This window comes from Lissotriton helveticus, chromosome 12 (genome assembly GCF_964261635.1).
Source record: "Lissotriton helveticus chromosome 12, aLisHel1.1, whole genome shotgun sequence".
NCBI classification, from domain to species: domain Eukaryota; kingdom Metazoa; phylum Chordata; class Amphibia; order Caudata; family Salamandridae; genus Lissotriton; species Lissotriton helveticus.
In genome coordinates this window covers 21,919,133-22,063,311 of record NC_136073.1, presented here as the reverse complement: position 1 = coordinate 22,063,311, position 144,179 = coordinate 21,919,133, and the positions used below count along the sequence as shown (strand labels likewise).

General features: G+C 45.8%; 1 protein-coding gene across 1 annotated transcript; it reads left to right on the top strand.

The window, feature by feature from the left end:
• Positions 1-65,409: 65,409 nt before the first annotated feature.
• CILP2 (cartilage intermediate layer protein 2) lies at positions 65,410-138,336 on the top strand. Its single transcript, XM_078670714.1, has 9 exons — positions 65,410-65,579; positions 98,533-98,628; positions 104,553-104,822; positions 105,736-105,918; positions 120,112-120,270; positions 122,912-123,226; positions 125,832-125,940; positions 129,726-129,883; positions 130,291-138,336. Exons 1-9 carry the CDS (start codon positions 65,519-65,521, stop codon positions 132,690-132,692), a joined length of 3,753 nt encoding a protein of 1,250 aa, XP_078526840.1. The 5' UTR covers positions 65,410-65,518; the 3' UTR covers positions 132,693-138,336.
• Positions 138,337-144,179: the final 5,843 nt, after the last annotated feature.

Sequence of the window (144,179 nt, the reverse complement as noted above, 5' to 3'; positions counted from 1 at the left end):
TGTTTGTATCTGCCATAGCCCATGGCGAGTACTGCTCTTTGCTTTTTGTATCTGCAATAGCCCATGGCAGGTACTCTTGTGTGCTGTTTGTACCTGTGATATCTCATGGCGAGTACGCCTCTGGTTTGTTTGTGCCTGCGATAGCCCAGGGTGAGCACTCCTCTCCGCTTTTTGTAAAATATTCGATGGCGAGTACTCATGTGTACACTTTTTGTTCCTGTGATGGCACAGAGCAGTACTCGCCATGGGATATTTGTGTCTGCATTAGCCCTTGGCGAGTACTCCTGTGCACTGTTTGTACCTGTGATAGCCAATGGCCAATACTCATGTGCTGTTTGTATCTGTAATATCCCATGGCGAGTACTCATGTGTGCTGATGATGATTGTGATAGCCCATGCTGGCTACTCATGTGCACTGTTTGTACCTGTGATAGCCAATGGCGAGTACTCATGTGTGCTGTTTGTATCTGCAATATCCAATGGTGAGTACTCGTGTGTAATGGTTGTACCAGTGATAGCCAATTGACAGTACACCTCTGCACTGTTTGTACCTGCGATATCCCATAACAAGTACTGCTCTATGCTTTTTGTATCTGCAATCGCTCATGGTGAGGCCTCATGTGCTCTGTTGATGCCTGAAATAACCCATGGGGAGTACTTATGTGCTCTGTTTGTACCTGTGATATCCCATGGCGAGTATTCACGAGTGCTATTTGTACCTACCATAGCCCAAGGTGAGCACTCTTGTGCGCTGTTTCTGCTTGCAATATTGCATGGCAAATACTCCACTGTGCTATTTGTGTCTGTGAGAGCCCATGGCGAGTACTGCTCTGTGCTGTTTGTACATGGGATATCCCACGGCAGGTACTCCTGTGTGCTGATTTCGATAGCATATGATGAGTACTCATGTGCGGTGTTTGTGGCCGCAATAGCCCATGGCGAGTACTGCTCTGCGCTATTTTATCTGTGATAGCCCATGGTGTGTACTCATGTGTGCTGTTTGTACCTGTGTTGTCATATGGCGAGTACTCCTGTGCGCTGTTTGTGCCTCCAATAGCTCATGGCAAGTACTGCTGTGTGATGTTTTTACCTGCGATATCCCTAGGTGAGAACGCCTCTATGCTTTTTGTGTCTGTTAAAGCGGTACAAAAGGGGGTGGTGATGGACGGAGCATCTGAACCAATCAAACACTCGCACCCAGTCAAAAGATCTGGGTTTGATCCATCACCGTTCTTTAGCCCACTCTGCCACCCCAGTTCAGACATGGCTATATGCAAATCAGTCTGACCCTGTGCCTCATGGGAACAGTCCATCCCGAACTGCCAAGCCATGCCTTCCCTGGACCGGAAACAAGCTTCCGAGGCCGGTTTCTGGCATTCCAGCCGTCTTCAGCCCGGCTTGCTTGAATCCAGTGGCAAAGTGAGCAAGGGACTCACGTCTGAGCATACCCTGCCACACTTATGGCGGCCAAAAGCGGCACAAAAGGGGGTGGTGATGGACGGAACATCTGAACCAATCAAACACTCACACCCAGTCAAAAGATCTGTGTTTGATCCATCACCGTTCTTTAGCCCACTTTTGTGTCTGTTAAAGCAGATGGCGAGTACTCCTGTGCACTGTTTGGGCCTCCAATAGCCCATGGCAAGTACTGCTCTGCACTGTTTATACCGGCCATAGCCCATGGCGAGTACTTTTGTGCATTGTATGTAGCTGCAATATCATAGGGGGAGTACTCCTGTGCACTGTTTTTACCTGTGATATCCCATGTCGAGTACTCCTCTGTGCTGTTTCTACCGGAGCTATCCGATGCTGAATACTAATCTGCACTGTTTGTTCCTGCAATACCCCATGATGAGTACTCCTCTACCCTGTTTTAATATGCGCTATACTATGGTGAGTACCCGAGTCCATAGTTTGTACCGGTGATGTACCCTGGTGAGTACTCCTCTGTGCTGTTTGTACCTGATGCAGTGTGTCACTAGAGTACCAAACGTCCTAGATGGTGCAAGCTTGATGCAGTAAAGATCTCTGTCTAAAAACACCAAAATGACCCTGATGACTACAGTGCACACACTACCAAATATAAACAACTGCACCGCACTACTGATGCCCAGCTCAAACAATCACAAATCCCAAAGGTCTAGGACGGAATATCTAAAAACAGGACCAGCCAAGCTGCCCTGTCCAGGAAATACCTGTAGTTAGACCATTCGACAACTGAACATGCCCAACACGGTGTCGAAGCTGCACAGTAAACAGACAGTGCCACCCGACAACATTCACACTAGGAACGAGGAGTGGACAACAGTTTGCTCTCACGGAACAGAATTAGTGACTAAGTTGTATGACACAGCGCCAGTACCCTCCATCTACTTTGCCCTTTCGTGACTTCCTGTCTCCTGAAAGGACACCAATCGGAAGTCTAAAAGGCAGTACCTAATTTGAGCCAGTGGTTTCTGGTGCTAGGCACCAGCACTTAAAACTCAACACCAGCACTAATGACAGTCCACCACATGGTGGTGCTGTCTCTCTAATTTTGAGATGAACACAACAACAGAGTTTAATACTTAAATCTACATTAAAAATGAATTATACCTGCCACTCATACCATTCTTGTAGCTCTGTGAGCATCTGAACGAATCAAACACTCACACCCAGTCAAGCTTCCTTTTGTACCGCTTTGGCCGCCATAAGTGTGGCAGGGTATGCTCGGACGTGAGTCCCTTGCTCACTTTGCCACCCTATTCAAGCAAGCCGGGCTGAAGACGGCTGTAATGCCAGAAACCGGTCCTCGAAAGCTTGTTTCCGGTCCAGGGAAGGCATGGCTTGGCAGTTCGGGCTGGACTGTTCCCATGAGGCACAGGGTCAGGCTGATTTGCATATAGCCATGTCTGAACTGGGGTGGCAGAGTGGGATAAAGAACGGTGATGGATTAAAACCAGATCATTTGACTGGGTGTGAGCGTTTGATTGGTTCAGATGCTCTGTCCATCACCACCCTCTTTTGTACCACTTCTCTCATTCACAGTTTGGGCAGCAGGCGTGCAGGCTTTAATCACACAGAACCAGTGCAGCAAAAGGAGCAATGATGCAAGCTCCATGCACACAATTGGTACAGCAGAAATGTAAACTTAAGAAAGCACAGAATTGATCAGCACTGGCAGATGCACTGAAAATGTCAGCCGCAAGGTAAAGAGGTACAACACACGCTGCTGGGCTGTAAATAGCACTACATGCTTCCCTCACACACAAGACAGGTACAGCATGGGCAGCAGCAGTGCAAGCTTCCCTCACTCAGAGAACAGGTACAGCATGGGCAAGAGCAGGAAAGGCTTTACCTCGCACAGAGAACCCGTATTGTCCAGGGCAGCAGAAGTGCAACCTTCCCCTCACACACAGGATAGGTACAGCACTGGCAGCAGCAGTGCAAGCGTTCCTCGTGCAGGGCAGGTACAGCACTGACCGCAGCAGGACAAGCTTCTTTCACATACAGAACAGTTACAGCACTGTCATCAGTAGTGTAAGGGTCTCTCACGCTGGACAAGTAAAATCACTGACCGCTGCAGGGCAAACCTCTACCGTAAACCGAGAACAGGTATAGCATGTTCAGCAGCCTTGCAAGCTTCACTACTATACAAACTGACACACCTCCTTATAAACACAGCAAGAAGAATGTGGGCACGAGCACTGGATGTCTGATGCCTCTGCCCATGGCATCCACTCCTGCTGCTGCAGCAGTATTCAGTGCCCACACTTTGAACCAGATCAAAGAACAGAAATCAAAAACTTATTTTGTATAGGTTACCTCCATTTTATGGCTTGAGCACTATAAGTTCTTGATGGAAAATAAGTTGTTTGAATATGTCTAGTGTGTGCACTTTAAACTAAAGCAACCCCCTTTGAGCACAGAGAGTGGTGATTCCTGGTTGGAGCTTGTTTTGTGCCAAAGTGGTCCTATTGCTCTGTCTTGTATTGCTTTTCCAGAGCTTACTCCTTCCAGGTGGGTGCCGACAGACAGATGCAGCCAGTGCCCTTCCCTGCCGATGCCCTGATTGGCCCTGGCATCCCCCGCCAAGCCCGCCCCGTGCACACCCTGTACCACGGTGAGGTGGCCTGCGCCGTCACCATCAGTACCACCACGCGGCACGTCTACACGGGGGCAAGGGCTGCGTGAAGGTGTGGGACGTGGCTCAGGTGGGCACGCTGAGCCCTGTTGCCCAGCTGGACTGCCTGGTAAGACTCAGGTTGACATTGCTAACTGGATATGTGGAAAAGGAATCAATCAAAGATGGTGGGTTTTCTGTGCAATGTTAGTAGTGCATGTGGCTGTAGGCCTTCTGAGGAGGTCCTACTGATACAAGTAGATGACCCTTCAACTCGGGTATCATACCACTACCCAGGTACCCATCTCCCATCACCCCAATTCCCTCACACCACCCAGGTTCTGTCGCCCACCTCACTCTGGTACCAGGTACCCATCCCCCACCCCCCGCACACCACCCAGCTAACCTTATCACATCATTCAAGTCCCCTCATACCTGAGAGGTACCTGTACCCCCACCAGCTCTTCTCCCATCACCCAGATGCCTCCAAGCCCCAATCCTCCAGTCCAGCCTTTCACCCACCCGCCCTCACTCTTTTATCTCTCTCTCCCTCCTCTGTCTCCTTTCTATCCCCCCTCTCTCTCAATCCCTCTCTTGCTCTCTCAATGCCTATTCTCTCCCCCCTACCTCCCTCGTTCTCTTCTCTCTGTCTATGTCCCTTTCTCCCTCTCTTTCCTGTCTCTCTCTCTCTCATTCCCTTCTCTCGCTCACTCCCTCCACCACCCCCCGTCCCCCTTCCTCACCTTGGGACCTGGTCTAATTGCAACATTCTTGACTATGAAACCAGGTACGTTCTATTCTTGGCTTCTTCCCTTGAACGTGTGGGATCATACACATATTTCCTTAAAAACCTAGAACTCAGAGGCACCTAGAAGTATTATTTAATATCAAAATTTAGAGTTGTTTAAAAAAAAAAATTGAAGGGCAGGTTGCCTTAGTCCAATATCTATTACTGGCAGCATTGTTAACGACACACCGCGCAATGACTGTGTGATGTGTGCAACACTACTGGGACACAGCTGGGTGGCTGGCGCCTGGTTACTGATAACAGAACTGGTCAATGGTTTAGATACTGTTACAGTAACTGGTTAATGGTACAATAACTGGTGAATAGACAATGGTACCATACCTAGTTAAAGGTGCATGGTTACTAGTACAGTAAATAGTTGATGGTGCATGGTTACCAATACAATAACTAGTGCATGGTCAATGGTACCATAACTGGTTATTGGTGCATGGTTAATAGTAAAACAAATAGTTAACAGTTCATGGTTATGGGTTTAATGATGCCTGGTTTTGCTTGTGCATAGTTACTGGTACAAATACTGGTGCATTGTAATTGGTACCATAACTAGTTAATAGTGCTCGGTTACTAGTACAGTAAATAGTTAATAATTCATATTTACCGATACAATAACTAGTAGATTGTAACTGGTACCATGAGGGGTTAATGCTGCAGTTACTAGAAAAAATAAATAGTTAAAGGTACATGGTTACTGGTTCAATTACTGGTTAATGATGCATGGTTACTGGTACTCTGTCCTCATGGCAGAAACATGATTAAAGGTACAATAACTGGTTAACGGTGCACAGTTACTAGTACTATATCTCCCTTCTTGTAACACGTTTAGAAGTACAATAAATGCTTAACGCTGCAGATGACTGGTACAGTGACTGGTTAAAGGTTACTGACTGCTGGCATGACCTCTGTCTCCTGGGGTGGAGTCTGAACTCCATATTGTAATGAGCACATTTTCATTGCTTCCTCAAAAATACAAACAGAGGTGATATTGATGAATTATTTTAGCTCTTAAAGAAATTGTTGTGCTTAAAACACAACAGTAAACGTGATAGAGACCATCAAAAAATACATATACACATTTCTAAAAATCAGTGTCCTATAACAGAGCTCGACAGGAGCTTGTTACTGACATAACACAACCAATTATAACATTCATGGAGTTTTTGGATCACCAGACATTTGTGCATCAAATCTTTCTCTGAAGGTTATTTCTTTTGGGTAAGTGACATCATTTTTTCTATTCTCTCTTTTCCTTTTGCAGAACCATGCTAACGACATCTGCTCCTGTAAGCGCCTCTTGTGAAATCCTGTATTGACCATTGACTCAGTGTTATTTTAACTGCATTTTGTGAGCACAGTTTAATTCTGTTTTTTTTACCCAGCCTTTCAGCTGCGAAGGCAGGCAGCCTTGGGTTACTTGCATGCACACAGAAAAATGTGTATTTCATTGAGTGGGAGAGATAAGCAGCTAGAACATAGTGTGGGCAGCATAGCCCAAGAATGAGAAAGTGAAGAAATCTGCCTCAGCTCTCATCGGAGCCTGGCCAGCTCTGTTGAGTGATCTTGACGCAGAGAGTGCAGCCAGCACTTACAGTGCAGATACATGGGAGGGGGAGCGTTTAGAAGCCTCTCTCTGTGTTATTAAGAGTACAAAGACAGAGACCTCTTGGCATTTTGTCAGGAACTCTTCTAGGGGTGGACGCACCACCTAGAGACCTTTCCCGGTTGAAGAGCTTCTGCCAAGACTGTCAACGGGTTCCCCAGTCTTGCTGGCAAGATGATGCAAGACAGACAACCGCTGATGTACTTAAAGTTCTAATTACTTTATTCTTGTGTATATGCAGTGATCTTTATATGCATTTATTCTTGTGTACATGCAGTGATCTTTATATGCATTTATTATTGTGTATATACATTCATTATATGCATTTAATTTATATGGGCATTATTGCCGTTTGATATATGGGAACTTACTGCAATAAATATTTTCCTTTACTTGGTAACTGAGTTTTGAGCTCTGCTTTTGCTGTACCTTGGCATTCTAGAGGGGGAGAGTCCTATTTTGAAGAGTGTTCACATGTTCTCCTGGTGTTTTGAAGTCTTGCTCAGGTGTTCTAAAGTGAAAGCAAGACATTTTGGCGTCACATGCAGGATTTGAAGTGAAAGGGGCAGAATGTTTGGCAGAAAAACAAAAATGGATAAAGCAGGTTCCCAGATACTAAATCAAATACCAGAATGGGAATTAGTTCCGTATAGTCAGCTTGCTCATGAGTGGTTACACTCTGCTGGGTTGAGTAAGAATTGGAATGCGTATATGTCTTATACACAGCCAGAAGATGTATTAGTTTGCCGGAAAAAAATGCCAATTGAAAAAGGTAAAGAGTTTTGTACATTGGGTCAAAGAGGCTGGATCCTCTTAAATGCTTATGTGAAAATGCATGAAAAATTTATTCAATTGGGAAAAGAGTGTGAAATGATGGAAAAACAGTTGGTGAAATCCAATAATACTTCTGTGCTGTCACGTCAGAATGAATTGTTGCAAGATAAGTTGGAAACTTATGTACTTGTGACTGAAAGAGCAGCAGTGCGTGTAGACAGATTCCAACAGGGGTCGGGTGAAACACCGATTGCATGGATGGTGCGCTTGTTTGATATAGGGGCACGGGGAGTGCATTTAGATCGAGGAGATGCTGGGAAAGTTTCTATACTAAGCAGTGATTCTGCTGTGCAAGATGAGTTTAGGAATTTTCAGGGAAATGCGTAGACCCCTTCATTTCACTTAGCAGTAGATGGATCTTTACGCAGATACCCAACTGAGTCAGATTGGTCACTAACTGAGAAGCCCTGGTTTACTCTGAGGGATGCAATGCAGAGAATGAATGAAAAATGTAATGAGGATTTCAATTTTCTTATGTGTTCATCTTGATTTGATGAATGGATTGCTAAGTACATCAGTATGAAATAAGATAAAGACTTTGGCCCCTTTGTACAAGGTTACTCTGAAGAAACATGAGTTTGAGTGGGGAGAGCAGCAACAGAATGCATTTTAATCTGTAAAGGAGGCTATACAGTGTGCCTTGGATTTGTGGCCAGTATGAGAGGTGGATGTTAAACTAAATGTGACCGTTCAAGGGCAGTATGCTAATTGGAGTTTGTGGCAGAAGCAAGGAAAGAAGACGGGGACTTTAGGATTTTGGGCAACTAAATTACTAGCGGCTTGAGTGCAGTACATTTCATTTGAAAAGCAGTTACCTGCATGCTATTGGGCCCTGGTGGACACTGGGCAGTTGACCCTGGGGCACAATGTGATTTTGGAACCTGAGATTCCTATAACGCAATGGGTGACGAGTTCCCCTAAGACTCATAGAATAGTGCGTGCACAGGAAGCCAGCATAATCGAGGGGAATTGGTACATACAAGACGGGGCCAGAGTAGGCCTCAAAGGTATTGCAGTGTTGCATGAGCAGGTGCACAGGCCGCAGTAGAAGATACAGAAGTGTTACAGGATGTGCCTGAGATACAGGGGTCCCTGTGAAGTGGGGTGAGCCGTGTGCAGCATTGTCTTCAGAAGACAAGAGGCCTGTATGGTTTACCATTGGCTCATCCAGGTATTTGGGCCCTAAGAGGCATTGGAAAGCAGTGTGATATAAACATGTAACCAAGAAATTATTAACTACTACTGGAAAGGGAAAGTGTAGCTAGTTTACAGAACTGTATGCTGTGTACCAGGCTTTGAAACAAGAATTACCTGGAAAGTGCTTAATTTATACTGACTCCATGGTCTACTGCTAGTAGGTTAGCTGCCTCGCTTCCCACATGCCATGCCCATAAATGGATGATTCATTCAAAAGAGGTGTGAGGTGAGGAGTTTGGGCAAGAGATTTGGGAAATATTACCACAAAGCACAGTTGCTGTATATCACTGAGATGCCCACTGCCCAACAGATTCATTAGAACAGTGGTGTAATTCCTTTGCAGGTGAAAAAACCCCAAATTTTGGAGGCCAAGGTGGCAACACAGGATTCTGATTTGGGGGGAATGGTTAACTGGGCACACCAAAAATTTGAATACCTGGGTGTGGAGGGGGAGCCACTAACAGGAGGGCAGAGACTAGAGGGATGCATTGCCACTAGATTTGATCAAAACTGTGATTATGCAATGTCCCATTTGTCAGCATACACAACACAGACCAGTCCCACAGGTGGAGAGAGGTCAGCTAGCTAGGGGGGAGCTGCCAGGACAGATCTGGCAGATCAACTACATTGGGCCAATGCTAATTAGTCGGGGTTGTACGTATGCATATACAGTGGTGAATACTTACTCTGGCTACTTGATAGCCTTTCCATGTAAATGTGCCGCTCTGCAGGATACTTTGAAAACACTGAATATCCAAAGTGACAATGCTTCTCATTTCAAAGGCAAATTGGTGCGGGACTTTTGTGCATGGTCCAGCATAGAGTGGGTGTTGAAACAAATAGTCAGATGGGTCATTAGTTTGGAGAAACAACGTGCATGATGCATTGTTCATTTTGAATAACAGGCATTTGACAAATGCAGAAACTCTATTAAAGCAAATGTTGACACCAGCTTTGCAGATTCAGCCTCACAAGCCCACTAACACTATCTTGTACTGGGAGATAACTCCCGGAGCCTCGGCTCCAAATCGGGCCACCCCAGAGGCTACAGGTCTTGATTTACATGCTTTGGAGATGCACACACTGAAATCCAGAGATATAGCTTTAATTGAAACCGGAGCTGGAATTCAGATTCCCCTGGAGCATTTTGGAATGATTGCCCCTCATTCTCAGCTTCCCTTAAGTCATACAAGTTCTTGGAGGGGTAACAGACTCTGATTATGGATGAATTGTTAGGCAGGGGCACTCCCCCAGCTCATCTCGCTGTATGAGGAAAGCGAAGGTTCAGCTCCACTTATAAGAAGCACGGAGTCACAGTATGGATTGAATCCCCAATAACCCCCCCTGCACCCTCTGAAATCATAGTGACGGGAAAGGACAACATCCTAGTTGTAGTGAGACCTGGAGAGGAGAAATGGGAACATGCGCCTGCTGATAAATGCTATTTGTGAGAGTTAATAATACTTGTTTGTTCTCTGTTCTTCTAGATCACAGCATGGTGTGTTCCTCTAGTTGGCCTGAATTCTGGCGTGTCCAGAGGGGACTGGGAGGGCCCAGGGATGCCCACAACCAAGGGACTCAACTGCAAGTATTAAATGACAACATTATTACAGCAGCTGGAGAACATGTGGATTTATTTAGCACAAAATGTGCTTAACCTATTCCATTTCAGTCTGCCGAACATTAAGAGTTGCCTCAATGTTATTTCTGCTTGGTTGGTTGCAAGTCCAAATCCTGTACAAATCTTATTACATATTTTCAATGCGATCAGTGCTGATGAGGTGGTGGAGTAGAGTGATGTCAGAACCCACCTCTCTTTATACTTATGATGTTTCCTTTGCATTCATCTTTATGGCCGCGCTCTGCTAGAGATGCATTTCAATAGTCTAAAGGCTGTGATTCTGAAATTGCCTTGTTATCCAAAACTGAATATATTAGTCTAGCTAAATCAATAGTAGACGTTTCTGGGTTAAGTGTGTATACTAGGATAATAAACAAGCTTGCATGTTTAATTGTAAGAAACATTAACAACACTTTTACGGCTTTAGCTGAATTGCTATTAGATTTTATGGGAACACGAAAAGCCACCTTACAAAATAGAGTTGCAATTTACTATTTGCTTTTAAAACATAACCATGGTCATACAGATTTTGCATTTTCATTATAATTTGTATTTTGATATCTATTTGTTGCTATATGCACTGTGTGTCTAACTTGATATCTTTGTTTTGTTCTAAAACTGACTTTTACTCCTATAGGTTGGGTTAATTATTAGTCAATGGTCAAGGATTGAAGTGTAATTGGAGATCATGTATTGACCATTGCCTCTGTGTTATTTTAACTGCATTTTGTGAACACAGTTTCATCTTGTTTCTTCCTGATTCTGCCTTCTAGCTGCAAATGCAGGCAGGCTTGGGTAACTTGAGCACACACAGAAAAGTTTATTTCACTTCATGAGCAGGAGAGATAAGCTGCTAGAACAGACAGTGTGGGCTACTTAGCCCAGGGATGAGAAAGTGAAGAAATCTGCCTCAGCTCTCATCGGAGCCTGGCCAGCTCTGTTGAGTGACCTTGACGCAGAGAGTGCAGCCAGCACCTAGAGTGCAGATGAAGGGAGGGGGAGCTTCTAGAAGCTGCTCTCTGTGTTAGTAAAGAGTATACAGATGGAGGCCTCTTGGTGTTTTGACAGGAACTCTTCTAGGGGTGGATGCACCGCGTAGAGACCTTTTCCGGTTGAAGAGCTTCTGCCGATACTGTCAAGAGGTTCCCCAGTCGTGCTGGCAGAATGATGCAAAACAGACAACCGCTGATGTATTTCAAGTTTTAATTACTTTATTCTTGTGAATATGCAGTGACCTTTCTATGCATTTATTCTTGTGTACATGCAGTTATCTTTATATGCATTTATTCTTGTGCATATACATTCATTATATGCATGTAATTTATATGTACATTAATATGCGCCATCATTTTAGCATCACTCGTAGGATTCAAAGTGAAAGGAATGTTTGACAGAAATGGATAAAGCAGGTTCCCAGATAAGTGCAACACCAGGATGGAAATTAGTTCCATATAGTCCGCTTGCTCAGGAGTGGTTGCATTCTGCTGGGTTGAGTGAGAATTGGAATGTGTGTATGACTTATACGCAGCCAGAAGATGTATTAATTTGCCTTAAAAAAATGCTAATTGAAAAAGGGAAAGTGGTCACTGGGCCAAGAGAGGCTGGATCCTCGAACATGCTTATATGAAAATGCATGAAAAATGTATTCACTTAGGAAAAGAGTGTGAAGCAATGGAAAAACACAGCACAAGCAAAACATAGATTGTATGCTGAAAAAATCATCACATGGGTCATTAAAAGATTCGAGAGATAACTTGCATGATGCATTGTTAATTTTGAACAAGCAGGCCTATGACAAATGCAGAAACTCCATTAAAGCAAATGTTGACACCAGCTTTGCAGATTCAGCCTCACAAGCCCACTAACACTATCTTGTACTGGGAGACAACTCCCGGAGCCACTGCTCCATATCGGGCCACCCCAGAGGCTACAGGTCTTGATTCACAAGCTTGGTAGATGCACACACTGAAATCCAGAGATATAGCTTTAATTGAAGCTGGAATTGGAATTCAGGTTCCCCTGGATCATTGTGAATTGATTGCCCGTCATTTTGTGCTTGTCTTTAAAGGCATCCAAGTTTTGGGAGGGGTAATAGACTCTGATTACCAAGGAGAGATAAAAGTGATACTGTTGAACAGTGGAGACACTGATGTAGTAGTGCAACCTGGAGATCGAGTTGCCCAGATTGTCATCATGCCAGTTTATGGAGGATTTGTTAGGAAGGGGGCTGCCCCAGTCCTTCTAACTGTATGGGGAAAGTGATGGTTTGGCTCCACAGATACGTACCCAGGAGCCAAAGTGTTTATTGAATCCCCCAATAATCACCCGTGCACCCGCTGAAATTATAGCTACAGGAAAAGACTGTATCGTGGTTGTAGTGAGACCCAGAGAGGAGAAATGGGAACAATTGGCTGCTGATAAGTATTATTCATTCTCGCAAATAACATTTGTTTGTTCTCTGTTCTTCTAGATCACAGCATGGAGTGTTTCTCTATTTGGACTGTGCTCTGGTGTGTCCGGAGGTGACCAGGAGGGCCAGGGATGCCCACAGCCAAGGAACTCAACCACCAGTATCAAATGACAACATTATTACAGCATCCGGAGAACATGAGGATTTATTTAACATATTCCATTTCTGTTTCCGGAACAATAAGACCACCCTTGGCATGATTTCTGCTTGGTTGGTTGCAATCCCTACTCCTGTTGAAATAAAAAAAATTGTAAACAGATTTCTTTGATTGCATTTTTAATTAAGCATTACAATCCAACAATAGTCATTTACTGTTATCGTTTCGGAGTTCCACATTCTTGCGGAGAATATGTTTCCTTTTATTACTTTCACTCTGCCATAGGTGCTCTCTTGTTTATACTATTACTCCTGTTGAACTCATATTACATATTTTTAATGCTACCAATGCTGATAAGGTGGTGGAAGAGAGTGATGTCAGAACCCACCACTCTTTCTACTTATGATGTTGCCTTTACATTCAGCTTTACGTTCTTGCTATGCTCAAGACGCATTTCAATTGCCTAAAGACTGTGATCCTTAAATTACCTTGTTATCCAAAACTGAATATATTAGTCTAGCTACATCCATTGTAGATGTTCCTGGGCTAACTGTGTACAATACTAGGATAATAGACAAGCTTGCATGTTTAATGGTAAGAAACATTAACAACACTTCTACTGTTTTAGCTGAATTGCTGTTAGATGTTCAGGGAACAAGAAAAGCCACTTTTCAAAATACAGTTTCTATTGATTATTTGCTTTTAAAACATAACCATGGTTGTGCAGATGTTGCATTCTCATTATAATTTGTATTTTGATATCTATTTGATGTATGCACTGTGTGTTTAACTTTATATATTTGTTCCATCCTGAAACTAGACTATTACTCCTATAGGTTGTGTTAATCATTAATCAATGGTCAAGGAGTGGTGTGTAATGCTACAGGGAATTATATATATATATATATATATATATATATATATATATATATATATATATATATATCTATTGAGATCATGTACCATTGACTCCATGTTATTTCAAATGCATTTTATGAGCACGGTTTCAGCTTGTTTCTGTCTAACCCTGACTTTAAGCTGTGAAGGCAGGCAGGCTCGGGTTACTAGTGCACACACAGAAATATTTGGTTTTCACTTCACCGAGCAGGAGAGATAAGCTGTTAGATCAGACATTGAGCCCAAGCATGAGAAAGAAGAAATCTGCCTCATCTCTCATCGGAGCCTGGCCAGCTCTGTTGAGTGACCTTGACGCAGAGAGTGCAGCCAGCACCTAGAGTGCAGATGAAGGGAGGGGGAGCTTTTAGAAGCCTCTTTCTGTGTTGGTAAAGCGTATAAAGATGGAAACCTCTTGGCGTTTTGTCAGTAACTCTTCTAGGGGTGGACGCACCACCAAGAGGCCATTCCTGGTCAAAGAGCTTCTGCCGAGACTGTTAACAGGTTCCCCAGCTGTGTTGGCAGGATGATACAAGACAGACAAACGGTGATGTATTATAAGTTCTAATTCCTTTATTGTGCATATACAGGTATGTTTAGGCATTTATTATTGTGTATTCCTTATATGCATTTCTTTTACATGTGCCTTCTTTCCAGTTGCTATATCAGAACTTCCGGCAATAAATATTTCCCTTAACATGCTAAATGAGTGTTGAGCTCTGTTTATGTTGTACCTTGGTATTCTAAAGGGGTGTAGAGTCCTATTTTGAAGAGTGATCCCGTTGTATCTTGGTGTTTTGAAGTTTTGCTCAATTGTTCTGAAGAGAAAGCTAGACATAGACTGAGCCTCATTGTGGGTGGAGAAGCCAGCACGTTGTCCATCTAGGACCAGGCCCAGGCCCTGCCCTCCACATGGATAAAGGCGGAGCTGACGTCCTGAGTGCCCGCCTGCTACACCCTGGCCATCAGCCCTGATGCTGATTGCTAGGGCATCTCCTGCTGCAGCGATAGCAATATTGTAGTGTGGCACCAGCAGAATGAGGCGGTGGTGAGGTGAGTGCGGGGAATGAGACACTACGTATAGCTACTACGGTTACACATGGTGAGAGTTACATTTTTACAAATTACATATTAATAACAGGTTACAACATTTAGAAACCTCTCTTCTCCACTTGAACTTTTGACTTGTGGGTTTCTGTCCTAATTAGTTACTAGATGACTGTAACCGATCCGGTGATGCTTCGGCTTACCCGACATCTTATGAACATTGACTTCAATAGTAGTAGCACTTACACTGAGTTTTGGCGTCCCTGGCACAGCACTGAAATCCATGGGGAGCGTGATGGGGTGTTTTTAAGTAGAAGGGTATAGGTTTGCAATGTGGCCTATATGGAAAGTGTTGTGCCTGATGACCAGAGTTGGGCTCTTATCGTGTTATGTCACTGCATCTAGGCGTGTAGTAGAAGGAACAAGAATTGTAGATAAGATGCCATGGACCTTAAAGGTTTCTGTCGGTGATGGGGCACTTTCTTTTAAACCCAATACCCTTTTCTACTAGAACATCATATGTATATTTTTGGGGGAGGGTGTTGATGAATTGCAAGGTGCCCCAACACCTTTTGGTGGCATCCTGGAGGCTGTTGGGCTACTCTTCAACTGGAGACAAAACGGCGGTGGCCATCGTCCTTCCTCCTGTATTGGTCAATCAGGTCTTCATTGGCAGCCTAAAAGGAGAAAGTATCTCAGCATCTGCTTCTTTAGGGATTTAGTAGAATTGATGACTATTAATGAGCAAAATATCTAAGATAAAATCAAGGTCCAACTATCTTCTTTGTCCCCTAAAAATTATACCATGGTGGGGGAGATTGGAATTTTGAAACTGATAATCACTCCTCTTGTGAATTTCCCGGCCATGACGCTCCCTGTACGGTTGTCTCCAAACTGCTTTTATACTGTAGAAAAATTAGCATGCAGCTTTCTGTGGTCCAATAAAAAGCCTAGAATGATTAGATCATCGTGTTCTATGGGAAGCTGTAACTTACCAAATTCGGTTTGATTACCAAACCGCTTTTCTTATAGTATGTGGAATGAGTTATTTTGATAACTCATCCCATTTAGGGATGTCTTGGATCTTGATAGAATGCCACTGTATGTCTCCATGCTTGCAGAATAATCTACCTCATTCCCCCCTTATCTTTCTTGACACTTTTTGAGCTATTCAACATGTGGACACAGTTTGGTCCCCTAATTTGTCTAAATCTTCAGCCCTTTCCATCTGGACTGGAACAAACTCCAAAACATCTTCCACAATTTCAGCTGATGTAGGCCCTGTCTGGGCAGCGAAATGTATCTGCATTGTATCTGATCTGATAGAGTACGGTCACACTCTATCGTTTGCCCTACTACAGACGATATGTTCTCTATCCAATATGGACTTCTATTGTTCATTTAAAGATCAAAGTGAGACTTTCAAAACTAGGTACATTGCCTCACTCAAACCTTCCTTCGTTTATTCAGCAATTGAGTTGGGGTGGGGTCCTATAGAGTCAAAAGTGTGCAAAACCCCGCGCAGCGCTTTGGTGCCTTCCTCTGCACCCCTTCAAAAACGATGGTCAAATTATCTTCAAAAGTCACATCTTCTCCTTATCCTGGGTGTCAGCTGACCAATAATCTCCTTACTAATAAATGAATTCCTTCTCTCTCCGACATGTTTCTATACTGCACATTGGACACAGTCTAAAATGTTTGAACTGAGCCTGATCTTTGCTGGTCCTATAACCACGCTATTGTTATGATTCTTACATGTAAACCCGTCTCCATCTATTGGACTGAAATTTATGAAAGTCTTTCCAATATCTTTAAGGCATCCTTTTCCCTCTCCACCCCCCCTCATCATGCTGGGCCCATGTGATCTGAGCCCCTCCTTGGGTTTATCCCATAACATTATGGCCTTATTAGATCTTCGCTTGACGGTGGCAATGAAAGTCATTTTGTTAGAATGGAAAGTACTGACCGTCTCCTTCCACATGTGGTGGGCATGGGTCACATACCTTAGAAGTACACTTAAAGGTTAGTCACTCTTTCCTAGGACAGCTGCTCCATCACAATCACTCCGGCATACGCTGGACACCTTTATGGCCATAACATAACAGACCCACTATTACCCATTTATCTGTTTTCAAAACCAACACATAAATAAAAAAATTGTCTTTTACAATGCCAATAGCTCTAACTTTTGAAAAGGCGAGACCGTTGCATTGTAAATGCTTGTTTATCATAGTCGACATGTTTTTGCTATGCATCAAGAAATGGATTAAGTATTGTATATTCTATCTCTAAATGGTCCTTCCTCCAATGTACTGTTATTTAATAGCATTCATGTTTTTACTACTTACATCATGGGCTGTCATTTGTATGGGTGTATGTGTTTTGAAAATTATAAATAAAACTTTTAAAAAAAACACCAATCAGGTGATTTATGTCTAGCATTAACCAAGGCTTTTCAATATTACTAAAATTATAAGTGTAATATGCTTAGACAGGTGGCCAAAAGCTTCTGTAGGTAACATATGTTTACGTAGGCCTACCTACTTCAACTGGTTAACTTCACTTGAGTGACTGCATTTTGCTCTCTCACAATAAGCACATCCATGGACAGGGTAGGTCCCTATAGTGTTGCCTGTGTATTTAGAGTCCAATGTGAATAGCAGGAATATTTCTGAAAGGTGTGACAACATGGCACAGTCCAACTTGAGGTTAGTGTTTTATATACAATTTATACAATAAACATTCAAACAAACAATTTAGACAACAACACTATACATTACTATACATGTTTACATATATTTACATACAATGTACAACACACTACTGTTGAACCCTACTAGGGGTTTGTGTTGTACATTGTATGTAAATATATGTAAACATGTATAGTAATGTATAGTGTTGTTGTCTAAATTGTTTGTTTGAATGTTTATTGTATAAATTGTATATAAAACACTAGCCTCTGGTGTTTGACAAAAAAAACCCTCGGACTAATACACTGGTTCATCCAAGTGAAGCAACTTGTAAATGTGGTTATGAATAAATAAATCACAACACCCACGAATTCAAAAAGAGTTGGGTGAAATCTGCTCCAAATAAAATAAAGCAGTAGAAATAAATAGCGACTGGGTTCCCTTCATTTGATATATGTGATTACGTTGTCCTACCCAGCGCGCATTTGGACACAACCTCCCCATTTAGTATATTTACTTTATCTAGCTGCGGCATTTCACTGAATCACAGACTGCTTCTATTTGAAACTGTTTTGCATTTAGTTATCCACATTTTACTATGCATGCAGTACACAAACCGATCTGAATTTATAAGCAGACAATTTTTTACACGTTTAATTGAGATTCCGTTTCACTAATGATTCTTTAATAAACTTTGCCCAGAATGAAAACTGGTCTTTGTGTTTATTTTGCAGTACTTGCCCTACATTTTTTTATTCCTTATTTTCATTTTTTCTGTTCTCTCTCATTCCTTTCTTTCTTTCTCCTTTACATAGTCTCCTTCCTTTTTTTTCTTTCTCTTATCTCCCTTTCCTTCTTTCTATCCTTCCTCCCTCCTTTCTTTTGGCCACTAACCCTTCCTTCTTTCATTCCTTCCTCTTTTCTTTCTTTTATGTATATCTTTCTTTTCTTTTTTCCTTCTCCTTTCCTCCAATTCCCTTACCTTCATCCCTTTCCTTCCTTCATTCTTTCTTTCCTGTCTTTCTTTAACTACCTTTTTTCTACCTTACCTTTCTTCCTTCGTTTTGATCCTGCCTTCATCCTTTAATTTCGTTTTTTCTTTATTCCTGTCCTTTTTCTTTTCATTGTTCTTTCCTTCCTGTTAATTTTTTCTTTTTGCCCTTTCTTTCATCATTTTCTTTTTTCTTTCCTTCTATTACTTTGTTCTTTCATTTTTTCCTGACTTTCATTCATCCTTCCTACTTCACTTCTTTCCTTTCTTCCATTATTTTCCCTATTTCGCTTCCTTGTTTTCCTTTTCCTTCCCTTTCCTTCCTCTTCTTCTTTCCTTTTCCTCTTTTCTTCCTTTTGTCTTCTATTCTTCTTTCCTCTATTCTTCTCCAATTCCCTTTCTTATATTCTTTTTTCAATTCTTATTCCTTTCTTTCCTTTATACTTCCTTCTATTTTTCCTTCCTACTTCTTTCCCTCATTCTTTTAATTTCTTTTCGATTTTCTCTTCTACTTTCCTGCCTTTTTCTTTCATTCCTTTTCTTACCTTCCTTAATCTCTTTCCATTCTACTTAACTTCTTTTCTTACCCTTCTTTTTTATTCCTTTCTATATTTCCTTAGTTCTTTTCTCATTCCTTCCTTCTTTGCTCCCTTTCTACTTCCCTTATTTATTATTTTCTTACCTCCCTCCATTCTTACCTCTTTCTTCCTTTTATTGTTTCATCTTTCCTTTAACTTATTTCCTTCATTGTTTTCTCTTCTGTTCTTTTCTCTTATATATTTCTGTTTTTAATTCTTTCTTTCATCTTCCTTTTTTCTATCTTTTCTTCCTTTGTTCTTGTTTCTTTTCTTTCTTATGTTTCTTCTTCCCTTTATTTTTCCTTCCATTCATTTCTTGAATTTATTGTTTCTTTCCCTTTTTATGCGCCATTTATTGTTTCCTATATTTCTTTGTTCATCCATTTGTTTCCGTACCCTTTTTTCTTTGGTTCTTTTTCCACTTTCATTCGCTTTTTTCTTTCTTTCATTCTTTTTTTTCCCTCCTTTTTTTCCTTCCTTTTCTTCTGTTATGCGGCTCTTTCCTCCCTATTTTTTCATGTTTCCTTCATTATTTTCTGACTTCTTTAACTTATTTCATTTCCTTCTATCCTTCATTTTTCCTTTACTTTCTCCCTCCCTTTCTGTCATTTGTTTAATTAATTTCTTCTTTACTTTTTTCCTATCCATTCATTTCTTTGTTACTTCTTTCCTTTGTTTCTTCCTTTTTTTCTTCAACCCTTAATTTTGTCTTTCATTTCTTTCTTCCCTTAGTTTCTTCCTTTTGTTTTTGTCTAATCTTTCTTTCCTTTTTTCTTTATCCCCCTCCCTTCGTGTTTCCTTCTTGACTTCCTTCTTTTATTTGTTTATCCTTTTTTTCTTTCTTTCTTTCTTTTCCTCCCTTTGTTTCTTAATCCTTTCTTTCTTTATTCACCCCTAGGGATTTTTACAATCCTTTCCTTTTTTTTGGCTCCTTAAATAATTTTCTTCCTTCCTTTTTTTCTTTCCTATATCTTCTTTTCTTTTCTTTTTTCATTTGCTTCTTTCCCCTTTCTTCTTTTTTGTATCATGTTTCTTCCCATTTCTTCCTTTAATTATTTTCTATATTTTTTCTTCCTTCATTCCTATTTTCTTTTGCCTTTTTCTCTTACTTCTTTCCTTTGTTTAAGCCTTTTCTTCCATTCTTTTTTTCTACCCATCTTTAGGTTTTTTTCTTTCTATTGCCTTTCTTTTTCCTTCTTTCCCTTTCTTTGTTTGTTTCCTTTTTTCTTTAGTTTTTTTTCTTCGATTCCTTCATCCTTCATTTTTTTCTTTCTTTTTTCAATTTTTTTCTTCCTTTTTCTTCCTTCTTTAGTTTCCTTTTCATTCATTATTCCTTTGTTTTTTAACTCCCTTCCTTTCCTTCTTTCCATTTTTGCTTCTTTCCCTCCTTTGCTTCCTTTCTTCCATTCTTGCTTCTGTCTTTCTATTCTTTAATTTCCCTTTTTTCCATATTTTTACTTTTATTTTATTTCCATTTTTTTCCCTGCCATCCGTTCTCCTTTCCTTTTCTTTTCTTTCTATTCTTCTTTCCTATCATTTTTTCTTTCAATCTTTTTCTTTGTCCTTTCTTTTTTCCACCTTTACCTTCCACCCTTCCTTTTTCTTTTAGCCTTTTCCATTCATTCTTCTTTCCATCCTTCCTTTTATTCTTTTCTTTAGTTTTCATTTTCTTTCCGTCCTACCTCTTTCTATTCTATATTTCTTTCTTTCCTTTCTTCCCATTCTTTTTTTCTTTCTTTATTCACCTTTCTTTCCTTTATATTATTTTTTCTTTCTTTCTTCTCTCTATTTTCCTTTCCCTCCTTCTTTTCTATTCTTATTTCCTTCTTTCTTTCCATTCACCTTTGTTTCCTTTTCTTCTCCCTTTGCATTCTTCTTTTCCATTTTCTCTTTCTATTCTTTTTTCTGTACCTTGTTCCATTCTTTTTTGTTCCATTCTTTTTTCTATTTTCTCTTCTATTCTTGTTTGTCTTTAATTCCCATCCTTCCTTTTTTCCATTCTTGCAATTCTTCTTTCCCATTTTCTTTCATCCTTCTTTCTATCTTGCCATTCGCTTCTTTCGCTTCTTCTTTCGCTTCTCTTCTTTCGCTTCTCTTCTTTCTTCTTTCGCTTCTCTTTCTTCTTTCGCTTCTCTTCTTTCTTCTTTCGCCTCTCTTCTTTCTTTCGCCTCTCTTCATTCTCGCTTCTTCTTTCGCTTCTCTACTCTCTTCTTTCGCCTCTTCTTCTTTCGCTTCTCTACTCTCTTCTTTCGCTTCTCTTTTGCTTTTCTTCTCTACTCTCTTCTTTCGCTTCTCTTTTGCTTTTCTTCTCTCTTCTTTTGCTTCTTTCTTCTTTCGCTTCTCTTCTCTCTTCCTTTGCTTCGCTTCTCTTTCTTCTCTCGCTTCCCTTCTCTCTCTTTTCGCCTTCTTTCTGCTTTTGCTTCTTTCGCTTCTCTTTTGCTTTTTTCATTCTTCTCTCGCTTCTCTCCTTTCTTCTCTCCTTTCTTCTCTCGCTTCTTTCTTCCCTCGCTTCTCTCCTTTCTTCTCTCGCTTCTCTCCTTTCTTCTCTCGCTTCTCTTCTTTTCTTCCCTCGCTTCTCTTCTCGTCTTCCCTTGCTTCTCTTCTCTTTTCTTCTCGCTTCTCTTCTTTCTTCTCTCGCTCCTTTCTTCTTTCGCTTCTCTCCTTTCTTCTTTCGCTTCTCTCCTTTGTTCTCCACCGCTTCTCTTCTTTCTTCTCTCACTTCTCCCCTTTCTTCTTTCGCTTCTCTCTTTTCGCCTTTATTCTTTCCCTTCTTTCTTCACTCGCTTCTCTTTCTTCTCTTCTTCCTTCACTCGCTTCTCTCCTTTCTTCTTTTGCTTCTTTCGCTTTTCTCCTTTCTTCTTTTGCTTCTTTCGTTTCTCTCCTTTCTTCTTTCGCTTCTCTCCTTTCTTCTCGCTTCTCTCCTTTCTCGCTTCTCTCCTTTCTTCTTTCGCTTCTCTCCTTTCTTCTCTTGCTTCGCTTCTCTCACTTCTCTCCTTTCTTCTTTCTCTTCTCTCCTTTCTTCTTTCTCTTCTCTTCTTCCTTCTCTCGCTTCTCTTCTTCTTTTGCTTCTTTCCTTTCTTCTTTCGCTCTTCTCCTTTGTTCTCCACCGCTTCTCTTCTTTCTTCTCTCACTTCTCTCCTTTCTTCTTTCGCTTCTCTCTTTTCGCCTTTATTCTTTCGCTTCTTTCTTTACTCGCTCCTCTTTCTTCTCTCGCTTCTCTTCTTCCTTTTCTCGCTTCTCTTCTTCTTTTTCTCGCTTCTCTCCTTTCTTCTCTCGCTTCTCTCCTTTCTTCTCTCGCTTCGCTTCTCGCTTCTCTCCTTGCTTCTCTCCTTTCTTCTCGCTTCTCTCCTTTCTCGCTCGCTTCTCTCCTTTCTTCTCTCGCTTCTGATTTCTTCTCTCGCTTCTCTCCTTTCTTCTCGCTTCTCTCCTTTCTCGCTCGCTTCTCTCCTTTCTTCTCTCGCTTCTCTGATTTCTTCTTTTGCTTCTCTCCTTTCGCTTCTCTCCTTTCTTCTCTCGCTTCTCTCCTTTCTAATTTCGCTTCTCTCCTTTCTTCTCTCGCTTCTCTCCTTTCTTTCTGGCTTCTCTCCTTTCTCGCTTCTCTGATTTCTTCTCTCACTTCTCTCCTTTCTTCTCTCGCTTCTCTCCTTTCTTCTCTCGCTTCTCTCCTTTCTTCTTTCGCTTCTCTCCTTTCTTCCCGCTTTTCTGATTTCTCGCTTCTCTCCTTTCTTCTCTCGCTTCTCTCTTTTCGCCTTTATTCTTTCGCTTCTTTCTTCTCTCTCGCTTCTCTCCTTTCTTCTCTCGCTCTCTTCTTTCTTCTCTCCTTTCTTCTAGCTTCGCTTCTTTCGCTTCTAATCCTTCTCTTTTTCCTTCTCTCGCTTCTCTTCTTTCTTCTCTCGCTTCTCTCCTTTCTTCTCTTCTTTTTCTCTCGCTTCTCTCCTTTCTTCTCTTGCTTCTCTCCTTTCTTCTCTCGCTTCTTTCTTCTTTTGCTTCTCTCCTTTCTTCTCTCGCTTCTCTCCTTTCTTCTTTCGCTTCTCTACTTTCTTCTCTCGCTTCTCTCCTTTCTTCTCTCGCTTCTTTCTTCTCTCGCTTCTTTCTTCTCTCGCTTCTTTCTTCTTCTCTCGCTTCTTTCTTCTCTCGCTTCTTTCTTCTTCTCTCGCTTCTCTCCTTCTCTCGCTTCTCTCCTTTCTTCTCTCGCTTCTCTCCTTTCTTCTCGCTTCTCTCCTTTCTTCTCGCTTCTCTTTCTCGCTTCTCTCCTTTCTTCTCTCGCTTCTCTTTCTTCTTTTGCTTCTCTCCTTTCGCTTCTCTGATTTCTTCTCTCGCTTCTCTCCTTTCTTCTTTTGCTTCTCTCGCTCCTCTCCTTCCTTCTCGCTTCTCTCCTTTCTCGCTTCTCTCCTTTCTTCTCTCGCTTCTCTGATTTCTTCTCTTCTTTCTTCTCTCGCTTTTCTTCTTTCGCTTCTCTGATTTCTTCTCTCGCTTCTCTGATTTCTTCTCTTGCTTCTCTCCTTTCTTCTCGCTTCTCTCCTTTCTCGCCTCTCTGCTCTCCTTTCTTCTCTCGCTTCTCTGATTTCTTCTTTTGCTTCTCTCCTTTTGCTTCTCTCCTTTCTTCTCTCGCTTCTCTCCTTTCTTCTCTTCTTTTTCTCTCGCTTCTCTCCTTTCTTCTCTCGCTTCTCTCCTTTCTTCTCTCGCTTCTTTCTTCTTTTGCTTCTCTCCTTTCTTCTCTCGCTTCTCTCCTTTCTTCTTTCGCTTCTCTCCTTTCTTCTTTCGCTTCTCTCCTTTCTTCTCTCGCTTCTTTCTTCTCTCGCTTCTTTCTTCTTCTCTCGCTTCTCTCCTTTCTTCTCTCGCTTCTCTCCTTTCTTCTTTTGCTTCTCTCCTTTCTTCTCTGGCTTCTCTCCTTTCTTCTCTGGCTTCTCTCCTTTCTTCTCGCTTCTCTCCTTTCTTCTCGCTTCTCTTCTTTCTCGCTTCTCTCCTTTCTTCTCTCGCTTCTCTTTCTTCTTTTGCTTCTCTCCTTTCGCTTCTCTGATTTCTTCTCTCGCTTCTCTCCTTTCTTCTTTTGCTTCTCTCGCTCCTCTCCTTCCTTCTCGCTTCTCTCCTTTCTCGCTTCTCTCCTTTCTTCTCTCGCTTCTCTCCTTTCTTCTCTTCTTTCTTCTCTCGCTTCTTTCTTCTTTTGCTTCTCTCCTTTCTTCTCTCGCTTTTCTTCTTTCGCTTCTCTGATTTCTTCTCTCGCTTCTCTGATTTCTTCTCTTGCTTCTCTCCTTTCTTCTCGCTTCTCTCCTTTCTCGCCTCTCTCCTTTCTTCTCTCGCTTCTCTGATGTCTTCTTTTGCTTCTCTCCTTTCGCTTCTCTCCTTTCTTCTCTCGCTTCTCTCCTTTCTAATTTCGCTTCTCTCCTTTCTTCTCTCGCTTCTCTCCTTTCTTCCTTCTTCTCTTCCTTTGCTTCTCTCCCTTCTTCTTTCACTTCTCTTCTTTCTTCTCTCGCTTCTTTCTTCTCTCGCTTTTCTTCTTTCTTCCTTATTCTCTCGCTTCTCTCCTTTCTTCTCTCGCTCTCTTCTTTCTTCTCGCTTCTCTTCTTTCTCGCTTCTCTCCTTTCTTCTCTCGCTTCTCTCCCTTCTTCTTTCACTTCGCTTCTTTCTTCTCTCGCTTCGCTTCTTTCGCTTCTCTTTCTTCTCTCGCTTTTCGCCTTCTTTATTCTTTTGCTTCTTTCTTCTTTTGCTTCTCTTCTTACTTGCTTCGCCGCTTCTTTCGCTTCTCTTCTCTTGCTTCTCTCCTTTCTCGCTTCTCTGATTTCTTCTCTCGCTCTCTTCTTTCTTCTCTCGCTTCTCTCCTTTCTTCTCGCTTCTCTCCTTTCTTCTCTCGCTTCTCTGATTTCTTCTTTTGCTTCTCTCCTTTCGCTTCTCTCCTTTCTTCTCTCGCTTCTCTCCTTTCTAATTTCGCTTCTCTCCTTTCTTCTCTCCTTTCTTCTCAAGCTTCTCTCCTTTCTTCTCTCGCTTCTCTCCTTTCTTCCCGCTTTTCTGATTTCTCGCTTCTCTCCTTTCTTCTCTCGCTTCTTTCTTTTCGCCTTTATTCTTTCGCTTCTTTCTTCTCTCCTTTCTTCTCTCGCTCTCTTCTTTCTTCTCTCCTTTCTTCTAGCTTCGCTTCTACTCCTTCTTCTCTTTTTCCTTGTCTCGCTTCTCTTCTTTCGCTTCTCTCGCTTCTCTCCTTTCTTCTCTTCTTTTTCTCTCGCTTCTCTCCTTTCTTCTCCCGCTTCTCTCCTTTCTTCTCTCGCTTCTTTCTTCTTTTGCTTCTCTCCTTTCTTCTCTCGCTTCTCTCCTTTCTTCTCTCGCTTCTTTCTTCTCTCGCTTCTTTCTTCTTCTCTCGCTTCTCTCTTTTTCTCTCGCTTCTCTCCTTTCTTCTTTTGCTTCTCTCCTTTCTTCTCTCGCTTCTCTCCTTTCTTCTCTCGCTTCTTTCTTCTTTTGCTTCTCTCCTTTCGCTTCTCTGATTTCTTCTCTCGCTTCTCTCCTTTCTTCTTTTGCTTCTCTCGCTCCTCTCCTTTCTTCTCGCTTCTCTCCTTTCTCGCTTCTCTCCTTTCTTCTCTCGCTTCTCTCCTTTCTTCTCTTCTTTCTTCTCTCGCTTCTCTCCTTTCTTCTCTCGCTTCTTTCTTCTTTTGCTTCTCTCCTTTCTTCTCTCGCTTTTCTTCTTTCGCTTCTCTGATTTCTTCTCTTGCTTCTCTCCTTTCTTCTCGCTTCTCTCCTTTCTCGCCTCTCTGCTCTCCTTTCTTCTCTCGCTTCTCTCCTTTCTTCTTTTGCTTCTCTCCTTTTGCTTCTCTCCTTTCTTCTTTTGCTTCTCTCCTTTCTTCTTTTGCTTCTCTCCTTTCGCTTCTCTCCTTTCTTCTCTCGCTTCTCTCCTTTCTAATTTTGCTTCTCTCCTTTCTAATTTCGCTTCTCTCCTTTCTTCTCTCGCTTCTCTCCTTTCTTCTCTCGCTTCTCTCCTTTCTTCCTTCTTCTCTTCCTTTGCTTCTCTCCCTTCTTTCGCTTCTCTTCTTTCTTCTCTCGCTTCTTTCTTCTCTCGCTTTTCTTCTTTCTTCCTTATTCTCTCGCTTCTCTCCTTTCTTCTCTCGCCTCTTCTTTCTCGCTTCTCTCCTTTCTTCTCTCGCTTCTCTCCTTTCTTCTCTCGCTTCTCTCCTTTCTTCTTTCGCTTCGCTTCTTTCTTCTCTCGCTTCGCTTCTTTCTTCTCTCCTTTCTCGCTTCTGATTTCTTCTCTCGCTTCGCTTCTTTCGCTTCTCTCCTTTCTTCTCTCGCTCTCTTCTTTCTTCTTTCGCTTCCTTCTTCTCTTGCTTCTCTTCTCGCTTCTCTTCTCTCGCTTCCCTTCTCTTTTTTCGCCTTCTTTCTTATTTTGCTTCGCTTTCACTTTTTTCATTCTTCTCTCGCTTCTTTTCTTCTCTCGCTTCTTTTCTTCTCTCGCTTCCCTTCTCTCTTTTTTCTGCTTCTTTCGCTTTTTTCATTCTTCTCTCGCTTCGCTTCTTTCTTCTCTCGCTTCTGTTTCTTCTCTCGCTTCTGTTTTCTTCTCTCGCTTCTCTTCCTTCTTCTCTTGCTTCTCTTCTCGCTTTTCTTCCTTCTTCTCTCGCTTCCCTTCTCTCTTTTTTCACCTTCTTTCTTCTTTTGCTTCTCTTCTTTTGCTTTATTCATTCTTCTCTCGCTTCTCCTTTCTTTCGCTTCTCTTTCGCTTCTTTTGCTTTTTTCATTCTTTTGCTTTTTTCATTCTTCTTTTGTTACTCTTTCACTTCTCTTCTCTCGCTTCTCTTGCTTCTCTTCTTTCTTCTCTCGCTTCTCTTCTTTCTCGCTTCGCTTCTTTCGCTTCTCTCCTTTCTCGCTTCTCTCCTTTCTTCTCTCGCTTCTCCTTTCTTCTCTTCTTTCTTCTCTCGCTTCTCTCCTTTCTTCTCTTCTTTCTTCTCTCGCTTCTCTCCTTTCTTCTCTCGCTTCTCTGATTTCTTCTCTCGCTTCTCTGATTTCTTCTCTTGCTTCTCTCCTTTCTTCTCGCTTCTCTCCTTTCTCGCCTCTCTGCTCTCCTTTCTTCTTTTGCTTCTCTCCTTTCTCGCCTCTCCTTTCTTCTCTCGCTTCTCTCCTTTCTAATTTCGCTTCTCTCCTTTCTTCTCTCGCTTCTCTCCTTTCTTCTCTCGCTTCTCTCCTTTCTTCCTTCTTCTCTTCCTTTGCTTCTCTCCCTTCTTCTCTCGCTTCTCTTCTTTCTTCTCTCGCTTCTTTCTTCTCTCGCTTTTCTTCTTTCTTCCTTATTCTCTCGCTTCTCTCCTTTCTTCTCTCGCTCTCTTCTCTCGCTCTCTTCTTTCTTCTCGCTTCTCTTCTTTCTCGCTTCTCTCCTTTCTTCTCTCGCTTCTCTCCTTTCTTCTTTCACTTCGCTTCTTTCTTCTCTCGCTTCGCTTCTTTCGCTTTTGCCTTCTTTATTCTTTTGCTTCTTTCTTCTTTTGCTTCTTTCTTCTTTTGCTTCTCTTCTTACTTGCTTCGCCGCTTCTTTCGCTTCTCTTCTCTTGCTTCTCTCCTTTCTCGCTTCTCTGATTTCTTCTCTCGCTCTCTTCTTTCTTCTCTCGCTTCGCTTCTCTCTCGCTTCTCTGATTTCTTCTCTCGCTTCGCTTCTCTCTCGCTTCCCTCCTTTCTTCTCTCGCTTCTCTGATTTCTTCTCTCGCTTCGCTTCCTTCTTCTCGCTTCTCTTCTCTCGCTTCCCTTCTCTTTTTTCGCCTTCTTTCTTATTTTGCTTCTTTCGCTTCGCTTTCACTTTTTTCATTCTTCTCTCGCTTCTCTTTTCTTCTCTCGCTTCTCCATTCTTCTCTCGCTTCCCTTCTCTCTTTTTTCTGCTTCTTTCGCTTTTTTCATTCTTCTCTCGCTTCTCTTCTTTCTTCTCTCGCTTCTGTTTCTTCTCTCGCTTCTCTTTTCTTCTCTCGCTTCTCTTCCTTCTTCTCTCGCTTCCCTTCTCTCTTTTTTCACCTTCTTTCTTCTTTTGCTTTATTCATTCTTCTCTCGCTTCTCCTTTCTTTCGCTTCTCTTTCGCTTCTCTTTCGCTTTTTTCATTCTTCTTTTGCTTTTTTCATTCTTCTTTTGTTACTCTTTCACTTCTCTTCTTTCGCTTCTTCTTTCTTCTCTTGCTTCTCTTCTTTCTTCTCTCGCTTCTTTCTTCTCTCGCTTTTCTTCTTTCTTCTCTCGCTTCGCTTCTCTCCTTTCTTCTCTCGCTTCGCTTCTTTCTTCTCTCGCTTCGCTTCTTTCTTCTCTCGCTTTCTCTCGCTTTGCTTCTTTCTTCTCTCGCTTTTCTCCTTTCTTCTCGCTTCTCTTCTTTCTCGCTTCTCTCCTTTCTTCTCTCGCCTCTCTCCTTCTTCTCTCGCCTCTCTCGCTTCGCTTCTTTTGCTTTTTTCATTCTTCTTTTGTTTCTCTTCTTTCACTTCTTCTCTTCTTCCTTCTTCTCTCGCTCCTCTCCTTTCTTCTCTCGCTCCTCTCCTTTCTTCTCTTCTTTCACTTCGCTCCTTTCTTCTCTCGCTTCACTTGTTTCTTCTTTTGCTTCTTTCCTTTCTTCTCTTGCTTCGCTCCTTTCTTCACTCGCTTCGCTCCTTTCTTCACTCGCTTCGCTCCTTTCTTCTCTCGCTTCTCTTCTTTATTCTTTCGCTTCTCTTTCTTCTCTCGCTTCTCTTCTTTCTCTTCTCGCTTCTCTTCCTTCTTCTCACGCTTTTCTCCTTTCTTCTCGCTTCTCTCCTTTCTTCGCTTCTCGCTTCTCTTCTTTCTTCTCTTTTTGCCTTCTTTCTTCTTTTGCTTTTTTAATCTTACGCTTCTCTCCTTTCTTCTCTCGCTTCTCTCCTTTCTTTTTTCTCTCGCTTCTCTTCTCTCGCTTCTCTCCTTTCTTCTCTCGCTTCTCTCCTTTCTTCTCTCGCTTCTCTCCTTTCTTCTTTCGCTTCTCTCCTTTCTTCTTTCGCTTCTCTTTTTTCTGTTCTCGCTCCTCCTTTCTTCTCTCGCTTCTCTTCTTTCTTCACTCGCTTCTCTCGCTTCTCTTGTTTCTTCTTTTGCTTCTCTCCTTTCTAATTTCGCTTCTCTCCTTTCTTTCGCTTCTCTCCTTTCGCTTCTTTTGCTTTTTTCATTCTTCTTTTGTTTCTCTTCTTTCGCTTCTTCTCTTCTTCTCTCGCTTCGCTTCTTTCCTTTCTTCTCTCGCTCCTCTCCTTTCTTCTCTCGCTTCGCTCCTTTCTTCTCTTGCTTCGCTCCTTTCTTCTCTCGCTTCGCTCCTTTCTTCTCTCGCTTCGCTTCTTTCTCTCGCTTCTCTTCTTTCTTCTCTCGCTTCTCTTCTTTCTTCTCTCGCTTCTCTTCTTTCTTCTCTCGCTTCTCTTCTTTCTTCTCTCGCTTCTCTTCTTTCTTCTCTCGCTTCTCTTCTTTATTCTCTCGCTTTTCTCCTTTCTTCTCGCTTCTCTTCTTTCTCGCTTCTCTTCTTTCTTCTCTCCTTTCTTCGCTTCTCTTCTTTCTCCTCTCTCCTCTCGCTTCTCTCCTTTCTTTTTTCTCTCGCTTCTCTCCTTTCTTCTTTCGCTTCTCTTCTCTCTTCTCTTCTCTCTTCTCTCGCTTCTCTTCTCTCCTTTCTTCTCTCGCTTCTCTTTTTTCTGTTCTCGCTCCTCTCCTTTCTTCTCTCGCTTCGCTTCTTTCTTTCTTCTCTCGCTCCTCTCCTTTCTTCTTTCTCTTCTTTTTTCTCTTCTCTTTATTTGCCTGCTTTCTTCTTTTGCTTCTTTCACTCCTTCTTGCTCCTCTCCTTTCTTCTCGCTTCGCTTCTTTCACGCTTCGCTTCTTTCTTCACTCGCTTCTCTCCTTTCTTTCGCTTCTCTTGTTTCTTCTCTTGTTTCTTCTTTCTTTTTTCGCCTTCTTTCTTCTTTTGGTTCTTTTGCTCCTTCTTTCGCTTCTTTAGCTTTTTTCATTCTTCTTTTGCTTCTCTTTCTTCTCTCGCTTCTCTCCTTTATTCTCGCTTCTCTCCTTTCTTCTCGCTTTTCTTCTTTCGATTCTCTCCTTTCTTCTTTTGGTTCTTTTGCTTCTCTCCTTCGCTCGATTCTCTTCTTTCTTTCTTCTCTCGCTCCTCTCCTTTCTTCTCTCGCTCCTCTCCTTTCTTCTCTCGATTCTCTTCTCTCGATTCTCTCCTTTCTTCTCTCGCTCCTCTCCTTTCTTCTTTTGCTTCTTTCCTTGCTTCTTTCCTTTCTTCTTTCGCTCCTCTCCTTTCTTCTTTCGCTCCTCTCCTTCTTTCTCTTCTTTTTCTCGCTCCTCTCCTTCTTTCTCTTCTTTCTTCTCACGCTTCTCTTCTCTCTTTTTTTGCCTTCTTTCTTCTTTCGCTTCTTTATCTTTTTTCATTCTTCTCTCGCTTCTCTTTTCTTTCTTCTCTCTTTTCGCCTTCTTTCTTTCACTTCTTTATTCTTTCGCTTCTCTCCTTTCTTCTTTTGCTTCTCTTCTTTCTTCTCTCGCTTCTCTTCCCGCTTTTCTCCTTTCTTCTTTCGCTTCTCTTCTTTCTTCTCTCGCCTCTCGCTTCTTCTTTATTCTCTCTTTTCGCCTGCTTTCTTCTTTTGCTTCTTTAACCTTACGCTTCTCTCCTTTCTTCTCTCGCTTCTCTCCTTTCGCTTCTTTTGCTTTTTTCATTCTTCTTTTGCTTCTCTTCTTTCGCTTCTTCTCTTCTTCCTTCTTCTCTCGCTTCGCTTCTTTCCTTTCTTCTCTCGCTCCTCTCCTTTCTTCTCTCGCTCCTCTCCTTTCTTCTCTTGCTTCTCTTCTTTCGCTTCGCTCCTTTCTTCTCTCGCTTCTCTTGTTTCTTCTTTTGCTTCTTTCCTTTCTTCACTCGCTCCTCTCCTTTCTTCTCTCGCTTCGCTTCTTTATTCTTTCACTTCTCTTTATTCTCTCGCTTCTTTCTGCCTTCTTCTTTCTTCTCTCGCTTCGCTTCTCTCTTTCTTCTCGCTTCTTTCGCTTCTCTCTTGCTTCTCTTCTTTCTCGCATCGCTTCTTTCTTCTCTCGCTTCGCTTCTTTCTTCCTTCTTCTCTTCTCGCTTACCTCCTTTCCTTTCTTCCTTCTCTTGCTTCTCCTTTCTTCTTTTGCTTTTTTCATTCTTCTCTCGCTTCGCTCCTTTCTTCTCTCGCTTCGCTCCTTTCTTCTCTCGCTTCGCTTCTTTCTTCTTTTGCTTCTCTTCTTTATTCTCTCGCTTCTCTTCTCTTCTCTCGCTTCTCTTCCTTCGCTTCTCTTCCTTCTTCTCACGCTTTTCTCCTTTCTTCTCGCTTCTCTCCTTTCTTCGCTTCTCTTCTCTCTTTTTGCCTTCTTTCTTCTTTTGCTTTTTTAATCTTACGCTTCTCTCCTTTCTTTTTTCTCTCGCTTCGCTTCTTTCTTTTCGCTTCTCTCCTTTCGCTTCTCTTCTCTCGCTTCTCTTTCCTCTCCTTTCTTCTCGCTTCTCTTTTTTCTGTTCTCCCTCCTCCTTTCTTCTCTCGCTTCGCTTCTCTCCTTTCTTCTCTCGCTCCTCTCCTTTCTTCTCTTCTCTTTTTTTGCCTTCTTTCAATTCTTCTCTCGCTTCTCTCCTTTCTTCTCTCGCTTCGCTTCTTTCTTCACTCGCTTCTCTTTCTTCTTTCTTCTCTCTCTTCTTTCGCTTCTCTTGTTTCTTCTCTCCTTTCTTCTCGCCTCTCTCCTTCTTCTCTCCTTTCTCCTCCCGCTTCTCTCCTTTCTTTCGCTTCGCTTCTTTCGCTTCTTTTGCTTTTTTCATTCTTCTTTTGTTTCTCTTCTTTCTCTTCTTCTCTTCTTCTCTCGCTTCTTTCCTTTCTTCTCTCGCTCCTCTTCTTTCTTCTCTCGCTCCTCTCCTTTCTTCTCTCGCTTTTTTCTTCTTTCTTCCTTCTCTCGCTTCTCTTCCTTCTTCTTTCGCTTCTCTCCTTTTTTCTCTTGCTTCTCTCCTTTTTTCTCGCTTCTCTCCTTTCTTCTCTCGCTTCTCTCCTTTCTTCTTTTGCTTCTCTCCTTCGCTCTCTTCTCGCTTCTCTCCTTTCTTCTCTCGCTTCTCTTCTTTCTCTCTTTCTTCTCTCGCTCCTCTCCTTTCTTCTCTCGCTCCTCTCCTTTCTTCTCTCGCTTCTCTCCTTTCTTCCCTCGCTTCTCTCCTTTCTTCCCTCGCTTCTCTCCTTTCTTCCCTCGCTCCTCCTTTCTTCCCTCGCTTCTCATCTCTCGCTTCTCTCCTTTCTGTTCTTGCTTCGCTTCTCTTCTCTCTTTTTGCCTTCTTTATTCTTTTGCTTCTTTATTCTTACGCTTCTCTCCTTTCTTCTTTCACTTCTTTTCTTCTCTCGCTTCGCTTCTTTATTCTTTCACTTCTCTTTATTCTCTCGCTTCGCTTCTCTCTTTCTTCTCGCTTCTTTCGCTTCTCTCTTGCTTCTCTTCTTTCTCGCATCGCTTCTTTCTTCTCTCGCTTCGCTTCTTTCTTCCTTCTTCTCTTCTCGCTTACCTCCTTTCCTTTCTTCCTTCTCTTGCTTCTCCTTTCTTCTTTTGCTTTTTTCATTCTTCTCTCGCTTCTCTTTCTTCTCTCGCTTCGCTTCTTGCTTCGCTTCTTTCTTCTCTCGCTTCGCTTCTTTCTTTCTTCCTTCCCTCGCTTCGCTTCTTTCTTCCCTCGCTTCTCTCCTTTCTTCTTTCGCTACTCTCCTTTCTTCTCTCGCTTCTCTTCTCTTTATTCTCTTTTCACCTTCTTTATTCTTACGCTCCTTCTTTCGCTTCGCTTCTCTTCTCTCGCTTCTCTTCTTTCTCGCTTCTCTTCTTTCTCTTCTCTTCTTTCTTCTCTCGCTTCCCTTCTTTCGCTTCTCTCCTTTATTCTTTCGCTTCTCTTCTCGCTTCGTTCTTTCTTCTCTCGCTTCGTTCTTTCTTCTCTCGCTTCTCTTCTCTCGCTTCTTTCGTCTCTCGCTTCGCTTCTTTCCTTCCTTTTTTCTCCTTTCTTCTCTCGCTTCTTTCTTCCTCCTTCTTTTGCTTCTCTCCTTTCTTCTCTCGCTTCTCCTTCTCTCCTTTCTTCTCTCGCTTCGCTTCTTGCTTCGCTTCTTGCTTCTTTCTTTCTTTCTTCCTTCCCTCGCTTCGCTTCTTTCTTCCCTCGCTTCTCTCGCTTCTCTCCTTTCTTCTTTCGCTTCTCTCCTTTCTTCTCTCGCTTCTCCTTCTCTCCTTTCTTCTCTAGCTTCTCTTCTTTCTTCTCTCGCTTCTCTCCTTTGTTCTCCACCGCTTCTCTTCTTTCTTCTCACTTCTCTACTTTCTAATTTCGCTTCTCTTCTTTCTTCTCTCGCTTCTCTCCTTTCTAATTTCGCTTCTCTTCTTTCTTTCCCGCTTTTCTTCTTTCTTCTCTCGCTTCTCTTCTTTCTTCCTTCTTCTCTCGCTTCTCCTTTCTAATTTCGCTTCTCTTCTTTTGCTTTTTTCATTCTTCTTTTGCTTCTTTCTTCTCACTTTCTTCTCTCGCTTCTCTTCTCTTTTTTCGCCTTTCTTCTTTTGCTTTTTTCATTCTTCTTCTCTAGCTTCTCTTCTTTCTTCTCTTGCTTCTCTTCGCTCTTTCTTCTCTCGCTTTGCTTCTTTCGCTTCTCTCCTTTCTTCTCTCGCTTCTCTTCTTTCTTCTTTCGCTTCTCTCCTTTCTTCTCTCGCTTCCCTTCTTTCGCTTCTCTCCTTTCTTCTCTCGCTTCTCTCCTTTCTTCTCCACCGCTTCTCTTCTTTCTTCTCGCTTCTCTCCTTTCTAATTTCGCTTCTCTCCTTTCTAATTTCGCTTTTCTTCTTTCTTCCTTCTTCTCTCGCTTCTCCTTTCTAATTTCGCTTCTCTTCTTTTGCTTTTTTCATTCTTCTCACTTTCTTCTCTCGCTTCTCTTCTCTTTTTTCGCCTTTCGCCTTTTGCTTCTTTCGCTCCTTCTTTCGCTTCTTTTGCTTTTTTTCATTCTTCTTCTCTCTTCTTTCGCTTCTCTCCTTTCTTCTCTCGCTTCGCTTCTCCTTCTCTCCTTTCTTCTCTAGCTTCTCTTCTTTCTTCTCTCGCTTCTCTCCTTTGTTCTCCACCGCTTCTCTTCTTTCTTCTCTACTTTCTAATTTCGCTTCTCTTCTTTCTTCTCTCGCTTCTCTCCTTTCTAATTTCGCTTCTCTTCTTTCTTTCCCGCTTTTCTTCTTTCTTCTCTCGCTTCTCTTCTTTCTTCCTTCTTCTCTCGCTTCTCCTTTCTAATTTTGCTTCTCTTCTTTTGCTTTTTTCATTCTTCTTTTGCTTCTTTCTTCTCACTTTCTTCTCTCGCTTCTCTTCTCTTTTTTCGCCTTTCTTCTTTTGCTTTTTTTCATTCTTCTTCTCTAGCTTCTCTTCTTTCTTCTCTTGCTTCTCTTCGCTCTTTCTTCTCTAGCTTCTCTTCTTTCTTCTTTCGCTTCTCTCCTTTCTTCTCTCGCTTCCCTTCTGCTTCTCTCCTTTCTTCTCTCGCTTCTCTCCTTTCTTCTCGCTTCTCTCCTTTCTAATTTCGCTTCTCTCCTTTCTAATTTCGCTTTTCTTCTTTCTTCCTTCTTCTCTCGCTTCTCCTTTCTAATTTCGCTTCTCTTCTTTTGCTTTTTTCATTCTTCTTTTGTTTCTCTTTCGCTTCTTTCTTCTCACTTTCTTCTCTCGCTTCTCTTCTCTTTTTTCGCCTTTCGCCTTTTGCTTCTTTCGCTCCTTCTTTCGCTTCTTTTGCTTTTTTTCATTCTTCTTCTCTCTTCTCTAGCTTCTCTTCTTTCTTCTCTAGCTTCTCTTCTCTCTTTCTTCTCTTGCTTTGCTTCTTTCATTTTTTTTTCTCCTTTCGCATCTCCTTTCTTCTCTCGCTTCTCTCCCTTCTTCTCTTGCTTTTCTCCCTTCTTCTCGCTTTTCTCCCTTCTTCTCGCTTCTCTTCTTTCTCCTCGCCTCTCGCTTCTCTTCCTTCTTCTCTCTTTTCGCCTTCTTTCTTCTTTTCCTTCTTTATTCTTACACTTCTATCCTTTCTTCTCTCGCTTCTCTTCTTTCTTCTCTCGCTTCTATCCTTTCTTCTCTCGCTCCTCTTCTCTCCTTTCTCTTTTTTCTTTTCTCGCTCCTCTCCTTTCTTCTCTCGCTTCTCTTGTTTCTTCTTTCGCTCCTCTCCTTTCTTCTCTCGCTTCTATCCTTTCTTCTTTCTCTTCTCTTTTTTGTCTTCTTTCTTCTTTTGCTTCTTTCACTCCTTCTTTCGCTCCTCTCCTTTCTTCTCTCGCTTCGCTTCTTTCTCGCTGCTCTCCTTTCTACACTCGCTGCTCTCCTTTCTTCTCTCGCTTCGCTTGTTTCTTCTTTTGCTTCACTCCTTTCTAATTTCGCTTCTCTCCTTTCTTTCCCGCTTCTCTTCTTTCTTCTCTCGCTTCTCTTCTTTCTTCCTTCTTCTCTCGCTTCTCCTTTCTAATTTCGCTTCTCTTCTTTTGCTTCTTTCTTCTCACTTCTCTCGCTTCTCTTCTCTTTTTTCGCCTTTCTTCTTTTGCTTTTTTTCATTCTTCTTCTCTAGCTTCTCTTCTTTCTTCTCTTGCTTCTCTTCGCTCTTTCTTCTCTCGCTTTGCTTCTTTCATTTTTTTTCTTCTTTCGCTTCTCTCCTTTCTTCTCTCGCTTCTCTTCTTTCTTCTCTCGCTTCTCTCCTTTCTTCTCTCGCTTCCCTTCTTTCGCTTTTCTCCTTTCCTCTCGCTTTTCTCCCTTCTTCTCGCTTTTCTCCTTTCCTCTCGCTTCTCTTCTTTCTTCTCTCGCTTCTCTCCTTTCTCCTCTCGCTTCTCTTCTTTCTTCTCTCGCTTCCTCGCTCCTCTCCTTTCTTCTCTCGCTTCTCTTCTTTCTTTCTTCTCTCGCTTTTATCCTTTCTTCTTTTGCTTCTCTCGCTTCTCTTCTTTCTTCTCTCGCTTCTATCCTTTCTTTTTCTCTCGCTTCTATCCTTTCTTCTTTCGCTTCTCTCGCTCCTATCCTTTCTTCTCTCGCTCCTCTTCTATCCTTTCTCTTTTTTCTTTTCTCGCTCCTCTCCTTTCTTTTCTCGCTCCTCTCCTTTCTTCTCTCGCTCCTCTCCTTTCTTCTTTCGCTCCTCTCCTTTCTTCTCTCGCTTCTCTCCTTTCTTCTCTCGCTTCTCTCCTTTCTTCTCTCGCTTCTCTTTCTTCTCTCGCTTCGCTTCTTGCTTCGCTTCTTTCTTCTCTCGCTTCGCTTCTTTCTTTCTTCCTTCCCTCGCTTCGCTTCTTTCTTCCCTCGCTTCTCTCCTTTCTTCTCTCGCTTCGCTTCTTTCGCTTCTCTCCTTCCTTCTCTCGCTTCGCTTTCTTCTCGCTTCTCTTCTTTCTTCTCTCGCTCCTCTCCTTCTCTCGCTTCTCTTGTTTCTTCTTTTGCTTCTTTCGCTCCTCTCCTTTCTTTCTTCTCTCGCTTCTCTCCTTTCTTCTCTCGCTTCGCTTCTTTCTTCTTTTTTCTCTTGCTCCTCTCCTTTCTTCCCATGCTTCTCTTTCTTCTTTCTTCTCTCTTCTCTCCTTTCTTCTCTCGCTCCTCTCCTTTCTTCTCTCGCTTCTCTTCTTTCTGTTCTTGCTTCGCTTCTCTTCTTTCGCTTCTCTTCTCTCTTTTTGCCTTCTTTATTCTTTTGCTTCTTTATTCTTACGCTTCTCTCCTTTCTTCTTTCACTTCTTTTCTTCTCTCGCTTCGCTTCTTTATTCTTCACTTCTCTTTATTCTCTCGCTTCTTTCTGCCTTCTTCTTTCTTCTCTCGCTTCGCTTCTCTCTTTCTTCTCGCTTCTCTCTTTATTCTCTCGCTTCGCTTCTTTCTCGCATCGCTTCTTTCTTCTCTCGCTTCGCTTCTTTCTTCTCTCGCTTTTCTTCCTTTTACTCTCGCTTCTCTCGCTTCTTTCTTCTCTCGCTTTTCTTCTTTCTTCCTTCTTCTCTTCTCGCTTACCTCCTTTCCTTTCTTCCTTCTCTTGCTTCTCCTCTTTCTTCTCTCGCTTCTCTTCTCTCTTTTTTCGCCTTCTTTATTCTTTTGCTTCTTTCGCTTCCTCTTTCGTTTCTTTTGCTGTTTTCATTCTTCTCTCGCTTCTTTCTTCCCTCGCTTCTCTCCTTTCTTCTCTTCTCTCTTTCTTCTCTTTTCACCTTCTTTATTCTTACGCTCCTCTTCTTTCGCTTCGCTTCGCTTCGCTTCTCTCGCTTCGCTTCTTTCGCTTCTCTTCTCTTCTTTCTTCTCTTCTCTATTCTTACGCTTCTCTCCTTTCTTCTTTCGCTTCTTTATTCTTTCGCTTCTCTTCTCGCTTCGTTCTTTCTTCTCTCGCTTCGTTCTGCCTTCTCTCGCTTCTTTCGCTTCGCTTCTTTCCTTTCTTTTTTCTCCTTTCTTCTCTCGCTTCTTTCTTCCTCCTTTCTTCTTTTGCTTCTCTTCTCTCGCTTCTCTCCTTTCTTCTTTTGCTTCTCTTCTCTCGCTTCTCTCCTTTCTTCTTTCGCTTCTCTCCTTCTCTCGCTTCTCCTTCTCTCCTTTCTTTTCTCGCTTCGCTTCTCTCCTTCTCTCCTTTTCTTCTCTCGCTTCTCTCCTTTGTTCTCCACCGCTTCTCTTCTTTCTTCTCGCTTCTCTCCTTTCTAATTTCGCTTCTCTTCTTTCTTCTCTCGCTTCTCCTTTCTAATTTCGCTTCTCTTCTTTTGCTTTATTCATTCTTCTTTTTTCTCTTTCGCTTTCTTCTCTCGCTTCTCTTCTCTTTTTTCGCCTTTCTTCTTTCGCTTCTTTTGCTTTTTTTCATTCTTCTTCTCTCTTCTCTAGCTTCTCTTCTTTCTTCTCTCGCTTCTCTCCTTTCTTCCCTCGCTTCTCCTTCTCTCCTTTCTTCCCTCGCTTCTCTCCTTTCTTCCCTCGCTTCTCTCCTTTCTTCTCTCTGTTCTCGCTTCGCTTCTCTTCTTTCTTCTCTCTTTTTGCCTTCTTTATTCTTTTGCTTCTTTATTCTTACGCTTCTCTCCTTTCTTCTCTCGCTTCTCCTTCTCTCCTTTCTTCTTTCGCTTCTCTTCTTTCTTCTCGCTTCTCTCCTTTCTAATTTCGCTTCTCTCCTTTCTAATTTCGCTTCTCTTCTTGCTTCTCTTCTTTCTTCCTTCTTCTCTCGCTTCTCCTTTCTAATTTCGCTTCTCTTCTTTTGCTTTTTTCATTCTTCTTTTGTTTCTCTTTCGCTTCTTTCTTCTCTCGCTTCTCTTCTCTTTTTTCGCCTTTCTTCTTTCGCTCCTTCTTTTGCTTCTCTCGCTTGTCTTCTTTCTTCTCTCGCTTGTCTTTCTTCTCTCGCTTCTTTCTTCTCGCTTTTCTTCCTTCTTCTCTCGCTTCTCTTCTCTCTTTTTTCGCCGCCTTTCTTCTTTTGCTTCTTTCGCTCCCTCTTTCGCTTCTTTTGCTTTTTTCATTCTTCTCTCGCTTCTCTCCTTTCTTCTCGCTTCTCTTTTCTTCCTTCTTCTCTCGCTTCTCTTCTCTATTCTTTCGCTTCTTTCTTCTCTCGCTTCTTTCTTCTCGCTTCTCTCCTTTCCTTTCTTCCTTCTCTCGCTTCTCCTTTCTTCTTTTGCTTCTCTTCTTTTGCTTTTTTCATTCTTCTTTTGTTTCTTTCGCTTCTTTCTTCTCTCGCTTCTCTTCTCTTTTTTCGCCTTCTTTCTTCTTTTGCTTCTTTTCATTCTTCTTCTCTCGCTTCTTTCTTCTCTCCTTTCTAATTTCGCTTCTTCTTTTTTCATTCTTCTTCTGTTTCTCTTTCGCTTCTTTCTTCTCACTTTCTTCTCTCGCTTCTCTTCTCTTTTTTCGCCTTCTTTTGCTTCTTTTCATTCTTCTTCTCTCGCTTCTTTCTTCTCTCGCTTCTTTCTTCTCTCGCTTTGCTTCTTTAATTTTTGTTCTCCTTTCTTCTTTCGCTTCTCCTTTCTTCTCTCGCTTCTCTCCTTTCTTCTCTCGCTTCTTTCTTTTCTCGCTTCTCTCCTTTCTTCTCTCCATTCTTCTCTCGCTTCTTTCTTCTCTCGCTTCTCTCTCTTCTTTCGCTTCTTAGTTTCCTTTCCTTCTTTCGCTTCGCTTCTTCTGCTTCTTTTCTCTTTCTTTCTTCCTTTGTTTCCTTCCTTTGCTTTCTTCCTTTTTCTTTCCATTTGGTTGCGATTCACATTTTTTTTCTGATCACTCAAGCATGCATCAAGGGGCAGTGCATCAGGTCACTGGCAGGCTTCACTATGAATTACCAGCATGGTTTCCTTTCACGAAGAACACATCCACTAACAAATAATTCCCTTCAGTGTCCGGATGTACTATGTTACTTTGTGGGTTTTTTTTAGAACAATAAAAAACATTTTTGTCTTTACCCTTTTTTTTGCACTGATGAAAGGCCAAGACCGTCCTGAATAATAAAGTTTATCAAAAACCATCATAAAACAAAATTTGCCCAAAAAACTAGCATTCAACACAAGATCTGTTGGCTTTCCTAATTCTTGCTTCAAAATTGTAATTACAGCAGTATGCATACATTTTCTGGACCACATGATTTCAAAGGAAGGAACATTGTACCAGTTAGTGTTGGACTCACCTGGCTTTAATGGAAATAAAACTATTTTTAAAATGTATAGCGGTAGTAAACATTAGAGAGTGGCAATAAATCATTAGTCAAATTGGATAGATGAAAGCGAAAGAAGAAAAGCGAAAGAAGAAAAAAGAGAAGCGAGAGAAGAAAGAAGAAAAGCGAAAGAAGAGAAGTGAGAGAAGAAAGAAGAGAAGCGAGAGAAGAAAGAAGAAAAGCGAAAGAAGAGAAGTGAGAGAAGAAAGAAGAGAAGCGAGAGAAGAAAGAAGAGAAGCGAGAGAAGAAAGAAGAGAAGCGAGAGAAGAAAGAAGAGAAGCGAGAGAAGAAAGGTGGAGGACGGTTGACTGGAGCCTTGGAGGAGAAGCAGAGAGTGTTGGAAAGAATTATAACAAAAACGTTCATTATTAGGTGTCCCGGATGAGTATACACACCACGTTTATCCCAGTGGGAATGACTAGGGTTCTGGTAGGGGCCCCAGTTGTATGGTTTAACATCTCTGAAGCAAGCAGACTTACAATCAGGCCACAGGAGATTTTGCATCAACCTCATTGAACGGGTGAATTTTACTCACCTTCCTACTCCCATGGTTTGGTTCTTGGATGGAACAACTTGATCTTGGATTTATGGGTACACATATTTCTAGAGCTCTGGAAAGTGTCAATGTATGCCCTTGATATCAAAACCATGTTATGGGACATTTCTTGGCATCTCTTATTCTCCTTACCACTTCCCTTTCACCCCATGCTAAAGTCAACCCTAGACTTGTGAAAGAGCTCTGATCTTTTCCATAACCCAAGTTATATTTCTTCTTCTTTTCAGTCCAAAGAAACTTTGTCTGATCAGTTCATCGTCACCGACTCGGGGGACAAGATGGCCACACTCAACGAAGTGACCTACTGAGTGATGGGATGGAGGACAACGCTACTTCTCACCGCCAATGCACACACCTGCTGAAGACCTGTTGTAAGCCGACACGTGTCGGTCTGGATGTCGCAAGACCTGTACACCATAATCTTCCGACCCTGTGAAGGTGGGAGGGGCAGCATCTCTATGGGGGCAAAGCTTAGCATCCTTCTGGCCTGTGCAGTGATATAGTAATTAAGCCACAAGCTAACAGTATTGTATAGAACTAACTGAGTACAACTATTGTACATAGGCAACAGCTTAAAATGAGGTATGGGTTGGACTCATACACGCCAATGTTCAGCGGAATGGAAGCGCCCAGAAGGAAGGTGTCACTGCGAGGAGCTGGAAAATAGCAAGAGAAAAATGGACGTTTTCTGATCAGCTCTGTAAATTATTTTAAGAATGAACCTGCCAGCGCTTCAACGTAGTGAAAAGAAATTATGACGAAAAATAAAGGTATATTTTAAAGTAGTAGAGCTTTTAAACATAGCTATATTTGAAGAAAGAAAATGGCTTCTTCCTAACAACAGGGTCCCCTAGAAATGACACAGACACTTTTCTTTTCAAAACCAAGATATTACCAGCTGAGGCATGGAATAGTAATCAGTATATTTTCACAAAATGCATATTTTAAGAATTCGCTGTTATGCATTGCTCCGCTTCGGAGTACGCACGCGACAGCACATGAGAGAGAAAAGCACTGAGACGGGCTGAAGGGTGTTTTTATTTTAAAGGTATAACTCACTGTGGCCGCCTCGGCCCAGTGAGGCCTGGGGATGCAGCAAACACAGCACAGTATGTGTTACCTGTGGGGAGGGCGGGAGGGGCCTGGACTCGTGAGGGACAGACGCTTCAGGGGGTCATGGGCTGGCCACCTCAATGTCCACAACTTCAACTGCAATTATAGTGTTAAGGTGCATTTGAAATTTGTTTTGCAGCTGCAGCAACCCTATTAGTCTGTACTTAAACATTAATTTGACACCTTCACACTAACGTTGAATTAATTTAATTGATATAAGTTTGACAATGCTCATACTGCATCTAGAAACATCACAAAATACACAAAATATGCGTCACATTGCACCACAACTGCACATGACTTGGACAGATACTCTAAACATACCACTTGCCTCCAAAGTATCAAATCTTGATAGAAAATAGTGAATTGTGATTGAATAAGCCATACACCAACATCAAAGTGCGCCTACAACGGAGCGCTGCTGTGTTGTGAATAGCATCAGACAAGGATTGTAATCAGCACCTACCTGTGGCTGCAGGGTCATCTTGTGTAGCTGCTCCTACACACATCAGAGGGACCAGGTGAATCAAGAGTGTGACTGCAACAAATATCTGAGTGTGAGCAGCCGAGGCCCTCTGTACAAGTGACGCGGATTAATCCCCATTACTACAACTGGAAATCACACTTACCGCGCGGACTCCCGCAGGCTTCTCCCAGGCAGAGGACTTACCTGCTCGCTCCAGGTGAAATCTCCTCGGGAAACACTCCGCTTCAGGGGGATACTGCCAAAAAATCAATTTTCAATGGGGTGTTTGTCCTGCTACTGCCCTATTAAATCCAGTTTGCATATATTATCAGGACTTTCATATCATAAACCCCAGTGCTGGTTAGCATGTGCATAAATTTGAGACATGATGTATTTTTCACGCGAAAGTTGACGGAGGCTGTCGCTTAGCGCCCCTGTCGTCTGAGCACCCACAACAAACCTTAGAAATGTTCGAGCGCAATTAGTATTGCACAATGTTTACAATGAGAGTCGCAGTCCATTTTGAATATCTCCCTGATTGAGAGAATTCCAATTATTGTGCTTTTACACACAACTATAGAATCCTCAACACAACACAATATGTGTGGAGCCCAACCTATTAACAAACAGTTGTTCCTTTTCGTGTGTTGCTTGTGGGTCTGTCCGCCAATGAGGTTTCTCAAGGCTTATTTGCAAAGTACAGACATATAGCAAGTCAGTGATTATATTAAACTACTTAAACATTTTCTTAATGGAAAGAGGAGAGTATTGGCACCCCAGGATGATGTCATCAATGTTATTTAACATGCGGTCAGTGATGTAATATGTGACGTCATAAGCAGTGCATGATGGAGGTGCAAGTTAACCGCATCGGTGTGGCGCATTTTCCCGCTGTGCGCTAAAGATTACGAAATCCTGCGGTTCATGACGAGCTCAGCTCGTCATGAGCATACGAGAGGTGTAACTGAGCGTCGAAGAGGTTATGGGTAGATTACCAAACCACATCCGGTGAATTTCAGTGGTTTAGGTTTTGATTTCTCATCATATTCTCACTTTGTTTTCTTTTCAGTGAACCTGCAAAAGTGTTTTTTAAAACATTCATTAAATCCTTATAACCATATTGAACATTTGGGAGGCCACTGACCTAACGGAAATCGAACAACAGTTCACGACACTGGGTTACACGCTGGCAAAAAGAGAAGTGGCTAAGGGCTGGGGGGGGGGGGACATTAACCCACCTCGTGTCACCCTAAGGGTCAAAGAAATGGACAGATGTATGCTGGCAGAGACTGGGGTTTACAAGGCAAGGGGATGCCCTAATAAATGGGATAAGAAGTGGTCACAGTGGAACAAACACAGAGGAGACCTATGTCTGTCCCCCACGATCGAAATGGAAATGCGTAGGCAAGAGGGACTGGTAGGAGATATGTACTGAGTAATCTTGATTGGTGTTGAGCTGGAATATTTTGATGGTAACATGCAATATGTCGTTCAATCGTGTAATGTTTTACTGTGATTTCAATCAATAAACAAAGTTATAAAAAAAATCAACAAAAAAACAATCCTTATAACCAAAGCTAACCATAACTTTACCTAAACGTTTGTTTTTCCAGGTAAAATATGTGTCTATTGACTGGTGTATACCTGTAGTGCGATGTGACACCTTTGCAACTCCCCCTTAAGAAGTTATTAAAACCAGAGATCCTTACGCTAGGCTTAACTTGCTAACAGACTGACAAATACCACACAGATGTATTAATCTGCACCCAAATTATTAGCAAAACAACACCTTTCAGGTCCTCCTTGTAACTGTGTCCCCTGTTGAAATATGTGCATGAAACTCAAAAAATTAAGAGTAAGCTAAACATGGTAAAGGTCTGAAAACCATTTGTTCAGTTCCAAGACTTTACCAATTCAAAGACTACGGGCCAGGCTCTACAGTCAACTACCCTTAAACACGGCCAAAGGCCATGAGCAGCGGGGGCGTCTGCCAGGAGAAGGGTGGGCTTCAAGGCCTGGCCACAGGCCAACCCCGGCTGCAAACAGCGCACTGGAGTACTCGCCATGGGACTTCAGAGGTACTAATAGTGCAGATGTGTACTCACCATGAGATATCACAGGTACAGTGTACAGGAGTACTCGCCATGAGATATCACAGGTACAGACGAGTACTCGCTATGGGATATCGCGGGTGCAAACAGCGCAGAAGAGTAGTTGCCATGCAATATCGCAGGTGCACACAGCACAGAAGAGTACTCACCATGGGATAGCAGAGGTACAAACAGTACACAGGAGCATTCATCATGGGCTAATACAGGTACAACCAACACAGAAGAGCACTCATCATTGAATATCACAGCTACAAACAGTGCACAGGAGTACTCACCATGAGATATTGCAGGTACAAACAGTGCAGAGGAGTACTCACCATGGGACATTGCAGGTACAAACAGTGCAGAGGAGTACTCACCATGAGATATTGCAGGTACAAACAGTGCAGAGGAGTACTCACCATGGGATATTGCAGGTACAAACAGTGCACAGGAGTACTCACCATGAGATATTGCAGGTACAAACAGTGCAGAGGAGTACTCACCATGGGATATTGCAGGTACAAACAGTGCCCCGGAGTACTCACCATGGGATATTGCAGGTACAAACAGTGCCCCGGAGTACTCACCATGGGATATTGCAGGTACAAACAGTGCCCCGGAGTACTCCCCATGAGATATTGCAGCTACAAACAGTGCCCCGGAGTACTCCCCATGAGATATTGCAGCTACAAACAGTGCCCCGGAGTACTCACCATGAGATATTGCAGCTACAAACAGTGCACAGGAGTACTCACCATGAGATATTGCAGGTACAAACAGTGCAGAGGAGTACTCACCATGGGATATTGCAGGTACAAACAGTGCAGAGGAGTACTCACCATGAGATATTGCAGGTACAAACAGTGCCCCGGAGTACTCACCATGGGATATTGCAGGTACAAACAGTGCCCCGGAGTACTCCCCATGAGATATTGCAGCTACAAACAGTGCACAGGAGTACTCACCATGAGATATTGCAGCTACAAACAGTGCACAGGAGTACTCACCATGAGATATTGCAGGTACAAACAGTGCAGAGGAGTACTCACCATGGGATATTGCAGGTACAAACAGTGCCCCGGAGTACTCCCCATGGGATATTGCAGGTACAAACAGTGCAGAGGAGTACTCACCATGGGATATTGCAGGTACAAACAGTGCCCCGGAGTACTCCCCATGAGATATTGCAGCTACAAACAGTGCACAGGAGTACTCACCATGAGATATTGCAGGTACAAACAGTGCAGAGGAGTACTCACCATGGGATATTGCAGGTACAAACAGTGCCCCGGAGTACTCCCCATGAGATATTGCAGCTACAAACAGTGCAGAGGAGTACTCACCATGAGATATTGCAGCTACAAACAGTGCACCGGAGTACTCACCATGAGATATTGCAGGTCCAAACAGTGCCCCGGAGTACTCACCATGAGATATTGCAGGTCCAAACGGTGCCCCGGAGTACTCCCCATGAGATATTGCAGCTACAAACAGTGCACAGGAGTACTCACCACGAGATATTGCAGGTCCAAACGGTGCCCCGGAGTACTCACCATGGGATATTGCAGGTACAAACAGCGTAGTGGAGTACTCACCATGGGATATTGCAGGTACAAACAGCGTAGTGGAGTACTCACCATGAGATAGTGCAGGTGCAAACATTGCACAGGAGTACTCACCATGAGATATTGCAGCTACAAACATTGCACAGGAGTACTCACCATGAGATATTGCAGCTACAAACAGTGCACAGGAGTACTCACCATGAGATATTGCAGGTACAAACAGTGCAGAGGAGTACTCACCATGGGATATTGCAGGTACAAACAGTGCAGAGGAGTACTCACCATGAGATATTGCAGCTACAAACAGTGCACCGGAGTACTCACCATGAGATATTGCAGGTCCAAACAGTGCCCCGGAGTACTCACCATGAGATATTGCAGGTCCAAACGGTGCCCCGGAGTACTCCCCATGAGATATTGCAGCTACAAACAGTGCACAGGAGTACTCACCACGAGATATTGCAGGTCCAAACGGTGCCCCGGAGTACTCACCATGGGATATTGCAGGTACAAACAGCGTAGTGGAGTACTCACCATGAGATAGTGCAGGTGCAAACAGTGCACTGGAGTACTCACCATGAGATAGTGCAGGTAGAAACATTGCACAGGAGTACTCACCATGAGATATTGCAGGTACAAACAGTGCCCCGGAGTACTCACCATGAGATATTGCAGGTACAAACGGTGCCCCGGAGTACTCACCATGAGATATTGCAGGTACAAACAGTGCCCCGGAGTACTCACCATGGGATATTGCAGGAACGAACAGTGCCCCGGAGTACTCCCCATGAGATATTGCAGCTACAAACAGTGCACAGGAGTACTCACCATGAGATATTGCAGGTACAAACAGTGCAGAGGAGTACTCACCATGGGATATTGCAGGTACAAACAGTGCAGAGGAGTACTCACCATGAGATATTGCAGGTACAAACAGTGCCCCGGAGTACTCCCCATGAGATATTGCAGCTACAAACAGTGCACAGGAGTACTCACCACGAGATATTGCAGGTCCAAACGGTGCAGAGGAGTACTCACCATGAGATATTGCAGGTACAAACAGTGCCCCGGAGTACTCACCATGGGATATTGCAGGAACGAACAGTGCCCCGGAGTACTCCCCATGAGATATTGCAGCTACAAACAGTGCACAGGAGTACTCACCATGGGATATTGCAGGTACAAACAGTGCAGAGGAGTACTCACCATGAGATATTGCAGGTACAAACAGTGCCCCGGAGTACTCCCCATGAGATATTGCAGCTACAAACAGTGCACAGGAGTACTCACCATGAGATATTGCAGGTACAAACAGTGCAGAGGAGTACTCACCATGGGATATTGCAGGTACAAACAGTGCAGAGGAGTACTCACCATGAGATATTGCAGGTCCAAACGGTGCCCCGGAGTACTCCCCATGAGATATTGCAGCTACAAACAGTGCACAGGAGTACTCACCACGAGATATTGCAGGTCCAAACGGTGCCCCGGAGTACTCACCATGGGATATTGCAGGTACAAACAGCGTAGTGGAGTACTCACCATGAGATAGTGCAGGTGCAAACAGTGCACTGGAGTACTCACCATGAGATAGTGCAGGTAGAAACATTGCACAGGAGTACTCACCATGAGATATTGCAGGTACAAACAGTGCCCCGGAGTACTCACCATGAGATATTGCAGGTACAAACGGTGCCCCGGAGTACTCACCATGAGATATTGCAGGTACAAACAGTGCCCCGGAGTACTCACCATGGGATATTGCAGGAACGAACAGTGCCCCGGAGTACTCCCCATGAGATATTGCAGCTACAAACAGTGCACAGGAGTACTCACCATGAGATATTGCAGGTACAAACAGTGCAGAGGAGTACTCACCATGGGATATTGCAGGTACAAACAGTGCAGAGGAGTACTCACCATGAGATATTGCAGGTACAAACAGTGCCCCGGAGTACTCCCCATGAGATATTGCAGCTACAAACAGTGCACAGGAGTACTCACCACGAGATATTGCAGGTCCAAACGGTGCCCCGGAGTACTCACCATGGGATATTGCAGGTACAAACAGCGTAGTGGAGTACTCACCATGAGATAGTGCAGGTGCAAACAGTGCACTGGAGTACTCACCATGAGATAGTGCAGGTAGAAACATTGCACAGGAGTACTCACCATGAGATATTGCAGGTACAAACAGTGCCCCGGAGTACTCACCATGAGATATTGCAGGTACAAACGGTGCCCCGGAGTACTCACCATGAGATATTGCAGGTACAAACAGTGCCCCGGAGTACTCACCATGGGATATTGCAGGAACGAACAGTGCCCCGGAGTACTCCCCATGAGATATTGCAGCTACAAACAGTGCACAGGAGTACTCACCATGAGATATTGCAGGTACAAACAGTGCAGAGGAGTACTCACCATGGGATATTGCAGGTACAAACAGTGCAGAGGAGTACTCACCATGAGATATTGCAGGTACAAACAGTGCCCCGGAGTACTCCCCATGAGATATTGCAGCTACAAACAGTGCACAGGAGTACTCACCACGAGATATTGCAGGTCCAAACGGTGCCCCGGAGTACTCACCATGGGATATTGCAGGTACAAACAGCGTAGTGGAGTACTCACCATGAGATAGTGCAGGTGCAAACAGTGCACTGGAGTACTCACCATGAGATAGTGCAGGTAGAAACATTGCACAGGAGTACTCACCATGAGATATTGCAGGTACAAACAGTGCCCCGGAGTACTCACCATGAGATATTGCAGGTACAAACGGTGCCCCGGAGTACTCACCATGAGATATTGCAGGTACAAACAGTGCCCCGGAGTACTCACCATGGGATATTGCAGGAACGAACAGTGCCCCGGAGTACTCGCCATGAGATATTGCAGGTACAAACAGTGCCCCGGAGTACTCACCATGGGATATTGCAGGTAGAAACAGTACCCCGGAGTACTCGCCATGAGATATTGCAGGTACAAACAGTGCCCCGGAGTACTCACTATGGGATATTGCAGGTAGAAACAGTGCCTCGGCGTACTCACTATGAGATTTTGCAGGTAGAAACAGTACACAGGAGTACTCACCATGAGATATTGCAGGTACAAACAGTGCCCTGGAGTACTCACCATGAGATATTGCAGGTACAAACAGTGCCCTGGAGTACTCACCATGAGATATTGCAGGTACAAACAGTGCCCCGAAGTACTCACCATGAGATATTGTAGGTACAAATAGTGCACCGGCGTACTCCCCATGAGATATTGCAGGTACAAACAGTACCCCGGAGTACTCACCATGAGATATTGCAGGTACAAACAGTGCCCCGGAGTACTCCCCATGAGATATTGCAGGTACAAACAGTGCCCCGGAGTACTCCCCATGAGATATTGCAGGTACAAACAGTACCCCGGAGTACTCACCATGAGATATTGCAGGTACAAACAGTGCCCCAAAGTACTCACCATGAGATATTGCAGGTACAAACAGTGCCCTGGAGTACTCACCATGATGTATTGCAGGTACAAACAGTACCCCGGAGTACTCCCCATGGGATATTGCAGGTACAAACAGTGCCCGGGAGTACTCACCATGAGATATTGCAGGTACAAACAGTGCCCCGGAGTACTCATCATGAGATATTGCAGGTACAAACAGTGCACAGGAGTACTCGCCATGAGATATTGCAGGTAGAAACAGTGCACAGGAGTACTCGCCATGAGATATTGCAGGTAGAAACAGTGCACAGGAGTACTCACCATGAGATATTGTAGGTACAAATAGTGCACCGGCGTACTCCCCATGAGATATTGCAGGTACAAACAGTACCCCGGAGTACTCACCATGAGATATTGCAGGTACAAACAGTGCCCCGGAGTACTCCCCATGAGATATTGCAGGTACAAACAGTGCCCCGGAGTACTCCCCATGAGATATTGCAGGTACAAACAGTACCCCGGAGTACTCACCATGAGATATTGCAGGTACAAACAGTGCCCCAAAGTACTCACCATGAGATATTGCAGGTACAAACAGTGCCCTGGAGTACTCACCATGATGTATTGCAGGTACAAACAGTACCCCGGAGTACTCCCCATGGGATATTGCAGGTACAAACAGTGCCCGGGAGTACTCACCATGAGATATTGCAGGTACAAACAGTACCCCGGAGTACTCCCCATGGGATATTGCAGGTACAAACAGTGCCCCAAAGTACTCACCATGAGATATTGCAGGTACAAACAGTGCCCTGGAGTACTCACCATGATGTATTGCAGGTACAAACAGTACCCCGGAGTACTCCCCATGGGATATTGCAGGTACAAACAGTGCCCTGGAGTACTCACCATGAGATATTGCAGGTACAAACAGTACCCCGGAGTACTCCCCATGGGATATTGCAGGTACAAACAGTGCCCGGGAGTACTCACCATGAGATATTGCAGGTACAAACAGTGCCCCGGAGTACTCATCATGAGATATTGCAGGTACAAACAGTGCACAGGAGTACTCGCCATGAGATATTGCAGGTAGAAACAGTGCACAGGAGTACTCACCATAGGGACTCCTGCTTACAACACTTGGGGGATAAGTGGAGGCTAATGTAGCTCCCACCAGGCACAGAGGGGTCACCCCTGAAGGCTCCGTTTGGAGCCAACCCAAAGGACGAAGGATAGCTGCTGGACACAGACAAGGGACTCCTAAGAGCTGGAAAAGACATGACAATGGTGAGGTGCTAGTTAGTAAAGCAGGAGTACTCTTTGTTAAACAAAGATCAAATATCAGATATTTACTCGTATGGGTTGTTATTCGAATATGCTCCCCCCTCAGTACCTGAACATGGAGACCACGAGAGATGCCCCATACTCACGGACAGCCCCCTATACCTCCTCCAGGGCACGAGCGAACAGCAGAGGTGTCCATACTCAGTGGCGGGCTCGAGGCCAGTCTGACGGAGAGGATCCGCAGGCGAGAAGCCGAGCTGGGTCCAGGTGTGGACGAGGCTCTGCAGAGCGAGGAGCTGCTGGACCTGGAGGCCGGAGTGCTGGTCATCGTGCCCACTTGTGTGAGGAGAGAACCAAAGGTCATAGGTTAGAAGAGCCTGTCTATCTAGGGTGCCCAAAGCAAAACCAAAGGTGGTGATGGACGGAGCGTTGACAATACAAGCACTCACCCCCAGTCAACTGATCTGGGTTTAATCCATCACCGTTCTTTAGCCCACTCTGCCACCCCAGTTCAGACATGGCTATATGCAAATCAGTCTGACCCTGTGCCTCATGGGAACAGTCCAGCCCGAACTGCCAAGCCAGGCCTTTCCTGGACCGGAAACAAGCTTCCAAGGACCGGTTTCTGGCATTACAGCCGTCTTCAGCCCGGCTTGCTTGAATCCAGTGGCAAAGTGAGCAAGGGACTCACGTCTGAGCATAACCTGCCAACTTATGGCGAACAAAGCAAAACCAAAGGTGGTGATGGACGGAGCGTGCCCTTCTGAGGAGGCCTGGACCCGAAGACGTCTCTCAAAACCCCATCAATCTATGAGTCCAGGGTACATATCTGCACCTTGTTTGCTTCACTAGCTTTGTTGAGTCCCATTTTCTAATCCACTTTAAATTAACAATTGTAAAATAAGTATTGGGAGCAGCAAAATCTTTGAATGGAAACCAGATCCTTGAAGGGCAGCAGGTGTTATAGGAGGAGCGTGCACTCAAGTGCGCAAGCTTCTATAACGTAAACAACACGCACAGCAGATGCCGTTCAAGCTTCTCACACACAGCAGAAGCAGGAACGCAACAGTGCACAGCTCCTCATGCATACATCCGAACCAGCAACGGAACAAACCCTTAAAACTCATGTAGAAGGTGAGGCATGTCAGGCAGCAATTCATGCATGGCCCTCTCTTTAAGTTTCCATCACATATTAGCGACTCGATAAATCAACACAGCGGAAACTTAAAGCAAAAAGACGGTTCTGTAGTAGGGGATCTCTGTGTATAGTCATAATCTAGTGAATAGTCCCGCCCATGTGCGTGGACCCCGGCAATCAAAAATAATCTCTTAAGTTATCAGAAAATTGCAGAACTGCAAAGACACTTAAGAGAAAATTTAAAGACAAATAATGCAGCCTATATCCACAGGCTACACTGTCCAGTACTTCAACTAGAAATTCCACCAAAAATCCACAAACAGCAAAGCCTGATCAGATTCCCTTGTTTTTACTGCAAAAAACCCTCAGAAATGATAGAGAGGAAGACCTGGACAGACAAGCCCCATAGGCTGCCATTATGTGGCTTAAATAGGATACTGTGCCTTTAAGAGAACCTTCCAGAACCTTCTCTCAGTATCCCAGAATGCATAGCAGGTCCAACTTACTTTCAGTTCTTTTTTCCGGCTCCTGCTTACAGGACCCTGTGCATTGAGCTCTCCCCTTTTCAGGGGTTTATTGGAGTTTTTTTGACACTTTTTGGTTTTAAAAGTGTTCTGCTTTGATTCTTGGTGTTTCCTGTTCACTTCTGTGTGTTTGTTCAGGCTTTTAGGGATCTAAAATGCCTGCCTTATTCGACAAGTGCCCAGCATGTGGAAGGAAGAAGGCCAAGACTGATCCACACGACGTCTGCATTATTTGCCTCCCTGATGAGCATGTCCCTGAAGGTTGTGACATCTGCAAGGCCTTTTCTACAAGGACCCTGAGGGAAAGACTGAAGATTAGGCTCCAAGGCCTGGAGGAGAGGCGTCTGCAGGCTGCAGGTGGGTCTGGGCAGGCTGGGAAGGCTCCCTCTGCCCCTGCTGAGGCCTCTGGGGGGCTCCCCAGAGGCAGGAAGACCAGCAAAAGATCCCGGTCTCCGTCGACGTCGATAGCATCGACGACGACGTCGAGAGGGATGACGACGGTGTGTTCCCCTTCTCCCCGGGGCTCCGGGTCGAGACAGCGTGGGAAATCGACGTCTAGAGGCCTGGCCAGGCCGCCGTCGAAGTCACCGCCGTCGGAGTCGTCGACGTCATCGTCGTCGTCGAGGCATCGCCGTCGACGAAGACACCGGCGCTCGCCGTCGAAGCGACACCGCCGGTCGCCGTCAGTGAGGAAGCGGTCTTCGAGAAAGAAGAGTCGACGCTCGCCGTCGAGGTCCGGCCGCTCGTCGTCGAGGGGGCGACGATCGGCGTCGAGGAAGAAACGCTCGACGATGAGGAGGTGGCGTTCGACGCCAGAGCCTAGAGATAGCCATTCCACGCATGGGAAACGCTCGACGTCGAGCAGGACGAGATCAGCGTCTCCTGGGGTCTCAACCTCCTCTAAGAGGCGCAAGAAGGATTCTGGCGCCAGAAGTCACGCCGGATCTGGTGGCGGACGTCGGAGGCGTCGCTCACGCTCGGGAGGGTCTGGCTCACAGGCCCCCTCCTCGAAGAAATCATCGGGCACGAGGTACTCGGTGGTATATACGCCACCAAGGCCTGTGACCCCTCCTCCTCCTCTGCCGAAGGAGGCTCCTCCGGCTAAGCCGCCTCTCCCCTCCCTGCCTCCGCCGTCTACTGAGGGGCGGCCTCTGCCGCCAGTTCCTCCTCATAGGCCTCCGAGGTCAGTGTCCCTGCCTCTGCTTCCGACACCTCCTAAGGGTACGCCTACCCCGAAGCCCCGGGACAAACCACGGATGACGCCTCCACGGAAACCGGTGGAGCGCCCACGTGCTGGGAGGTCACGCTCCCGCTCCGGGCGAAGGGAACGTTCGCGTCATAGATCTTCAACGCGATCTAGACGGCGCCACCGGAGACACAGGTCTCGTTCACGGACCAGGTCGTCTGGGACCAGGGACTACTCCCCGACCTTGTCAGATTCGCCGGACACGCGGGTCTCACCGGTCGACGATCTGGTGTCCTTCCAGGACGTGCTGTTACGGGGTGCAGCGAAACTGGGCATTACTTTGACAGTGCCCACTCCGAAGACCTCGGTCATCTTTGAGACGCTCCATCAGAAGCACTTGTCTCGGCCGTTACTGCCACTGGTGCCGGGCCTGGAAGAACCGGCCCTGGATCTTTTCCTTACTCCTGCGGTGACTAAGGCGGCGCCTTCCAGACTGCAGAAGAAGTACCGGGCTCCCGACTCGGACCCAGCCTTTCTGCGGCTGGAGCCCCCTCCAGACTCGGTGATTGTGACGGCGGCGCGCAAACAACATGCCACCACGCCTTCCTCCACCGTTCCGCCAGACAAGGAATCTAGGAGGTTGGATTCCTCTGGGAGACGAGTTTGTGGGACTTCGGCGACCTCAGTGAAGGCGGCTAGTGCCACGGCCTTGCTGGGTCGGTATGACAGAGCCCTCTGGGAATCTCTTCAACAATTTGTGGAACTTCTTCCGCGGGACAAGCGGGAAGACTTCCAGGAGGTGCTTAACGAGGGGATGTTGGTGGCGAATCAGGTCATCAGCGCTGCAGCCGACTCCTCTCTTCTGGCGGCGCATGGTTTCTGCCACGGAATAAACCAGCGACGACATACCTGGCTCCGCCTTACATCTCTGAAACCGGACGCTCAGCAGAGGGTTGCCAATCTGCCATTCTCTGGCGAAACCCTGTTCGGGAAGCACGCTGACGACGAAATGGCCCGCATGAAAGCGGAGGCTGAGACGCTCACAGCGGTGGGTTTGGAGAAGCCCAAGGAGACCAAGAAGACGTACCGTCCATTCCAACGCCGGTTCGGTGGTCAAGGTAGAGGGCGTGGCCAGTCTTCTGGACAACAGCAGCAACAACAACAGCAGCAGTTCAGAAGACCATTCCAGAAACGCCAGAGGGGCAGAGGCGGCCATCAGTCGGCACCAGCGACTAAGGGCCAGGCCGGGTCTAGGCCCTGAGCACTTACTTCCCCGTCAACTGTTACCCGCTCCGGTGGGGGGAAGCATTCAATATTTTCTGGCAGAGTGGAGAAAAATTACTCAGGACAAGTGGGTGCTGAATATTGTTTGCAATGGATACAGTCTTCGGTTCACCAGCCCTCCTCCATCGATCCCTCCGGTCAGCTTGCAGTATCAGCTGCGCGAGCTCCAGGCGGAGGCCGATATCCTGTTAAGGAAAAGGGCGATCGAAGTCGTACCTCTGTCTCAAAGGGGAAGAGGTCTGTACTCCCGCTTCTTTCTGGTTCGCAAAAAGGACAAGAACGAGTTCAGGCCCATTCTGGATTTGCGACAAGCAAACAAATGGATTCGCAGAGAAAAGTTTCGTATGCTGTCGTTGCATCAGATTTATCCTCAGCTGCAACGGGGAGACTGGCTGTGTGCCATCGACCTCCAGGATGCTTACTTCCATGTGCCCATTGCACACAAACACAGGAAGTTCCTGCGGTTCCAAGTCGGCGCCAATCACTATCAATACACAGTACTGCCATTCGGACTGAAGTCTGCGCCGAGAACATTCTCAAAGTGCATGGCGGTGGTAGCAGCACACCTAAGGAAGAACAAGGTGTTTGTCTACCCTTACCTGGACGACTGGTTGATCAAGGCCTCCTCCTTCGCGGAAGCGCAAGCACACTTCCAGAAGACGTGCGTTCTCTTGAACAAGCTGGGGTTGCACATCAACATGTCCAAGTCGGTTCCGACTCCAGTCCAGTGCATTCAGTACTTGGGAGCCTCCATCGATACGCTGTCAGCAAGCGTGTCTCCTTCGGAGGAGCGACGATTATCACTACTTCAGAAGGCTCGGGCTCTCATGTCTGCTCCATCCACGACAGTGAGGACGGTGTCTTCTCTGCTGGGATCGATGGCCTCCTGTATCTTCCTGACGCCACATGCACGGCTGCACATGAGACCGTTGCAAGAGTGCTTGGAGGATCAGTGGGATCAGAGGAGAGGATCTTGGGACAACAAGATACGCCTATCTCTGCATGCTCTTCAGTCTCTGAAGTGGTGGTGTTCAGCGGAGAATCTCCTCAGAGGGGTTCCCTTCCACAAGGACATTCCCGCTCAGGTTATCGTGACGGATGCTTCTCTCCAGGGCTGGGGAGCGCTTTCTGGAGACCTACAGATTCAAGGGACGTGGTCTCCGGCGGAGTCCACGTACCACATCAATTTCCTGGAACTCAGAGCTGTTCACTTGGCACTGAAGGCCTTTCACCCATCCTTCCAGACCGACTCTCTCCTTGTGCAGACGGACAATACAACCACAATGTATTACCTCAACAAGCAGGGAGGATCGAGGTCACGCACCCTGTCGCAGGAGGCGCAGGCGATCTGGCGCTGGCTTCTGGCTCGAGGACTGACGATAACGGCTACCCATCTGCCAGGTGTGCAGAATGTTCAGGCAGACGCGCTGAGCAGACTGATTCAGGAAAACCACGAATGGGTCATAAACGACGGAGTACTAGGAGAAGTCTTCGCAAGGTGGGGGACTCCAGACGTAGATCTGTTTGCCACCGCAGAAAACAGCAAATGCCGAGACTTCGCCTCCAGGTACTACCAGCCGGGGACGCTGGGGAATGCGTTATGGATCAACTGGTCGAACAGCTTTCTGTACGCTTTTCCACCCATTCCCCTGATTCCGACGGTTCTCATCAAGCTGTCCCAGTCCAGGGCGCGGATGATACTGATTGCCCCGGAATGGCCCAGACAGTGGTGGTTCATGGACCTGCTTCACCGGTCTCTCCTTCCTCACATTCGGCTGCCGTGCAGGCCGGACCTTCTCACGAAGTTCGGGGGGCTGATGTTGCACCCCAACCTCTCGTCTTTGAGTTTGGCAGCATGGCTCCTGAGTTAGTGCAATATGGTCATCTGAATCTCCCTGCAGATTGCATGGACATACTGAAGGAGTCTAAGAGACCTTCCACTAGGACTTCCTATGCTTACAAGTGGAAGAGATTTTGTATCTGGTGCAAGTCTAAGAACTATGATCCGACGACTTGTAAGGAAGATGTCATCCTTCCTTATCTTCTACAGTTGGCGCAGTCTGGCCTTAATGTCCATTCTATTAAGGTCCATCTGGCTGCATTGACTGCCTACAGGAAATGCCCTTCGCAGCCTTCCTTCTTCCAGATCCCTGTGATCAAAGATTTTTTGGAAGGCTTGAAGAAAGTGTTCCCTCCTGTCAGGCTTCCTTCGCCTTCATGGGAATTGAATGTGGTGCTGTCCAGGTTGATGAAGGAGTCTTTTGAACCTATTCATAAGGCTTCGTTGCAGCACCTGTCCTGGAAGGCGGCGTTCCTCGTTGGCCATTACATCGGCCCGCAGGGTGAGTGAAATTCAGGCGTTGTGTTGCCAAGAACCTTATACTGTATTTCATGCTACTAAGGTTGTTATGCGTACTCACCCTAAATTTCTTCCCAAGGTTATTTCTGATTTTCATGTCAACCAGACCATAACTTTGCCTACGTTTTTTCAGAATCCTTCATCTCCAGCGGAGAGGTCGTTACATTCCCTGGATGTTAGGAGGGTATTGAAGTTTTATCTGGATAAGACCAAAGATATTCGTAGGTCTGACCAATTGTTTATCAATTATGGATCTGTCAGGACGGGTCTTGCGACCTCTAAGCAGTCTATCTCTAGGTGGATTGTGTCCTGCATACAGCTATGTTACCAAAAAGCTAATAAGACCTTAGGAGGTAAGCCTAAGGCTCATTCCACCAGGGGCAAAGCTGCCACGACAGCTTTGCTCCGTAATGTTCCGATTGCAGAAATCTGCAAGGCGGCCACTTGGAAGTCGGTTCATACCTTTGCTAAGCATTACTGCCTGGACACTGATGCCAGGGCAGACGCTCAGGTTGGGCAGGCTTCGCTGCGAAATCTGTTCGCACAATAGTGGCGTTAATTCTCTTTTCTCCACCGCCGCTTTGGTGTGGGGATGGGCTTGCCATTCTATTCACTAGATTATGACTATACACAGAGATCCCCTACTACAGAAGGAGTAGTTTCTGTCCTGTAACTCCAGTTCTGTAGTAGGGGTATCTCTGTTATAGTCATAAGCGCCCTCCGGCCTCCCCGGTGGAGAGAAATGTTCCTTAAGGAATGCGACAGGTCTGGCGTTTTACGCCTTCAAAAAGAACTGAAAGTAAGTTGGACCTGCTATGCATTCTGGGATACTGAGAGAAGGTTCTGGAAGGTTCTCTTAAAGGCACAGTATCCTATTTAAGCCACATAATGGCAGCCTATGGGGCTTGTCTGTCCAGGTCTTCCTCTCTATCATTTCTGAGGGGGTTTTGCAGTAAAAACAAGGGAATCTGGACAGGCTTTACTGTTTGTGGATTTTCGGTGGAATTTCTAGTTGAAGTACTGGACAGTGTAGCCTGTGGATATAGGCTGCATTATTTGTCTTTAAATTTTCTCTTAAGTGTCTTTGCAGTTCTGCAATTTTCTGACAACTTAAGAGATTATTTTTGATTGCCGGGGTCCACGCACATGGGCGGGACTATTCACTAGATTATGACTATAACAGAGATACCCCTACTACAGAACTGGAGTTACAGGACAGAAACTACTCCTTACCCTGGTCCGGGCTTCATTTGAGATAGTGGTTGCTGGTGGGGCCACCAACACTCATTTTTGAAGACCGACACGTATTTTTTGTCATCAGACTTTGACCTAGAGCAAGAGAGAGAAAAACACAAAAAGAGTAAAGAAGGAGGAAGAGAAAGATGGAAAAAATGTGTCGAAGGGAGAAAGCAGTGACTGGTGAGAGTGAGATAAAGAGACAGGAAGTGTAGGGGTGGAAGAAAGAGGCATGAGGTGGAATAAAGACCAGACAGCCTAGGTATTCATGAAATAAAGAGACAGGAAGTGTAAGGTGGTGCAAGGAGGAGGTGTGAGGTGGAATCAAGACCAGGCAGCTTAGGTATTCATGGTATTCATGAGATAAAGAGATAGGAAGTGTAGGGGGGTAGAAGAAAGAGGCATGGTGGTACCTGGAACATTAGCCGGCCATAGCAAGAAAAGTACACAGCATAATTACATCTTGTGGTGGGGAAGTTGATGACAAATCTTGAACCTGGCTGGATCGGGATTCCTTCCCCCTCAGAGAAAATGTGCCCAAAGAACTTTAGTTTTGTTTTGTGAAACTCGCACTTTTCAGCATTCAACATGAGACCTGTATCAGCAAGTAGATGGCACACTTGGGTAAGGGCTCTATCACGTTCTTTTCGTGTGGACCAAAACATCAGTATATTATCACTGTAATTGAAAGCATGCGTAACAGGCTGTATAATACAACAAATGTCTTCTTGGAAGTTTTTGGCTGCTGGAGAAACTCCAAAACTCAATAATTTTTATCTGAACAAACCAACATGAGTCGAAAAGGTAGTAAGGTACCTGCAATTTTCTTTGACTTCGAGCTGAAGATATCCTTTGTTCAGATCAAGGTGTGAAAAGACCTAAGCACCACTCAACTGGACAATCTTTTCGGCAATGTGTGGACTTGAATGTCATTCTCTTTCGATTGCCTTGTTTGCTTGACGCATGTCAACACATATTCGCACAGACCCTCCACTATTCTTTTTAGGTACCTCCACTATCAGTGACACTCGTGGCTCAGTAGTGCACTCACTGATATCATGTTTAAGCAAAGTCTCACTTCCTTTTTCAACAGCCTCTTGTAGATGAAAGGCAATTCGACAATGTCATTGAGCAACAGTACAAATGTCCTCATTAATATGGAGCTGCACTTTCATTGTCCTAAGTTTTCCCAATTCATGAAACAAGAACGGAAATCGATTCACTATGCTGTGATGAGCATTGATGTTGTAATTCACAGAAATTAGTTCCATGTCAGCAGCAATGATAAAATTGAGTAGACAGGCATTTGGTGAAGTGCCCTGAAGGACATGAATTGGGGCTTCTACATTTGTCCTTTTGTGTTTCACAGTTGCCTTGAATGAACCTTGCACATGTGTATACTTTGGATTTCGATAATGTGAGATAGGCCCTAGATACAGTTCATTGTACTTTTCAGCTGGCATGATGTTTATTGACGTGCCACTGCCCATAATGAATGCTACACAGCACCCATAGACCTTCAGTTTGATACTGGGACAGTGTGCAAAAGAATTTAGTGATTTAAAATCCTTTTTCCATTTGTATGCTTCCATGCAGGAAGCCAAATCTACATGTGCAAATCTTTCAGTAGTCAGCATTGACATTGTACACCCATCTTCTTCACTGTCACCCGACAGCAACGGCGAAGAACCTCTTGATGAAGAATTAGATGACAATCTGCCTTTTTAAATTTCTACTAGTCTCAACTGATGTTGCTGTTTATTTCACTGGGCATGACTAGAATGCTTCTGGAACTTTCTGGTAGCCATTTTGTATTTAAGACGTAATGCACTGGCAGTCATTTTGTCTTCTGGACATGATGCACTCAGTTTGCAAACTGTTACAAAATGGTTTTCTTTCCCGCAGCCTTTACAGATCTGTCCAATAGCGGGAAATTTACCTTCAAGTGCAAAAGAAAATTCACATCGAAAACACAGCTTCTTTTCTTCTGAGACATCACATTGCGGCCTTCTACCCTGTGTTTTGTCCTGCTTTTCATACTCAGTTGCGATTCACTCTGGGCTCCGCCGGCCTTCATGTCAGTGGCTTGTTTTTCGGTACAATCTTCAGCTCTGACCGCCTTGAGTACATGATCCAGACTGAGCATCTCTCAGCATTCGGCATCTAAAGGAATCATACGGACAACCATCTATGACTGGGAGATGAATGGCTTCTTCATCACTGAAATTTCTGAACTCACTGTGTTTGAGGAGCATTTCAAGTCTTTCAACAAATTTGTCCATTGTTTCACCATCTCTCTGTCTCTCCTGACTGAAGCTGTACTTTTCATATTTAATATTCTACATCAGATTGAATTTGGTGTTCAGCACTTCTTTAATTTGACGGTATTACGTTTTTTCGCCTCTAGGTAGTTTATCACTTCCTTCACCCACCAAGTTTTTGAGATATTTGATGATCTTTTTTTCATCTGATTCTTCCAGCGCATCCAATAAATAATTGAAAGATTCGATCCAGACAGTTTATCTAGCGCAATATTCTGCTTCTTGCAATATTGAAAATGGATAGAGATTTTAGGAAGGCAGCAGCGCTGTATCAGGCGCTCTCTTCGGCAGCCGTGTAGCAGCTGAAAAATTGGACTATTCCAACCGCTGCTCAGAGCCTTGTCGGTACAGCAGGATTCGACAAACTTTTAAGCGCAGCCCATGTGCTTACACTTTGGTTGCTGTGGCTGGCGCTGAGATCAGATGACTCGCTTTACTCTAGATGTTTGGAAAGTGTGAGAAGTTGGCCTGATATATGATGTTTCCAATTCTGGAACCACCTTGTATCAGTCCAAACAACCCTTATGGTGTCTGGTTGTAAGTCAACCTTGTTAGACAAGCTATCCTAGGGGTAGCATGGACTAAGCAGCCTAAAGGCTTAACTTAAGAGGTCGTGTTAAGCGAGCTGTTTTACCAAGTACAATTCTGTAATATCAAATGAAAGGAAACCACACAAGTATATATTATAAAAATATATGTATTTATTACTAAAAACAATCCCCAGTATTCTTTATGAACAAAGGGGCACAAGCGTTAAATCAAAAGCACAGTATAACATACAAAGTTGCACAATTTTGGATGAGGCCTAGGGGCCACTCAAACCATATACTAAAAAAATGGTATAAGAGATACCAATCGATCAGTGGTTAGGCCTAGGGCCTAGGGAATCGCTGGGAGCAGTCGAGACAAGCAATGCTGAAGTCGGGAAAAGCCCGCGGGATTCGGGTGCAGTGCTGAAAGCACAAGCATGTACCAATGTTAACCAATGGTGCGTAAAAGTTACACAAATAGAGTTTATGGACACTTCCGCTGAACATAAAAAGACAAAACTTTAGACACAGACCCTAGAGGTGTGTACCAGTGCGGGAACACCGGTGTTGCAATGAAACCTCACCCACAGGAAGCGGGTGCACAGGGTCGAAGTTGAGTCGGGTTTCGTCACGCAGGTTCTTGGTGCTTGGAGCTGAAAGGGCTGCAGGCGAGGTGAAGGAGAAGTGTCCGGTGGAGTCCAAGGGTGGACTCAAGTCGAAAAGTACCTGAAAGCAGAGGGGACAGACTCTGGGTCACTCAGCAGTGACCAGGGTGGAACCAGGATGGAACCAGGCAATGTCGGGCGCAATCAGGTGGTCGTCGAGGAGCTTCTCTCCACTGTCACGTGGGCTCTGGGGCATCTACGACGTCCAGGAGCGGGTCACGATCTGTCACACGCAGGCTCTCGCCGTCGGCGCTGTCAGCTTCAAGATTGGAGCAAACAACACTTGGCAAAAGCAATCCACGCGAAACCGGGAGATTGCTTCTCACTCGAACCAGGAGGGTCAGAGTGGGGGCTCCTTTTCAGGGGAGCTGGTGCAAATCTGGAGCAACCAGAATCGCAAGTCGTATTTCAAGTTTCGTCGGCACAGGGGCCACAAGCCAGCTGGCAAGTGACCGGGCCAACGCGTTGAGCCAAAAGAAGCAGAAGGGCCCCACGCAGCACTCGTCGAGTGTGGAGGGCTGAACTTCGGTGCAAGAGTGGCTCAGGGCTGGGCTTCTCAAACCCCGGTGTACAGCTTCGAGGGTCACTCGTGGGCTGCACGGTCAGCGTCTTGTGGTCTTTTCAAGATGGCGTGCCCCACGCTTCCGGTCGCCTCCACGGGTCTCAGCTCTGCAGGGACTGTGGATCGGGCTGTTGGAAGGCAGGCAAGCTTGATCTCGTCGATCTCTGTCGCTCGAGTTCCGGCGATAACTGCAACAAAGCAGACATCGATGGCTGGATGGTGCCTGTTTGCACAGGGTGGTCACTCCTTGACCACAAGGGAGATTCTTCAGTCTTCTACGTCGAGTAGGATGTCGAAGGGTCCAGAGTTTCGTTTCTTATGTTTCATCAGGATAATCTGAAGTGCATTGGCACTGCTCCCACTCTTATACCAATCTGGGGGGCTGGATTACCTGCTAGGTCCCCTCCTATGGGTAGGACCCAGGAAGTGGGTGGATACACCCCCTTCCTTTGATCCAGGCCGCGCTGGCACGAGGGCTGGAGTGCCCCAGAACCGGTTTGGCCGGATTATGCAAGGGGCAGCCTTGTGCTCCCCATGAAGTGTCTGGTTTCTTTCAAACCTCCCTGCTACAATCCACTATCTCCTGTCTGGGGGGGTGTAACACCGCCCTGCGACAGGAAACCCTTTGTCCAGGCCCCCTTTGCTGAGTTTCGGTCAGCTGCAAGGGGTCAGACCTGTGTCTGTGGCAGAAGCATCCATTTTGTGGATCTGAGGCTCTTTTAAAATTAACCGCATTTCAGCAAAGTAACATGTCTTCTCCCTCTAGAGGGGTGGAATGCTATCCCCGTCGCCAGAACTGGCGAGGGGATAGTATTCCAAATCGTATGACACCTTATACAACATGTTTTGATAAAGCCAAACCAAAGTTGCTATATAACCGCGAGGATTATAATGCACTTAATAGTATATGGTATGGCATTATCCTGAAACAGCTTAGGGATTTGTTCCCGACGGCTGCAGACAGGCTCAGCTCATGCTAGAGCTCCATCTCACATTAAACCACGCACTCTGCCTCCAGGATTGATGAGGCCTTCCATAGGAGTGGCTCACAGGTTTATATGTGTCCAGATATAGGTTTAGGTATAGGTATACTATACCTAAGCAAGAGGTGATTACACCAACTTGCCCCAGCTGAGTGATCAGCCAGTTGTGTCAATTTAAGAACCAGCCAGGGGTGGCAAAAGATATGCTGCAGCCCCTGGTAGGCCTTGGTGGCCCCTATGCCCTGGGCACCTATAGTGCATTATACAGGGGCTGACAAGGAGTCCATTTCCAATTGGGGTATGTACCTAGGGTACATGGAATCCATTTTACAGAGAGAGCAGATGGCCTGGGGCCCTGATTGGCAGGGAACCAGGTCAACTAAGTCAAAAACCAGCTAAACACAAGGCAAAAAATCTGGGGTAACCATAGTCAGGTAGCCACCTTCCTACAGAAAGTAGATGCTTGTTTCTTGTATCTGAGGTGTGCCACCTTTGGTATTTCTTCTTGCTATCTTACACTTGGTTGATCGCTACCTCCTAGTGCTTATCTGCTTCCTCTTGCAGAGTTCTATTGCACTTGGCTGTTGACGCGTTTGCGCTTTCGCTACCTGGTGGTCACTGCCTTTAGCATTACCGTACTCTGACTGATGGCTCTCTGTTAAGTCGTGGCGTCACACTTCTTATCTCGGTCGTATTAGCACATTTCTGACCGATGATAAATGAAACTTTCCGTCTGGCCTTCACTTTCTTCAAAGGTCTTCAAAGGTCTCATATTGGCTAGAGTTGCACTTTGTCTCCAAATACACCAAGTGTTGAACAATTTACTGGACCTCAGGAAACTCTCGCTCTCTGGGCGAGCAATCTCGACTCTTCGGGCTGGCTGGGGTTACGCATCCCCTACCTCGTCGCCAGGTGCTGTGTCCTCACCAGCCTGGTAGTATGTAAATGAATGATGCCACACACGGAGATTGATATTACAAATCTATATTTCTCAGAGTGTAACCAGCATGGAATCCATCGAAAATTTGATCTACCACACCCAATCACTTACGTCACTAGACTACGAGTATGTGAGGGACCATAGGGGTCCCACACTCCGTAATACACAAGACACTACATGCTACAATCAGATAAAATTCCACTAGATAGATATAAATTCTACAATTATATAACATTCTGCTAGAAAATATAACATTCCACAATCAAATAACAATCCACTGTAAAAATGTAACATGCTACAATAAAATAACATTCCACTATAAAAATCTAATATTCCACAATCAGATAATCTTCCACTATAAAAATATAACATTCTACAATCAGATAACATTCTACTATAAAAATATATATCATGCTACAACCTTATCCAATTGTGAAATATTATTGATTGATTGTGAAACGTCACCAATGGGCAGTGGGCTGTTGTTGATGTAGCAGGTAATGTTATGGATGGATCATGGGCTGTCTGGATGGATTGTAGAATGTTGTCCAATCGCAGAACGTTAATCATCCATGGAATATAAACTTTAACCCCTTGTTGTGCGGCCGCGAATCTGCGCCTGTGCGGCACATTCCAATCGTGGGCGCGGTCATGACGGCCGGGAGCCGTCATCAGCACACGAGCACTGTGTGCCATGACGGCTCCCGGCCGTCATCAGCATGGAAGGGGTTAAGCAAAATATCTCCGAATGGTCAACCCGGTGCCGTAACCAGCTAAGTAGGGTATGAAAATCAGAAATACCCTAAAGCGACCCGCAGACCTGCTCAAAGCTGCCAGCTTATGAAAAACCATATACTGAGTGCCTCTGTTACACCTGTTCATCCGTCACACTGCTCAGCACTGCGTCCCGTAACTTCATCAGGCACCAAATAGAAACACTTCCCAAAACAAAGACGCGGTTGAGCTACACACACCTACAATCCAAATAACTGACTAACATATCTGCCGCTCAAATCACTTTCATATTTCACTATACTAATTCACCACTAATCCTTTATGGGTACCAGAGTGGAGTGCTACTCGCCGAAAAAGCGCTTCAACATCTCATCAGGGTAGGAAGCACTTTATAAATGCAAACCTTTTCCCCTCTTCTATCGCTCCGCTACCCTTCTCTATCCAAATAACTAAATAACATATCCACCAATCAAATTACTTTCATATTTCACTATACTAATTCACCACTAATCCTTTATTGGTTCCGGAGTAGCGTGCTACTTACCAAAAAGGCGCTTCGACGCCTCGTCAGGGGTAGTAAGCGCTATATAAATACAATTGCAATGCAATACACGGTGTGCTGCCCATATAGGAAGCGCCTCAGCGCCCTACTTCGTGGTAGTAAGCGCTACATAAATGTACTCCTTGAATTATGGGGAGTTATCCGATCCCTGAAGGCGGACTTAGCCCAGAGGAATGTCGGCCCCCGGTGGAATGCCCGCCCGGTGCCAGTCGCGGCCCCGCCGCCCCGGTGCCCAGCAGGCACGTGAGCTCAGCGCACAGCTGCAGAAATGAAGTGGGCGAGGAATGAAAGCCCCCCGCCCCCCCTCCCGCTTCTGTTGTGATCCGGTTCCAGCTCAGTAAATCTGGCGGCCCCACTACCTGTCTCCGCCCCCGCCCGCCCGGGCTCGTATTTCCCTTTTAACGAGCGCCCCCCTCGGCTGGGCACAGAGGGAGGTGGAGCGGAGGGGACAGACAGACAGCAGCATCCCGGCCTCAGCCTGCACACCGGAGCATCCTCACGGCTGGTACCCAGGGTCAGGCAGAGGGGCGCCCCGCACCCCGGAAAGGATGCCTTCCTTCGAGGGGCTCCTGCTGGCCCTCTGTGCAGCGGCAGTGGTCGCCTCTCAAGGTAAGATTAGACCCCTGCACGGAATTTCAACTTTTTTTAAAAAAGTGCTTGTTTTATATAGCGCCATGCACGGCGGCTTCAGGGCACTTGATAGCACTTAACTTCGGAATTTAGCTCATTTCAGAGAATCCCCGAACTTCGAAGCTAAATTAGCAGGTGTGTGGAGGGGAACAAACAAAATTTGTCCAAGATCACACAAGGTGAGCAAGCTCTAGGTAAAAGCCAGCTCTCCGGGTTCCGTGTTCACACTTACCCCAGAAATCTACCCCTTCTCTCAGTGGAGGAGAGCTGCAGAGAGTGAGGTGCCCAGACGCGCCCTTTCACACCTTCTTCACCCAGAATGAGCGAGAGGCTAGCGCCTAGTGCAGCGCGCACTCTCTCCAGGCGCCGAGTGTGCGCGCGCCTGGTGAGTGTGCTCTGTGCGTGGCTACACTGAAGACTCCCGTGGGCTCCGAAGTTTGAAGGTGAGAAATGTAAAGGCTGAAATGATGCAGAAAATGCATTTTATACAGTCCCAGGAGACAAGAACAGGTGCTTGTGAATTAGTCCCTTCACCACCGGAGGCGAGTATTCACTGATCAAGGCACAGCGCCTAGAAGCAGTGAGCACACGCCTCTTCGTGTTAATGTGTGTATCTTTTGATATAAACTAGCTCTTTACACCAGAGCTAGCTACAACCGCCGTGCAGCTTTGTAGCAATGCTATTGGCCACATTATGCTGCACTGGTTGCTAAATTATGCGGCAGGAAATGACTCATTATGCGGCACATTTTGTGACAGTCTTAATTGTCGACTTTGTCTTTATCTTTCACGACAGTTTCACTACTTTAGTACCATTTTAACACCTAACAGCAATCGGCAACTAAAAGGTCACCAGTTAACCTTTGCAGAGGGCCTTCTACGGGCCAGTAACACGTGGGCAGAGTTTTTAATAACTTTGGATCTAGTTGAGCTACAAATAAATATTTGTTTCTTTAAAATCTGCACATTATGCAGCAGACGACAGCTTATGTCCTAGGGGTGGGCGGAACTCCCATTGTTTCACTCCACGGAATTCTGCGGAGTTATATAAAAACTCAGCGAGAGTCGGCGGAGTTCCGTAAGCGGGCGGAATCGTCACACGGAATCGTCACATCACGCTGATTTTTAGCACTGGGAGCTTGTTCCACACTGCAAAAATCAGTGCAAACGGCACCATGCAGCGCGCCACAGGGCGTGGCTTCTTTCTGCTGCTCGAGTAGATTTTCAAAGTCAAGTGGCAGCTTTCTCACTGTGAACGGTTGCAAACTGCCCGTGACCGCCCACGTTGAGAAAGTCTCTCTCTGGGTATCATCCTTGCGCCTGAAAATTGCGCTAGAGGACACCACTTCTCGCTCGCACTCGCCAACATTGGCGAGCCACGCGGAGGAAAAAACTCCAGCACACGGCGGTTCGCAGCGTTTTGCCAGAACTTCGCATTACAAGCGTAACACGGAGTGGGCAAAACTCAGTGAACTTAGTCGGCAGAGCAGAATTTATCGCCCACCCCTAGTTATGTGACAAGTGTGACAAATGCATAATTATACATAACACTCTGTGACTGCTGAATTGCTCAATTCGAAGGTTGTACTCAGTGTTTCAGTTTATCGACTTTGGAAGATGAAACACTTAGTGAACCTACAGAGATTCAAAGTTTGACTATCGTGACCTGCAGAGTGACCTGCAGAGTGCATGCAGAGCTCGACAGCATGTGCGTTAACCCACTGACCTATGTCTCCTTGGGGTGTAATTACTGTAGGAAGTAAAAAGAACTCCATGTCATTTATTTATATATATATATATATATATATATATATATATATATATATATATATATATATATATATATATATATATATATATATTATGCATGCATGTATTTGTAGAATTCATTTGCACAGTGCTTTTGGCTGCAGTGCAACTTCAGAGCACTACAGAAAGTCTGAAGAGAATAAAGGAAGGCAGTAGTAAAAGGAAACACTGTACTGGTAGTTGTATAGTGCTTTCCTACTCCTTCCAAGGCAGAGAGCACTTTCGTGGGCGTGGAGTAAGTACCTGTTCTGTTTGAATCATTTATAAACAGATCTACGCCGGACAGGGCGTGTCCTACAGAAATATGCCACGGTCTTCACTTATTCCCAACCCTTATGGAATTATGTGGAATGCTACAGCTTTTGGTCCCAAATGCATTAACTACTCATTTGTTAAGATAAGAGCTAACAATTTATTGTAAATCAAAAGAGCACAAGAGGAAGCTTGGTGGGTTCATGTGTGAGCTGCAGAGCTCTGTGTATTGTAGAGTAACAGGTTGTGTAGTGCTCACGGACCCCTAAATAGGGGCGTTGAAGCGCTTGCCTTCATGGGTAGTACGCGGTGTCGGGTGTGTGGTTGGAAGGGTGTTGTCTTTGTTTTGATCCTCTGTGGGAAGTGTTTCCTTGTGGTGAGTGGAGTCCACCGGGCTGCGTGGGACGTAGCGCTTCGCAGTGTGATGGATGAACATGTTGATGGTTTTCAGTAGGGTGGCAGCTTTGAGCAGCTCAACGGGTCTCTTTATGGCATTTCTCGTGCTCATAGTCCACTCAGTAGTTTCCTGCACAGCCTGAGGTACGTAGTTTAAAGTTTACAGTCCTGACCTGGCACGGGTTCGAGGGAGAGATGCCCGGGCTTCGTCTGGGATGGACGCAGGTACCGGCCTCCCTTATATGATGTCATTGTGAGATGTCACGACGGAGAGTTACAACTGTTGGTCACTAACACCTGCTGAGGTACAGCCCTCACTAACAGCCGCTGAGGAACAGCCCTCACTAGCAGCCGCTGAGGAACAGCCCTCACTAGCAGCCGCTGAGGTACAGCCCTCACTAGCAGCCGCTGAGGTACAGCCCTCACTAGCAGCCGCTGAGGTACAGCCCTCACTAGCAGCCGCTGAGGTACAGCCCTCACTAGCAGCCGCTGAGGTAGAGCCCTCACTAGCAGCCGCTGAGGTAGAGCCCTCACTAGCAGCCGCTGAGGTAGAGCCCTCACTAGCACCTGCTGAGGAACAGCCCTCACTTGCAGCCGCTGACGTACAGCCCTCACTAGCAGCCGCTGAGGAACAGCCCTCACTAGCAGCCGCTGAGGTACAGCCCTCACTAGCAGCCGCTGAGGGATAGCGCTCACTAGCACCTGCTGAGGAACAGCCCTCACTTGCAGCCGCTGACGTACAGCCCTCACTAGCAGCCGCTGAGGAACAGCCCTCACTAGCAGCCGCTGAGGTACAGCCCTCACTAGCAGCCGCAGAGGTACAGCCCTCACTAGCAGCCGCTGAGGTACAGTCCTCACTAGCAGCCGCTGAGGTACAGCCCTCACTAGCACCAGCTGAGGTAAAGCCCTCACTAGCACCTGCTGAGGTACAGCCCTCACTTGCAGCCGCTGACGTACAGTCCTCACTAGCAGCCGCTGAGGAACAGCCCTCAGTAGCAGCCACTGAGGTAGAGCCCTCACTAGCACCTGCTGAGGTACAGCCCTCACTAGCAGCCGCTGAGGAACAGCCCTCACTAGCACCTGATGAGATTCAGCCCTCACTAGCAGCCACTGAGGTACAGCCCTCACTAGCAGCTGATGAGGTACAGCTCTCACTAGCAGCCGCTGAGATACAGCCCTCACTAGCAGCCGCTGAGGTACAACTCTCACTAGCAGCTGATGAAGTACAGCCCTCACTAGCATCTGCCCTCATGAGCAGCCGCTGAGGTACAGCCCTCACTAACAGCTGATGAGGTACATCCCTCTAGCAGCTGCTGAGGTCCAGCCTTCACTAGCAGCCACTGAGGTACAGCCCTCACTAGCACCTGCTGAGGCACAGCCCTCACTAGCACCTGATGAGGTACATCCCTCACTAGCACCTGCTGAGGAACAGCCCTCACTAGCAGCCGCTGAGGTACAGCCCTCACTAGCAGCCGCTGAGGTACAGCCCTCACTAGCACCTGCTGAGGTACAGCCCTCACTAGCTCTTGCTAAGGTACAGCCCTCACTAGCTCCTGCTAAGGTACAGAGCTCACTAGTAGCCACTGAGGTACAGCCCTCACTAGCAGCTGATGAGGTACAGAGCTCAATAGCAGCTGCTGAGGTACAGCCCTCACTAGCAGCCACTAAGGTACAGCCCTCACTAGCAGCCCCTGAGGTACAGCCCTCACTAGCAGCCCCTGAGGAACAGCCCTCACTAGCAGCCGTGGAGGAACAGCCCTCACTAGCAACCCCTGAGGTACAGCCCTCACTAGCAGCCGCTGAGGTAGAGCCCTCACTAGCAGCTGCTGAGGAACAGCCCTCACTAGCAGTCCCTGGGGTACAGCAATCACTAGCACCTGCTGAGGTACAGCCCTCACTAGCAGCCCCTGAGGTACAGCCCTCACTAGCAGCCGCTGAGGTAGAGCCCTCACTAGCAGCTGATGAGGAACAGCCCTCACTAGCAGCCCCTGGGGTACAGCCCTCACTAGCACCTGCTGAGGTACAGCCCTCACTAGCAGCCCCTGGGGTACAGCCCTCACTAGCAGCCGCTGAGGAACAGCCCTCACTAGCAGCCCCTGAGGTACAGCCCTCACTAGCAGCCGCAGAGGTAGAGCCCTCACTAGCAGCTGCTGAGGAACGGCCCTCACTAGCAGCTGCTGAGGAACGGCCCTCACTAGCAGCCCCTGGGGTACAGCAATCACTAGCACCTGCTGAGGTACAGCCCTCACTAGCAGCCCCTGGGGTACAGCCCTCACTAGCAGCCGCTGAAGAACAGCCCTCACTAGCAGCCCCTGAGGTACAGCCCTCACTAGCAGCCGCTGAGGTAGAGCCCTCACTAGCAGCTGCTGAGGAACAGCCCTCACTAGCAGCCCCTGAGGTACTGCCCTCACTAGCAGCCGCTGAGGTAGAGCCCTCACTAGCAGCTGCTGAGGAACAGCCCTCACTAGCAGCCCCTGAGGTACAGCCCTCACTAGCAGCTGATGAGGAACAGCCCTCACTAGCAGCCCCTGGGGTACAGCCCTCACTAGCACCTGCTGAGGTACAGCCCTCACTAGCAGCCCCTGGGGTACAGCCCTCACTAGCAGCCGCTGAGGAACAGCCCTCACTAGCAGCCCCTGAGGTACAGCCGTCACTAGCAGCCGCTGAGGTAGAGCCGTCACTAGCAGCCGCTGAGGTAGAGCCCTCACTAGCAGCTGCTGAGGAACGGCCCTCACTAGCAGCCCCTGGGGTACAGCAATCACTAGCACCTGCTGAGGTACAGCCCTCACTAGCAGCCCCTGAGGTACAGCCCTCACTAGCAGCCGCTGAGGTAGAGCCCTCACTAGCAGCTGATGACGAACAGCCCTCACTAGCAGCCCCTGGGGTACAGCCCTCACTAGCACCTGCTGAGGTACAGCCCTCACTAGCAGCCCCTGGGGTACAGCCCTCACTAGCAGCCGCTGAGGAACAGCCCTCACTAGCAGCCCCTGAGGTACAGCCCTCACTAGCAGCCGCTGAGGTAGAGCCCTCACTAGCAGCTGCTGAGGAACAGCCCTCACTAGCAGCCCCTGGGGTACAGCCCTCACTAGCACCTGCTGAGGAACAGCCCTCACTAGCACCTGCTGAGGTACAGCCCTCACTTGCAGCCCCTGGGGTACAGCCCTCACTAGCAGCCGCTGAGGTAGAGCCTTCACTAGCAGCCGCTGAGGTAGAGCCCTCACTAGCTCTTGCTAAGGTACAGCCCTCACTAGCACCCGCTGAGGTACAGTCCTCACTAGCAGCCCCTGAGGTACAGCCCTCACTAGCACCCCCTGAGGTACAGTCCTCACTAGCAGCCGCTGAGGTACAGCCCTCACTAGCACCCGCTGAGGAACCGCCTCACTAGCAGCTGCTCAGGTACAGCCTTCACTAGCAGCCGCAGAGGTACAGCCCTCACTAGCAGCCCCTGAGGTACACCCCTCACTAGCAGCCCCTGAGGTACATCCCTCACTAGCACCCGCTGAGGTACAGTCCTCACTAGCAGCCGCTGAGGTACAGCCCTCACTAGCAGCCGCTGAGGGACAGCCCTCACTAGCAGCCGCTGAGGTACAGCCCTCACTAACAGCTGCTGAGGTACAGCCCTCACTAGCAGCCCCCTGAGGTACAGCCCTCACTAGCAGCCCCTGAGGTACAGTCCTCACTAGCAGCCGCTGAGGTACAGCCCTCACTAGCAGCTGATGAGGTACAGCTCTCACTAGCAGCCGCTGAGGTAGAGCCCTCACTAGCAGCCGCTGAGGTACAGCTCTCACTAGCAGTCACTGAGGTACAGCCCTCACTAGCAGCCTCTGAGGTACAGCCCTCACTAGCAGCCTCTGAGGTACAGCCCTCACAAGCAGGCGCTGAGGCACAGCCCTCACTAGCAGCCGCTGAGGCACAGCCCTCACTAGCAGCCGCTGAAGCACAGCCCTCACTAGCAGCGGCTGAGGTACAGCCCTCACTAGCAGCCGCTGAGGTACAGCCCTCACCAACAGCCCCTGAGGTACAGCCCTCACTAGCAGCCTCTGAGGTACAGCCCTCACTAGCAGCCGCTTAGGTACAGCCCTCACTAGCAGCCCCTGAGGACCCTCACTAGCTCCTGCTAAGGTACAGCCCTCGCTAGCTCCTGCTAAGGTACAGCCCTCACTAGCAGCCCCTGAGGTACAGCCCTCACTAGCTTCTGCTAAGGTACAGCCCTCACTAGCAGCCGCTGAGGTACAGCCCTCACGAACAGCCGCTGAGGTACAGCCCTCACGAACAGCCGCTGAGGTACAGCCCTCACTAGCACCCACTGAGGTACAGCCCTCACTAGCACCCACTGAGGTGCAGCCCTCACTAGCAGCCCCTGAGGTGCAGCCCTCAATAGCAGCCGCTGAGGTACAGCCCTCACTCGCAGCCCCTGAGGTACAGCCCTCACTAGCAGCCGCTGAGGTACAGCCCTCACTAGCACCCACTGAGGTGCAGCCCTCACTAGCACCCACTGAGGTGCAGCCCTCACTAGCAGCCCCTGAGGTACAGCCCTCACTAGCAGCCCCTGAGGTACAGCCCTCACTAGCAGCCCCTGAGGTACAGCCCTCACTAGCAGCCGCTGAGGTACAGCCCTCACTAGCAGCCGCTGAGGTACACCCCTCACTAGCAGCCGCTGAGGTACAGCTCTCACAATTGCTGGCTGATGAATTGTACTCTACGCCCTTTGCTCACAAGTTTACAGCAAATAAGCCCCATCATGAATCTTACTGGAAAATAGCCCTATTTGTCAACAAGATTCACCCCAGGTTTTAACATAAAGAAGAGGCCAAGGAGCGGATGGGCACACCTGCTCTACTCATTTCTCGAATTTAAATGGGATTGCTCCCAAACAGGTGCTTAAGATTAACTGCAGATGCAATCCCCATCACCTGGCAGCAATTCAAGCATGTTCTCACCCATCTGTTTGCCCGCCTTTCATCCGTCCCTCCTTTCATCCCTCTGGCCCTAAGGCACGGTCAGTGTTTCTTCAGCAGGTGGTTGTTGCTGCATGCATGGGTGTGCCACTCCGCGTGTACCTAACGTGTGCAGCTCTGCCTGCAAGGGTGCATGTATGAATGCTATGCTAACACGCTTGTCTAGGATATATAGCGCCTTCACAGGGAGAATGCTTTTCAGTTGCTTTTTAAAACTAATTTCTTGGGGTTTGGGGAGCATTTGTACATGTGTAAGCTAAGAAGACTCAAAGATAGCAGAGTTTACTCCACATGCCTCGGTTTGGCACCAGATTGTGTTATCTCAGGTCAAGTACCAAGACTATGTGACTCGACTACTCCAAGACTTAGAGATTGTTCATCTACACATGCACACAAGCACCCTCCACAGATGCACACAACCACACTCCACATATGCACACAACCAACCTCCACACATGCACACAGCCACCCTCCACACATGCACACAACCAACCTCCACCCATGCACACAACCACACTCCACCCATGCACACAACCACACTCCACCCATGCACACAACCACACTCAACACATGCACACATCCACCCTCCACACATGCACACAACCACCCTCCACACATGCACACAACCACCCTCTACACATGCACACAACCACCCTCCACACATGCACACAACCACACTCCACACAACCACCCTCCACACATGCACACAACCACACTCCACACAACCACCCTCCACACATGCACACAACCACACTCCACACATGCACACAACCACACTCCACACATGCACACAACCACACTCCACACATGCACACAACCACACTCCACACAAACACCCTCCACACATGCACCCAACCACCCTCCACACATGCACACAACCACACAACCACCCTCCACACATGCACACAACCACCCTCCACACATGCACACAACCACCCTCCACACATGCACACAACCAACCTCCACACATGCACACAGCCACCCTCCACACATGCACCCAACCAACCTCCACACATGCACACAACCACCCTCCACACATGCACACAACCAACCTCCACACATGCACACAACCACACTCCGCACATGCACACAACCACCCTCCGCACATGAACACAACCACCCTCCACACATGCACACAGCCACCCTCCACACATGCACACAACCAACCTCCACACATGCACACAACCACCCTCCACACATGCACACAACCACACTCCGCACATGCACACAACCACCCTTCACACATGCATACATCCACCCACCACACATGCACACAACCACCCTCCACACATGCACGCAACCACACTCCACACATGCATACATCCACCCACCACACATGCACACAACCACCCTCCACAGATGCACACAACCACACTCCAAACATGCACACAACCACACCCAACACATGCATACAACCACCCTCCACATATACATACATCCACCCACCACACATGACACACCACCCTCCACAGATGCACACAACCACCCACCAACCTCCACCCTGCTCCTGCCCACTGACTCTTCCTCATGATCTTTTCTTTGGCCAGTCTGTCACCCTCCTACTATCTACATCTTTTATTTACTCACCTCAAGCTCCCTGAAGCTGAGGCGATATGTAATTTTTTAACAAAAATCTAAATAAAAGAAGTAAAATATGTCTTCTTTGTGTGCAATCAGTATACAAAAGCAACCAGTACAGATTGTGTCACAATTAAATCCAAAACTCTGTCCCCATTGGCTGCAGCGAGTGGCCTAGCTGGTGCTTTGATGTTGGGTGCATAACCCTGCTCAAAAACCAGGAAGGCCCTTATCAAAGCCTTCAGAGCTCAACCGAGAAACCCGGCCCAAATTGCCTCACTTCGCACTCAATACAAACTAGAAAAGAAGGGACAGGGAGAGGGCCCTGAGGGAGGAGGTGTGGGCCAAGCTTGAGCACGCAGCATTGTCTGGGAACAGCAGAGAGTTCTGGGTAATAATGAACTCGCCCTACTTTAAGACTCATAGGGACCCTACCCTAGATATTAATGTAGGTGAAGAGGAATGGGTGGAACACTTTGCATTGATAAACAAAAGAAGACGGCCAGCAGTAGCCTACTGTCTGACGTTTGTGATCGAGTGGCACCTCATAGGTTTGTTAATAAAACCCTCACACACCAACCTGGTTGGTGTCATGCTTCATCATCGGGTTCCAGCCAGGCAGCCGAATGCTACCTGGCTATGCTGCGACACCTGGGTGACAGTGGAGTGGGTTGTTTTTTGAGGTGGTTTGATGTGCGATTATGTGTGTGAGTTTACTATTAAAAATACCTCCAGTATACTACCATTTGTTTTATTCTTGGAGCCCTGCGGTATGATTAAAATTACAATAGAGAGTGGACAGTATATTCCAGTTACTATGTGTAGTTGCGAATAGTGTCAGTTGGTCGACATGTTTCAGCCCTAAGAAAAAATGGACGGGCTTTCTTCAGGACCTCTCCAAAAAGTGAATATGAGTGCAGAAATTAGTGAGTGGTAAAAAATTACCACGTGTGTGGCATATTCACACTTGCGCTAAGGAGTGTATATCATGCTTAGAGGACAGCCCGTTTAGTGTCCTCTAAAAATGTTTAATACATGGTTCCAGTGATAGATTTTCTAATCTTGTCCCGGGGTGTGGGGGAGTAACGGAGGGTTGAAAGTTGCCTCCTAGTAACAATCTTTGTGCATTGAAACGCTCCCGCTGTGCAACCTGTTTGGCTTCCCCGTGGCAAGGCAAACATCTTTTCCCCCACTTCTTCTGTTGTCCAACCACCCACAACTACACTCTCCAATAACCAGGACAACTTATCCTTCTCAATTATAGAAGTGAGGAATGGGCTAGCGGCTTGCAGTACTGGGAAGGCACCCCCGGCCCAATAGACTTTTTTGCAGGACAATGTATATCTCTGGGTTCCTCTACTGACCAATGTATTTAGCCCGTTCCGTGCTTGCGTCGGCCAACGGCCGACACAGGCACTACCTCGCTGGTGCTGCGCACGTCCGTTGGCCAACACAGCCCCGCCCACTCGTTAATTCTCCCGCACTGCGGGAGAATTTGCCCAGCGGTTAAGGGGTTAATACTATAGCCATAGCAGGCCCCCCACCCTCCTGGAAAACCAGCGTAATTGTCCTGATTCACAAAAAGGTAGATAGGGGAAGTTCTAAGAACTACAGGCCTATTTCACTTTTAGACACAACAGCGAAACTTATGGGCCGACTTCCCGTATCCAGGCTGGAGGCCTGGGCACCAGACTGGAAAATACTAATGCAGCCTCAGTACGGGTTCCAGCGGGGAAAAAGCACCGTAGATCGGTGCCTTAACCTTTCAATAATTATGGACAAATATACTAGAGCAAAGGGTTAGAAAATCTATCTCGCCTTTATGGATCTTTCAGCAGCATTTGACTGTGTTTTCCACTCTAAGCTCTGGTATATAAGGGATGGGAAATGATCTGCCTATAATCGATTTCATCCGGCAACTATACACAGATGCTTCTGCATCTGTCCGATATGGGAACGGGGATAGGGCTCCAACGTCTTATAACAGCCCACGCAGAGGTTTCTAAAGTGAAAGGGTGTATAACGTGTCGGCTCGATTAGGGTTCTAGCAGCTATCCTTCATCTGGTCCTGGTCTAACTGTTCCCATTGTGTCCCGGTGCAGTGTGCCAACACCAGTCGCATGCACCGGTGCTAACACACTTTCAGAGTGCCTGTGGGATCAGCAGTCTGTAGAGCTGTGGGCACAGGGGAGTAACTTTCCTCTCCACTGTGGCTCAGCTGCAAAATGCATCATTTCACGGCTATTCAGTAATTTCTTTTCTCACAATTATGTCATGACTGGGAGCAGGTGTTGTCGCTGGGTTTAATCTGAGGTGGCATCATGGGTAAATAAAATCTATGGGTTGGAATGCTAAGCTGAGCAAATGCCAGTGTTTATACTATTTGCAAGCATTCTCCCATCACCTTTTATGTGCTAGATGTAACTTCGTAAGTGCACCGGGTATGCCCAGACGTGGGTCCCGTGCACACTGTGCCACTGGAACCAAGCTATACCTGCCATGCGAGCCCCAGACAGGCCGAAACCGGTCCTGGGATGCTTGTGCTCCAGTTCAGAGAGGACCTGGCCTGGCAGTTCTGGTGGGACTATTCCTATTGGAGCTACACGGTGGCTGATTTGCATATGGCTGGGTCTAAACTAAGGTGGCCTAGTGGGGAAAAAAAGATCAACATAGGTTGGAATGCTTCCCCGAGCGACTGCCACTGGTTAAACTATTTGCAAGTGTTCCTCCCATCATCTGGGTATTTGGTGACACCAAAGGAGGCCCCTGTAGCTTGCACCACCCTGCCATTGCTGCCAATGACAGTACCAACACAACTACTAACCCTAACACTCCTACAAGTGTGACAATTCAGACGATTCCAGACCACCCAATGCTATAAGGCTTGTGTGGCAGGTATTACTAGTTGTTAATGTATATTAAAAAACTGTTGTTGAGTTCATTTCGAAATTAGACGGACAGCACCACCATGTGGTGGACTGTAACAAGTGCTGGTGTTGACAGTTAAATGCTGGTGCCGAGCATTGGGAACAACCGGCTCAAATTAAGCACTGTTATCACCACCTTTTCATCAAACTTGGCACCTCAGCAGCGGGAGCAAAGATACACTTAGCATGTCACTTCGCAAGGCTAAGATATAAAGTGGTATCTGAAACTATTTTTGACTGTATTTCTATATTTCTGCCACATTTGTAGGTCTATGTAGATTCTGTTGTAATGTCATTTAAGGTATGGTGCCAAATGAACACATATTGAATATCGTCAGACACAAACATTGTGTCCTAAATGTCATTTACAAAAATATTGCTTATTGGAGTTAATAATAAGAAATATACACCTAATGGGATTATAATTCTGTAAACAATATTTAGGACACAATATTTATGTTAGATGATTATTTTGCCAATTATATTCTGACATATATCCACCAAGAAAGAGTGTAATTAAAGTAATCGCAGCCAATTATGTGGCACGCAATACATATTGGTGTGTTTTTTGGCATGTAACAGGTGTTTAGTCCTGCTCGATGGAACTCTTTTTTTTTCATCTGCATTGGATTGTGACTCTTTCAGTCTTTCAACCATTGTTGTCTTTGGTTCTTGTATTTGCGTATTTATTTATTTATATTCTTGCTATGGCTGTTGTCGAGAGCTCTTTTAGTGTTTGGCGACTGCTGTTTACGTCTCCTCGAGTCTTCCAGTGGCGCTTGTCCATCGTTCGATCAGTGGTCAAACGGTTGTTGTTCCAGCTCTTTGTTTTTGGATGGGTGTTGGCCATGACGCCTCCAGTCTTTTTATGGTCATTGTCCATGGTTTCTTCAATCTTCCAATTAATGTATTTTTTCAGTGTCTCGTTGGCTGGTGACCAGGCACCGGTCTTCAATTAGTTGTTGTCGTTGTTCTTACAGTTAGCCAGCTTTCTTTACAGCGACAGTAGCCAACAGCACCATGCTAACTAACCTCTTTGTATATGCACACATTATGCACAGTTAGCACACAGGTATGCAATCACAGGCAGGATCTTGGCTTTGTGGCCTGGCTGCTTGAGCTATATCCATTCTCTTTGCGAGTGAAGTTTGCGGTGCTGCGTCCGCTCTGTAAGTGATGGACTCTTGACTGTTGCTGCAAGTGTTGAACCAATAGTGTGCGTGTTAGCGAGGCTTGCTCCTCTCCGGTCAGTGCTGTATGTGGGGTGGGGTCAGTTGGGGAAGTATGCACGGTTTATTCAAGTGGTGTTCCAGTTGCATGTGTGATGAAGCTTGCATTGCTATGGCCGTACAATGAGATGCCTTGGTTCTCTTAAACCTCTCGGCTCCCTCTGACTAGGTCACACAGCATTCTCCCCAACCATCAGCTATGCATTGGTGTTACAGCCTCCACGTTGGCGCACTCTTCCTCCTGTTGCAACTGTGGCTCGTCTTTGCTCCTCCTCGAAGGATGTCCAACATGGCATCCCTCAAGGGTCTGCCCTCAGCCCTACCTTATTCAACATCTATGTTTCCTCCCTGGCAGACCTCGTCCACTTATTCAACCCAAGACCCTAGACTTATGCCAATGACACTCCGCTCATTTTAAGATTAGAAAGGGATTCCTCGATCTCGTAGGCTCAATTCAAGAGACGTTTGTGTCCAGTTCCCAAGTAGATGGAATACAAACTCCCTCCATCCAAACAATGACCAACTAGAGACCTTACTGTCTGAAAAGCCGCGGCACGATGTCCGAAGGAGCTTGGGCTCACCCAACTCCAGGCAACAAAACAACTGTTGTTCAATCCCCAAATATGCCAACGCTTGATTACAGTAATCCTCGTCCGCAGGGCTGTCGGCTTACCTCCTGGCCAGGCTTCAAGGCATTCCAAAGGCTGCCCCTTTGACCATGCTAGGTCTTAATAAACGTTCCAGAACCTTCTCTCATCTCGGGTCCCAGCACTGGCCTTCACTGCCAAACACTGGCTTTGCCACAGAGCTCTCCACTCTGCAGAGAATTTGACAAAGTCACTCTCTGCTCATTATATCCCGACCAGAGCCCTTCGCTCCAGCTCAGAGTTTTTCCTGCAGGTTTCTGGAAGTCAGAAAAACCCTCATCAGAGATGGCGTCTTCTCGGTTTTCACGGCCAGAGTCTGGATTATAAGACGTTAACCCACCTTTGTTTACCACGCATGCCTTTACCACGCAGGTACTACAACGCGTTGACCTTTACCAGCGCTTCTGGGGGTTTGGCAGGTACGGTGCTGCTCTGTTCATTTTGCTTGGTTGGTAGAGTGTGGGTTTGTAGTGTGGTTTATGATGGAAGTCATTTGGTGTCATGCTTGAGAAGCGAAGGGGTTTCCCTGCCGCAAACTTGTAACTGCGTTTACACGCAAAGTGAATGATAGAAGTTTAAGAATAAAGGTTGTAACAACAAAACTGGTGGAGTTAGGGTTCCAGGGAATCTGATTTAAAAACCAGCGAGGAGAAACTTCCCCTAAACATAATCAGCAACACACTATCGCCTCGGGTCTAGAATTAGCACAAAAGCCTTAACTTGGCAAGAACGCGTGATCAATGTCCGAGGTCTCTCAAAATGATAGTGAAACCTAAAAAAAAGGGGGAATTATCCCTTTAGGACTAGAACCCTCACTCACCCAAGGGTGACATGCTTCATCATATGGGTTCTTCCTACCAGTAGGAAATCCTAGTCCTTCTGGGAGCTACAACTTCTTCACTGTGAAGAAGGAGCTCAAGGATGTTGTCATAGATGTTCAATCATGGAGTCAGGATGCTAAAATCCCATATGCGAGGCTTACGGTGTAGTGACTATTGATCAGGACTGTGTATCAGTGGCTTCCCTGAGCTGCCTGCCCGGTTGAGGTGAGGCATCATATCCTACTATTGAGGATATTCCCAGGAATACCCGACATCACGCCGCAGGAATACTGGTGTTGTATCATTCCTTTTATCACTTCATATTATGTTTGCAGCAGCAACAGTAACACTATTTCTGGTCCTGAAGAAAGCCACTGATACAAAGTCCTGATCAATAGGCCGAAACATGTCGACCCATTTTTAGAGGAGTTGTAAATCCATACTACTCTTTGCACTGCTTTTTAACCCTGCCAGTGAGAGCACCCCAATAAAACTACTTTTGTGCATCTACCTAAGCAGTTTTAACATTCACCTATATCTCACATTTTTCTTAATACATTTCTCCTTTGCGCTGCACCCTCGCTACACCGTAAGCCTCACATATGGGATTTTAGCATCCAGACTCCATGATTGAACATTTATGAACACATCCTTGAGCTCCTTCCTCACAGTGAAGAAGTTGTAGCTCCCAGTAGGACTAGGATTTCCTACTGGTAGGAGGAACCCATATGATGAAGCATGTCACCCTCGGGTGTGTGAGGGTTCGAGTCCTAAAGGGATAATTCACCCCTTTTTTTAGGTTTCACTATAATTTTGAGAGCTCGGACATTGATCACACGTTCTTGCCAAGTTAAGGCTTTTGTGCTAATTCTACACCCGAGGCGATAGTGTGTTGCTAAGAATAAAGTCTGACACTGCTTGGCAGTGTTTAGGGGTGAAAGAGTTGTCACTTAGGGAAGAGCTGGGTCTTTATCACTTTCCTGAATCCCAGGTGATCTTTGCCAGGTGTAAGTTATGGTGTTTGGTTGCCTTGCGGGTAAGGTTGAAGCTTGCACTATAGATGCTGCCTGTGATGCACTTGTTCTGATTTGTGGGATGCTCGCCCCGCTGTCACATTTGGTGTCCATGCTGTGTGTGTGAGGGAAGCTTGCCCTGCTGTAGGTTGAACTGTAACTGTTCTTAGTTGAGACAAAGCTTCCACTGCTGCCTATACTGTACCTGCGATACTGCGCCATATTAAGTCTGTGTGCTATGGAAGCTTGCACTGCAGTTGTCTATACTGTACCTGTGATACTGAGCCATATTAAATATGTGCGCTACGGAAGCTTGCACTGAAGCTGCCTATGCTGTACATGCACTACTGCACCATATTAAGTCTGTGTGCTATGGAAGCTTGCGCTGCAGCTGTCTATACTGTACCTGCGATACTGCACCATATTAAGTCTGTGTGCTATGGAAGCTTGCACTGCAGCTGCCTATGCTGTACCTGCGATACTGCGCCATATTAAACCTATGCGCTACGTAAGCTTGCACTGAAAATGCCTATGATGTACCTGCATTACTGCACCATATTAAGTCTGTGTGCTATGGAAGCTTGCACTGCAGCTGTCTATGTTGTCCCTGCGATACTGCGCCATATTAAGTCTGTGTGCTATGGAAGCTTGCACTGCAGCTGTCTATGCTGTCCCTGCGATACTGCACCATATTAAGTCTGTGTGCTATGGAAGCTTGCACTGCAGCTGTCTATGTTGTCCCTGCGATACTGCGCCATATTAAGTCTGTGTGCTATGGAAGCTTGCACTGCAGCTGTCTATGCTGTCCCTGCGATACTGCACCATATTAAGTCTGTGTGCTATGGAAGCTTGCACTGCAGCTGTCTATGCTGTCCCTGCGATACTGCACCATATGAAGTCTGTGTGCTATGGAAGCTTGCACTGCAGCTGTCTATGCTGTCCCTGCGATACTGCGCCATATTAAGTCTGTGTGCTATGGAAGCTTGCACTGCAGCTGTCTATGCTGTCCCTGCGATACTGCGCCATATTAAGTCTGTGTGCTATGGAAGCTTGCACTGCAGCTGTCTATGCTGTCCCTGCGATACTGCACCATATTAAGTCTGTGTGCTATGGAAGCTTGCACTGCAGCTGTCTATGCTGTCCCTGCGATACTGCACCATATTAAGTCTGTGTGCTATGGAAGCTTGCACTGCAGCTGTCTATGTTGTCCCTGCGATACTGCGCCATATTAAGTCTGTGTGCTATGGAAGCTTGCACTGCAGCTGTCTATGCTGTCCCTGCGATACTGCGCCATATTAAGTCTGTGTGCTATGGAAGCTTGCACTGCAGCTGTCTATGTTGTCCCTGCGATACTGCGCCATATTAAGTCTGTGTGCTATGGAAGCTTGCACTGCAGCTGTCTATGCTGTCCCTGCGATACTGCACCATATTAAGTCTGTGTGCTATGGAAGCTTGCACTGCAGCTGTCTATGCTGTCCCTGCGATACTGCACCATATTAAGTCTGTGTGCTATGGAAGCTTGCACTGCAGCTGTCTATGCTGTCCCTGCGATACTGCGCCATATTAAGTCTGTGTGCTATGGAAGCTTGCACTGCAGCTGTCTATGCTGTCCCTGCAATACTGCGCCATATTAAGTCTGTGTGCTATGGAAGCTTGCACTGCAGCTGTCTATGCTGTCCCTGCGATACTGCACCATATTAAGTCTGTGTGCTATGGAAGCTTGCACTGCAGCTGTCTATGCTGTCCCTGCGATACTGCGCCATATTAAGTCTGTGTGCTATGGAAGCTTGCACTGCAGCTGTCTATGCTGTCCCTGCGATACTGCGCCATATTAAGTCTGTGTGCTATGGAAGCTTGCGCTGAAGCTGCCTATGCTGTACTGCGATACAGCGCCATATTAAACCTATGCGCTACGTAAGCTTGTGCTGCAGCTGCCTATGCTGTACCTGCGATACTGCGCTATATTAAACCTGTGCACTATGGGAGCTTGCACTGACGTATGTACCTCACCTTTTGCATATGAAGAAAGTGTGTACTGCTCCAGCCTGTGCATTGCTTGTTTTGGTGTCAGCAAGGGTTTCATTGCTGCACCTGTTGCCCTCACACTGATCAGATTTCTGTTCTTACATGGCACATGCATGTGCTGTGCCCTCTTTGTGTGGGAGGGAGGCTTGTGCTGCTCCTGACTGTACATGTTCAGGGTGTGAAGCTTTAATTATTACTAGTTGGGTTGTACCACTTTCATTTTTAAGGGTAGTATATAATGCTCCAGCCTGTACCATATTTGCTCTGTGTGTGTGAAAGCTTGTATCACCCCCGACTATCCTGTTCTTTTTCTATGTCTATGGAAATCTTGCACCGCTGCTGCTGGCCAGGGTTGTACCGGTTCTAAGTGTGCACAAAGCTTCCTTCGCTGCTACCTATGCTGCTCCAGCTCTTTGCGACTGAAGCGTGCCCTGCTGCTGCTCAAGATGCACTGGTTCTAAGTGTGCGCAAAGCTTCCTTCGCTGCTACCTATGCTGTACCAGCTCTTTGCGACTGAAGCTTGCACCGCTGCTGCTCAGGATGTACTGGTTCTAAGTGTGCGCAAAGCTTCCTTCGCTGCTACCTATGCTGTACCAGCTCTTTGCGACTGAAGCTTGCACCGCTGCTGCTCAGGATGTACTGGTTCTAAGTGTGCGCAAAGCTTCCTTCGCTGCTACCGATGCTGCACCAGCTCTTTGCGAGTGAAGCGTGCACTGCTGCTGCTCAGGATGTACCGGTTCTAAGTGTGTGCAAAGCTTCCTTCGCTGCTACCTATGCTGCACCAGCTCTTTGTGAGTGAAGCTTGCACCGCTGCTGCTCAGGATGCACTGGTTCTAAGTGTGCGCAAAGCTTCCTTCGCTGCTACCTATGCTGCTCCAGCTCTTTGCGACTGAAGCTTGCACCGCTGCTGCTCAGGATGTACTGGTTCTAAGTGTGCGCAAAGCTTCCTTCGCTGCTACCTATGCTGTACCAGCTCTTTGCGACTGAAGCTTGCACCGCTGCTGCTCAGGATGTACTGGTTCTAAGTGTGTGCAAAGCTTCCTTTGCTGCTACCGATGCTGTACCAGCTCTTTGTGAGTGAAGCTTGCACCGCTGCTGCTCAGGATGCACTGGTTCTAAGTGTGCGCAAAGCTTCCTTCGCTGCTACCTATGCTGCACCAGCTCTTTGCGAGTGAAGCGTGCACTGCTGCTGCTCAGGATGTACTGGTTCTAAGTGTGCGCAAAGCTTCCTTCGCTGCTACCGATGCTGCACCAGCTCTTTGCGAGTGAAGCGTGCACTGCTGCTGCTCAGGATGTACTGGTTCTAAGTGTGCGCAAAGCTTCCTTCGCTGCTACCGATGCTGCACCAGCTCTTTGCGAGTGAAGCGTGCACTGCTGCTGCTCAGGATGTACCGGTTCTAAGTGTGCACAAAGCTTCCTTCGCTGCTACCTATGCTGCTCCAGCACTTTGCGACTGAAGCGTGCACTGCTGCTGCTCAAGATGCACTGGTTCTAAGTGTGCGCAAAGCTTCCTTCGCTGCTACCTATGCTGTACCAGCTCTTTGCGACTGAAGCGTGCACTGCTGCTGCTCAAGATGCACTGGTTCTAAGTGTGCGCAAAGCTTCCTTCGCTGCTACCTATGCTGTACCAGCTCTTTGTGAGTGAAGCTTGCACCGCTGCTGCTCAGGATGTACTGGTTCTAAGTGTGCGCAAAGCTTCCTTTGCTGCTACCGATGCTGTACCAGCTCTTTGTGAGTGAAGCTTGCACCGCTGCTGCTCAGGATGCACTGGTTCTAAGTGTGCGCAAAGCTTCCTTCGCTGCTACCTATGCTGCACCAGCTCTTTGCGAGTGAAGCGTGCACTGCTGCTGCTCAGGATGTACTGGTTCTAAGTGTGCGCAAAGCTTCCTTCGCTGCTACCGATGCTGCACCAGCTCTTTGCGAGTGAAGCGTGCACTGCTGCTGCTCAGGATGTACCGGTTCTAAGTGTGCGCAAAGCTTCCTTCGCTGCTACCTATGCTGCACCAGCTCTTTGCGAGTGAAGCGTGCACTGCTGCTGCTCAGGATGTACTGGTTCTAAGTGTGCGCAAAGCTTCCTTCGCTGCTACCGATGCTGCACCAGCTCTTTGCGAGTGAAGCGTGCACTGCTGCTGCTCAGGATGTACCGGTTCTAAGTGTGCGCAAAGCTTCCTTCGCTGCTACCTATGCTGCACCAGCTCTTTGCGAGTGAAGCGTGCACTGCTGCTGCTCAGGATGTACTGGTTCTAAGTGTGCGCAAAGCTTCCTTCGCTGCTACCGATGCTGCACCAGCTCTTTGCAAGTGAAGCGTGCACCGCTGCTGCTCAGGATGTACCGGTTCTAAGTGTGAGCAAAGCTTCCTTCGCTGCTACCTATGCTGCACCAGCTCTTTGCGAGTGAAGCGTGCACCGCTGCTGCTCAGGATGTACCGGTTCTAAGTGTGAGCAAAGCTTCCTCCGCTGCTACCTATGCTGCACCAGCTCTTTGCGAGTGAAGCGTGCACCGCTGCTGCTCAGGATGTACCGGTTCTAAGTGTGCGCAAAGCTTCCTTCGCTGCTACCGATGCTGCACCAGCTCTTTGCGAGTGAAGCGTGCACTGCTGCTGCTCAGGATGTACCGGTTCTAAGTGTGCGCAAAGCTTCCTTCGCTGCTACCTATGCTGCACCAGCTCTTTGCGAGTGAAGCGTGCACTGCTGCTGCTCAGGATGTACTGGTTCTAAGTGTGCGCAAAGCTTCCTTCGCTGCTACCGATGCTGCACCAGCTCTTTGCGAGTGAAGCGTGCACCGCTGCTGCTCAGGATGTACCGGTTCTAAGTGTGAGCAAAGCTTCCTTCGCTGCTACCTATGCTGCACCAGCTCTTTGCGAGTGAAGCGTGCACCGCTGCTGCTCAGGATGTACCGGTTCTAAGTGTGAGCAAAGCTTCCTTCGCTGCTACCTATGCTGCACCAGCTCTTTGCGAGTGAAGCGTGCACCGCTGATTTATTTGATTTGATAAGTTTATATAGCGCTGGCTGGACCCGGAGGTATCAGAGCGCTTTACCAGAGGAACTTGGCGTTACAAGCTACATCAGTTACCATAGCGTAGTAACGTAGTAAGTTACCGAGAACAAACAACGTGGTTGAAAGAATTCGAAGGAAAGGAGGGGAGGAAGGAGCCATAGCAGGGAGACGAGGAAGAACTGTGCCCAATGTCCGGCTGGGTAGGTGATGGTCGAGGGGGAAACCAGGACCAACCTCCTCATTAGCTGTCTAGCAGCTCCACCGGGCATCAGCCATGTTGCTCAGGTCTCAAAATTCAGGATTAAAATAGCTTCGACCCGAAGGTATCAAAGCGCTTTACATGACATCCTTTTTGTTCCAAAATTACATCAGTTACAGGTTACCTTGGTTGCAGGGAGAACATATAGAGATCTTTGAGGATGAGGTCAGAGGAAATGTAGAGGGGTAAGGGGTCGGGTAACAGGGTAGGGGGGGGGAGATATGACAGAAAGACGAAGGGAAAAAGCTGCCCTAAGAATATCCCTCTTACCCTTCAATTAACGATAAACGTCTCACCTCCTTCCCCAAAGTTCAGACCGGATAGGATTTCCTGCTTGATGCCAGATCAAGTGGGTTGTGCAGTGCTATTCGTACTACGGGTGGCTCTGCCCACTATGTCAATGGTGCTGGGTCCGATGTAATTACGCCGCAGCTTTCCTATACTCGTATCGAGCTGCCATTTTGAGTCAAGCCCTGGAGTCGGAGCACGCTGCTTATAAGTGAATTTACCGCTGTTAGATGCCGTAATAGCGGAGTCCGCCTGCAGATTTCAAAAGTCTCAACATTCCGACAGCATATTTCATGCTTTTTGGAAATCTATGTCTGCCGTCTGCGCATTTCTGCAGCCAATGATGATTTCGGCCAGCTGAGCTGCACTATTGTGCCATCGCGCCGACTGTCACTCACATTTTCCTTCACCCACTGTAGCATGTAGCATGAGGCAATGGGTCAGCCCACTACTGCCATTGGCTCTGAGAGAGCGCAAACTGACCTAAATGTATGAGTACATCACACTTACCTGTAGTAAGCACAAATCATGAGGAGAAATGCCATGAGTGCTAGTAGTATCTGCAATTATATTCTGAATGTATAGCTAATGTAGAGATTTAAGTAGAAGTGGAACTAATACAGAAATGTTTGACACTATATGATTTTATTAGATGTGATTATTCCTGAATCCATGTCGTGTAGCTGTTTAAAATGTAAGATGGCATGTGGTTAAACGCAGAATGTGGTAGGCCTCAGGGCCAGAGCTAGAAGGTGTTTCTTTTCACGACATAGATTGAAATAATGTTTTGGCCATTGCATTAATGGGCCATGATTTATAGATGTGTTTACTGAATAATAGAATAAGAGTATTAACATGCTTTAATTAATGAAGAAGTTGAATGCTATAATCATTATGAGAAATGTTGTAGGCCTGAAATGTTTTAACATTGATTTACACGTACATGTCTGGGCCGAGAAATGTTGCGAAACCTTTTTGGAAGTCTATGAGAGTTGGGTTCTTGGCTGCAGATGTCTGTCTGCAAGAGAAAGGGAGGATCCGATTATAAATAATATGAATAGAGGTCTGTTCAGTAGACGGCCCAGACATGGAGGAGGGTTCCGGAATGTTTTAAGGGGTATCAGCGGGCCGGAGAAGAGTCTGAGAAGCAAGGTCAACTCCAACGTATGAGGCCCAATACAAAGCAGCATGGAAAAAGCCAGAAGCTACACCACGTGAGGGGCGTCTCATGAGGGGCGTCTCAAATGTTGTTGACTGTTTTGTATTAGGGACAGCACCCCTGGGTGGAGTTAGAGCAGATACCTGAGGACCCTTTAGAGAGCGGATGGGTAGGCAGAGAGGGGTCATGACTGGAGAACTATAGGTTTTCACCAAGAGACTTAGAGTGAGTGACTTCCCTTGGGGTCATTCACTGCTGACACCTTTGTTAGGTTGGGATTTGGTTAAGTAGGGATACCATCTAGAGCAGGGTAGGGACAGCCTAACCTGTGTGTTTTCCTCCAACTTAAATGAAGGAGAGATATGCGTCAATGCTAATAGCTTTATTATTCTTAGAACTTGTGTTAGTAATTTCCGTTGCTCGTCTGAGGGCTTTCAGAGAGCACATGTATGTAGTTGGACCTGTGTATCTCGTGAATCTCATTCTGAGATGCCTGTATTTGCAGCTTATCCTATCCTTACAATAAACTTTTGAAAGCTAGAAGTTGTTTGTGATCTTTTGGAGCGGGGTCCTTTATTGGGTGAACTAACTTGGGGAGAGAGGCACTTTCTTCCTTCAATGACAGGCAACAAAGGTTCAGTCGACCAGATCGGGGTTTAGATCAATAGTGATAAGGTATCGATCAAAATCTCGCCCTTCCAGTTGGTAGCAGAGGATGGTTGCCTTCTTGAGGACGGTGACCTAGGCCAGGTTAGCTTACCCCAAGGCCCCTAGAAATCGATGATCGGAAGAACCGCCCGCTGAAGAAGATCCGGATGACGTGAGACAGAAAAAGCAGCAGTATCGGTCGAGAGTGAGTATAAAGGGTCATGCGTGTTAGATTGCGGTGTTTTTGTATTGTATCTATGTTGTAATGTCTGGCGGAGTTGAATGTCTGTAGAGTGACTGTGGAACAGGTTGTGAGCGCGCGCAACCGGTGGAAATCTTAAGTTCAAGGAGAGCTTAAGTGGTTCGGGTGTATCGGACACCCAGAGTAATTGTCAAATAGTGTGAAGGGGGTCATGAGGTACCATTGATCACCCGAAAGACCGAGATAGGGGGAACGTAAGAGTGAGTGCGTGAGTAACGGACGCTGGTCGGAAGTTACTGTGTGTGTAAGCAACCTATCAGAGAGACGATAGACATTTCGTCAGTTGTGTTGACAATTACATATAGACTGTGGACGTACAGTCGAGGGAAGTGACCGCTTGGTCGGAAGTAGTCATTTTTCGGTGTATGAATGGGACGCATGCATGACCGGGAGACGAGTTGAGAAAGGAGGGGTGCTGCTGCGAAGCGGAGAAAAGTGACGTCAGGAAGTGTCGCGACGTGATTGGCCGACAGGAGAAAGACCGCGCTGTGATAGGCCAGCTAGCAAAGACGTCAGAAAGTGTCGCTCTGTGATTGGCCGACCGGAGAAAGACCGCGCTGCGATAGGCCAAGTTAGCAAAGCCGCGACAGGATTGGTGGATTGTCATCAGGAAGTAAACAGAGTAGCGAGGCTGGATATTGTGCGTATAATTATGAAGTGTTTTAAATGGCTGAGAGCGGTGTTTAAAAAAGAGAAGCGGGGATCGTATGAAGGGGAAGAAGCCCCGCCGGAGGGTACGCCGGCTCGTTACATGGCAGTGAATGTTGGGCTGCATACGATCCTTTGGATATCAGAGTGGAGTAAGATTACGGAAGGAAATGAGGAACTGACGTTCCCGAAGTACGGGACGTTCAGATTAGAGGTGTTACATCGATTAAAATCAGTCATGACCTCAATGAGACCCTTGCCTAGACCGACCCAGTTTGAAGCCCTTGATGCATGGATTAGGGCAGCGCATGAAAAGAATATGAACAGACGACAAGAAAGGGTGAAACGATCGGTAAGGGCAGTGCAGGATGCCAGGTGGGATGCGGATGCTAAAAGATGGAGAGTGCATAACATGGAAGTAAATAAACTGTACCCGGTGTTAGAGGTGCCTGGAAATAAAAGCCCCCTAGAAGAAGATGATGAGAGCGAAACAGAGGACAGCCTGATAAACAGATTATTGACAGACAGGCCACCCCCGTATAATAGAGCAGGGGGAGAGGTCGAGCATAGTGAAGGAGAAAAGGGGGGCAATGCAGGAGAGCATAGACCGCTTCCCAGTTCAGAGTGGGATCCTGAGGCAAAGAAAGAGCTGTCCCAGCCTAGTCAGGTGCAACAGGTAGTCGGGAGGTTTGTGGTACAAAGAGCGCCGGAAACGGAGTGCGCCACATCCTACGGATTACCAGATGCACTACAGGTACCTGTTACCATAGGTCCTATAATATCGATATATGACCAAGAGAGAGCAAGAGGGGAAGAACGGGTACGGAAGGACAGAGAAAGAGCAGGGACGGCAAGGAGGAACGATACGATTAATTCCCCAAGTCAGATGCCGATATCGAGAGAGTGGAGCACCCCGATGCACACAGCAGGGGATCCAGGAGGGGACCCTGGGGGCCCTAGATGGCCAGCGGATCTGAGGGGAACTGGACGAAAATCCTTTCAAGAGCTAAATGAGTACATGAAGAAGTGGGATGAGGCAGTGGAGGCTCACAAGAGCATCATAGCTGCAGAAGCTGAAAGGGAAAGTCAGGACAGCAGAGCTCGGACTCACTGCGGGGCTGGGGAGAGCAGCCCGGAGTGGGACTGTAGAGAGAGAGATAGTAGGGGAGTCACCCATTGGGCCCGGAGTGGGGATAGAACAGACCTGGAAAACGGGGGCCCCGGGAGTGGAGGGGTGGCGTGCCCAATACTCAGTGAAGGGGAGAGGAGAGCGCAAGAGTACAGAAACAGCTTTAAGTGTCCACACTGTGTGCCCGGCACCAGAGAACAGAATGGGAGTTGTGAGAGGTCGCACCATAGTCCCTGTGATGACGGAAATGAGCGCAGCCCAGGGAATATGGGGAACCAGGAAGGATCGTATCGGATACTGAGCGATACTAGGCAAAGGGAGAGTAGCGACCAGAGGGAAAATAACAGAGAGGAGTATGGTGAAAGGAGAGAAGCAGGAGAGAGTGGGCAGAGCAAGAGTGGGGGTAACAGGCCCGTGTTCCATCACCTTCCAAGATCGGATGGCCGAGCATGGGACCTGGAGAAATGGGAGCAAGGGAGAGCACTCATTAACTCTCCCGAGCCCAAACGTAGAGCTCGGAGTTGGGATGGTAGGGAGACCAGTGAGCCCCCTTCGAAAGACATATTGCGAGCTGAGATAAAAGCTAAGAGACTCGATGTCGCCAGCTTAAGGTCAGACCTGGATGACATGATAGATGGTACCCTGCCTTTAGAAAGAATGGAAATGTATGAGCAGGATGAAATACTGTATATGGCAAAGGACATCACTCGAAAGGCGAGAGCAATCCATGAGAAGTTAGTCGAATTAGCAGGCAAATATATGGTGGACCTGTCAAGAACCAAAGCATTACAGGGTAACCACAGGCTACATTACACAGATCGAGACCTAGATGAGAGGAGAACGATTGGGCTGAAAACGCACATAAGGGAACTGATCACTGGAATAAGGACATGGAGGGCACTAGATAAGTGGGAAGAGAGGTGGTCCAAGAAAGGGACCGTCAGGAGAAGCACGCTTGGTATGACACCAGGAGGGCTGCAGGGAATAGAAGCATACCCTTTGCGTGAAGTCGCCAATGGGAACTATGTGCATGTCCCTTGGAGTAGGGGAGATTTAGCTGCTTTTACCACCTCCTTCCCCAAATTGCGGGAAAACCCAGTGGAGTGGTACAAGCAAGTTGAGAGATTTGTAAAAATCTCAAAGGTCCTATGGATAGATCTGAACACGCTGTTTGACATTGTAGTACCAGGAGATCTGTGGACAGCATGCAAGGTTAGCGCTGAGTGGCCCACAACGGAGCCGGAGAGAGATGCTAAGACTAATGGGCCGTCCGAGATTGTGATGGCAAAATTCGAGAGAGTGATGACTTGGCTGAAAGAGAAAGTGCCAATGCAAGACATAGATTGGGTCAGAATAGACCGAACCAGACAGGAACCCAAAGAGACCGTCCACGAATATTACGAGAGATTGCTGAAGGCGTTTAAACAGTATAGCGGCCTGGATGTAATGGATCCAAAAGACATAGGGCAATTCGTGTCCAAGTTCGTCCTGGGACTGAGACCGGATATTAGTTTAATGATTCAGCAACACTCGATTTGTTGGCAAAGTAAACCCCTAGACGAAATACTGAGATATGCCAGGTACTGCTGTGATGAGATAGACTCCAAGGCTAAGAAACTAAAAGAAAAGTTGATGGTGGTACAGATGCAGGCAACAGGGAAGGGGGGACAGCAGCAACAGCAGCAAGGAACAGGTACAGGAGGAAAGAAGCAGTACAGTCAGAACAAGGGCAATGAGGAGAGTTCCACCTTTAGACCCAGAATAGACATAGCTGCCTTGAAGAAAACGACTAGGTGCCACCAGTGTAACGAGGTGGGGCATTGGAAACGCGAGTGTCCTTACAATGTAGAGATAGGAGAACAAGAGGAAGAGGAGGAAGAGGCCCAGAGAGCGCCTACGAGAGGGGTGACGCCATACCAGGGAAAGGTGCTAAAAGGGGGGGGGGCCCCTCCCCGAGCCCAGTTCCCGCAACCTCCCCGAGTAGGGAATATGGGTAAGACCTATAGACAGATGCCCCTGTTTGTAGAAGGAGAAAGTAGCTGGGAGTACGAGTCAGACACTGACAGGTCTGACAGAGAGCGAGAACAGACAAGAAGGAGAAGGAGTAGAAGGGCACGTGGAGAAGCTAATTGGCCGCAAAGAAGGAGCTCTAGCCTGAGGTCAACTCCAGAGGTAACCCTTCCTCCGATATCAGAAGACTCAGACCCGGAAGAAGGTGCTCAGGGCGCTGAAGCACCGGACCGAAGAAGGTCAAGAAGAGTACGTGTGCCTAACAGAAGATACTCCACACCTGAGTGGACATATCTGGCGACAAATGTCTTTGAAACAGGAGACAGGGAGGATTCGAGCGGTGGTGGTGTCCAGTTCTGAGCCCATCGTCACCGTGGAAATACGACTGTTGGTACCCGGAGTCGAACAAGAAGGGTCACTGACATTCATGCTTCCCAGACCTCCCCGCCTCAGCAAGTTAAAACACATGTTTCTCTCAGAATTGCAATTCCCCGACTTTGGTACAACGATAACAGCCCATGAAGAGCACAATCTTCGTTTGGAAATACTGAACTTTGCTATCGAAGCTGCAGGTACAAACCTGATAGTAGATGCTTAAAGGACTTTGTAAATAAAGCAAGCAGAAAAAGAAGATTACCTAGCGCCCAGGAAGCAGAGAATATTAGGGAACTTCCCTTGAGTTGATGGAGAAGGGCTAGGGTTGTCTTTATTGAACTGTTAAAGGACTTTTGCGAAAAAGGTTGTCAGCTTCCAGTTGTGGATTCTAAAGACAAAAGGATTAAAAAGAGACTGTAAAGGAACGAGAAGAAAAGAACTTTTGCTAAGATAAGAGAGAGCCATATTGTCTGACGAAATGGAAGCCGGCACCCAGAACCGCAGAGCTAAATGTATAATAGGTACACTAATAGTAGGAGTGATAATATTAATAGCTTTAATGGTAACAATTTCTTATGTAAAGGGACATGAGGAAGAGGCGAAGGTAACTGATGTGAAATCTGTAGAAACGCTTACACCCACTGTTGTTGGTGAGAAAAGGGAAAACACTCAAGAGAAAGCGTTATTAGCTGCAGAAGCCCGCAGGTTACACGTAGATGAGTCCCAAGGAGACTTTAGGTCAAATGCTTATGCTAAACTCTTATATGAATACGTGGATGCCATGGAGGTTAAGGACTGTTACGTCTGCATGCAGTTGCCGGCGTCTGTAGATGAAGGCATTAGATATCATCACCTCCCGCTGACATATGGCATTACATGTAGCTTATTGCTTAGTATATTTTATGAGAGAGATAGTTTTGAATACTATTTCTCCAACTATGATTCAGTGTTGCCAGAAGTCCCAAATTATAAGCAGATGAACAAATGGGACTACTGGAAGAGTGAAGACAGATTGGCTAAGTTCTTCATTCCTTGGATTACCTTAGATACTTCACATGCCCGTAGAAATAACCTGACATGCAAGGTGTCAGAAGTCGAGAAGAAGTTCATAGGGCAAGTGGATGATCGTTACAGGAGACAAAAGATTTTGAAAAAATCAGGACAATGGAAAACAGATTGGACCGAGGAAGAGAAGGCACACAAGAGAAAGGGTAGTAGTGGTCCAATAGCTTTAGATAAGACGCAGAGAGGAAAGCTATGTCTTCACCGAGCCAAAACGTATTATGAAAATGTATACGTGGGAGAAGTCAGCTGTGAACATGCTTTCAATATAGAGTACTATACTAAAGATTTCCTGAAGGGAATGCAAGTGATTCCAAATGTGTATTTTGTATGTGGAAGAAAGGCCTACGTGAGACTACCTGACAACTGGTATGGATCATGTTACCTAGCAATTGTCTTCCCCAAAATATATCATGCACAAGACTTAGTGATCATTGAGGGCAAGACATCATCGAGGGGAAGGAGAGATATAGGAGATGCAGAAATGGTTGGAGATGTCTTTGGAGCTATGTTCCCTCTTTTGGGAGTAATCCTTAATGATGTTAAAATTAGACGACTGGCAACAGTCGTCGACAGGTTGTCTGCCAGCACTGCTCAGTCCTTAATGCTGGTAGAGGGAGAGATGCAATCGATAAGGGCTATGGTTCTTCAGAACCGTCTTGCGTTAGATGTCCTACTAGCAAAAGAGGGCGGAGTCTGTAAGGCTTTGAAGGTCCAGGAATGTTGTACTTACATTCCAGACAATTCGAAGCCCCTTGAGAAAGTTATTAGGAACATAACTGATATTCACAAGGAGATCGAAGACTTGAGTAGAGAAAATGTCTGGGAAAAGGTGGGCCACGGAATGAGTGAAGTTGGAGGGTGGATTTCCGCCTTAGGCAAAAGCTTTGTGTGGTATATACTAAAACCTATCATCATAATATTGATCTGTGGGATTATATTGTGGGGATTGGTGAGGGTATTCAAATGGTACAGAGCAAGAAGGTCAGAAAGGGCCCAAAGAGAGCAGCTGCAGAGATTGGCTGCCATACAAGATAATCAGTACAGGAGTCTGAGGGCTCTGGAAGCGCAGAGACAAGTTATGCCAGCAATAACTGCAGTTTAAATGTTAGTGATGACCCCGAGAGGTCATCAAAGGGGGGAACTGAGAGAGCGCAAACTGACCTAAATGTATGAGTACATCACACTTACCTGTAGTAAGCACAAATCATGAGGAGAAATGCCATGAGTGCTAGTAGTATCTGCAATTATATTCTGAATGTATAGCTAATGTAGAGATTTAAGTAGAAGTGGAACTAATACAGAAATGTTTGACACTATATGATTTTATTAGATGTGATTATTCCTGAATCCATGTCGTGTAGCTGTTTAAAATGTAAGATGGCATGTGGTTAAACGCAGAATGTGGTAGGCCTCAGGGCCAGAGCTAGAAGGTGTTTCTTTTCACGACATAGATTGAAATAATGTTTTGGCCATTGCATTAATGGGCCATGATTTATAGATGTGTTTACTGAATAATAGAATAAGAGTATTAACATGCTTTAATTAATGAAGAAGTTGAATGCTATAATCATTATGAGAAATGTTGTAGGCCTGAAATGTTTTAACATTGATTTACACGTACATGTCTGGGCCGAGAAATGTTGCGAAACCTTTTTGGAAGTCTATGAGAGTTGGGTTCTTGGCTGCAGATGTCTGTCTGCAAGAGAAAGGGAGGATCCGATTATAAATAATATGAATAGAGGTCTGTTCAGTAGACGGCCCAGACATGGAGGAGGGTTCCGGAATGTTTTAAGGGGTATCAGCGGGCCGGAGAAGAGTCTGAGAAGCAAGGTCAACTCCAACGTATGAGGCCCAATACAAAGCAGCATGGAAAAAGCCAGAAGCTACACCACGTGAGGGGCGTCTCATGAGGGGCGTCTCAAATGTTGTTGACTGTTTTGTATTAGGGACAGCACCCCTGGGTGGAGTTAGAGCAGATACCTGAGGACCCTTTAGAGAGCGGATGGGTAGGCAGAGAGGGGTCATGACTGGAGAACTATAGGTTTTCACCAAGAGACTTAGAGTGAGTGACTTCCCTTGGGGTCATTCACTGCTGACACCTTTGTTAGGTTGGGATTTGGTTAAGTAGGGATACCATCTAGAGCAGGGTAGGGACAGCCTAACCTGTGTGTTTTCCTCCAACTTAAATGAAGGAGAGATATGCGTCAATGCTAATAGCTTTATTATTCTTAGAACTTGTGTTAGTAATTTCCGTTGCTCGTCTGAGGGCTTTCAGAGAGCACATGTATGTAGTTGGACCTGTGTATCTCGTGAATCTCATTCTGAGATGCCTGTATTTGCAGCTTATCCTATCCTTACAATAAACTTTTGAAAGCTAGAAGTTGTTTGTGATCTTTTGGAGCGGGGTCCTTTATTGGGTGAACTAACTTGGGGAGAGAGGCACTTTCTTCCTTCAATGACAGGCAACAAAGGTTCAGTCGACCAGATCGGGGTTTAGATCAATAGTGATAAGGTATCGATCAAAATCTCGCCCTTCCAGCTCCCTTGCCCTGAGTGATGGCATTTTCCCTGATTACATGAACACATTCAGGGTAAGGGCTTGTTTGTTGATAGTTTGCCAATGCTTGTTTCATTCCATTCTTTAACTGTTTATTTTTTAGTCCTCCTTGTGTGTTTAAACTAAGTCTTCGGCTTATAGTTACTCAAAGTCAGTAGTACCCTTTCTTAGCATCAGTAAGAATCTTATTTTCATGTGATGTTCATTAAAATTAAAAAGCTTTTCTTTACCTCTTGTAAGAACGCTGGCTAGGAAGCACCTGTGTTATTCAATTAAAATTAGAAGCAATTATTTTTCTTATTGTAGCATACGCTTACACTAGAAAACAAGCACTGGCGTTGCCAATAGGTCTCGCAGTAGGAAAGTTGGAGCTATTGGTTTTGTAAATGACAAAGCCCTTTATGTTTTTAAAATGAAAATAAAAATAAAAGGCATTGTTATTTGCAATTGTAATAGCTCCAACTTTCCTACTGCGAGACCTATTGGCAACGCCAGTGCTTGTTCCTTCTTAAAGTGAGGTTGCGGCCTGCCACACCGTCCGCTGTGTCAAATTGTGCAGGCTGACGTCACTCCCTCCCCCCTCGAGTATACAGACCCCTCCCCATGGCGATTGGTTAGAAATACAATACTTTTAGCTGGAAAACAAAAGTGTGTTTCTCGGAAGTTTTAGGAAGCGAAACTGCCACAGCCCATTACAAAACTGTCACATTTGTGAATTCTAAAGCTGAACAAGATGATGAAACAACTTGCTATAAAAAGTAACTTTAAAAACGTGGATGAAAACAATTAGAATTAAAAAAATAGAAGGGAAAAATGTATGTAAAAGAACATATTTCACGGGCAGGGCTGGCGCAGAGGCTGCGAGTTTGGATCTGCTATCTGGAGTCTGGGTGGGTTGTGTTATGCGGCATTGGAGTGGGTGTGTTATTATGCAGAGTCTGGCTTCGATGTGTTATCTGGGGTCTGGGTGGCAAATGATATGTGACATTGGAGTGGGTGTGTTGTTATGCAGAGTCTGGTTTGGATGTGTTATGTGGCATCTCTGCAGAATTCGAAGGGGGGAAACGGAGACGTCGGAGAGTGACTAAGAAAGAGGCAGAGGAAGTGAGACAGGATGGAGAGAGGGTCAAGGCCGAGGAATAGGAAAGATAGGCACATGACGAAAGAGAAATTAGGGTAGACTGAAAGGAAAGAGGGGGGGGGAGAAGGTCACAAAAGAAAGACTGGCAGTGAAACAGAGGCGGAGGAAACTGAGGAAGCAGAGTGCGAACACAGAGTAGAAAGGCTTGTGGGAAAAGGCAGATTGCGATAAAGCAGAGACGTATAGACAGACGGACGGAGGTGCGGAAATGAAAGACTGGCAGTGAAACAGAGGCGGAGGAAACTGAGGAGGCAGAGTGCGAACACAGAGTAGAAAGGCTTGTGGGAAAAGGCAGATTGCGATAAAGCAGAGACGTATAGACAGACGGACGGAGGTGCGGAAATGTTAACAATGGGATAAGACGGGTAGGAGATGAAAGGCAAGAACAAAAAAATGTGAACAAATGCGTGCGCCGGGAAACTGAGCCATGAATAATTAGGGGAGGAGAAGCCGAGAAGCCGCAGAGCGCACGCTGGGCGAAGCCCTTTGATGTGCTGTGCGGCCGTTAAAAAAAATGCAATCAGGAGGGAGGGAGGCTGATGCGCGTGCTTGTTTGGTCACGTGATTGGTTTGACGAGGATTTTGAGGACATGAATTCTCGCTCCGCTCAATGCGCTTGCGCGCATTGATAGGTCGCGAGACCTAAAAAGGAAAATGTGACCATCGCATTATCTTGCTGAGGCCAGAGCTGTTGTTTTTGACAATGCTTGTTTATTGACATTCTTGCTCTTCCTGCAGCAGCCGAGGTGCGAGACTCCAAGTCCCGGAACCGGAAGCACGTGCCCAGTAACAAGAGGAAGGGGAGGCCCTCGTTTCTGAACATCGACACTTCAGGTAAAACCCCCAACAAGTAACTGGCTCGAGAGGCATTCTTGGGGTATCACATCAGCCAATCAGGGCCCGCCTGGCGGAAACCCTTTACCCTGACAACATGGGCTCATTTTAACCCCACATGGAGAGAAATGTTCACTCAATCAGTCAAAAAAAACTAGTTGAGCATGGCTCATCCCTCCGGAAGTTTCATTTGCTAGACACCAATTGGGGCGAGGAGTTGGACTAACGGCTAGGGCGGTCGACTTCGAATCTGGGGAACTGAGTTTGAGTCTCGGCAACGACGCTGAACATCCTGTGATTCTGGGAAAATCACTTATTCTCCCCGTGCCTAACAAAAATGAATGCGTCCTCATGTAATGCAATTGGTGCTATGTAAAGCGCTCCGATACCCGATGCGGGTCAAGTTCGCGCTATATAAAACTCTGTAAAATAAAAATAAACATTTTAAAAACCAATGCATTGATTCACAAAACATGGTCACAGGCAAATGTGTGACGTAGGCCTTTTAGAATATTTACACACAAAGAGTTCACAACGTCAGGCACGTGCAAGGCTGAGGAGTCAGCCACATGTGCAAAAGGCTTGCAGATAGGCGTGCACTGCACACACAAAACAGCTCTGTAGGTGTGTAGAGTGGGTCTGAACAAAGACCAAAGAACAAACCCCGCCAGTGGATAGTGTGGTCCCAAGTCTGGGATCCTAGTGTACATGGGGCGATAAACCTAGAGGTTGGTACTGCACATTACAAACTTATCATAAATCAATTATTTGTAAGAGACAGCTTTTAGCAAATATATACATATTTTTATTTTAGTATAGAAAGCATTTATGTACATCCATAACACATAGTTATTTTATAAATACAATACATATGATTATTTCAAAAACAAATAAAATTTTTTTTTACAAAATTACATACTCATTTCGAACCTGCCCAGTAACATTTTCATACTTCAATCATACTATCATTCTTTCTGCCCCGTTTGAGGATAAGCCACGTAGGTCTACGGACGGAACCCCATCTATGGACTTCCTGCCAAGAACTCCGAGCGTCTCCCCCTAAAGACCTCCGGACTAGGCGCGCCTGCAACAGACCCCCAGCGTAGGACGCTTGATCAGGAATCCCAAGCGTCTCCTTCTAAAGACTTCCGGACTAAGCGCGCATGCAACAGACCCCCAACGTAGGACGCTTGATCAGGAAACCTAAGCGTCTCCCCCTAAAGACTTCTGGACTAAGCGCGCCTGCAACAGACTCCCAACGTAGGACGCTTGAATAGTAATCCTAAGCAGCTTCGTGCAAGGACGAGCTACTCAAGGCAATTAGTGATATTTGAATATCTACAGAATCTACGGACAGTGTGTCCTCCCAGTTAATGTCCTGCTTTGTGAAAATAGGGGTGAGAAAACAACACTCTATGCGCCCGTTGCACTAAGGAACCTGTTGCGGACTGCTGCAGATTATTATCCTGTTTCTCGCCCAGTCAACATTGCCCAGCCCCGATGAAGGTGTGGCCCATCCGGCCATTCACCGAAACGCGCGTCGGCCTGTGGTTCCAGATATACGACACATTAGAGAGTATCGATTAGATGCCGTGATAAAATTAATTGTCTGGAACAATACTCTGCTCTATGCCACATATTGACCATCTTTGTGTGGCATACAACAGAATAACCTGTATTGATTGAAGAATGAGAGTGGAATGTTTGATCTTTAGGTAGGATTAGGTTTGAAAAATTGAAAGAATGATAGTATGATTGAAGTATGAAAATGTTACTGGGCAGGTTCGAAATGAGTATGTAATTTTGTAAAAAATTTTTTTATTTGTTTTTGAAATAATCATATGTATTGTATTTATAAAATAACTATGTGTTATGGATGTACATAAATGCTTTCTATACTAAAATAAAAATATGTATATATTTGCTAAAAGCTGTCTCTTACAAATAATTGATTTATGATAAGTTTGTAATGTGCAGTACCAACCTCTAGGTTTATCGCCCCATGTACACTAGGATCCCAGACTTGGGACCACACTATCCACTGGCGGGGTTTGTTCTTTGGTCTTTGTTCAGTCTTTCTTCCCCCCTCAACCCGCCAACATCCAATAAGAAGCCCATTGGGGAACCCCCTTCTTTTGCCCCGGTGTGTAGAGTGGGAGCAGTACACACACACACACACACACACGCACACAAACACGCACACAAACACGCACACACACCTGCATGGAAGATGTGCTCAAAGTGTAGGGATAATACATCCATATTCCATTTCAACAGGGTGAGTGTAGGAGGAAGAGACATTTCCAAGCAACATATTTTGCCTGCCATGAAGAAAAATGTATAATGAACCTCTTATTTCCCTGTGAGCAGTCATGAGCACACAACACAGTGTTTAGACTGCACACACAGTGTTAAAGAGGAGTATCTTTACCAAGTTTGTAAATACTGTGCCCACACAGGCGTAATTTATACAAAACTGGAATAGGTAGTGGTGGATACAAGGGTCGCACCTCAAAATTACTGTATCTACAGACTACAAAGTAAGTTAAAGTAGTAACCTAACATGAAAGAGGAGAATTGGTGCTACTCAGGGTAAGAAACACCCCACTACCTAAGGTGTAGAAAACACAAGTAACAGCAGTGACTTGTGAAATAGCTTACAACAAAAGAAACCCTGGCACTCACAATATTTCAGATTATATCAACGACCTAATTCTGTCAACCTAGCCCAAAGCAAGAAAAAGGATAAATCTTCTTGAGACAGGATACACGGGAAGTGCATTTATCAAGACATTCATTAGTTTATTTGATAAATAACCAAGTATCAAGATTAGTACAAGAAGTTACAGACACTTCAGTCTGGATAATACAGTCAAACATCTCTACAATGATGGAGAAAGTGATCCAGTCCTCGTTGCAAAGAAGATGAAACAGCCAACACACGTTTCGTCACCACCATGACTTTCTCAAGGCTGTGGGAACAATTGTAAAAACACATATACACATTTATTAAACCCCTCCAATGTATAATGCATCCTATCCACATAGGACAGTGTATAGGCAGGATAAAGCAAGAAAAGAAGGTTTGAAACCATGAAAGAAGGTGCAAAAATATAACAACTAGTCTAACAAAAGGAATTAACTGTGACACAAAATAAAAGAAAGGACATATTGTGATGTGTTCCAATCCATTTAGTGCATAATCCAATCAATTCAATCAGAGTACTTGTAAAGTGCGTTACTCACCCCTGAGGGTCCCACGGCGCTGAGGGAATGGGGGGTGCTGCTACTGCTCGAAGAGCCAGGTCTTGAGGAGTCTTCTGAAGGCGAGTATGTCTTGGGTCTGCCGTATGTGGGTGGGGAGGGTTTTCCAGGTCCTGGCGGCGAGTTAGGAGAAGGATCTGCCGCCGGAGGTCGTTCGTTGGATGCGGGGGACAGCGGCGAGGCTGGCGGAGCTGGCGGGTGGGGTTGTGGAAGCGGAGTCTGCTGTCATAAGACAAGCAGAAAAGTGAACGTGAAGAAAGATTGACCGTGAGACCACCGATGTGAAACAAGACAATCGTGAATCGTCTTATGCACTAAATGGATTGAAACACATCACTATATGTCCTTTCATTTTCTTCTTTACATGATTGTCGGTATTGGGCTTACTTTTATTTTGTGTCACAGTTAATTCCTTTTGTTAGACTAGTCGTTATATTTTTGCACCTTGAGAAAGTCACGGTGGTGACGAAACGCGTGTTGGCTGTTTCATGTTCTTTGCAACAAGGACTGGACAACTATCTCCATCAATGTAGAGATGTTTGACTGTATTATCCAGACTGAAGTGTCTGAGTCCTTGTAACTTCTTGTACTAATCTTGATACTTTGATATATATCAAATAAACTAATGAATGTGTTGATAAATATACTTCCCGTGTATCCTGTGTCAAGAAGATTTCTTCTTTTTCTTGCTTTGGTCTAGGTTGACAGAATTATGTCATTAATATGATCTGAAATATTGCGAGTGATAGGTGTAATTTGCACCATGAGTTATTAATGTACAACTATGTCAGAAAGGTTTGTGCCTCAGCTGCACATCTGTAATCTACGCAGGTGTGTAAGTAGTGCAGCTAGGAGTTGGCAGATGCCTTTGTGAGTTGGCTTACACCTGCTCTGGGAGTTCTTGCTGGCCGGTAACAAGGTGGTGGAGGGGGAACACCGGGTCCCCTCGGCTGACAGTACTCTGTCGACCAGATGTATGTATCATACTACTGTATGTCGTTTCGGCCCCCGACCTCTAATCATTCGCTTTACCAGATAAAACTGGGGGCTCCGAGCGCCAGCTATCCTGAGGGAAACTTCGGAGGGAACCAGCTACTAGATGGTTTGATTAGTCTTTCGCCATGATGGTTAGCCGTTGTGCCACCTTTCCAAGGCAGGATGCCAGTCTCGATAACATTGTGTTCTGCCAAGGAGACTCCATGAATGGTGTTGTTTTTTTTTAATACACACTCACTTCCCTGCCCTTTCTGCCAGCGGAACCTTTTGGAAAGCCGACGGTGATTGGCAGCTGACAGGAAGGAAAGATGTCATTGAGGAGACCTGGAAGTTGTGCTCCTGAGGCTGTTAAACAGGCTGGCCCTGGGCCCAGCAGCAGGCTGGCAAGGAGGCGAACTAATTTAGGGCCCATATTAAACACATGATATGTTTACAGTCTGAGTGCAGTGAAAGGTGCCTTTGGAGACGTTGCAGCCGAGTCTGGGTTAGTCGGCGGGCCTTAGAGGACTTTTACTGCACCATTTGCTACTTTATGGCTGCTCTGGAAAGTGTAAAGGAAAAGATATTTCCAAATAGGCCTTCCTGGCTGTGTAATTTCAACCAAGTGTTTTGCAAGCTTGTCCTCCTCGCCCTTCGAATTGTAGGGAACTCCTAACAGTTTCAAAGGGTTCATGTTGTCCGTCCTGGTTAAGTATGACGTTGTAGGACCAGGGCACGAGTCGGGGGTACAAGAGGGTGGACAGCGTCCCCCAACTTTCCGAACACCGGGACACTTTCAGCAGCGCCGGCACGTTATCTGCTTTCGATCCGCAACAACGGGCAGGCGGGGACGGGGCTCTCATTTCTGACTCCATCTGGGCCCATAACAAAGGCCGAATCTGAGGGTCATCCGGCCTCCTTTTGTTCGAATCTCTTTGCTGGCAGCAGTCAGGAGCCTCACACCTAGAAGCAAATGCAGCGGAGGGGAAACAAAGGCTCACACCTTGTTAGCACTTCACACAAACTTAAGAGAGGCAGCTTTTCACTTTGTTCGGGCTCTGTTTAGGAGCTATGCATGCACTGTAAGAGTATCAGATGTGTTGATCTCTCCCAGTATTTTCACAAAATAAATAGCATTTATATAGCGCTTACTACCCCTGAGGAAGCTTTGTAATAATTTAATATCACTATTTTTTTTTTAAAGCCATATGGCTAGAGGAAGCTTTACGTTGACAAAAGGCAACATTGTTTTTTGTGTAGCGTACAAAAGTGGGAATCTTCTGCCTAAATCAGGAGGGTTTGCAAGTATACTCGAAATGTGCTCAAATGTACTCATGATACACCTGCTAAACATATATGTGAGGGCTTAAGATCTGATGTCACTTCTTGTGATGTCACTTCCTGTGATGTCACACGCTGTGATGCCACTTGCATACTGATTAACCAGGTTAGCCCCCCCACTTCTTTGTTTAGGACTTGTGCCCAGTGTAGGACAGAAATCAACAGTTTCCTTGACTCTCCGGAGGTAGCTGTGGTTGGGATCTTTTTCTTTCCTAAATCATCATAAGCAGGCCTGCCCTGGAGTGACTCCACGCCAACCATACAAGCTTTTTGCATTTCTCAATCTGCCAAAAGTTTTCTCCACAGCAGATCTCAAACCTTCTTTTCGTCTCTTTGGATTTCAGGTGCCACGGAGTGGACTTCATGGTTCAACGTTGACCACCCAGGAGGAGATGGCGACTACGAGACCCTGGACGCTATCCGGTTCTACTACCGCGAGCGTCTGTGCGCGCGACCCATCGCCCTTGAGGCCCGGACCACCGAGTGGGTGCTGCCCGAGGAGACCGGGGAGGTGGTGCATTACAGCCCAGAGAAGGGGTTCTGGTGCATCAACCGGGAGCAGCCGGATGACGGGAGGTGCTCTAACTATCATGTCAGGTTCCAGTGCCCGTACGGTAAGTACTGAGTATTGTAGCTCAGGGCACCAGAGAAGGAGACACGCGCCACCAGTCTGAACCTTCCCAGGTCCACCCCAGCTGTTAAAACCCACCCATCTCCACTCAGGTGGCTGTGAGAGCATCTACATGTAAGGCATTCATCCGGGGGTGTATTGTACAAACATTAGTATGAAAGGACGGGACCACTCCCTCCGCTGTAGAATATCCCACTTCTGACACCAATTATCATAGGTTGCAAAACATCCTTTCAGCTCGTCATGGCATATACCTCTCAGGTGCTCATGACGAGCTCAGCTCGTCATGACCACACCTGTTTTTATTGCTGTCCAGCACAGCAGGGGAAAAACTCTAGCAGCGATGAGGTTAACCTGAGCAGCAGCCAGACTATCACATGCCGGACATTTATCTGGCAGAGCATCAAACAAACACTTATCGAACAGGCCTGTACTGCTTCTATCATACTGAAAATATCCACCTTCTGATATCAGTATGGAGATATCCCAGCACAGCCACCAATGGGAGCTACTTCAGCATTTACCACCATCCTGAATACGTTTAATCTCTGCCACATAAAAGAGGATATCCCCGGGGAGGTGATAACACCCCATAATTTGGGAGCCGAAAGTCCAGTAGGAATTGGCTGAGTCAGTCGTGTAGGCTTTGTTTGACACCAACTCACTGTGTACCATTCGAACGGATATTTCAGCGATAATGCTCCATTTGGAAATTTCCCATACGCATTTCATCCTTATTGGAATTAGTCATGAAATATATCATTAAAACTACCACTAAAAAAAGACAATCAAACACTAGAAAAGTTGCATGTGCCATCTGCAAGGCTAGACTTGGGTGTCATTTCAAATGCTGCAAAATGCTGTAAAGTATATATATTGTTTGTAATATTTTTCAGATCAGCTCTACTGGTCTCAATGGTCGACGTGGAGCTCCTGCTCGCGCGCTGCCTGTGGCATGCCTGGTATCCAGATCCGACAGCGCACCTGCCTGAACAACCAGCCCCCGCTGCTGCCACACCTGCCCAGGTGCGAGGGCCAAGCCACGGAACGCAGGCCCTGCCAGTCTGCGCCGTGCGCAGGTAATACACGTGGTGGCACCCTGGCAAATATGCATGACGTGAATGTGCATCACAGGCTTGCGGACTGCAGGACAATGTGTGCATGTGTGTGCAGCGGATGTATGACGTGAGGGTAGTGTACCACAGCGCTGTATGCATGTATCACAGGGGAGTCTCACGGTGTGTACCACATAGCTGTATGCTTAATTTGACCCAGTGGTTTCCATGCTAGAGACCAACACCTAATTGTCAACACCTGCACTTATGACAGCTGCCACATGGTGACACTGTCTGTCTAATTTAAAGGTGAGCACAACAACAGTTGTTTATTAATTCAATATACATTAAAAATGACTACTGACTGCTGCCAACGCCATTTGTATAGCTTTGGGGGCTTGAAATAGGCTGAAATATCACACTTGTAGGGGTGAGATGGTTAGTAATTGTGTTGGCACTGTCACTGGCAGTGCTGGTAGTGGCAATGTGTGGTGCAAGCTACAGTGGCCTCCTGACGAGTGCCCTCGCACTTATTTTTTTTTCATTTTGTACTAAAAAAGGCGCAAAGTGCCGCATAGAACAGCCGCCCAGCTTCTCGTCTTTTGGATTGTTCCTGAGCTCCAACAATAGGATTTTTGAGTGAATGGTCTTTAATGACGTGACCGGGCATTATGGCGTAATCTGGGGAATTTCTCACAAGCGTATAGCAGAATGCAGGAACTTATGTGCGATTTCGCGGGTCACGAACATGCGGGCATAGTTTAATGTATCAAGGCAATGGAAGCAGGTGATAAACAGAAGGACAAAAACTCTACACATCCCTACTGACCTGTAAAACAAATGTTGTCTTTTTCAAAAGTCGTTTAGAATTAGAAAATTATGGACAGAAGAGCCTATTTGCATGAAAAATTTGTAAAACTCTTAGACACTCTTCTGAGTTCTCAAGCAACTTTTCCCAGAGTTCACTTACAATAGTAATAGCAGCCTTGCGCAGCCACTTAATACAACAGAACTATAAGATTTTTAAATTAAATGAAATAAATGTTTGCCTTAGGTTCTTTTTAATTCAATACATTATATTGTATTTTAATTGCATTTACATACCACCTATTATCACTAACAAGGCGCATAAGTGCTTCATGGAGAGCAGCATTTCTGCATCATATTTTGCGTTTTCTTTAGCGGTGGGAGGAATGGTCCGTTCCGCTTCAGAATTGGTGGAATTTTGACCATTACCCATTACTCTTTACTGCACAATTCTGGCCAAATTCCACCAATCGCCACATGGCGGAATGGCCCCGAATATGTGATCAAGCGAGATTTGGCGTCCCGTAGTATGATTTTCTAAAAAAGTTCAGAGGGCTGCGGCTCAAACAGATTTGCTGACGCTCAGGTAGATTTTCTACTCAAGTGGCAGTAAAATCAACTCGAATGGCCGTGCACTCTTGCGCAACGCATAGTGCCATTCACACTGATTTTTAGGGCTACTTGCACTACTGGAGCTAAATTGCAGACCAAACTGCATATTATCCACCCATTGGCAGAATTCTGTGGAATTGTGCAGTGTGAAACTTCGCGAATTCGCCCACCCCTAGTTTTGTTCATGGAAGGTAAATTAGTTCATATAAAAGAAGGTTGAATTCAATTCCACACACAATGCAATGATGTTACAAGGTCACACTTGTAGTGTCAATGCACTAGACAAATGCAACAATAAATAATATTCAGGTTTGTCCTGGTCTCTCACTTCCCAGAATGCCACACCACCCACGTCATTTCCTGTTAGAAGTGATGCATGGCAGGTCTGAAAGCAAGCACAACTGCCTGTCAAAGAAGCCAAAGCCACAAAAGAACAACTATTGACCTAAGCTGGCTACTAAATACACACATTTCTGAATACACACATTTGCGAGACTGCCAATGAAATTCCTTTTCAACTTATAAAAATGCATCTGGTTCTGTTCTGTTTTTTAATGCAAATTCATCCAGCGGTTACTTCTTCAAAAGGTATTTTCCATAACTCTCATTCCGGAACCAAGAACCCTACCTCCGGTATTAGTTAACCGGTCTATTTCCAGCCTCAATAGCCCCAGTGTACTCTTAAAGTGGGAGACCGTGGCATGAGACCGAGGCTGGAGGGTGCAGGGTGGTCTGCCAGAAGAAACCTCAGAACATATGGTTTTCACATAGAGGGTAATGCACTTAATGAGCAACTTCCAAGCAAAAGACAGAGAAAAAAATAGTAAATTAATACAAAAATGCCCTGGACAAAAAAGAGCAGAGGCATGTAAAATTGGAGACTATTTGCTGCTATTGTTAGTGGAAAGAACACAGGAAATGGCTAAATGAACAAACCCAGTACCCCACATCACAGTGAACAATTAAAAAAAAAAGTGAAGGATGGGAAATCTTTAGCTTACCTCTGGAATCCACTAATAATTCCAATGAGCAGCACTCTAATGCATCAAATGCTAACTGCTCATGCCTTTTTAGGTCAAGCCTTGACAGCGCTTGCGCTGTTTGGAGACTTGTTGTATACATTTTGTTGGTTTACATCTGGCCTATTGCTTTTTATTTGTTACTTGGATTGTCCTTCCAAACTGCTTGCTTACTATTGGTGAATCCTTCCTCTTTGTTCCTCTTTTTTGTCATTTGTTTCCTCCCACGAAGCAGCGACCAAGTACTGTATCTTTACGCTTTGATGGTTTAGCTGTTTGTTTCTTGTATTTTTTTTCTTTCTTTCCTGCTCGTGTTACTGTTTGCCTGTGTTCAGCTTCGGCACCTGTAGCTGCTTTCATTTTAATGCAGCATTCGTACCTCCCGCCTCCTCCAATGTTGCTGCATGCCTGCCCCTACCTAACCTCACCTTGCTTTTTGTTTTTTTAATTTTCTCTGCAAAGCTGTTCTGCCAGGTTTCCGTGGAGTGCATGAGACATTGCAGCCTCTCCCACTCCCCCTTGCTAAGCATGACAGTGGCTTCGAGAGGCGCATGCTTTTCTTATTTTCTGCACGTGCCTGTTGCTGGGGCAGTCATGCGCGGTATAAATTACCTTAACATAACATAACATTGTTACTTTTTGCTTAAGATCAGCGTGGTGCCTGCTTCACGGCCACCACATTTCATCTTCAATCATGGTGGCCACTTTGGGAGGTCACGTGACTTTCTTTTGTTCTGCCCGGTGCGGCAGGCCACATTCTCTTAAAAATGTTATTTTCCTACAGTGTTGCCAGCGGGTCTTTGTGTCAACTCTGTAAGCCGAGCCAAACGCTGCTTGCCGGGAGGCGGCCCGAGGGTTTTTATGCTGAGCTGCCACATTCTATGCATCGGGCTCGTCCAGTGCTCCCGCTGAAATTATATTGATGGTGCAAAGTCAGGGCTTAACAAAACGCACAGATCAATACAGCTCTGTAAAGCGATCAGAAGAGATATGTTGAAGTTGGTGGTTGTGGAGGAGAGCTCATTTAAAGCGTTAGTACGGCTCCCCTTGGCAATAGGAGGGCTCAGGGGTTGGGGCAGATAGTCACTGAGTATACAGATTTCTTAATCAAAAATGTATTCACACGTCATGCTACGCGACTCGCCAGCTTATTTCATTAGAATTGATAAATTAATTTACCCCAAGTTGCTAATTGTTATTTGATGGCGTTGTGGTTAATACCCTGAACTCCGGATTGGTTCACAATTTATAATCCTCTATTGCCACAAGCACAGCTCCGGTGAGAGCTGGCCTTGTGGGTGACGGTCACCTCCCTGGATCGGGTTATTTGAGTGATTGTCTCTGTGCCGCCCCTCTCCCGCCAAGCTGGTTGGCTCACTTCCGTCTATTTACACCTCCATTTATTATTTTTTTAAATTAAGGAATGGGCTCACCACACCGAAATTGGAACTGGGCATTGCTATTTCAAGTTCCGCGAGGAATTGAAAATTCCCTGCACAACATTTAATTTTGGGATCTACCCATTGTAATGGAGTTAAGTCATATTAATTGTTCAAAATAAAGCATTGGAATGCACTGGCTTGAGCCAGGTAACACAGTACAGGTGATTAGAATGCATTTTCCAGCACTTAAAACATGAATCAGCCTTTTTACCTCCTCATTTTTGTGAAGAATGGAATTATTTGTTAATTTGGCGCTCTTTGACCTATTATATTTCATTCCAGTTGATTGTTTTCGATTCATCAATTTCATGCTCGAAATGCTGCTCTTGTACCAGGTTTTAATTCATTCCTAATAATCATACATGTGAATGTGAGGACTTAGGTTTGGCATCTATATTGCTAAGTGTTTGTACTTGAGACTAAATTAAATATTGCCTGTGTCGTGATTTTACTCCCCCTTTGCTAAATGCTTGCTACTTTTTTTGTATTTAGATTTGAAAGCCTGCTTCCAAATGTGCTTTCTAGCTCTGTCAAAACAGTGACTGATAACGTGTTTGCCAAAATTTAAATCCCATAGGATAAAATGGGAATTATATTTCAGTGGATGGGATATCCGCCACCTTTGTGACAAAGTATCCCGTCTGCCGAGATCAAAATCATGCTCTAATTGAAGGTCAACATCTTAATGCCTTCCACATACAGAACACCTGCTGTTTCTTTTGACTCGGTGCCAGCCAGTAGTTGTGACTTTAACAATATCAGTCATCAAGAGGGCTAGAATGGTAGGTTCCTTTGGTGTCTGAAGTCACTGTCAAGAATATATTGTGCGTTTTTGTGTGGTTTTTAGGTTGAGCATTTGAGACCTCATGTATATACTTTAGTATATACTTATACCTTAGTATATACTAATATGTGTATGTACTTTGAGGGCTCTGGAGATCAGCCCTAGGACTTGTCTGCTTCCGCTTAGGGACTTTTTTTCTGTTCAACTGCCTCTATTTAACTGTCTTAATAAAAAAGGACCAGTAGGGGTCAGTAAAATACCAGATTTGCTTTCTCCTGAGGGACTTTCTTTTTTTTAAAATTCTGGCAACTACGTCTATTTAACATTCTTGATAGAACACGGCCAGCAGAGGTCAGTAAAAAACCAAAATCACTTTTGAGTTCTCTAGATTCCAGTCCATAGAAATTGTCTTCCACGAGCACCCGTAAACAATAATATTTTTTTCAAATCTTGTATTTTCAGTGCTATGACCACTGAAGGCCCTGATTTTACATTAAAAACAGAGCTTTGGACTACACCATTTCCCGCTGAAAGGCAATATTTCTCTCCATGTGTTCCCATATTTGGCGTGTCATGCAGTTTGGTGCTTACTTTCCACCATCTTAAAGAACAGTAGATGTTTCAGCACCCAGGCTAATGTGCTGCATTGCTAAATACACATAAGGTCCCAAAGGTAAGACCGACCGCATTGCAAATGCTTGTTTTCTCTTTTGAACCACAGTTTTCTTCTCCATTTGGCCACTTCAAGGCACTTGCAAGTCTTTTGGTATGAGCTCTTTGTCAGAAGTCAAGTCAGGCAAGTCTTAATTCAGGTGATCACCAAAGAAGCTTTGGCATTAGATCTTCTAACTAGTCTTAGGTGAGTTCATTGGACAGTTTATGGGAGAAGAGTTGTGGTCCTTCTTAGAGTTTGCCAGCTTTGTGTGTTGAATGCCAGCTTGACTTGGTGCATCCTCACAGCTCTCTCGATGCCACTCTGGGTAGTTCGGATGTGGGCTCTGAGCCAACTGGAGATGCAAGCTCAGGACTCTGATAGATCTCAAGTATATTTCTTATGATTAACATGGATTGTGGTGATGTGCTTTACCAGATTAGGTAAGCTTTCCATTATAATAATAATAATATAATTTTCCCATTCTCATGCAGTTTATCCAGTCCTTAATTTGAGCCGGTGTTTCCGGAGCTCGGCACTGGCACTTAATTGCCAAGTCTGGCACTTATAACAGGTGCCACATGGTGGCGCTGTTTGCATAATTTTAAGATGAGCAGATCAACAACGGTTTATTAATGCAATACATATTAAAACAATTAATACTTGCCACCCAAGCCATTCTTATGCCCTGAACAGTCTGAATTGTCACACTAGTACAGTGTGATGGTTAGCAGTGTCATTGGCAGTGCCGGCAATGTGCGGTGGAAGCAGCGGTGGCCTCCTTACGAGAGTCCTGGCACTTATGTTTTTTAACTACAAAAAAACCTAGGGGTCTAGAGTATGAAGAAAAAAGAGAGGGGATGACCTCAAATATAGGGCAATGACAGCAGTCGAGATTGTAACCTAGGCTGGTCTATAAACTTCCCTTAGACCCTTTACACAGTATTGGTTTTCAAACTTATGTTTTTTACAAATTAAGCAGAGAGTTAATCCTGGTTTGTACGCCGACTGTCTGCTCTAACCCTTTTGTTTCAACGGTGGCCAGTCAGAAGCCTGATCATGCCTTGCCAGAAGGGTGTTTAGAGTTACTCCCAGTGAGCAGTCTGATCGAAATGCAGACAGTGCTCCCCTTTTGCCTCTTGGCTGTTACTGAACTCAAGCAGAAATAGGAAGCAGGATTAACCAACCAACCAGAACTGCCACACACCAGAGAGCTTGTGCTTTGTTACTGCTTATTAAATGCAGCTTATTTTTGTTGGCTGAAACAAAGCTTGCTGGCTGATGGCCAAACTGAGCAGACGAGTTTTAGTTCACATGCTGAATAAGCCTGTGTGAGGGGGGGGGGGGTGCTTCGGCGGAGGGGTTGCTATATGTGACGTTGACCTATTATTTGAAGCTGCAAGTTGTGCTTTTCACATTGGGGTTTGGGTGAGGGGCTGGCATGTGGCATTTGAAAAGGATCCCCCTTGGCTCCACACCAGCTGTAGATTAGTGGTGTTAAACATTAGTCTGCTGGTTCCTTTGTGAGTTTATGACCATAGAAAAACAGGAAACCTAAACATGTATGTCTCTAGGCAAACATTCAGCCATTGAACTGTATTGCTAGCAGAGTTTCAGCCACCTTTCACAATGAGTGAATCCAGTTTACCACCTGGTTCATGGGATACACTGTTTTCCTAAAACTTTACTTAAACCTAGGTTTTGATTGATTTCACCCCTTTCTTGCTGCATTAGAGTGCAGAAGCTATAATTATTGTGTCCACACAAAGGTTGCAGTTCCACGAAGGTTTTCATCATAACTTGAAAGTGAAGACGTTTCTGTGATTGTCGGCAAGGTATGTTAAGTGAATGTAAAGTGATGCGTTGCACGGTTTTAAATTCTTGAAATCAACAGCCTCCGTGACATAGCAAGTAAATAAAAGGGCAAGAAGCTCCCACCCCACTATCACTCACAGTAAAAAGAAACACAGCTGGGTCATGATGTGAACCCACAGTCGCCAATAACAAATTCCACGACGGGATGAAGGCTGTCACCACCTGGATGTAGGACAGCTGCCTCAAGCTAAACTCAGAGAAGACCGAAGTCCTTCTGAAAAGGCTCCAATGCATCCAGAACGCCTCTGCACGCCTGGTCCTCGACATCCCTCGCTGCAGCCACATCACACCCCACCTGAGAAACCTACACTGGCTCCCTGTCAGCAAGAGGATGACCTTCAACCTCTTTACCCACCCACACAAGGCACTCCACAATACCGGACCAGCGAACCTCAACGGACAACTCAGCTGGCTTCTACACCCCCACCCGCCAGCTACGCTCCGCCGACCTCGCCACTGTCCCCTGCACCCGAAGAGCAACCTCCGGCGGCAGATCTTTCTCCCACCTCGACGCAAAGACCTGGAACACCCTCCCACTGAGCCTACGACAGACCCAAGACCTGCTGACCTTCAGAAGACTCCTCAAGACCTGGCTGTTCGAGCAGTAGCAGCATTCCCTCCCCCCAGCGGCTTGAGACACTCACGGGTAAGTAGTGCGCTTTACAAATGTATTGATTGATTGATTGATTGACCACCCCCTCCACCTGGGGAGACTCCTGGTGGCCCGTAGCAGCAACTGGAACACACACCCACAGACCGTGCACAAAACCTCTCCACCATCCTGGACCCGTCATTCACCATGAGCCCCTGGATCAACGCCGTGTCATCATCCTGTTTCCACACGCAACGCTTGCTTCGAAAGATCTTCAAGTGGATCCCCACTGAGTCCAGAAAGACGGTCACCCACGCACTTATCATCAGCAGAATAGACTACGGCAATGCACTCTACGCCGGCATCACCCAGAAACTCCTCAAGAAACTGCAGAAAATCCAGAACGCCTCCGCCAGACTCATCATCCCCCGACGCAGCCACATCACTGGCCACCTGAGAGACCTCCACTGGCTCCCAGTCAACAAAAGAATCACTCTTAAGCTCCTCACACACGACTATAAAGGCATACCTGCATACCTTAACCACAGCCTCGCATCCACGACAGACCTCCGCTCTGCCAAACTGGCCCTGGCTCCCGTCCCACGTATCCTCAACACAACGGCCGGAGGAAGATCCTTCTCCTACCTCGCAGCAAAAACCTGGAACACCGGGCCTCTCCACCTCAGGCAATCATCATCGCTGCCGCAATTCAGGAAAGACCTCAAGACCTGGCTCTTTGACTGAACCACAGCGCCTTCGATGGACCAGCAGTTCCCCCGCTCCCCCAGCGCCTTGAGACCCTTATGGGTGAATAGTCGTGCTTTACAAGTCACCTGATGGATTGAAGGGCGCACGGTGACACGTGTGCACCCCGAACATCACGCTAGGGCTAAAACTCAAATTGACCATGCACATACATCATCGCGCAGGAGCTGGATTTAAAACTTTTTATTTTTTTCACGGATGGTGGTCAGCGCTGGCAACAAGCTTCTAGTTTTTCTTTTTGCAAATGAACAAGAACTGCCAAGCCATAAGGTAGGCGAATGCCTATCAAAAGCAAGACCTATTGCCTTTGCCAATGTTTGTTTAGAAATGGATCAATCACATGGCAATCGCCTGGGCCACGCCTCATGCAGACCAGTCTGCCTGAGATTCCACCCCACATCCCCTCTGCCTAGAATCACATGTAATCCCAGAGAATTTCCTACCATATTTGGTCTCATTGGCATCGTCTCAGGTTAAGACCCCTGGCTCGTGAGGTTGGAGCCCACATCCGGACATGCTGCCATCAAGCAAAATGGCCCCCTGGTACATGCCCTCATTAAAGCCGCACTTAATGTATGCAGCAGCTTCTCTCCGCTACCTTAAATGTCGGGCACAGCTCCTCAGCAGAGTGGAGGGACATATTCAGGCTATATTTGGAGGACACAAGGAGGAAAACCTCATATGGTTCAGGGTGAAGCTTTTCATTTACCCAAAGTCAAATTAAAACTTCAACGTATTTGTTTATAACCACCATTTCCCACGTGTTCGAAACTCTGGCACAGCAGACAGAACTTTGAAAAACAAGTCTGAAAAAGGTTTAGCCTGTGCCTAAAATAAAGAAACAATATTTGTGTTTTTTGTACACGCATATGCCAGAGAGGGATAGCTATGGAAGACTGACTTGGACAAGTCCCCATGGGCCATAACACAAGCAGGTATCATCAACGCGATGCAACACAGAGATGGAGAACTCTGGGAGACTGACTTAGGGCACAAGGCCGGTCCCCATGGGCCATACACAGGCCCGGGCGCTTATCCATGCTTCTTCAGAGGGAGAAAGTGAAGGATCTCTCACTACGTTCAGTTGGATGAACACTGTCGACTAGACTCAAAGGAAAACGGATGGTCCCGAGATCCTGGTTCTGGATATGAATTCCTAAAATGCTGAAGGAACTTTGCTCGCGGCTCTGGTCCTTTCCAGTCTCGTATTAACTAGTAGGGGTTTGGGTGTTCCTCCCTTCCAAACGGTCTGTTTTAGCCAATAGGGTAATTCCTTTTTATGACATAGCACAGTAGTCCAAGTTGGGTTGAGTGAAAGTAGTTATTTTATTTTCATTCACCACTTTATAGATCCATTTCACTCTTTTTGCTTATTTATTGGAATATTTTTAAGAAACGGAACAGCCGACACGTGTTTCGCCCTATGTGGTAAGTTGAGCAAGGGCTTTCTCAAAGTCGAGGTGTACAAGTTGGGTCCTGGGATGGGTCCTGGGATAAATCAGAACACAAAATGTCACACCTGACATTCTGAACTCCTATTTGGAATCCAGTGGAATTTTGGATGAGTCTAAAAACGGATTCCGTGCTAACCATAGCACAGAGTCTGCTCTATTGGCCGTTTCGGAACATCTGAGGGAGGCGCAGGACCAGGGTGAAACATCTGCCCTGGTCCTGCTGGATTTGAGTGCGGCCTTTGACACGGTCTCCCACAGGATCTTGCTCGAGAGACTGTGGGAGATCGGAGTCAGGGAGCGTGCCCTTGACTGGTTCGCGTCATTTCTATCAGACCGCTCATTCCAGGTGTACGCCCCGCTGTACTCATCCAGCAGGCACCCCCTGGAATGTGGGGTCCCGCAGGGCTCTGCGCCCAGCCCCACATTGTTTAATGTGTACGTCCGCCCCCTGGCCATGTTGGCCCGGGAACGCAATATTAAATTAATATCATATGCGGACGATACTCAGCTCATTTTTACCTTTTCTAAAAACACTGTGGCTGACCAAACCAAATTCCAGGAAGATATTATTGCCATCGCAAACTGGTTGTCGCAGAACCATCTTCAGTTAAACTCTTCTAAAACTGAGATACTCCTCATTGGCAAAGAATCACAGAAATGGGATAAACACTGGTGGCCGCCTACACTAGGACCTACCCCCATTCCTAAGGAGACAGTTAAAAACTTGGGCGTAATGTTGCACAACACACTCTCGATGGAAAGTCAGGCCAAGAGAGTGGCTGGTACCTGCTTTGGCCGCCTGCGCTCTCTTAAGCCCATTCTGGGTTTCTTTGAGCCACATACTCGGCAGACTATAGTTCAGGCTCTAGTCTTATCCCATCTAGACTACTGTAATGCTCTTTTGCTTGGATCTAATCTGACAGTGATTAATAGGCTGCAGAGAGCCCAGAATGCTGCTGCCCGTATCCTGTGTGCACTTCCAAAAACCTGTCATACTTCTCCTATTCTCCGCCGTCTTCACTGGCTGCCGATTAAACAACGCATCCAGTTTAAAACCCTATGTTTAACGCACAAAATCATACACGGTGTTGGCCCCCAGATCTTGCAGGAACTATGCTCTCTTTATGTCCCCACGCGTGCCCTCCGTTTGGCAGACTTATCTCTTGCTCGTACAATCAAGATTCGAAGGAGCAGAGCTGGTGGCCGCTCCTTCAGGTATCTGGCTCCAAAACTTTGGAACTCAATCCCGTTAGGAGTCCGATCCACCTCTAGCCATTTGCTATTTTGCAAACAGATTAAAACCTGGTTGTTCTCTTTGATCTAACTTTTCTTTGCTGCTGTGCTGTAGTGCCCTCTGGTATGTTCACGAGCGCTGGGACGCCCCGTTGCTGGGGTAGCCATGCGCTATAGAAGCAGATCTAACATAACATAACATAACATAACACCGTGGAAACTCCCTTACCCCTACTGTCAACCAGACTTTCTGGATTTGTGGCCCAAAAGGCCGTTCCTGATTAAACACGACCCACAATTTCTTACCTTTACCTGCTAGAGTGGGAACAGAACTGAACTGATCGGACCACGAGTCAGAGGGTCAACACCAAAGATCATTTCCCAATATAAGGATCTCGGTTTCTCAAGCTTTCGCCATACACGCAAAATGATATAGCAGTAATCGAAGCTTCCGAAACACCCACACACCAAGGACAGGTTCTACGTGGCATCTGCAGTGCAAGCTTTCCTCGTACACACAGAATGATGTAGCAGTACTTCAAGCTTCTCAGATACCCACACACCAAGGAGAGGTGCTCCTTGGCATCAGCAGTGCAAGCTTCCCTCGTACACACAGAATGGTATAGCAGTAATTCAAGCTTCCCGAAGCAACCACACACCAAGAACATGTTCTACATATCATCAGCTGAGCAAGCTTCCATCATAAACACAGAACAGATATAACATAGGCAGAAGCATGCACGTATTCCCTCACACACACAGAACAAGTACACCAAGTACCTCAACATGTACAAGCTTCCCTGACACACACAAGAGGAGGTATATTAGCACTTAAGGTTTCTCAAAGACACCGAAGAGACAATGCATCGTCAGCAGCAGCCTGTCCGTGTCTGTCTCTCTCTCTCTCTCTCTCTCTCTCTCTCTCTCTCTCTCGTGAATGTCTCACTCTCTTGAATTTAGTGATGTTCCAAGACATTTTGTCAAAACCCAGCGGAGGATGGCAAGGGGGTAGTACAGCACACTACAGAGAGCGATTAAAAAGAGCAATGCATCAGAGGGGGTCCTGGGGTCTCATGTACTGACAATGCATTCCATAAACTTGGGTGCAATTTGTGCACCAACTTTTATAGAATACATTTGTAATTTGCAAAATTAACTATGGGCCGGTTCACGAAATGCAGAATCGTAACTGGTCGCAATTCAACCTACGTCATAAAATATTAATTGGATAGGTAGCAAATTGAGCCCCACTATGACTGGCTACAATCACAGGAATGGTGGCCTACTAGGGTCAGCAGACCACCACGGCTGGCAATGCATTTCAAAAAGTCCATCTTTTTTAAGTGGAGCCTGCTTTCCAAAATGGTAAACTCTTGGTTTTTAACTTTTTTAACTTAGGAGTGTTTTAAGATGTTCAATAATTTTTATTTTGTATACATATACATACACTCATATAACAATATCACTAATTTTTGAAAGGCCTTCCAACCAATGTCATTGTAAAGAAATGAGTTGTTTTTTTATGTGCTTTGCAAAGGTGCTCAATTATGTATTTTTACCTCAAATTGCAAAGATTTTTATTAATCATGCAATAAAGAATTTACTTACTTAAAATGGTAAATGGGATGAGTTTAAAAAGAATAATTAAATGTTTTGCAAACCTTTTTTATTAGTAAGTAGTAGTCCCCTGCCTACTCCTGAAAAAATGTTTTTTCAAACTTTCACAATGTGTTATGAGTCCCTTTGGGACCCCTTCTCAAATGCGAATGGGTTACCGTCTCTTTTGCGGTGGTGGTAAAATAGTAATGTTTTGCAATCGGATTTCAGTTGCGAAACATTAGTACGTACCATAAAAAATCTGTATTTGGAAGGGACATCCTCAATTCGCCCCTTCCAAATACTGATACGTAATGGTTTCCTAAACCTATTTAACGATTCAAAAAACTTTATCCAAATCATTAAATGGGCTTTGTTCATTTTAAAAAGGGTGATCGCTCTTGCAAACCCCCTGATTTACCAAATCATAGGTTTCGCAAATGCTAAAAGTGTAAGTACATAATGCGTTTGAACTCAGCACGGGTGCAAGTAAGTAAACAATGCCACCCTAAATGTGAATAGAGTGGAACCTCCCTATTGTAAATAATCCAGGTTTGAGATAACCTGGAAACCGCCCTTATAATCATGTGTTCAATTAGATGTTTCGTTATATCAATTTTGGCTTATCTGTGATTCGTATTATTATTAAACAGACACCATATATATTGATATGAATAATAGAGTGTAGTATGAATGTGTGATGGATGTGTGTAGTTAGGATGTTGTACACATCATGGTCTCTGTAAGACTAGATACATCATGTTTTTATATTTAAAATAGAATTATGCATTTTGAATAAATAGTTTTGTATTTTTCTAAACACTAGTGTCACTATTTTTATTTGACATGCTCTGATATTTTCATTGTTTTGAAGTTGCCCTAGATTATTTACAATATGTATTTCCCTGTCTAGGTGAACTTCACATTAGAACCAGGGGCCCCTTTTCTTTGCAGTTAGAGTGGAACCTCCTTCTCGGCCAAGGGAGCTTTAGTTTATTACAGAAGGTCCCACCTCACACCACCTCAGCGCAGAAGAGGGATGCTATCAAGCCCGGACTGGCCGTAGCAGGCACCGGGCAATCCCCCGGTGCGCCACACAGGTGGGGGCCGGTTTTGGGCCCCTGGAGACCGATTTTGTTACAGGGCCGTTTTTGCAGCATATCGGCCCTGTAACAAAATCGGCCGAAAACCGGCCCTGACAAAGAGCTCGGCGGCACCTCCAACCCCCCCAAGTGGGGAGGGGGGGCCGGCCGAGGACTTTGCCAGGGCCGGTTTTGGTTCCCAGTCCGGCCCTGGATGCTATATGCCAGGTCTACGTAGGACCATGCCAGTAACTGTTCACCGCTGACCCCGACTCTAACACTTCCTACTTCCTTCCCCACACAGAGGCCAAGTGGAGTCCGTGGAGCGCCTGGACACCCTGCACCCAGACCTGTGGTGGTGGCCGCAGGACCCGGAAGAGGCGCTGCGCCAGGACACCCACGACGTCGCCGTGCGTTGGACGAAGCCTCGAGGCGCAGAAGTGCGCAGTGACTCCGTGCAAAGGTGGGTGACGTTTTCATCGCTAAAAGGCCGCTTGTAACCCCCGTGCCTTGAGGTCAAGGCAGCAAAAGGCTGGTTGTGTCACAGTGGGAACCGCCCTTGTCCATCACAGAGACATATTAACCCCTTCGGTGCTCATGACGAGCTCAGCTCGTCATGACCACACCCGTTTTGGTTGCTGTCCAGCACAGCAGGGAAATAGCTCTAGCAGCCATGTGGTTAACCCCTTCATTTCTGGAGCAGAGCTACCAACTAGGAAGGTGTCACTGTGTGTCACACGATTAGGGCTCCATTCACACAGTCACCCGATGAGGAGCTGAAATCACACGGTGGCTGGGAAAACTAGCTGAAAACCACTGTAAACAGTGGATTCCCATCTCATTTTAGGAGGCGGTAAGCAGCCGATGTCCATTAAAAGGTGACTTGATGACTATTTGTTTTGGGTTTTTTGGGAGGGGTGGGGATCTTGGTGAGGGGCAGGGTGCCTGTGAAATAGCTCTCGGCACCAGGCCCTGCCCCCTCCAAGGCCTGTCCCCTCCTCAAACAGTAAATGTATTTTGTAAGTTTGCAGATATGCTGAAGTGTTGGCAAACCCTTGTGCCGGACGTATTCGAGCCAATAGACCCGGTTCAGGAAGGAGACTCCCGATTTGTAAAGCCAAAAATTTGCATACATTTAGCTTTCTCTCACCTAAAATAGTCCCCATTGCAATACAAGTCAACGAGAACAACACATTCCCCTGTTTATTTTCTTAAAATCTCCCTCTTTCTTCTGTCCCAATGTTGGCATGTATGCCAGCCCCTCCCCTGCCTTCAATGACCGTCAGCATACATGTCTAGGACCCTTAACTATGACCTATGTATGACACAAGGGAGCATTGGGAACACCCTTTAATGCCCTATAAACTTGTCTTTAACCTGTTGACCGCGGCGCAAATTACGCCGCGATGCAGGCGAAATAATGAGTGGGCGGGGTTCCTACGGCCAGGGGCCGTCCGACGCATGGAACGGGTTAAGTCAGAAGCTCCAGGCTTTTACTTGAAAAGATTTTCACCAGACACAGTGGGGTAAGAGAAGTTTAAATTGAGACAGGAGGCTGGTTTTAGAGGCCAAAGTAACACATAAGTTTGTGGACCACAGCCTACCTTGAGCAGGTCTCTCCGCTGAACTGGTACTGTAGTACTGAGGTACTGCGCTGGGTGGTCGGACACTCAGCTCTCACGTAAGGTTTCTTCTCCCAGCAACGATACAAAAAAAAAAAATCTGTCAGTACCTCAGCTCAGCAGACTACACACCACCAGACACAATTATTTGTTAGAACCACACTGGCCTCATGGCTTTAGGGAGATGACTTGATACTGTGTGCTTGTCAGCAAAGGAGGCAGCTGACTGACAGCGGTCAGTCATCTGAGCCAGGCCTCTAAGTCCCGGAGCAGCCTCTGATTGGCATCTGAAGCACAAGACTCCGGCAGAGCTCCAGTGATGAACCCAGCTCAGGCCTGGGGCCGTGTTATGTAAAGAGCCAACGGGCATCTGCGCCCGCTTCTTGCGCCAACGGGGCACTTTAGTATTACAGAGGAGGCCGCAGACACTTCCTGTGCAGCATCTTGTGTAATACAGATGCACCTTTACTGCTATCTTCAGGAGGTGTTCCCTCATTTGCATGGAGGAATGGATCCATGCCAGGTGGACTGGCCTTCCGGGTGTTATGGAGAAAACTCCCAGGGTGTGGGGGTCATTAGTTTTTTTGTTTCTCAAAAACAAATCTGGGAGGCTGTTTCTGAAAAAAATAGAAAAACTTAGGAAAAGTTTGGTGCACGGCCGTCAATACTGACAGTGTCCATGACTGTGGATCCTTTCAATGACAGAGAGGAACACTGGGCCAGTGGGAGATTTGGAGGACAGAGTACCATCAGGGTGGTGGTAATGTCCTCTGCTGCCCTGACGGACGGCGAACTCCTTCTTCGGATGTACGGGTAAGAAAAGGCCTTTGTACCCCAAATAATTCTGCCGGTTTGAAGAAATGTGGGAAACTTAAGAAATTTGAGCAGATATTAACCCCTTCGATGCTCGTGACGGAACCATTCCGTCATGCCTCACGGTTGAGCTGTGCAGATGACGGAATGGTTCCGTCACGACCACACCCAGTTATGGAATGTCCAGCACTCGGGGGAAATCGGCGCCGCACGCAAGGTGTTAAAAACATTTCCAATCATGATTATTGTTTTAATTTTCCAAAAATTTGAGGTTTTCCAAAACATTTACTTCTCATGAACAGTAAAGGCAGTAGATATCTTCCTACATTTTTTAAATCCATGAACAATGGTATAGTATATGTATTCCGGCATATTCAAGCAGATCTTTAATCTCCACAAAGGAAATTTGTGTTACGATTAGAAAAAAAGAAAATGCCATGTTGTACTTGCTATGACAACTTGAAATCACTTTGTGGTGCTTAATAAAGTTTGTTAAAAAAACAAATTAAAAAACAAAACAAATGGTATAGTATTTAATTATGTCCATGAACAAGGTGCTGTAATGGCTTTTAAATTTGGTGATCTGAAGAAGTAACTGGCATAGTTTGCACCATTGTAGGGAAAATGTTTAACAAAAGTGAATCTCATTTCAACATATTCTGTTTTTAGTTTGCCTGCTGAACTGCACTGTGGGACGCGCCTCCACGGATTGCAGCAGGTGTATCTGTGATGACCATGTCCTCACGGGTCACGTGCTGAACACAGAGGGGTCCGCGCTGTCCAATGCAAAGGTTGCCCTGGGGGAGAACCCATTGGTCATTCTGGCCACGTCGGACCAGCGAGGGCGATTCACGGTGCCAGGGATCTGTGCTGATGCCACATCCAACGTTACCATCACACTCGAGAACTACGTCCCCGTCGCAGTCCAGCCGGTCCTGAATGGGTCGGAGAGCTCCCATGTGCAGGCGATCCTCACGAGAGCAGGTGAGAGTTATCATTCATTCTTTGTTGACGTCCCCTACCATTTACTCCATGTCCAATCACACTGCCCCCTCAAGGTACGGTTGACATGTGTAACGTGCTACAACCAAGGGATCCGTGAATGGCCGGATACCCCAACGCTGAGTGGAGGAGAGGGGTCTCGAGTGAAATGTTGAGGAAACCAAGAGTCCTACCTATTGTGAGATGCTAAAAATAGACAAATATTACTCCTAAGAGGGAGTGTACTACTGAATATCGAGACTATGAATGTTATGACATAGGAGTATCACGGACAAAACATTGAAGCCCAAAATATCGAAAGGCAAGTGCGTATAGAGGAATATAGATTTACTGTCCCTAACTCCTCATTGATGTACATATATCTATATATCTATATCTATATATATATATCTATATCTATATATATACACACATATATATATATATATATATAACTTCCAAAGTTCTGCCACAATAAGCACCACACGCACTCGAGGAAGTACAGCTAGTTTGCGTTTATTTCCTAAGTATATATATATATATATATATACACATATACACACACACACACATATACTTATATATATATATATATATATATATATATATCACCAAGAACTCCTCCGAAGATATATATATATATATATATCATCTTGTACTACCTAAGGAAGGCAGAAGCTGAAACCTTGTAATGGAAATATATTTTTGATCTTTGGTGAGTCCATCTGTTTGAGTCATTTCTTTCTTGGATGTATATATTAGAGGTATATATAGTCAAGGTACATATAGGTGGAGGAAAGTCTGTATTTACTTTCCATTTCATATTTTGGCTTCAATATTCCTGTACCTTGATATTCCATCTCTGATATTCAGGGTGCCAAACACCTAAGAGGAGCATTGGATGTGGAGTCTAAGATTGGGATTGAAGGATGTTGGATGCCGAGTGATGGATGAAGACCATATTTAGGAAACAGTATTTTTGTGAGACGATATTTAGATATTTAAATGATTGACGAGGGATGGTGCATAAGGGATGAATAAGGAAGGTGTAGGAGTGATGGATGGAGGAGGAGGGATGTTGGTTGATAAAAGACGGATGATGAACGATGCATGTAGGATGAGGCTCGACGGCTGAGGCATGATGGATAATGAATGATGAGGTAGGGATGATGGATGAGGTAGGATGGACGATGGTGTAGGAGTGATAGAGGATGGAGTAGGATGTTGGTTGATAAAAGACTGATGACGTATGATGCATGAAGGCTGAGGAGTGACGGATCAGGACTGATGGACGAGGCGTGATGGAAGAGGGATGATGGATGAAAAATAACGAATGAGTGAAGGTATGATAAATGACTGATGAGTGATGAAGAATGGCGGTGTAGGAGTGATGGACGACGGAGAAGGGATGATGGATGAGGCACGATGGGGTATGGTGGAGGTTCTTGGATGACGGATGACGCATGAGGGATACGGAATGATGATACAGTGATGGTGGATGAGGATATCGACTGACTGATGTTGGCTGAGGGATGATTGATAATGGAAGTGGAAGTCTCTTCCCCTCTCTCTCCCTCCTCCTCCTAATCCCTCCCTAGCTAGGTCCAGCTCTAAGTTCCTTTTACTTGCCCCGCGTGTTCGCTCTGTACGCAACGGTGGTCGATCTTTCTCCCATCTCGCCCCGTATTTTTGGAATCAGCTTCCGTTCCATCTTGCGTCCATCCCAGATAATCGACGGTTCTGTAGTGAACTAAAAACATGGCTGTTCTCTAAGTGAAATGAGCTATGACCCAGCCAGTCTAAGAATCTGCAAGCGCCTTGAGACCTAGCGGTGATATGTGCGCTATACAAGATTTTTTGATTTTGACTTTGACTAGCTCTCTTCAGGGGCTCCTGTGTACTTTCTTCTCAGAGTCCTACGCCCTTCATCCTTCACATCCCATCCCTCTCTTCCTGCCTCTTTGTCTCTAACACACCCCTAGAGTCCCTCTGTGTCTCCTCACTGCCCTTCACCCCTTGTCTTCACCTGAGCCCATGGGCTGCCAGGGGCAGAGGCTTCCCCTGACGCAGCCGCTGCCTGGTTAATGCCACAGACTGACCCACCGTGCCCAGTTTCCTCCTCTGAGCACAACACACTTCCCCTGCTCTGTTTGCAAAAACAAGGCTGACATTTCTACCTCCTAAAAGTGGATTCTTTCCACCTTCCTCTTGACTCACAGCCTGGCGGCTGCAGACTGCGCCGGGCTCCATCCAAGCCTCCGACCTCGCCTGTTCCTTAGTTTAGCTGCCCAGTTACTGAACCCTGCCATGCTGTGTGTGGAGGGGTGCCTGAGTGCCATAATAGTGTTACCGAGAATAACAACAACAATAACATTAACAATAATAATAATAATAATAATAATAACAGTGGCGGCAATTCCGCCACTGTGCGGCTGTTTAAAGGAGTGGGCGGGGCCGTGTCGGCCAACGGACGTGCGCAGCACTATGAAGGTAGTGCTAGCGACGGCCGTTGGCCGACGCACGCATGGAAGGGGATAATGATAACAAGAACACAAAACGTCTTGATGTGCGAATGACCCGTGCTTTCTGTTTCTCTTTCTTTGCTCAGAGAAGCCCTACATGGTTCTGCACCCCGACTCCAAGGTCCGGATGGAAGGGCAGCGCGTCAACCTCTGCTGCCACGCCGTGGGCACCCCGCTGCCAACCAAGTACCACTGGTGAGCTCCCAGGACTCCCCACAAGAACACTCTACATTTATTTTAATGTCAACTCTTAAAATAGAATGATCCATACATTCGGGGACCGGGGCTATCGCTTCATTTTCAAAGTTGCTTTTAGGGGTTCCAGTGAAAAGCCACAGGTCACACTGTCTCCATAATCTGGAAAAAAGAGGGGCTGTTCTTGGTAAAACTAAATGTTGGTAGGGTCATCTTAACCGCATGCGTGCGGCCCGAATTTTTCCGCTGCGCGGCTTTTTTCAAAAAGCCGCGTTACATGACGAGCTGAGCTCGTCATCAGCGTGCGAGCGGAAGGGGTTAATAAGTGTGGGGGCCCCGGGCAAGAAATATGTTAGGGGCCACTATCTAGAACAAATTGTAATTGTATTAGCCATTTTATCACTAATTCAAGGGCTGTGATGCAAAACAATATTGAATTTTATATTAAGGGTTGAGATCAAGAAATTAAAAAAAAGTGATCTGGAGGATAAGTTCACTCTCCCAGGGGGGGCCCTTGGAAAGTGGGGGCCCCGGCCAATTTCCCACTTTGCCCATGCCTTAAAACATCTCTAAACGTCAGTCCAAATATAATAAAAAATTCTGGTCCATTCAAAATTATGATGATTAAAAGGACAATTGACCCTCACGAGGGCTCACAGAGTCATGCTGTGACACATATGAAGGGCATGCCAGAATGACAGTCAAATGTGACATAAAATCTTCCTAGGGATGACATATCAAACATAAATATTTCTCTTATATCTGTGTAATGGATGGACGCTATTGATCTAACAACATTGTGCTGGTGGGGCATGGTAACAATGTCCATGCGATGCCTTGACACAGCATTGGCGAACCAGTTGTAAGTCCGAATTTTGAGCCCTGAAATATTGTCCTACAAAAATTTCAAGTCCCCAAAAAATATTGTCCTACAAAAATATCATGTCCAAAAAATTCAGTTTTATGTTAGTTCCACAGGTGGTGGAAGGATCACTAATATATATATATATATATTTTAAAAACACATTTGTAGCTCAAGTTCCTCCACCAAGGACCAGGCAGCTGGAAGGACCTCAACACTAACGTGTTTCTAAGCACTCCCTAGTTACGCACATATTGGAATTCAGACACAGGGAGGCGACACGTTCTGCCGAGGGTCACACAAGTGTTATTAAAAGGAGAATCAGTCATTCAAAATCAAGTCACCAAGGGTCAGACGTGCTATTCTTCTAGTCGAAACTTATGGTCCTTCTTCATGTGACAAGAAACTTATTTTTCAAATTGAACTAGGTACCCACAGAAGCTAAAGTTTAGACTCCAAGGGTCTCCAGTGGTTGGATCCAGGCCAGATGTGCAGGGTAGCCACTTGGATTGATTGTACATACATGACTCTCATGTACATAATCAGTGGTTACGGAATGATGGCATGGGTCCAGCTCACGTGGACCAATGCTGGATGTAATTCATTCTACTTATCTCATTTATATTTTAATAGTCAACCTGAAAATCTAATGCTAACACCAAGATCAAAATAATTGTTATTGTGGAATATTGTTTCTTTCGAGATCCCTTTTGGAAGCATGCAATAGGACCTCTGAAATACAACCGTAACTTAATCGTTTTCAACACAAAAATGCCTTTCAGGTGGAATAAGAAGATATTTAATCTTTGAGAAAGGCAAAATATAATCAGATTTAGCATGTGTTTAATGGTGATTTCTGTATTGTATTATAACTTTTAAATCTGTTGGTTACGAACCACAAAATTATTTGATCCTTTTATCTGTATCGAACTTCAAAGGCTATTTGAAAATAAATCAATGTGTGTAGAGAGTAAGGGCGGACAAGTGTGGAGTACAGTCTACCAGAATAGTTGTGCGCTAGAGACAGAGGACTGCTTTATTAAAGTGGGCGTGGCGGAAAAGCAGGGGGATGTATGACGTTACAACGCATACCTTTAAAACGCATGCCTTTACAACACGGTTTTTACAACGCAAACCTTTACAACGCATAGCGCTTTGGGGTGCTGGATAGTGAATAGTTTAATTTACTATTCCAACTCCAGTCCCCGTGGACACTAGGGAAGGTGTTGGATAGTAAATTAAACTTATTCCCTATCCTAGAGCGCCCCCCAGCGCAATGCGTTGTAATGGTTTGCGTTGTAAAAGTTGCTTCGTAAAGGCACTGCGTGGTAAAAGTTGCGTTGTAAAGGATGTTTCCCGAAGCAGGGGTGTGGTCTCTTAAAATGGGCATTGTGTAGAAGTGGGGGTGTTCTGTTAAAGTGGGTGTGGTGTGGAAGTGGGGATGTGGCCTGTTAAAGTGGGTGGAGTCTAGCACAGGAGGTGTGGTCGAGGGGGAGAGGTGGGATGCAGCATAGAAGACGTGGGCTAAAGAGGAGTGGTTTAGAGGAAGAAGCGGAGTTGTGGTTCAGCAGAGGTGTAGTCAAGAGGTGGGATGCAGCATAGGTGGTGTGAGCTAAAGACAAAGGCCTGGTTTAAAGGAAGAAGAAGAGGAGTGGTTTAACAGAGGAGGTGTGGTTTATAGGAAGAAGGGGAGTGGTTTAGCAGAGGAGGTGTGGCCTCAAGACAAACATGGCTGAACAGAGCATGTGTAGTTTACATGAGGAGCTGTTGTCTCAGAGAGTGACCCTTGCCTATCATAGCTGGGGTGGCTCTAAAGAGAACCTCTGGTCCAGCAGAGGAATTATAGCTGAGAGGAGGCGGAGTGGTCTAGAGGCAGAGGTGTAGACAAGAGGGGGAAGCGTAGATAGGCCGAGTAGCGGTCTAGAGACCGAGGTATGGTCTTGCAGTCGAAGTGTAGTTAAGAGGAGGGGGTGTGATCTAGCGACATGGGTGGAGTCAAGCAGAGGTAGTGTAGAGAATAGGCTGAGTAGTGGTCTAGAGAGAGGTGTAAAGACACTGAGGAAGTGTAACTAAGAGGTGGAGCAGTGGGCTAGAGAAAGAGAGGTGGTCTGGCAGAGGAAGTGCTGGCAAGAGGAGGAGGTGTGCTCCTGTAAGAGTAGTGTCAGCACCTACAGGAGGGGATGTGAACTAAAAGAGCAAGCCTGGTCCAGCAGAGGAGGTTTAATCATATGAGGAGGAGAGTTTAAGTTGAGGGGGTGTGGTTAAAGGGAGGAGACGGCGCAATATAGAGGAAAGGTGGTAACTCATTATAGGCAATGTTGTCCACAGAAGGAAGTTTGGACTATTACAGCGGGTTTGATCTAAGAATGAAGGTGTGATCGAGCGATGGATGACATTTTCAGTTCTGGGTGATGTGGTGGTCCAGTGGTGGAGCAGTGTACACAGCAGATGTGTGTATTTAAGTCAAGAAGTGGGTTATCCAGGAAGAGGCGGCCTAGTCTTGGAGGTATGCTCTAACATTGAAACATGGGCTAACAGTGAAATGTTGGTGAGCGGATGAGGCGCCGGTTAGTTGCAAAGCTGTAACCTTGTGCGGGGGGTTTGCTGAGCGTGACATATCTGATCCCAGCCATACTGGCCTTTCAAAATCAGCGGCTCTGTGGAAATCGTGGTTTCCTGAAAGAGTAGTCCTCTTCTATATATTAAACTCCTTCCGCGTGATGCATCCCGGGAGGTCCTTGGGAGAAGTGATCTCTAAGATTTGATCAAATCTGCTCCAAAAGTAGCGTCAGCCCAACCCTCTTGTTAATTTCTACCCCTCTGCTTGAAGCACTTCCTGTTAGATCTTTCCTTGTGGTTCTTGAATATCTCTCAAGGGTTCTTGTTGAGCAGATTTGTTACTTACGACTTCCACCCTCTGCAGGTTTCACAATGGAACCCTCCTCGACCGACAAGTCTACAAGTACAATGAGAATCTGGTCCTCCGGAAGCTCGAACCGTGGCAGACCGGGTCTTACTACTGCAAAACCAGCAACTCAGCTGGCGCTATTAAGTCCTCTGTGGCCCATCTGACAGTAGCAGGTGAGTCTTCAGTGATTGATTCATTGACTTATAAATTTACTGAGTTCATGGTTACCCCAAAGGAGGTCCTGGTGCTGAGCAAGCCTGCCTAGACTCAAGAGACCCATTAGAAATATGTGATGTTAGATGCAATGAACCAGGTTTAAACAGTTTGTAAAAAAAAACATACGGTTAGATTGAGAGCCAAGGGTCTTGGGTATAGAATTATTGTTCTGTAAGAAACAAGAAGAAATTTACACCAATGTGATTGTTGTAGATCTTAGGTGGGAAGCCACCTGACAGAAGTTCTAAATATTGTTCTAGTCTTTAAAAATAAGTGTTTTTGCTTTAAGCAATCATTTTCTATTTGCCTAAATCTCTCTTTCGTCTTGCTCGTATCTAATAGATTTAAATCTATATCTCCGTAGGGAAAGGACAAGCTACCTGCGACAGTAAACCTCAGGATCATTCGATCAGATTGCCGCAGGAATGCCTTCAGACAGCCACGGGAACCACCTACTACAACGTGGGCAAGTGTGCCAATACCAGATGCAGCGGCAAACTCGGCTCGGACCTACAGTGCAAGGACAAGTTGAATTTCTGCTGCGGGGTGCAGAAGATGGAAACGCGTGAGGTGCAGTGCATGGGGTACACTCTGCCCGTCAAGGTTGTGACCAAGTGTGGGTGCGAGGTGTGCACACAGCCCAAGGTCTTGGTGCGTGGCCGGGTGGTTGCGTCAGACAACGGAGAGCCGCTACGGTTTGGCCAAATCATCATCGGGAAGGAGAATGTTGGCTTCACCAGCTACAAGGGCACCTTCACCCTCGAGGTGCCCCCAGAGACAGACAGACTGGTTGTCACATTCGTTGACCGCATGCAGAAATTTGTGGACACCATCAAGGTCCTCCCGTTTGATCAAAGAGGAGGTTCTGTGTATCATGACATCAAAGTGATGAGGAGGAAAGAGCCTGTCGAACTGGACGCCAAAGAGCACAACGTCATTCAATTAGGAGAGGTTGAAGGCCAAGACTCCATTGGAGAGATCGTCATACCGCCAAGTTCTTTTCGAAAAGCCAACGGGGAGGTCTACAACGGCACTGTTAAAGCCAGTGTTACCTTCATCGACCCGAGGAATATATCCACTGTCTCTGCTGCGCCCAGTGACCTAAATTTTGTCAACAGTGACGGTGATATTTTCCCACTCAGGACTTACGGCATGTTTTCGGTGGACTTCAGAGAGGAGGACTCCAACGAGGTCCTGCAGACTGGCCAGGTGGAGGTTCACATGGACGCGGAACAGATCAAAATGCCGGAGCACCTTGAGCAGATGAAGCTATGGTCCTTAAACCCAGACACAGGCCTCTGGGAGGAAGAGAGTGAGTTCCACTTCCAGAAGACCAAGCGACGGAAGCGAGAGGAGAGGACATTCTTGATTGGGAACATGGAGATCCGGGAGAGGCGCATGTTTAACCTGGATGTGCCGGAATACCGCCGGTGCTTTGTCAAAGTCCGGGCATACATGAATGAGAAGTTTGCACCCAATGAGCAGCTGGAAGGGGCGGTCATCAGCTTGATCAACCTAGAGCCGATGGCCGGCTACTCTTCTAACCCGCGAGCCTGGGGGCGGTTCGATAGCGTCATTACTGGGCCAAACGGAGCTTGCCTTCCCGCTTTTTGTGATGGCCAAAGGTCTGATGCTTACACCGCATATGTCACTGCCACTCTTGGTGGAGAGGAACTAGAGGCTGCCCCATCTAGCCCCAAACTCAACCCTAATGTGGTAGGGGTCTCACAGCCCTACCTAAACAAATTGGGCTACACAAGGACTGACCACGAAGACTCCAGCCTCAAAAGAACGGCCTTTAAGATCAATTTAGCCAAACCGAACCCAAACAACATTGATGAGACCGATGGGCCAATTTATGCCTACCGGAATCTCCAGGGCTGCGAATCTGCCAGATATTCCGCTAGCCACTTCCGCTTCTATCGAGTAGAAGTGGATAAGTATGAATACAACACCGTGCCTTTCCAAGAGGGTGATCTGACCTCGTGGACAGGGGACTATCTCTCCTGGTGGCCGAACCCTCAGGAGTTCAGAGCCTGCTACATTAAAGTGAGGATCAGTGGCCCTCAGGAGTACATGGTGAGGTCCCAGAATGTCGGCGGGACTCACTACCTCACTCGGGGACGGCTGTATGGCATACGGGATGTACGCAGCGTGCGTGATGTGAATTTTTATAACACCTCTGCAGCTTGTGTTGAATTCAAGTGCAGTGGGATGCTGTTTGACCAAAACTTTGTTGACCGCACGCTGGTGACCATCCATCCTCAGGGCAGCTGTAGAAGGACGGGCATGAACCATCTCCTACGCGAGTACCTTGCCAGGCACCCACCACTTGGAGAAAGCAATGACACTGCGGCCTTCACCATGCTTGCACCGGTGGATCCTCTCGGCCACAACTACGGCATCTACACGGTCACGGACCAGAACCCTAGGCTGGCCAAGGAGATCGCTATTGGAAGGTGCTTTGACGGCACATCCGACGGATTCTCTCGAGAAATGAAATCTGATCAGGGCTCCGCCTTGTCCTTCTACTGTCAAGAGAAACCAATCACCAGGCAAAGCTTCTTCCAACGACTACTTACCTCCCCGGGGCAAACACTGTCCGAAATCCGGCAAGGTATGATGGAGAACGAGCAACGACAAGGCCCTTCTCAAGTGGTGCCCTATCCAGCAGGGGTGCGTGGCATGTTCTCAAGTCCGGTGAGGAGGACCTCCGGTGCCGTACAGAGGAGAGTGCGACTGGGCAGCAACCAGGGCCAGAAATAAATACTCCCTGCACAGAGGAAATAATATTCCCATGCATCTCAACTTGAAGCTGACAGTTTTGCAATCATTCTCCTGGCTCACACACTCTCCCCAGACCTCCAAGTGGGACAGGAGTCAAATCCTTGGGTCACTTGAATGCAGTACTTCACCGTACGGGCTCACCATCGCAGCAGGGGCCATGAACCAGTGACGAATCAGATAGGGCGAATTGGTTGAAAAGGTTTTGCAAACTAAGCTTCTACTTTTAGCTGTTAAAGATAAGACTGGGTCAGACCGAAACCATGCCCGAAAAAAATCCCAATTCCCATGCAAGACTTGACCTTCGCCCAAGCATCCGGAAAATTGTTTTTCATGGATGTGGATTTTTGGGAGGGCAGGACTGCTTTAGTAAGGGTTCCCAGTTGAAAGGGTGCCCTTAAATGTGAATTTTCTGGAAAAAAAGACTCATTCAGAAGAAAGCAACATTTGTACAGACATTTCAAATGCCATGCAAGAGATAGGGGCTGAACCTTGCTTGAAAACCTATCTTGCTGCCTTCCTGTTATCCATCTATCTCTGCTTTCTGGTCAAATTGTTTATAACTGGGGTGGCAGTTCTGTGATTATTTCCATGTTTGGCTGGATAGTGATTTTAATCTTCATTTAGTTTTGGAGGGGCTCTTACATGGGGGAGAGGGAGGAGATAGTTCACAATATTGTGGTCGAAATATCGACCTGCAACCGTATCATGTACACAGCATCCCCTGCCTATGCATCATCAGGGGAACCAGATGTGCACAACAGCCCCTACCTATGCATCATCAGGGGATCCAGAAGTGAACAGCATCCCCTGCCTATGCATCATCAGGGGATCCAGAAGTGAACAGCATCCCCTGCCTATGCATCATCAGGGGATCCAGATGTGAACAGCATCCCCTGCCTATGCATCAACAGGGGAACCAGGTGTGCAGAACACCCCCTACCTATGCATCATCAGGGGAACCAAATGTGCAGAACGTCCCCTTCCTATGCATCATCAGGGGAACCAGATGTGCAAAACATCCCCTACCTATGTATCATCAGGGCATCCAGATGTGAACAGCATCCCCTGCCTATGCATCAACAGGGGAAGCAGGTGTGCAGAACACCCCCTACCTATGCATCATCAGGGGAACCAGATGTGCACAACATCCCCTACCTATGCATCATCAAGGGAACCAGATGTGGAGTTAAGAATATTTAACCTAGACACACCTAAAGAAACAAACCATGATGATATAGTGGTGGTCAATATTGTGGATGCAATATTTTGTGTCGGTCAATATTCCTACTGCGATATCGTGACATGATACCGCTCAAACAGCACCCAATTTCCACATTTTGACTGAGACTGTGGGGTGGTGGTTATGAGGACAGATAGCCAGCACACATGTCAAGCGAAGCTTTCCCATATGCATTACCCGGGGTGAGCCGTTTTAGCCAAGAGCAACCTGTACACGTTATTTAGTGGTTTACAATTAATGTATGGGCCCAGAAGGCCCAACAGGCAAAGTGCTGTTGTCTAAGAAGTCATGATTCATCTATTTATGTATACATACTATGTAATCACTTGGATTTTTGGGCCTGCAACTGTACTCTAGGGACCAGCCATATGCAAATGTGACTTGGGGCAGCTTGAGCCCAATGGCCTAGTGAGCACCGAAGCGAAGTCTGGTCATAAGAGCCACACTTAGGTGGTCTCACTTGGGAAAACAAAAAAGTGAAATGCTTGAATGAATCTAAGCCACTGGGAATTCCTTAAGCCTAATTCAAGTCAGTTGTTCAGGGCAGAATATGGTTAGGCAATTTCACACCTGGGCCAGCTAGGCATTGTATTATACTACGTCCAAACTGGATATGTCAGAAGGTTGGCCACTTAGACGTCATTCTTAGCTACTTTGCAGACGTTTCCTCAGTTGGGATGCTCTGTCGATAACAAGGTGGCTTGGAAAGCTTGCCCCTACCCTACCCCCATCGCCTACCTCCACACGCTCCACAGAAATCCTGCCATTTTTCACCATCTAACCCGCTTTTGTGCTTGCCGTACAGATCACCACCACAAAGGGCCTTTTATCTGAAAACATTCTCTCTGTATATTGTTCATACTCTGAACTCATGTACTGTACGTCTCTAGAGTGTGCTGGACACACTCGCCGCCTCCGAGACTTATATGTATGTATATCTATATATGTACTCAGGACCTCGGGGTACATTCGAAGCAGTAGATTCAACAGGCCTCCTTAGAATGTGGCTCCCTTGGTCACATTTGTGGCTAGTGAGCTGCAGATATCCCAGCTAAGAAGACAATAAATGGACTTTACAATTTCTGTTTGTTTTGGGAACTGGGCTGTATAAAGAAAGATAACGTGATGAGACACACAGTGGGCTCACCACCGAAGGACCTGTAACCTGGTCATCACCGTCTCCGATTAGGCTCTAGCCGAGCCGGTCTTTAAAAGAAGCACCATTGAACCAGGTAATAAGAACACTTTTTGTAAAGTGCTAAGAGGCATTCCATCTTGTTTAAGTTAGAAAGAAAGCAGCTTCATTCTGGTATTGTTCACATTTTCATGATCTATTTACTTTTAATAAATAGATGGCTATTTGTGTCTCTTGTATATGGAATAAAAATAACTAGATTTCATCACGTTTCGCCCTTGGCCGAGCTTCCTCAAGGACCATATACTCATCTTTTCTCCCTTTACAATTAGAACCCTCTCATTCCCAAAGGTAATTAAAAAAAAGAAGGAAGTGGTGTAGTTAATCTTTAATAATATTCCCCTTGACTAATTACATGCAAATGATGACAAGTTTTTCCTTTAAATGATATTATTGACATGACTTTTTCCACAGTTTTTGTAAAACATAAAATTATTGTGCATCTTCAACATCAAGAAAATGTGTTAAAGGAATGGATTGAAGTTAGAAAAGGGAAGGACATTGAAAAACAGAATCATCTGGGAGCAAAAGAGTGAATAACTGCATTTAATGGGCCAATATTCACACTTCCTAGCCTCAGGTATACTTTTAAATGTTATTGGTGTTCACAGAACATGTCTTCTCTGCCATCAATAAAAAATATACTGTATGGGCCAATCATTTCCGGGGACACTACCGTGATCGGATGCGCCACACTCTGCAGAGATGATGGCCCCATTGGCGACTGATCTAGCCTCATCAAATTAAAATTAAATTGTGTGGACTGAGCTGGAGTCTAGAGTTTAGAATGAACAAAAGGAAAGTTGTCCATAGATATGATCTTGACACCCGTCCTGAAGAAAACAACAACAACAGGCAACCTAGATCTTGCTAATCCCTAAAGATTAAGATTAAATGTGGACAAGTCAACTTCTACAAGACCCTAACTACAGGTGCATGTGGGAACAACGGCTGTGCTGGACGATGCCATAGTAGAGCCTTTTATCGTACCAGAAGTAGGCAAGATAACAGAGGTGACACTCCTCGACTCCTCAGCTGCCGAAGGTATCAGGGACCAGGAGGTCCTGCTAAATAGACTCTACGATTGGACAGATTGGTCTTGTACGGCCCGAGTATATCCACTCTTTAGCTCACAGTCGGTGGTTCGGAGGGATCAACATCCTGAAGGCGACTATACATAGAGTACCAGAGGGTTCCTGCCGCTCTCTCACTCTGTTCAATGTTCGTATACTTAAACGGATAAAGACGATGGAGGTATATGACAATGGCCCTAGCGGTCACATCTGATTGGTCAGCAAACTAGCACGCTAGGCAAACACCACCAGATGTCTACAGCACAAACCAGTTGATAGGGGAAAAGTCCTATGCCCGACGGCCTGGTTCTGGGAAGGGCAGCCTGGACAATTGTGCGGTAGAAAAGTCCTTGCGCAGGAAAATCGCCCCTTCATCCGATCACCTAAGGACTTGGAGCTTTAAGGTCCTCGTGAAAGAGCAGCTGGATTATTGCAAATTTATCAACTCTGCACTCCCCAAACAATTTCCAGAGACATCCAGAAATTTGGCAAAACCATGGAACCACGCAAGAACCTGTGCTCTGCTTTACAAGCAAACTCTCTCAAGTACCCAGAAGAGGACATTTTACAAAACTACAAAATAAACAAATTGGTAGATAGTTAAACTTGCATTGTCACATGTCAGAAGATCGCCTAGTCATTACTTTAATCAATATAAATGCAAGACTACAAGGGGCTGGGAAGGTAGGAAACATATGATTGGTTAAGGCAATCACATCTGAACATGGGACAATATTAGGCCTCACACTGAGCATGGAAGGCACTGTACAGATATCAATACCATATAATATTACATAATGCAGCATCAGTATTCTTCTGTCTCTGAACATAGCTTGGCAGGATAATGCCTCTGCTGTGCAGGTGCATGCGATTTGCCGGATGGTTGGCCCATCATCTGGTCACTCGTTTGCCCATCTCCCTTGGGGAGAGCATGGGGGACCCTGCAGCAGGTGTGATCTGAAGCTTTCCCGAATAGCTCAGGTGTCGGGCATTTCCTACGTCATAGATAGTCTGCACTCTGAGGGGGTGTTCAACATGGGTGGCCACCTCCCTAAATGTCATCACGACACAGTTTCTGGTGCTGGACTTTTCATCAGCAAATAACTGTTATCAGGTGTGTAGGGGCCCGACTGATAGTTTGGCGGGCGGGATACTCCGACACAAACGAGGCGGACGTCCTGTCAGTTGTTTTATAAGTCCATTATATCGTACAGCACTTGTAATATGGCAGAATGGATATCCATCACATTTGACAGATTATTGGTCCACAGAAGTCTAAATAAGGCCTTTGGTCAGTGGATACCAACCAAGACTACAATACCCAGAATGCATTAGGTCGTGACACTAAAACTCACGAGTGGAGAAAGCATCCATACTCACTTGTAGTGAGGTAATCCCCTTAACTGTCCCAGAGCTATGCTCTATAGAATTTCAGTATTTTTCTGTGATGTCTCTTTTCCAAGGATATATGATGGCTTTACAATGCATCCTTCATTGTTTTGTCAGGTCCAATCAAGCTAAATCAACCCACACTGGTTATTTGCTTTTTGGTGTTCACATGGTTGTTGCTTTCATCATATATGCAGGACTACAGGTACCAGCATGCAAAGTGGTATACCCTGCAAAGCAAGGATAGGGCAAATATGTTAGATTTGACTTTGGAGAGGTTGAAAACAGACTTGATTAATAGCCAGTCTTAGTTTGTTTTTGGTACTCCTGAGAAGTTGGCCTGGTTATGTCAGACTTGAGGCTTATCCCATGTCTTAAAGAGGCCAGGAGGTGTGAAAAATCCCAGCAGCAGCTGAGATGGGTCCTAAGACCTCAGAAGGATCTGATGCCATAAGACTGTCCAAGGGCTGCTTTGCACATCACAGCTCCTTTAAGCTGTTTCAGTGCAGGGAGACAAGGGCCCCCTGTTCATTGCCCTGGTGGAAGCCCTGATGAATCCTGGGCAGGCAGTGCAGACTAACATTTTCAATTACAAATTAACCATTTCCCTTCCTAATATTTTTATGGTGCATTTACTTTTTTTTAAAACAATCCTTAGTAGAAATGTATTTTTGCATCTTGAAAAAGTTGGAAATGTCATTAAATGTTTATCAGTGTTTTATTAAATCTGTTGGGTTCAGTTGATATTTTTAATTCATTTTAATTCAGGTAAATTTCCCATGCAATTTCTTATGTAAATTCCTAGTGTCGCGCGGAGCAACGATAGCCAAGCCCAGATGCGTAGCCAACAATCCTTGGAATTACTGACTTGTACACAAATATTCATAATTGAAAAACCAAAAACTACAAGGTGCTCCTTGCCTCTTGATGATGTCTTCTATCAATACCCAGTGATTTCATTTTCTTTCACCGATTTCAATATTAGGGTCATACGCGGATTTATATTTCATGAATACATTCTGATTAATTTGTGTCCACGTCCCCGATTTCTCTTTTGTGGTCGCCTTTCTGCTGTCTCTTCAATGGGTTTCCTTATTTTGATGTCATAGTCACTCATAATTTACCTTTCATGATCAATCTCATGAATCGCTGACACGCACATTTTTTTCATTCACTGTCATCTTCTAAGTTCTTTCTAATTATCCACCAGATTTCTCTGCTGTGGCGACCCCCGATTTCTCTTTCAGTTCCACACTGTTTTCTTCTCTTCAGTAGTCACTCACTGATATGAATTCCATGATCACCCCATATTTCTCTATCATTTTCTCCCCCGATTCCTTTTTATTTTTTAAGACTCAATAAATCCCTTTAACTTCCCTCTACTGATAGCTATTTCCTGATCGTCTTCTGGTTTCTCTTCAGTGGTCACTCCATATCATTTCTATATCATGGTGATTTACCTTTCATGATCGCTCCCATAATTGACAACCATACACAGGTTTTTCTTTCATTCTTATCTTCTGACTTCACTTTAAACTCTCCATCCGATTGTTTCCCATTTTCATGTTCTGATTTCATGACTGCTACCCTGATTTAGCTTTAAGGTCACTCCCGATATATTATTCTTGACTACCTTCTTAATTTTTCTTCAATGGCCATACACTGATTTCTCTTTTATTTTCATCCATTGTTTTAAATTTCATTGACACCCGCAAAGCTCCCATTCTTTGTAGTTCCTCTTCCAAACACCAGTTTGTTTCTGTCTTTCACTCGGATTCTCTTTCATTATTGCCTTCTGGTTTCACTTTCAATGTCACCCATTGATTTTCTTATATTGTCACCTAATTTCTCTTTCAGCTCCAATCCTGGACTTATCTCTCATACTACTCCGATTTCTGTGTCTTGGTCACACCATGATTACTCTTCCATTTTGACCAAACTGATTTTCAATTTTGATCCATACTCGATTTAACTTTAATGATACCACTCCGATTTGTCCTTCATGGTCACCCCTGGTTTATCACCCATTGTTACCCCCTTGCTTGGTCACCCAATGATTTCTCTTCCATGATCACTTCCTGATTTGTTATTAATTGCCCCAGATTTCTTTTTCATTGTTACTCTCTAATTTCTCCATCATGGTCATATCCAACTTCTATCTTATGGTCATGGTTTAATTTATCTTTCAAGGCTTCACCCTTCCTGTATCTGTCATGGTCACCTCCTCGATTTCTCTTTCTTGATCACTTCTGATTTCTGCTACAACTCCCCGATTTCTCTTTCACCGTCTGTTTTTGGCTAATTTCACTTTAATCGTCAACTTTGCTTTCTGTCAAATCATAATCTCTTGATTGTTCTTCAAATATAACCTCCGCACATGTTTTGCAGCCATGGTCGTCTCCTGATTTCGCTGTCATCTTCATTTATGTGTCTTTCATTTCAATGGCCTGATTTTTATTCCAAGGGGTGCTGTGATTTCTCTTTCTTGGGTTCCCTTTGATTTCTCTTTCAATGTCACCCTCTGATTAATGTTTCATTTCCAACCCTGATTTCTTTCTTCTTGACCCTCTCATATCTCTTTCACGAGATTCTTGTTATTCCTCCTTCATTGTCACCACCTCCTTATTCTCTAAACCAGATTTATTGGCTTTTAGAATAATTTCTGCTTCTGATCATTCCATCTTGTCTCTTCCATGGACTCTCAATGAATTCTCTTTTCTAGTTCTCTACATGGTCACTGGCCACTTTTAAGAGCCATTGCTTAGAGGCCTTCCGGTTTGTAAGGACCGATTCATATGTTTTTTAAGATAGAAAACATGCCACATTTCTGGAAAATCAGAACTTCAGCCACGCAATTACTTGAGGATGTCTTATAATTCAGGGGTTGGGGGAGAGTAAGGTATGTGGAGTGGCTTTTTTTTGTTACACGCAAACACCACAACATAAACCAATGCTGGTTATTTTAGCCCAAACCAGAAAATATTACTCGTCTGCACCGGGTGAAAACAAAGTTCAATTGCTTTTCAAAACAACTATGTTTTTCATTCTGATGTAAAAGACAAAAAAGATAGTTGATCAAAAATTAGTTTTTACAGAATGCTTCTCGTCTTCAGAGTTGAAGAGAGACAAATGTACCACCTGTCGTTTTTAGCAGAAATTGGGTGCTTTCTTGGTAGTTGATGATAGATAGATAGACAGATAGATAGATTGATAGATAGATAGATATTCTTTTCAAAACTGGAGCAGCGTTGGGGCAGTCTCGATGGATATGGGATGTTGTTCCAGATCACGGGTGCATAGATGGAAAAGGCCTGCTGGTTTCTTTTTTTCTTTCTTACACTTCTTGGTATGCAGTCTGATAGTGTCCTGGCTGCGGATGTGCCAAGAACCAAGAAGAGGCGCCAGTCTTGTCATAGTGCCCAGAAGCACATGTGAGCGATTCCGTGACATGGCGCCTTCTCGTCATTTCCTCTTTCTTCTCAATATGGCCAGCCGGAGGGAGAGGCCTGGGAACTACAGATATTTGGCTTTGTAATTTAGGGACATGCTGTGAATTCTTTCCCTCACACCGGCATTCCAGATTTTCAACCAGGCTGTGTCGAATCATGGGGCTGTTCTAAGATCCGAAACGGCGATATTATTAACCAGTGATCAGCCATGACCTGGCGACTCCGGCAATGCCATTCAACAATCTACCATGGACATCAAAGCCTTTGCTCCTGTTGTGAAAAAGCAGAGACTTTAGGGTATTTCTTTGGTGATGAGTGAAGTACCATTGTATATATCTTCTGCCCCATATCTACAGTAGTGTATTCTGAGGCGTGAAATAGTATTGGGCACACATAATCAGGACAAGCTGGAGTTATATAAAGTGTTGCTATTGGAGATACAGAGCAAACTTATGAAATATGGTAGAATATAATCCAAGATTTTGAGAATTTTTAACTTGCGATTTCATGACTGGGGGTGAGTGCTTTTATTGTCAACGCTCCGTCCATCACCACCTTTGGTTTTGCTTTGTTCGCCATAAGTTGGCAGGGTATGCTCAGACGTGAGTCCCTTGCTCACTTTGCCACTGGATTCAAGCAAGCCGGGCTGAAGACGGCTGTAAGGCCAGAAACCGGTCCTCAGAAGCTTGTTTCCGGTCCAGGGAAGGCATGGCATGGCAGTTCGGGCTGGACTGTTCCCATGAGGCACCGGGTCAGACTGATTTGCATATGGCCATGTCTGAACTGGGGTGGCAGAGTGGGCTAAAGAACGGTTATGGATTAAACCCAGATCAGTTGACTGGGGGTGAGTGCTTTTATTGTCAACGCTCCGTCCATCACCACCTTTGGTTTTGCTTTGTTCGCCATAAGTTGGCAGGGTATGCTCAGACGTGAGTCCCTTGCTCACTTTGCCACTGGATTCAAGCAAGCCGGGCTGAAGACGGCTGTAATGCCAGAAACCGGTCCTCGGAAGCTTGTTTCCGGTCCAGGGAAGGCATGGCTTGGCAGTTCGGGCTGGACTGTTCCCATGAGGCACAGGGTCAGACTGATTTGCATATGGCCATGTTTGAACTAGGGTGGCAGAGTGGGCTAAAGAACGGTGATGGATAAAACCCAGATCAGTTGACTGGGGGTGAGTGCTTGTATTGTCAACGCTCCGTCCATCACCACCTTTGGTTTTGCTAAGAACCAAGAAGAGGCGCCAGTCTTGTCATAGTGCCCAGAAGCACATGTGAGCGATTCCGTGACATGGCACCTTCTTGTCTTGTCCTCTTTCTTCTCAATATGGCCAGCCGGGGGGAGGGGCCTGGGAACTACAGATATTTGGCTTTGTAATTTAGAGACAAGCTGTGAATTTTTTCCCTTACAGCAGCATTCCAGATTTTGAACCAGGCTGTGCCGAATTATGAGGCTGTTCTACGATCCGAAACGGCGATATTATTAACCAGTGATCAGCCATGACCTGGTGACTCAGGCAATGCCATTCAACAACCTACCATGGACATCAAGGCCTTTGCTCCTGTTGTGAAAAAGCAGAGACTTTAGGGTATTTCTTTGGTGATGAGTGAAGTACCATTGTATATATCTTCTGCCCCATATCTACAGTAGTGTATTCTGAGGCGTGAAATAGTATTGGGCACACAAAGTCAGGACAAGCTGGAGTTATATTAAGTGTTGCTATTGGAGATACAGAGCAAACTTATGAAATATGGTAGAATATAATCCAAGATTGAGAATTTTTAACTTGCGATTTCATAAAAGTTAATTAAAATTTTATGAAATAATGCTTTTAGACAGAAATGTATTTTGCCAATTTCTTGTGTTACTTTTTTTTTTATGTGAGCACACACTTTTTGGTAAAAAAAAAGTCTTCTGATCTATCGGTAAGAGACTGGTTTACCCCAAAAAAATCTCCGAAAGAGAAATTTTCAGCACAAACTAGTCACCAGCAGGCAACACCAAATTGTATATTGGCAAATTTTGGAAAAATTCCAAGAATTTCATAATGTGAATTTCAGGAATGTTGAATATTTTGAAGGGTTAATTAAAAATTCACCACCACTAAACTATCCGTTTATGTTTGTAAGCAATGCCGTATGTGAGACATGAAGCAATGAAGCAGCACATCTGCCCAAATAGCTTCCCAAGAGTCAGCAAAAACCTCTTTTCCATAACATCTTGCCACCTTGCTGTATAGAAGACCTTCTCCATAGCATAATCGATGGACTTGTGGCCAACTGGCACAAAGTGCAAAGTTTAAAATATTTCATACGCTGCACTTTCACATGGAACGGGAGTCTTGCATCACGCAGGTGATGTCTGTAAATATGGCTAAATTGTTCACTCCGAGCAAGACCCAACAACTGAAAGTTTGTGCTTTGACCGTTGTTTTGAGTTAAGATCTGTTCTTGAAATGTCACGTGAAAAGAGGTAGGAAAGAGGCATGACCCATTATAAAATAAGCTCTGGCAAGAATGAATGGTTGACGTAGGTCTATGGTAAGAAACCATGTCGGAAACCGTGATTGTAATCTCAAGGGCGGAAAGACCCGCCCCTGAGATTACTCCATGCCGGCCTGCTTGACATGGAAACCATGCCGGAAAGCTTGTTTGGGGGTCCCCAGCAGGGCCGCCTTTGGTACATGGCCTCCAGTTGGAGGTTGAGGAGGTCCCTATGGTGCCCACCTGTTGATCCCAGCACATTGTGGCAGGCACTTTGAGGGGTGCAGGGATAAAATGATAAAATAATGATAATTACGCACTTGTATATAGCGCACGACTACCCGGAGGCATCTCGGCACTTGAACAAATACCGCTGAGGAACCCTTCCTGGCCTTTCCCTGTGAGGTGCCCACTCCTGGGCACCCCCAAGGTGCAGCCAGGCATCCTAGCGCTGTTGGGGCCATTGTGGAGATTAAGCAAGCTATTGCCCAGAGTTGCAGAGTGGGACTCATAATTAGACTAGGCACCGAGGCGAGAATTATCAGGTCCGAGGAAATTGAGCCCAAGACCCGCCGAGGCGGGAATTGAACCCTGGTCCCAGGCCAGACCTCTGCATCAGGGTCTGTCGCTCTAACCATTG

What these genes read in the sequence shown, in the direction of transcription:
- CILP2 (XM_078670714.1), top strand. Translation starts at nt 65,519, where the DNA reads ATGCCTTCCTTCGAGGGGCTCCTGCTGGCCCTCTGTGCAGCGGCAGTG. An exon ending in CGCAGTGACTCCGTGCAAAG is followed by an intron (nt 120,271 to 122,911) that starts GTGGGTGACGTT and finishes TTCTGTTTTTAG; the next exon opens with TTTGCCTGCTGAACTGCACT. An exon ending in GGCCCATCTGACAGTAGCAG is followed by an intron (nt 129,884 to 130,290) that starts GTGAGTCTTCAG and finishes ATATCTCCGTAG; the next exon opens with GGAAAGGACAAGCTACCTGC.